Source organism: Aotus nancymaae, unplaced genomic scaffold, assembly GCF_030222135.1.
Source record: "Aotus nancymaae isolate 86718 unplaced genomic scaffold, 86718_ANA_hifiasm-v0.15.2.pri h1tg000014l, whole genome shotgun sequence".
Lineage (NCBI taxonomy): Eukaryota > Metazoa > Chordata > Mammalia > Primates > Aotidae > Aotus > Aotus nancymaae.
Window position 1 is genome coordinate 610,967 of NW_026988425.1, and position 141,302 is coordinate 752,268.

The 141,302-nt window shown below is 56.2% G+C and overlaps 3 protein-coding genes across 10 annotated transcripts; 1 reads left to right on the forward strand and 2 right to left on the reverse strand.

Annotated features, from left to right (window-relative positions):
• Window positions 1-3,979: 3,979 nt before the first annotated feature.
• ZDHHC11 (zinc finger DHHC-type containing 11) lies at window positions 3,980-32,228 on the reverse strand. The gene is made up of 8 exons (XM_064375748.1): window positions 31,784-32,228; window positions 29,878-30,043; window positions 21,372-21,555; window positions 20,542-20,782; window positions 16,725-16,846; window positions 14,325-14,480; window positions 9,500-9,618; window positions 3,980-4,231 (listed from the first exon to the last, which is right to left on the reverse strand). Exons 1-8 carry the CDS (start codon window positions 31,852-31,854, stop codon window positions 4,193-4,195), a joined length of 1,098 nt encoding a protein of 365 aa, XP_064231818.1. The 5' UTR covers window positions 31,855-32,228; the 3' UTR covers window positions 3,980-4,192.
• Window positions 32,229-38,767: 6,539 nt separating this feature from the next.
• Window positions 38,768-78,307, reverse strand: BRD9 (bromodomain containing 9). Of its 8 annotated transcripts, none has more exons than XM_064375842.1 (16): window positions 78,233-78,307; window positions 77,377-77,591; window positions 76,959-77,091; window positions 75,421-75,481; window positions 74,831-74,975; window positions 72,925-73,035; window positions 72,169-72,281; window positions 69,063-69,195; window positions 66,505-66,580; window positions 64,978-65,073; window positions 63,478-63,610; window positions 60,328-60,439; window positions 56,278-56,316; window positions 48,853-48,955; window positions 41,859-42,026; window positions 38,768-41,034 (listed from the first exon to the last, which is right to left on the reverse strand). In XM_064375842.1, the coding sequence occupies exons 1-16, from the start codon at window positions 78,282-78,284 to the stop codon at window positions 40,934-40,936; spliced, it is 1,791 nt and encodes a 596-aa protein (XP_064231912.1). In that variant the 5' UTR covers window positions 78,285-78,307; the 3' UTR covers window positions 38,768-40,933. The 8 variants fall into 8 exon arrangements, 7 of the variants coding, with proteins under 7 accessions (XP_064231912.1, XP_064231911.1, XP_064231908.1 ...); XM_064375841.1 differs by having other exon boundaries at window positions 72,169-72,284; XM_064375838.1 differs by having other exon boundaries at window positions 72,169-72,344.
• Window positions 78,308-78,550: 243 nt separating this feature from the next.
• On the forward strand, window positions 78,551-100,203 carry TRIP13 (thyroid hormone receptor interactor 13). Its single transcript, XM_064375843.1, has 13 exons — window positions 78,551-78,757; window positions 79,428-79,593; window positions 81,529-81,658; window positions 83,952-84,007; window positions 84,603-84,693; window positions 86,820-86,892; window positions 89,814-89,877; window positions 90,725-90,811; window positions 91,047-91,153; window positions 93,735-93,888; window positions 96,833-96,945; window positions 98,552-98,621; window positions 99,688-100,203. The coding sequence occupies exons 1-13, from the start codon at window positions 78,666-78,668 to the stop codon at window positions 99,781-99,783; spliced, it is 1,299 nt and encodes a 432-aa protein (XP_064231913.1). The 5' UTR covers window positions 78,551-78,665; the 3' UTR covers window positions 99,784-100,203.
• Window positions 100,204-141,302: the final 41,099 nt, after the last annotated feature.

Consider the following 141,302-nt stretch of genomic DNA (forward strand, 5'->3'; position numbering starts at 1 on the left):
ATGGAATAAACACGCATCACTCACATACATATATACGTAACCACACACCACACACACACACACCTGCCACCACACACCAGAGACATGCACATGTGACCACACACCTCTATTCCCACCTGTCTCCTACACAGTCCTTCCTCAGCATTTATTTTAAAAACAGCACGTTGATTCTGCCATGACTAACAATTTCCCTGCATCCTTTATCACATCGCTGTCCCCCGCTGCATGTTCTGGGCCCTTCGGAGCCTGCCCTGGGCATCTGCGTCACCGCAGCCTGACCGTGGGGCTCCAGTGCTGGGGACTCCCACTTTGGCACTTGTGTGTCTCACCCACAGCTGGGAAGCGTTCCTGCCTCTCACTCGATCTCTCTTCTGTGCTCCACCCACCATCATTCCCATGTGGGTGGCACCCTCGGACACAGAGTGCCTCCATTCTGAATGCTGCCCTAACCTCAGCTTGGGGGGACCGCAGACCACACATTCTGCACCCGGCCCTGTCCTCGGGGCCCAGCGTCCGGCGACCACAACTTACCTGTGCCGACGAGCCCCCGTCTGGGTGTACGGGAGCCAGAGAGGTGGCACAGGCAGTTGGGCCTCAGCAGGGACTTTTTGGCCTTGACCCTGGTGGGACGTGCAGGAGGAAAGAAACTCATCTCAGCTTTGTGGGGGCCGAAGGGTAGTGCGGGGGCTGCAGTGTGTCCTGTAAGCACCACTGCTGTGGGGCCACATGCCTCAGAACCTGGAGACCAGCAGCTCCCAAGTGGTTGTGAGTGCTCCCGGGAGGTCGGGTGAGTGCTCCCGGGTGGTCGGGTGAGTGCTCCCGGGAGGTCGTGTGAGTGCTCCCGGGTGGTCGTGTGAGTGCTCCCGGGAGGTCGTGTGAGTGCTCCCGGGAGGTCGTGTGAGTGCTCCCGGGAGGTCGTGTGAGTGCTCCCGGGTGGTCGTGTGAGTGCTCCCGGGAGGTCGTGTGAGTGCTCCCGGGTGGTCGTGTGAGTGCTCCCGGGAGGTTGTGTGAGTGCTCCCAGGTGGTTGTGTGAGTGCTCCCAGGTTACCGCACAGTGGGAAATGGAAGGAGCTTATCGTGTAAAGGACCGTGACTCCCTCCCACTGGGACGCTGTAAAGCAGGGCCTTCTCACAGCGTGCAGGCCCCGCCCTGGACCAGTGCCTTAGCCAGGGTGTGTCCTCAGTGGGTATAGCCTGGCTCACTGGCAAGTGGCAGAATGGCGCCTTGGGGCCCACAGCATTCCACATTTGTAGCAATCTCTCACAGCAGACAGAGGACCCTAAGACAGGAGCAGGGACGTGGATTGTCCTCACAGGCCCCAGTAATCACCTGAGCCTCGGAAAACAGAGGAGTGAGGAGGAAGAACCCGGAGGCTGAGAGCAGGAGGAGGACGTGCGAACCCGGTGCTTATGGGGGGCTCGAGGGGGCTACGTGGCGCCTCAGAAAACCGTGACGCCCGGTGCACCCTGAAGGGGCTGGGGACAGATGCTTCCCCAGGAGCCCCAGAGAGGACTCTGGCCCCTGACTGTGGCTGCTGCCCGGCAAGGCCCTAGGCACAGACCCGCTGGGCCAGCCCAGGCCCGAGACCCACGGAGCCGACAGGGAGTGTTGTGCTGAATGCCTGGATTTGTGGTCATTTGTCGTGGCAGGCGGGAAGCTAACACCAGCCACTTCGTGGGCACGAGCCGACGGGAGCCCCCCAAGGCTGTACAGAAAGCCTGTGGGACCCTGCTGGGTATCCGTGTTTCCATCCCGCCTGCTCAGCTTCAGCACATCCCTGCGCTTACTAATCCACAGTAGCGCAGAGAAACGCAGGCAACGATGGACCACTCTGACGAAATGCTCTGTGAACCGGCCTGAGAACCACCATCGGAACAGACTGCGTCCCCTCTTCCCGAAGCTCCCGCCCAGCTCTGCCCGGGCCTGAATCCTCGCTCTCCGCAGGCACTTAGTGACTGGATCGTTCTGTACTGAAACAGTGCCATGGGTGCAGCTGACTTTCCCGATTCGGAGGAACTCTGACTGTGATGGGCTAGGTCAGGCTTGCACTAAAGACTAAGGCTGAGAGTCGTCAGGTGTCCACGTGGTCCCCTGTTCCAAACCCCCAGGCGGCCCTGCAGGCAGTTCCTGTGGCAGAAGACGGGCACTGGCGTCCTGCTGCCCACCACGCCCGGGGACTCATCAACTTGCTTCGTCAACTATCCCATTTAAACACCCGACCCCTCCCACAGAAGGCCAGCTCAGCAGTCTCCTGGGAAGGACAGGACGGGCTGGAAATCAAACACGCTATTCCAGAAACAGGGACTATGATAGATCCCAAAGCTGCGACGATTTATACCCACTCCTTTAACAGAACGACGTTCACAGTATTTGAAGTTAAAAGCAGGCTCAGAAACAGTTGTACAAGGTGACTGTAATTGTATAAATCAGCACATTACACACGTCACGCACAGAAGAAACATTCCAGAGGACGACCTGGAAGACGCCATCCACGTGTCCACAGCGGCTGCCGGTGGGTCAGGGACCCTGCGTGACTCATTTTTACCTGGGAATCTTTGCAATTCCCAAATTTTCTATAATACACACATGTTGATTTGGCAATCACTAAAATTTTTTTCATTTTGTTTTGGTTTTAGAGTGGAAGTTTACAATTCTGGTTATACTTAGGTTTCTATTAACCTTGCCCAAAATGCCTAACAGAGAAAGCATTTTTATATTTTACTTAAAGGACCATAGTTCTGTGATAATTCAAAGTGAAATTCAAATGCTTTGCTGCCTCTCCGTGGGGGCTGTGATGTGGGCCCCTCGCAAGGGCAGGCCTGTCGCTAATGTAGCTCCAGTTTGAATTTCGTGTTTCTTGGAACTGGACGAAGTGATTTTAAAGTTCATATTTGAAAATAAATGTGTAAGAACTGTCTAAAGTAAATGAAAAATGAAAAAAACCTTTAGACAGAGATTTGCCTGCCAGATATTAAAATACAGTAGCTAAATGAGGCCCTGCAATTTAAACAGATGGTGCAGCTCCAGGACACGGACCCACGAGACAGACACGAGCCCCGAGACAGAACTGGGCCTGTGCTTAGCGGAACACAGAGAACCAGAAAAGGCCTTTCAGCTTGAGGGCGAAGAGCATTATTCAATCCACGAAGTGAAAAACCCAGCGTTACTTTGTTGGGATGAAATAACCTTCGCTCCTCTGTCACCAAATACAAACATCAATGCCCTCTGGCCTGAAAAGTCAAAAAGTAAAGGTACGAATAAAAATATGACCACATTAACAAACAGTATTGGAGGATATTTGTATAACCTTGGAATAAAGAAGGCTTTTTAAAGCAAGACAAAAGGAAATTTTAACAAATTTGGCTTCAGAGAAGTCTACAGCATCTACACGGTAAAATATACCGCACGGCTCCGAAAATGCAAAGAGCTGTGACGTTTGCTGATCCAATAACCCACCTGCTGACCGCGAATTCACACAAGAGAGACTGAAAACTGGTCAAAACCTGAAAAACGTTCAGTTGTAATGGTATCGAGGAAATGCATAGCACAGTATTGTATATTTTATTTGCATAAAGCTGAACATACTGTTAGAACGTCATTCTGAAGGAGGGACAGACTTGAAGGAAGTGTGAACTGCGCCACCCTTTCGGGAAGGTCGTCGGAAACAGTCTGTGCAGACTGAAAACGCGCTGACCTTTGACTGAGCCTCCAAAATCAACCGACCTGCAGCACACAACGCTGGCTCACAGACGCGTCTCGAAACCCTGTTTGGGAAGCCAAGCCTGGGCCCCTGGGCAGGGCTCCGGGTGAAGGCGTCATCAGCGCCCACATTTACTCAGCATCCTGACTCAGGAACGAGGGGACTCTCAGCGCTTACGACGGACACCAAACGCTGCCAGAGACCATAAGAAAAACACTGAGACTCACAGCTCCCACGGGTTCATGCAGAGACGCAGAAATGAATAAGCCGGTGTTCTCGCGCGCTACCCTAGATGTTAGTTACGACACAGGGAGAGAAAAACGCAGTTTCTGCAAGTAAGAGGAGCGCGACGAGACAGAGGAATCGGCATCATTCAACGCAACTATTCACAGTATCTCCTCGTAGCTGAAGTGTTTTCCAAAGTCACTTGAGGTAAGCAAGGAACAGAGCTGTCCTTCACAGAGACCGAGCACCCGCAGGAAGCTTACAACTTACCCGCGTGCAGAAGAGCCCAGGGCGTCTCTCCTCCGCTTCGCTGTGCGGTAAACAAAAGTTGTAACATGAATAAGGAAGGGGCTCACGTGCAGTTTACATTCTTACATAAAGGACAAGACTGTTATCAGTGAGTTCTGAAGAACAGCACCTGGAGTTGTCCTGGCTCCTCAGCTAGGATCTCAGAAACACTTATATGTGCACGCGTTTTCACTTCTCGCCGGTTAAAAAACGGGAGTGGAAATGTGGTCCCATAATAACACATTATCTTTCGATGAAATGCCAAAAACCTTTCCAGAGAGGTGGCCGTTTACACCCTCATTTCACTCCCACTATCCTTTCGTGAGACACGATACACTCATTTCACTCCCACTAGCCACATGAGACACTGTACACCCTGATTTCAATATCACTAATCACAGATGGGACACTTTACACTCATTTCACTCCCACTAACCACAGATGAGACACTTTACACTCATTTCACTCCCACTAGCCACAGATGAGACACTTTACACTCATTTCACTCTGACTAACCACAGATGAGACACTTTACACTCATTTCACTCCCACTAACCACAGATGAGACACTTTATACTCATTTCACTCCCACTAACCACAGATGAGACTTTACACTCATTTCACTCCCACTAACCACAGATGAGACACTTTACACTCATTTCACTCCCACTAACCACAGATGAGACACTTTACACTCATTTCACTCTGACTAACCACAGATGAGACTTTACACTCATTTCACTCCCACTAACCACAGATGAGACACTTTACACTCATTTCACTCCCACTAACCACAGATGAGACACTTTACACTCATTTCACTCCCACTAACCACAGATGAGACACTTTACACTCATTTCACTCCCACTAACCACAGATGAGACACTTTACACTCATTTCACTCTGACTAACCACAGATGAGACTTTACACTCATTTCACTCCCACTAACCACAGATGAGACACTTTACACTCATTTCACTCCCACTAACCACAGATGAGACACTTTACACCCTCATTTCACTCCCACTAACCACAGATGAGACACTTTACACTCATTTCACTCCCACTAGTCATGGATGAGACACTTTACACCCTCATTTCACTCCCACTAGTCACAGATGAGACACTTTACACTCTCATTTCACTGCCACTAGCCACAGATGAGACACTTTACACTCATTTCACTCCCACTAGTCACAGATGAGACACTTTACACTCTCATTTCACTGCCACTAGGCATGCTTGAGACTTGCAATTTCTCTACAGCTTTACCCACGCTTGGTGGCTTCTGTCTTTTTGCTAACAGGCATTCTCCTGGGTGTGTGGTCATATCTGATTGCGACTTAATTTGTGGCTCCCTGATGTAGAATGATGCTGAGCATTTTTCCATGTGCTTATATGCCATCCATATAACTTCCATGTTAAGGAGTGCATTCAGATCTTTTGTTCATTTAATGTATGTATGTGTGTATGTATTTTTATTTATTTTTGTCAAGATGGGGCATCTCTCAGTTGTCCAGGCAGGTCTTGAACTCCTGGCCTCAAGCAATCCTCTTGGTTGGACTCTCAAAGTACTGAGATTACAAATGCTTGTCACTGTGCCCAGCCCTGTTGCTCATTTAAAAAACTGGGTTTTTGGCGTTTTTTTTCCACAATTGCACTTTGAAAGTTCTTTTTGTCTTTGTGTGTTCTGGCATCAGTCTAAGACTTGAAAATATTTTGTTTGCCTGTGGCTTGCACAGGAGCAAACATTTCGCTTTTGCTTTACCGCACTTCACAGATACTTTTTTTTTTTTTTTTTTTACAAATTGAGAGTTTGTGGTGGCCCTGGTCAAGCAAGTGACCATTATCCCAGCGTATCGGTGCCATGTTCCTGGCAGCGAGTGCTCACTTCGAGTGTCTGTGTAAGCCGCTTTTAGCAACAAAGCACTTTTAATTCAGACACAGACACTGCTTTTAGACGTGATGTTGCTGCCCGGGGGTAGCGTAAACATAACTTTTACATGCACTGGGAAACCAGAGAAATTCATGTGACTTGCTTTCTTGAAGTGTTCACGTTATTGTGGTGTTCTACACCAAAACCTGCAACATCTCTGATGTGTGCCTGTATTTTTATTTTCTTAATGATGACTTTCGAAGAGCAAATATTTTCAATTTTGGTAAAGTCCAAACTATGATTTTTTTCTTTCATAGGCAGTGATTTTGGTGTCTTATCAAAGAAAACCTTTGTCTCACTCAAGATCACAGAGATCTCATTCTATGCTTGCTTCTAGAAGTGTTCTATGTTCAGCTTTTAAGTGTCAGATAGATTTGGGGCCAATTTTTTGTGTGGGGAATGAAGTGGCCCTGAGCAATCTTTGTACAGGTTTGAAGAACTCTATTGTTCTTTTTTGTTTCCCACGTGGACATCCAATTGTTCTAATATCACTTGTTAAACTATAATTTCTCCCCATTTAATTATTTTAGTGCTGTTATTTAAAGTCAACTGACCATAAATGCAGGGTTTAACTTTGCACCTTTCTTCTGGTCCATTTATCTATATACCTCTCTTTGTCAATGCAACATTGTTTTTATTACTGTAGCTTTATGTCTGTCTCTTTGTCGATGCCACACTGTTTTTATTATTGTAGCTTTATGTCTGTCTCTTCGTCGATGCCACACTGTTTTCATTACTGTAGCTTTATGTCTGTCTCTATGTCAGTGCCACACTCTTTTTACTACTGTAGCTTTATGTCTGTCTCTATGTCAGTGCCACACTGTTTTTATTACTGTAGCTTTATGTCTGTCTCTTTGTTGATGCCACACTGTTTTTATTACTGTAGCTTTATGTCTGTCTCTTCGTCGATGCCACACTGTTTTTTATTACTGTAGCTTTATGTCTGTCTCTATGTCAGTGCCACACTGTTTTTATTACTGTAGCTTTATGTCTGTCTCTTTGTCGATGCCACACTTTTTTATTGCTGTAGCTTTATGTCTGTCTCTACATCAGTGCCACACTGTTTTTATTACTGTAGCTTTATGTCTGTCTCTATGTCAGTGCCACACTCTTTTTCTTACTGTAGCTTTATAGTAAAATTTAAGGTCTGGCTGTGTAAGTTCCCCAATTTTATTTTTTCTCAATGTTGTTTTGGCTGATATAGTAGAGTAGGTAGCCTAGGCCTTTTAAATTTGCATAGACATTTTAGCACCACCTTGTCATTTCTGCTAAAACAAAAGCCTGCTGGGGTTCAGCAGGGATTGTGGTGAATTTGCAGATCAGTTTTGGGGAAAATTGCTCTTTTAACAGTATTTTTTCCAATGTATGAATGCTGTGGACCTTTTCATTCAATAGATTGTCTTCGACTTTGGTCAGTCATGGTGTGTAGCTTTCAGTGTACGTATATGCACGTGGTTTGTTGAATTTATTCTTTTTTATAAGATTGTGAATCGAAGTTTTAAAAACATAACCCGGATTTTTCATTGCTGGTGTACAGAGATGCGAGAGTGTGTATTTTAATGTGCCCCCATCCTTGTTAAGCGGTTTTATTATCTTAACTAGGTTTTAAAACATAATTTTTAGGATTTTGTTGCCTGCAAATAAACATGGTTTTACTTTATGTTCTGTGTGCCTTCATTTTCCCTGCAGCATTAGGCTGGCCAGAATGTTCCTGCTAGGTCAGAATTAGGGGGAAGGGGTGTCCTTGCCTGTCCCCAGCCTTGAGGAGAGCGCCCTCAGCCTTTCACCAGGAAGTATGACATCAGGTACACAGATGCTTTCCTATCATTCTGAGGTCGCTGAAATTTTTTTTTTTTTTTTTTTTTTTTTTTTTTTTTTTTTTGAGACGGAGTTTCGCTCTTGATACCCAGGCTGGAGCGCAATGGCGCGATCTCGGCTCACCGCAATCTCCGCCTCCTGGGTTCAGGCAATTCTCCTGCCTCAGCCTCCTGAGTAGCTGGGATTACAGGCACGCGCCACCATGCCCAGCTAATTTTTTGTATTAGTAGAGACGGGGTTTCACCATGTTGACCAGGATGGTCTCGATCTCTTGACCTCGTGATCCACCCGCCTCGGCCTCCCAAAGTGCTGGGATTACAGGCTTGAGCCACCGCGCCCGGCCCCTGAGGTCGCTGAAATTTTTAAAATCATGAATGGGCACTTGATGGTAGCACACCTTTTCTGCACTGATTGGCATGATCACATGGTCACTGTTCTCTGTTGTACTAACGTGCTGAGCTGCAGTCACTGGTGTGCGGGCCTGAAGCCGCTGTGGCACCCCTGGAGTAAGAGCACCCGGCTGCGGTGCGTGGGCCTGCCCTGTGCTGCTGGGTTTGGTTTGCCAGGGTCTCGTCAGTGACCTTTGCCTGTGTTTCTGGAGTTTATTGGCTTATGAACACCTGGCTTTGGTGTCAGGGTGACACTGCCATTGCCAAATGAGTTGGGAAGTGTTGCTTCCGCCTCCGTTTTCTGAAAGAGCGTGTATGTAGTTGGTAATATATTTTTTCTTAAAATCTTTGCTAGAATTCATCCATGAAGACTGCAGGGCCTGGAAACTTTTCTTCACTGGAAGATTTCAAATCAATAGTTCAGTCTCTCGGCTGTTCTATGTCTATTGAGATTTTCTACGTCTTTTTGAGTTAGTTATAATAATTTGTGTCACTTAACTGGAAAAGAAACTAACTACCTTAAGTGAAAGAGCATTGTTTCAGGCAGGCGCAGCAGCTCAGGCCTGCAATGCCAGCACTTTGGGAGGCCAAGGTGGGAGGATAACTTGAGGCAGAAGTTTGAGAGCAGCCTGGCATGTCAAAACCACGTCTCTACTAAACATACAAAAATTCGCTGGATGTAGTGTGATCTGGACCCCCGCTAGTTGGGAGGCTGAGGCAGGTAAACTGTTTGAAGCCGGGAGTCAGAGGCTGCAGTGAGCTGAGATTTCACCATTTCACTCCAGCCTGGGTAACAGAGTGAGAGTCTGTTTGAAAACAACACCCGCAAAAAGCATGCTTCTGTGTGCTAACACTATGGCACCTTAGAAGATTGATAATGAAGTATAGAAATGTTTAGGAAACTTAGTTCCATTCCTATTTTTGCACTAGGAAGTCATCTGTGCATGTTGGGTATTTCTGTTCACAAAGACACATCATGCACACAGTCTCTCTCACACACACACACACACACACACTCACAGCAGAATCCACGGGCCACACCAGCACTGAAGCGCAGGAGCGTGGCTGAGAGTTCCCAGCCACAGAGCAACTTGGACATTGTCCCAGGCCTTGACAAATGGAGCAGAGAGACAGGTGGTACCTGGAGAAGTCCTTCCCCCATTTGCACGGATGGATCTTTCCTTTCTGCTTGGCATTTTGACCTCTCTTCCTTTTCACGGGTCTGAGTGAGATAATCAAGGGTGGTCATCTTCTTGACCTCTAGAAAGGGGGAAGGAGGAACAGGACAAGTCACCCGCCCTGCCGCTTTGCACCACACCCACATGACAGCTCACCAGGGCGGCCAGCGCCCCACCTACCCACCAGGGAGCACTGCTCTGCCCACCATGCAGGCCCTGTGAGGCCAGGGTGGGTACAGGCACCTCGTGGGCCCAGCTCTGCATCTGGTTGATGGTCAGCAAGAGGGGTCTGCAGGTGTTAGTTGGGGACCGGCGCTGGCCCGCATCCCGCCGCCCGCCAAGGCCTCACTGAGCTGCACTGTCAGTGGGGTCAGAAGAGAAGGGGCCTCTCATGGGCCCGGGTCCCCCGACACCACGCAGCCTGAGAGGCTGCTCCCGATCCCCCGGGGATTGCTGATGGGGTACAAGGCCAGCTCCGGAGGGGCCTCTGTCTGAGGGTCCAGCGCCCTGCAGGGGTCCTTGCATGTGGACAATGGATGGGCACACTTTGGGGGAAGCACAGAGACCCCAAAGTCAGAGGACCACTGGTACAGCAGCCACCCCTAGGTGCTGGCAGGCGGGTCCTGGGACCACACACTCCTGCAGGTGCTCAGAGCCCCAGGCCCAGGAGGTGAACCCAAGTGCCACAAATGCCACTGAGCACAGCCTCTGATGGGGCTGAGACAGGCTACCGACCCTGTAGCCCTGCACAGCGTCCACAGACAGCTCAGCAGCGTGGCCAGTACCCCACCCGCCCGCCGGCCCTGCGTGCAGCAAAACAGCCCAGGGAAGCAAAGCAAAACCCGAGACGCCCGTTTATCTAAAAGAGCTGTGTTAATAAATGTTAACAAAATGGGCTCTGCACCGATTTCAGCCACGAGCTTCCACAGAGGGGCCAAGCTCTCCACGCCGCTTTCCCAAAACACCAGCACCACGAGAGCCGACGGCTCGTGACTATTCCTGGAGAGCCGGGTGGCCGCCCACAGAGGCCTATTTGCGGTGAGGAGCAGATGGCGGTGGGCGCCCTGCGGAGCTGCCCGCGGCGGCACAGCCCCGTTGCCTGCAGTCTTTTGGGTGCTCCGCTCTGGCCAGGTCCTGAGCCGCTCGACGTGGCTATGGCTACTCCTCCACACCCCCCAGAACCTGTCGTGGTTTCAGCACACAACCTCGTGCTTGTTTATATTCGAGTTAAAATATATGTTCTTTTGCCCAGGTTTGCAGAAACACCATCAAAAGCACAACTTCAGCATGCCCCGTGCTCCCGGGGGCCGCGTGGTGCAGGCAAGCGCCACAGAAACAGTTAACCTGAGGGCTTGCAGGGCAGCCGCGGAAGCTCCAGGCAGGGCTCCCTGGCCGGCTGGTGATGTGGGGAAGGCTGTGCTTCCTGGGCCTCATCCAGCAGGTTTCCTCTGCTGTCTGCCGTGCACGTGGCTCCCACCCACCTCCGGAAGGCGGCCCCACATCACACGCCTGCCCGGGAGATCGCGTCCTCGCCACGCGCACTGAGGACTCACCAAGGTCTGTCCTCCAAGTTTCAAAACAGTCTGAGTGAGCAGCTGCTTCTGACCCGGCTCCCACAGCCTCCCGCGGGGCTCAGGCAGAGCAGAGGCCACACCTGACACCTGCCCACAGATGAACAGAACACGCACGCATGCCAGGGTGCGCCTCCAGGAGCCTGCGTGGGAACTTGTGACCTCACCCCAAGGATCACCCTCCACACCTGCCTCGGCCTCACGGAACGGGAGGCAGATGGCCCATCGGGCCCCCGGATGAGAGCGCAGCCCGGCGCCCAGGTGGACGACTCTCCAGGGACCCTGGCAGAGACCCAGCTCAGAGGTGCTGGCCTCCGCGCCACAGAAGCTGAGGTGATGAGGTGCTGTTCTGAGCAGCCGTGTTTTGTGGCAGTTTTACCACAACTAACAATAATCCTCCGACATTGTCCTGGAACTCCGTTCTTTGAATCAACACATTCAGCCCCGGCCCTCGCTCGGCTCACGGAAGCATCCACTCCCAGGCGCCTGGGTTGGGACCCAGGGGTCCACGAAGGCCCCGTCCTCACAGCGACCTCAGTGGGCCTTCCAGTGCCGTTGGTTTTGTGTCCAGGACAGCTCCCAGCCCACCCTCCCTCACATCTGAGAGCTTGCCACGACGTCTGGATGACCGAGAAGGCTGCCTGCCAGCTCCCTGGCCCTGGCTTCTCTGCAGGCCGTCGGGCACGAGGTGGCCGGCGCTCCTCACTGCCCCATGCCCGCCGCTGCATCCCCCACCACCTGAGGCTCAGGCCAGCTTCTCCACAGCACGAGGCCATCCACACACATTCACGCCCCGTTCTTTGTCCCCTCCCCGCAGCGTGCAGGTGACCATGCCCAGTCCACAGGTGCCTCAGCCCCCACGCGCTTGGCACACAGTGGGTATTTACCCTATTTTAACCCAGGCAGTCTGGGCATCTGTTCACCTGGGGCACAAGTGGAAAGAACCACGTGGGCCCCAAGACACGCCCTGTGGAGGCTGCAGCCCAGCTGAGTCTCGTGTTGTGGGGAACTTGCTTGACTCTGGGCGTCTGAGGGGGACAGACTTCCTGATAAGGAGAGATGGTAAATTCTGGGTGAGGTGAAACTCCAGAAGAGCCTTCAAAAAATTTAAACAGAGATTTCTAGATAATTCTAGAAAGTACTTTAAAAACGATCCCTGGTTCTAAGAGGGGTGGAGAGTTTTGAAGGAGGCCCAAATGACCCTCACTCTGAAGGGTTTAAGCTGCAGGAAGGGGCGGCCCGTGCGTCTCGTGAAGTCACGGCTGAGGCTTCCGTTCCATTCCGTTCAGTGAACACACCCAAGCACCTGCCCGACGCAGGCGCCAGCCTTGACAGTCGGAACTAAAACTCTGACAGCATCACACTCAGCACTGCGTCCGTCAGGGGTCATCCGTTCATCTCCACTGGACTTTCTTCCTTTTTCTCCCGAGACGTAGTCTTGTTCTGTCGCCCGGGCTGGAGTGCAGTGGTGCGATCTCGGCTCACTGCAACCTCTGCCTCCCAGGTTCAAGCGATTCTCCTGCCTCAGCCTCCCACCCCAAGCAGCTGGGATAACACACATCACCACGCCCAGCTAATTTTTTGTGTTTTTAGTAGAGATGGGGTTGCACCATGTTGGCCTGGCTGATCTTGATCTCCTGACTTCGTGATCCCCCCGCCTTGGCCTCTCAAAGTGCTGGGATGACAGGCGTGAGCCACTGCACCCAGCCCACTGCACTTTCCTAAGAGATAATTCAAGCCTCAGGCAAGACAACAGTGACTGTTGCTAGAAAAGATTCCCAGGGCTGTGTGCCACAGTGGGTTGTGGGGTGACCTGTGCTTTGAATAGGAGCCTCTTGGTGGGGCGTGCTCATTCTGAGCTGGGCCTTCTCGCCACAGACGCAGGCAGGGGCTGTTCTGGAGATGGAGTGGTCTAGGTGAGCCCACCGGACTCCCTCCACTCTGACCTGGGGTTGGCCAGGCTGTCAGGAACAGGGTATTCTCGGGGGCTGGGCCTGGACACACTCTGCTACCCATGCCCAGAGACAGCCCCTGAGATGCCACAGCCCGGGGCAGCCACTGCCCAAAGAATGAAAGACACTTTACGGCTGGCCCGCCACGACCAAACGGCTGGTGCCAGGAGGGGGCAGGTGGCTGTTTCTTCCAACAACAGGCTTCCTTGGGGGTGGGGAGGAGGTTGCCCTCCCTCGTTCAGCAACTTGACTGACCGCCTGCCACTGTGCCCGAGGTGAGACAAGATGCAGAAGGACCAGCAGCTCTGGCCTCAACTGCCCGCCGCTGTGCCCACTGTGAGACCCAGCAGGACCAGAAGCTCTCACCGCAACCACCCGCCACTGTGCCCCCCGTGAGACTCAGCAGGACTGCCAGCTCTTACCTCTGCCACCCGCCGCCATGCCCGCTGTAAGACTCAGCAGGACTGCCAGGCTCGCCTCCGCCACCCGCTGCCGTGCCCGCTGTGAGACTCAGCAGGACTGCCAGGCTCGCCTCCGCCACCCACCGCCATGCCCCCCGTGAGACTCAGCAGGACCGCCAGCTCTCACCTCCGCCACCCGCCGCCGTGCCCGCTGTGAGACTCAGCAGGACCGCCAGCTCTTACCTCCGCCACCCGCCGCCGTGCCCGCCGTGAGACTCAGCAGGACCGCCAGCTCTTACCTCCGCCACCCGCCGCCGTGCCCCCGTGAGACTCAGCAGGACCGCCAGCTCTCACCTCTGCCACCCGCCGCCGTGCCCGCCGTGAGACTCAGCAGGACCGCCAGCTCTCGCCTTGCTTGTGCCGTCAGTGGGCAACCTGCCTGTAGTACTTTCCGTTGTTGGAATTTCCACTTGGCGCTCTTCCAAGTCCACCTGTTCTTATGTCATAATGTCCTGTTCTTGCCTAATAGATACCATTCCTTTGTCTCTGAACGTTTTCAACTTGTTACTTCAAGCACCCGGCACCGCTCCTGAGGCTCGGGTGTAAGTTCAGCTCCTTGCTGGGTCTGCTGGGCCCTCACGGATTTCTTTTCTTCCTATGATTTGCCCTTTTTGCCCATGATCTCATTTCTGGCAGAGGCTGACCGTGAACACAAGTGAACACGGGCGGGGGGCAGGTGGCAAAGAATCCGGCCCCAGGTGTGGGGGGCTCAGGGCAGGGGACGTACTCAGGTAGATGTGGAACATGAGCAGCTCTGACCACCCAGACTCAGGGGTTTTGGGGGACTCAGGGCGGGGGACGTACTCAGGTAGATGTGGAACATGAGCAGCTTCCCCAGCAGGAGCAAGCCAAGCAGGTCCAGCAGGAACATGGCTGCCCCAATGACCGCGACCATCGAGGTCTTCACCTTCACTGGGAACAGCGGGAGGAACAGCAGCCACATGTTCGCACTCCTGACATCTGTGGAGACAAGGGAGAGACACCACGTCTGGCACCTGCTGATGGGCACCACATTGGGTGGACGTCGCAGACCAGAGCTAGCTGAGGATGGGGCAGCGTGGGGACAGCCTCCCGAGTAGCTGGGACTACAGGGGCTCGGACTCTGTCCCTGCCCAGGTGGACGCCTCCCTTACCCGAGTGCCCCTCAGGCCCCGCTGCCTGCAGGTGCTTTTTATGACCGCAGCTTTACGGATCCGGAGGTGAGGCTGCAGGGGTCACCATGCCTGCCGGCTCCGCGGGCCCCAGCACCCACCCCTTCTTCACTGGCCACACTGCCTCCGTGGGCCCTCTGCACCCTAAAACAGCCACCTTCAAATAGAACAGGAAAGCCACAGCTCTCGCCTGGGGGCATTTCTAAGACACGGTCCTCTGTGACCTGGGGCTGCCAACACCCAAAACAACACTTGCAAAAATCAGGCGTGAGAAAGATGCTGAGGGGCTGCGCGAGGCAGGATGGCAGAGGGTGGATTCAGCCTGGATGTCTGGGTGACGGGCGCTGCCTGGAACTGGCGGCCTGGGGGGCCATTCTAGAAGGCAAACAGCACACTTGGCAGGACAGGGCTGCCGCTGCATGTGCACAGCGAGGCTGGACCCACGCTGCCCCCTTAGCCAGTGACGTCATGACGAGTTCAGCCCACGAGAGCGAGGAGCTGCATGGCTCGGGGCCCCGCTGGCTTTGAAGCCCTGCAGAATCTTCCAGAACAGCAAACCCAGGAAACGGCTCAATCCACGGTCCATGAACTCACCGGAGCCCCTGCCCTGCCGCGCAGAAGCAGCATGTTCAGGGAGAGAAGCCAGTGTGGCCGCTCCAGCTGCCTCTGCCCTCTCCCTCTCCTGGCATCCCCTGGAGTGAGCGCCCAGACAGCTCGGAGGCTGCTGGGGAAGGTGAGATGTCGCAGAGGGAGGAACGCAACAGCTGTGGTCCTGGGCTCAAGGCCGCTGAGGTCAGGGCTCACCAGGGCGGAGCTGGCTTTCAGAAAGTGCTTCAGAGCGCCTGTGAGGCGCTGGCGGCACCCATCACGCTTCAAGGTGGACGGAGGAGCTTTAGGGCCTTTACTAGGGAGCTGGCAAAGCTCATCCTTGAAAAAAACGTTGCTCTGTGTTGGCTCCGGAATGTTCTGGAACGAGGGCCACGTGGGTCCTGCCTCTCTCAACACCCGGGCCATGTGCAGCGTGGGCACAGCCACACCTGGAGCGGAGACTGGCAGCCTTGACCCACACCCTGAGGGCTGCCTGGCCCAGGGCCTCCCGGGCAGGGTCCCGGCGCTGCAGCCATGAGCACCTCAATCGGCAGGGGTGTCGGGGGGCGCGGGCAGCTTCCACAGCAGACGCTTGCAGTCCCACGCAGGGCTCTGACATCCTGCCGCCGGCCAGGCGCTGCCTCCGGAGGCTCCAGGGAGGTCCTCCCACCGCTGCCAACTCCTGTGGCTCAGGCCACCCTGGGCTGTGGCCGTGTCACTCCACTGTGCCTCTGTCCTCACAGGGCTGCCTCCCTCTGCGTCTCTCCTTTCTCTTTTAAGCACATTCGTGGCTAGATTTGGGCCCCTGGGACAACGCAGCACAATCCTCCGACCTCGAATCCTAAGTCACAGCCACAGACACATTTCCCAGGACGCTGACATCATGGGATCTGGGTTAGGCGTGGACTCGACTCTGGAGCCCACAGGCCACCAACGCCACGTCTCTCCTGTGGCTCAGTGCGGGCAACAGTTCCCAAGGGCCCACCTGGCCAAGAGCCTCAGCACCTCACGGCCTACAGCCCCCACCCCCAGCCCCACCTCCGCTCTCCCCTCCCCTTGGGCTGCTCCTGAAGGACGGGCACCCCCCTCACCCACCGCCACATGGCCCACAGGGAAGGCATGGCAGGCGCTGTAGGCCTGACTGTGGAGGCCCGGGCAGCAGTGGACCCGAGCTCTCTTGCCTGACACGACCTGGCAGCACCCACAGAGCAGCGTGGCCAGCGCCGTCCCGAGCCTGCCTCCTGTGCACTGGGGGCTGCTGGGCTGTGTGGGCCTGGGCTGCTGCCTTTGGCCCAGGTCAGAGTCTGCCTGGGGCTGCCCACCCCAGCCTCTCCCTGGGCCAAACGGGGCCAACCACCGCCAGACCCGATACTGCTACCTGGAAAGACGGCTGGAGGCGAGGCTGTGGCCAAGGCGGCTCACGACAGCCCTGGCAGAGGCCCCGCCAGGAGCAGCAGCCACGTACCTTCATACCTGGGGTCTGTGCGGAGCACCCAGGGCCTCACAAAGTACTGGATGAGGACGTACAGCAGGATGGCAATCACGCAGAGCAGGCCAACTACAGCCGAGGCCACGGTGCTGAAGAACCTGCAGGGAGACGCACAGGCAGGCATCGGAGGGTGTGCTGGGGCAGGTGAGGGCGTGTGGGGGCGGGGTACACAGGGGCAGGCGGGGGTGGGCACTGGGGGCAGCACAGTGGAGGTGACAGGTCAGTGTGGGCGTCCACTGAGAGAAGGCGCCTGGCCGAGGCCCGACGCTGGCCCCAAACTCCGCTCTCAACCACACTGGAAGCTCAGGCCCCCGTCTCAGTCCCAGCCTGTGACGCTCCCCGGGGTCTCCAGGCCTCTCGCTGGGAGGGACGGCCGTGGCCCACTCTCACCGTCTCACACCACCTGACAATTCACGCAGCGCTTCTTGCAAACGTGATTTCATTTAATCCCCACAAGGAACAAGGAGGTTGTGAGGAGGGGGAACCAGCCCTTCTCAAAAGTGAGGAAACTGAGGCCAGAGACACAGTGTGACCAAGCCCACCAAGCCAGCGGAGCGTGAGGGTCACACGCATCCCCAGCATCACAGCTCCGGGGCCTCCGTCTGCACCTCTCCACCCCACCTCATTCAGACAGGGGCTCCCTGCCAGCCAAGGAGCACGTGGGCTGGGTCCACCTGGGGGCCCTGAGCCTGGTCGGTGTCGGAGTCTCATGGCACACCACTCAAGGCAAGGGAACTGAAGCCAGGGAAGGTGAGGGCCCCAAGAGCACCGTGGCACCCAGGAGGGCCTGTGGGCACCCGGGAGGGCAGCCACACCATGGGCCTGCAGGCTCAGGGACCTGGATCTCTGCACCCAAAGGGAACTTGGGCTGAGGAGGCCATGCCTCGGCCCCAGCCTCCTTCTCCAAGGGTCCTGTGCACATTTGAGCCAAAAGCCACATCCGCGCTGTGGACCCAAAACCACCCCAGTCTCTCGTCTTTGCTCAAAAGACGCCGAGAATGATTCACCCAGAAAATCCCGTTCTCCGCAGCAGTTCCCGGAACGTCTGCATCCACATCCTCATTTCGCCAGAGCGTCTTCCCTTGCTCTTTCCACCAATATGGTATTTTGTAAAAAGTTGCCTCTAATCTCCTTTAAATTCTTCCTGTGTATTCTGTTCACCTAAACTTGGGAAATTCCTTTTCATGTTTTCAGCTGGAGGTCAGAGTATGAATCCCACAGTCTTCTCAGGACGTTGGCGGGCGGGGGGGGGCGGGGGCCAGGCAGGTGGGGTGGGGGGGCCAGGCAAGTGTGGGGGGTGCCAGGCAGGCGGGGGGATGCCAGGCAGCCACCTTCCAGGCGTTCCTCCTCCCTCCAAGAGTCTTGAGAGTCTTCCAGAAGATTCAAGGGCAGGACAGCTCCCGGCGTGAGGGGCTCAGGGGTGGGGACAGCTCCGGGCAGAGGGGCTCAGGGGTGGGGACGGCTCCGGGCAGAGGGGCTCAGGGGTGGGGACAGCTCCGGGCGTGAGGGGCTCAGGGGTGGGGACGGCTCTGGGCGTGAGGGGCTCAGGGGTGGGGACGGCTCCGGGCATGAGGGGCTCAGGGGTGGGGACGGCTCTGGGCGTGAGGGGCTCAGGTGTGGGGACGGCTCCGGGTGTGAGGGGCTCAGGTGTGGGGATGGCTCCGGGCGTGAGGGGCTCAGGGGTGGGGACGGCTCAGGGCAGAGGGGCTCAGGGGTGGGGACGGCTCCGGGTGTGAGGGGCTCAGGTGTGGGGATGGCTCCGGGCGTGAGGGGCTCAGGGGTGGGGACGGCTCAGGGCATGAGGGGCTCAGGGGTGGGGACGGCTCTGGGCGTGAGGGGCTCAGGGGTGGGGACGGCTCCGGGTGTGAGGGGCTCAGGTGTGGGGATGGCTCTGGGCGTGAGGGGCTCAGGGGTGGGGACGGCTCAGGGCATGAGGGGCTCAGGTGTGGGGACGGCTCCGGGCGTGAGGGACTGGCTCTGGGCGTGAGGGGCTCAGGGGTGGGGACGGCTCCGGGCGTGAGGGGCTCAGGGGTGGGGACGGCTCCGGGCGTGAGGGGCTCAGGGGTGGGGACGGCTCCGGGCGTGAGGGGCTCAGGGGTGGGGACGGCTCCGGGCGTGAGGGGCTCAGGGGTGGGGACGGCTCCGGGCGTGAGGGGCTCAGGGGTGGGGACAGCTCCAGATGTGAGGGGCTCAGGGGCTCCCTGACTCCCGCTCCCTCTCACTGGCTTCCCTCCCACAGCAACAACCAGGCGGATGGTCCCAAGCACTCCTTCCTGGTGTGCTGGTCCCTGATGTCACCAACATGCTCTCCGGGAAGTGCCGAGCCTGGTATCCTGGCCTGGCTGTGGCCGCGAAGGGCGGAGGACTGGCGAGGCCTTTCATGCCTGACTTTTGTTTCCAAAGAAGCAACCCCTCCAGGCAGCGGGTGCCCCACCCTGCCCCCAGGCCTGAGCCCACTTGGAGAGTGAAGACCCCTCACCTTCACCCCACTGTCTGTACAGGACTGCCCTCTTCATCCAGTAAAAAAAAGGTGGGTCTCCAAGACCGCAGAGCCCAAAGCCCATGGGCCGGGCAGAGCCATTCACGCAGGGCTCCTCTTCCCACTGCCACCCGGGGCCGCTCTCCTCTCCGTCAGCAGGTCAGCACCCGCAGCCAGGCCCGGCACTCTAGGTCCTCCCAGGACGCCAGGGCCGCCTGCTTCCTCCTCTCTGTCTCCCTTCCTCTTGCACCAGGAAGCAGCACACAGCCTCCCTCTCAGGGGCTCTGCCGTCCACTCTGTCAACTTCCCGGGCCAGAGGGCACCCGTGCCCCCAGCCCTGCTCTCCTGACGCCCCTTTCCCACGCACAGGCTGTGGCACCTGTCTGCACTGGGCGCCCACACAGCGCCTCTCCCTTACCCCTCCTGGGAAGGCAGGCCCTCTCCCTGCCACCTGCCTGTGGGCCCTCGCCCCTCACCTTCCCCACCAGGCCTTGTGGACAAGTCAGCTCGAGGCACCAGGGCACAGAGTCCGGAAGGAAGTGGTGCCTAGGGCTCCCAGAGGAGCTGCCTTACCATGGCCGTCAGAGCTGCTCTTCTCCAGGGCGAGGCGGGTGGGTCTCCCTGGCCCTTCCCCCTCACGTGGCCTCTGGCCTTGCTCTGCAGTGGCACAGTCTCTCTGTCCTTGCTGGGCTGCGCAGCCGCTCTGGACACACTTTGTGCTCAAGGCAGGAGGGCAGGGAGGCAGGGCAGGGACCCCATGGCGCGTCCCGTGACACCAGACAGCGTTGGTCCCCATTCCTGCCCACACCAAGGCCTCTTTCAGCTCAGCACAGAGTAGCTGGGGGCACGCATGGTTCTTTTCCCTGGTGATCTTCACAACTCGAAGTGCCACGGACAGCCAGGGCTCAGAACATGGGGCCTCGAGAGTCCCTGGATCCTCCACAATGCTCAGGGAAACACCTCTCTTCCACGCGCTGGGTGCCCACTGCCCCTCCGTGGCCCCACCACTGTGCTCCACAAGCCGGCAGCCTTGGCAGAGAGAAGGCAGCCCGGCCCAGGACAGCGCGGCAGGCCACCTCAGCCAGTGTGGCCCAGGGGTGCCCACGTGGGGGCCTCCAAGGGACTTCCTCTGAGGACGAGCCTGTCCAGGGACGGCTGCACCACAGCCCCAGAACCGGACAGGGGGCTGGGGCATGCAGGCACGGAGCGCCAGCATGCCAGGACAGGGATGCGGCCCCGAGAGGACCCCTGCCCACAGACCCCTCCTTCCGAATCCCCCCGCCCGGCCCCGCCCGGCCCCGCCGTGAGCCTCACCAGTAGTTCCGGCTCCCCACGCAGTTGTTGAGCCATTTGCAGTGGTGGTCGAGGCCTGACACACACTTGTTGCAGGTGATGCAGTGCTTGGCTTTCTTGGTCCTGGAGGGAAGAATCGGGGAGCGGCCGTCAGGCCCACAGCCTGCAGCCCCATCACCGGGAGCCAGGCGCCCCGAGGGAACCAGGCCTGTGTGGCCTGGGGAGGGGGCATCCCGTGGGCACAGGAGGCCAGGGGAAGGTGCTGAGGCCCGTGGGGAGGAGCAGAAGCAGGACAGCTCTGGACGGAGGCAGCCACAGAGCAGGAGGAGGTGTGTCTGCACTGGGTGTGGCCGCCCTGAGCGCAGGGGGCCAGGAGCTGAGTGGGGGCTTGGATTCCACCTGTGCCTACAGGTCCGCCTTGCAGCCAACAGCAGCCCTGCAGCTGCCCACCAGGCCACCATGGATGCCCCGGGGTCCCTGGAGACATGGGGTCCATCCTCCCTCTTTCCTTAGGGCTTGTCTTGAAAATCCCCAAGAACAATAGCACCCTCTTGCTCCTGGACCCCAGGGGAGGGACCCGCGTGCACAAAATCCACTGGGGATCAACCGTGCCTGAGTGCAGACACAGCCCTCCAGCCTCAGCCCTGCCTGCAGAGTGGGGGCAGCCCGGCACTGTGTCCCCTTCACAGGGGACTAGGGCTGTTCACCTCAGTCACAGACGTGGCCAGGGCTACTCCCCGGAAGCCCCATTAGCGCCGGCCGCAGCCATGGCAGGGAACCTGAGGGCGGGGCAGTTCCTGGAGCCCCCACCCCTGGAGCTGACGCCGACACCGAGGGGCCTCAGCAAGGGCAGGAACTCACACGGTGACTGCACAGGTTGCAGTAATGGTTCTGGATCACGTGTGCGTGTTGGGATCTGTCGAAGATGGGCATGGGCTGAGAATAGTCCTTGAGTCTCACGTTGGGGTCAGCCGGGTCGATGCAGCAGGTGCTCAGGTGAAAGATGAGGTGGAAAAAGAAAATCCCCTCGGCCACCTGGCACGTCAAGGAAGAACCTGGCCTGGGTCCTGTCAGTCTGGCGCGAGGAATCCCCTTGAGGCCCAAGAGCCCAGAGGAGGCGAGGACGCAGATCAGCCCGGCTCACCCAGCCCTGCTCACTCAGCCCTGCTCACCCAGCCCTGCAGACACAGCCCTGCTCACCCAGCCCTGCAGACACAGCCCTGCTCACTCAGCCCTGCACACACAGCCCCGCTCACCCAGCCCTGCACACCCAGCCCCGCACACACAGCCCTGCACACACAGCCCTGCTCACCCAGCCCTGCACACTCAGCCCTGCACACCTGAGCCCTGCACACCCAGCTCTGCACACCGAGTCCTGCTCACCCAGCCCTGCACACCCAGCCCTGTTCACCCAGCCCTGCACACCTGAGCCCTGCACACCCAGCCCTGCACACCTGAGCCCTGCACACACAGCCCTGCACACACAGCCCTGCACACACAGCCCTGCACACACAGCCCTGCTCACCTGAGTCCTGCACACACAGCCCTGCTCACCTGAGCCCTGCACACACAGCCCTGCTCACCTAGCCCTGCACACCCAGCCCTGCTCATCCAGCCCTGCACACACAGCCCTGCTCATCCAGCCCTGCACACCTGAGCCCTGCACACCCAGCTCTGCACACCGAGCCCTGCTCACCCAGCCCTGCACACCCAGCCCTGCTCACCCAGCCCTGCACACCTGAGCCCTGCACACCTAAGCCCTGCACACCCAGCCCTGCACACCTGAGCCCTGCTCACCCAGCCCTGCACACCTGAGCCCTGCACACCCAGCCCTGCACACCCAGCCCTGCACACCCAGCCCTGCTCATCTGAGCCCTGCACACACAGCCCTGCACACCCAGCCCTGCTCACCTGAGCCCTGCACACCCAGCCCTGCTCACTTCAGCCCTGCTCACTTCAGCCCTGCACACCCGGCCCTGCTCACCTGAGCCCTGCACTCCCTACTCACCTGAGCCCAGCTCACCCAGCCCTGCACACCTGTCCCTGCTCACCCGGCCCTGCTCACTCGAGCCCTGCACACCTGAGCCCTGCATTTACCCAGCCCTGCACACCAGACCCTGCACAACCAGCCCTGCACACCTGGCTCTGCTCCCCCCAGGCCCAGAGGAGGTGAAGCTGCCCAACAGCCTTGCACACAGCCCTGTGCCCAGCAGGGGTGGGGACCAGGATGGATGCCCCGACAACCCTTTTGATTTATCCCTGTTGGACACAGGACAAATTCCCCACAGAAGACCCTGTACCCCCAGAGGCTCAGCCAGGCCAGCTAAGCACAGTGACCTCAAAACCCTTTACACCTGAGGAACAGAGCAGGGCTGCAGGAGGGACACCCAGGTGTAAACATGGCCAGATGCAGCCCCTGCAGCCCTGGGGAAGCCTGGGTTGTTTCACAGCAGAGACCCCTAAGCACCGAGAGAGAAGCACAGACTCAGTAGGAGCAGGGAGAGGAGGGAGGGAGCTGCACAGCCTACCCACTCCCTCTAGACCCCAGGCGGCTCATCAGGGACACCCCTAGACTCCCTCTAGACCCCAGATGGCTCGCTTAGGGACCTCCCCCAGACTCCCTCTAGACCCCAGACAGCTCACTCAGGGACCCCCCCCAGACTCCCTCTAGACCCCAGGTGGCTCACTCAGGGGCCCCCCAGCCAGACTCTCTCTAGACCCCAGACAGCTCACTCAGGGACCCCCCCAGATTCCCTCTAGACCCCAGGCGGCTCACTCAGGGACCCCCCCAGACTCCCTCTAGATCCCAGGCGGCTCACTCAGGGGCCCCCCAGACTCCCTCTAGACCCCAGATGGCTCATCAGGGATCCCCCCCGACTCCCTCTAGACCCCAGACGGCTCACTTAAGGCCCCCCTGAAAACTCGTCAGGGACCCCAGACTCAGGGCCCCCCAGACTCTCTCAGGGGCTCCAGGCTTGCTAAGGGACCCCCAGACTCTTTCAAGGACCCCAGATAGCTCACTCAGGGACCCTGGGCCTCTATGTTGGGCCCCCTGGGCTCGGAGCCTGGCTGCAGTGGCCCTGGGGAGAGAGCCTTTGTTCCCTGGAGCCAACAGAAGCTGGGCTCCCCATGACTGGGACGTCCGCTCCCGCCCTCAGATCCTGGCTCCCTCCTCCTCTTGCCCTGGGACCAACACAGCCTCCCCATGGCAACCAAACAGATGGGGTGGAGCACGGGGCCTCCTATCAATCACCCTGCCTGGCCCCTGGGCTGCCTTCTAGCCAGGAGTTCAGGGTTGACGGACATCTCCGCAGGGTGACCCAGCAGCCCTCACAGTGTGGCCTGAGTTTGGGATAGAGACGCGGGCCACCTGCCCTCGGGACACAGTGCTGTCCTCCTTGCCACCAGGGGCAAAAGGCCCTGCAGGGATTTCAGCAGAAGGAAGGCTGCCAGCAGGGTGGGTCCTGTGCCGGGCTAGGGGCTCCATCCCTCCCAACCCAGCCCCTCTCTGGAGCCCCTGCAGGCAACGCTGGACGGCTCCGCCCTGCTGGGATCACACTCAGGCTCTTCCTGGCACCACCTTGGGCCGTGGGGCTGGGGTTTCTATGCAGTGGCCCTTCCCTGACAAGGGTCCCATAAGAAATACACTGCAATGTCCAGGAAGCCTAAGTGTGAAGCTGTTTCCGACTGAAACCCACACACAGGTGCCCAAGCCCTTGGCGGACGGGTTGCACACCCTGCATCTTCCAGGCACCCATGTGGCCCCAGGCCCCAGGTGCTTGCGGGCATGAGCTGGGGAGGAGGCTCCGAGGGCGCAGACCTGGCCACCAGGAAGACAGACAAGAACCATCTGGATGTCAAGGGGATGGGACTGGGGAGCTGCTGCCCAGGCCGGGGCAAGGGGGAGCTGGACGGTGGCGCGGGGGGCCGGCCAGGCCTTGGGGGACTCACATGGGGCCAGGACTGATCGGACGCCTGCAGTGGCCACTCTGATCCCAGCATGCTAGAGGAGAGCGCTGCAGTGGGCCCACCTGGCTGGGATGTAGGGGATGTAGGGGCCGTCAAGGGTGTAGGTCGGGGGGCCAGGCGCAGGGCTCACTGTGCAGCTGGTGACACCGACGTGACCGAGCCTGCCTCCTGGCCGCTGTCTCCTGCACCCGCTCCCTGCAGGCTGAGCTGGGGACGCAGCACTGTTTGTGTGGTTGCTGGGGCAACGGGGAGCACATCCAGAGCCTTGGGAAGCTAGTGGGTGGCAGCTGAGGACAATGAGACGGGGCAGGAAGCTGTGTAGTGGCCGGGGGGCAGCCCCTTCCTCTGAGGAGCTGGAGCAGCACTTCCTCCACTGGAAACCGGCAGGCGGGGAGGATGGGGCCAGGCGGGGCCTCTGCCTGGGCAGCAGGTGAAGCTCAGGCTGAGGAGACCCACCCAGGCCCTCGGCCGCCACGGCCGGCAGCAGCCTCACCTCTCCAGGCATCGCACACACAAGCCCACCGCCAGGGAGACGGTGCAGAGGGCCACCAGCAGACAGCCTGGGGACAGAGTGGCCCTAACCGGGACCCCGTGACCTCCATGTGGAGGAGCTCAGGGCTGTCCTGAGCCTGACCCTGCCAGGCAAACTCCGAGGAGCTGCCCGAGCCCGTCCCCAAGCCGGTTCCCAAACCTGCAGGCGCCAGGGTCAGGCAGCTGCCCCGAAGGCAGCCGCCCAGGAACAAAAGCATTCAGCTGCCAAGGGACCCCAGAGATTCTGGGGCAGCGACGCCCCGGACAGTTCCCTGGGACACAAAGCTTTTTGCACGAGAAGCGGGTTGAAGCAGATCTTTCGCCGCACACTGCGGTGCTCCGCTGTCCCTCAGCTGCGCGTCGGCCAGTAAGGTCCACTGTGTGTGAGCTCGGGTCGTCCTCCCGGGACACCCGTCACCCACAGGAATGATGCTGGTGACCTTAAGTTGGCCACGTTTTGCCCAGGCTGACCTAGCTAGCCACTGTGCCCTTCACCCACCTGGGTAACCGTCCCTGAGCTGGCAGGGAGCCCGGGATAGAGATGACACGGGGCACCGTGTTCTCAACTTTCTCTGCTTTTACTTTCACATTTAATTTTATCCGGTAGTGTTCTACGTTCCAGGGAGCAGTCAAGAGCAAAAGAAGCAGGGTAAACGTCTCCCTTCATGCAAACCGCCTGCCCTCTGGAAGTTTTGGGCTCAAGCTGTCATGAGCACCGCAGCTACGCCGGAACCTCCCCTAGCAACAATCTGTATTTTGTAAATAAACAGTCCAGCCGCGCCAGTCCAGGACACACGCCCCGCGCCCTGTGTAACACTGCTAACCCTTCCCCGCCCAGTTCTGCAGGCTGGAAGCGAGGGGGCGCAGAGCAAGCCACAGCCCCTGCTCCCAGTGCCCGGCGCGGCCACGTCTCGTGGGCCTGTCAATCCCCGTGGGACTCGAAGCCGACACGTGCGGCCGAAGGCACAGCGCCACTCAGCGGAGGCGAACTTCCCGCTGTGCCGCCAAGCCCCGGCCGCCCTGGGCCACAGGACTTTGCTGGGAAGAGATTTCTCCGGATTAAACAGCTACACAGATTCCAACCCCTTCCACGCAACGGGCCCTGTGGACGCAGCAGTGACAGCGGAGCCTGTTTCCGTCTGCAGAAGAACAGATGTGGGCGCCTGCACCAGAGCGTGCTCCGGAAGGGTCCACGCACGAGGCTGCTGGACAGTAGGCAGCGCCTGGCCATCAAATGTCCGCCTAACCAGAGGTCTTTATTCCATTTCTTCCCTGGTCTCCACAACACAGCGTCCCTCACCCTGATCCTGACCCTGACCCTGGCACCTGACCTCCCCTGGGGTTGGGGGCTGCAGCCACTGGGCCTGGGCAGTCACTTCTCAGACACACCCAGTCCCTGCAGGTGCCACATAGCGTGGGCACCCTCCAGTGGCCACAATGCAAGGACACAAGCTGCTGGCCCAGGGACCTGAGGGGGTCGCTGAGTGCAGCCAGGGACCCATCCTGAGCCCAGTGCCGGCCAGAGGGAGGGGCAGCATGGATGAGGGCTAGGCCACCGAGGGCCGGGCTGGGGCTCCTTGAGAAACAGAGGTCCAGGTGTGGAGTGGGGGTACAGGGGGACCACAGAGGGTTCACCTACCAGAGAGCAGCTGACAGCTCAGAGGCAGACACGGCGGGAACACAGGGCCGAGACAAGGCTGAGCCACGGGCAGAAGGGAGAATGGAGGGAACGGATTCCAAAGGCACGAAGTGAGTGGCCAGGTGCTGAGGGCTGAATCCACCCCCACGCAGGTCCAAGCCCAAGCCCTGCACCTGTGGATGTGACCTGACTTGGAAATAGGGTCTTTGCAGATGACAAGTTAGGCCGAGGTAGTTTCGGGGGGGGGCGGGCCTACTCCAGTGACTGGCGTCTTTACGAAAACGGGAACTGAACGGCAGCAGACACACGCAGAAGAATGACGGTGTGAACACCAGAAGATGAGCCACGGAGCATGGCCAGAACCGTTCCCTCCAGCAGCTTCACGGGGAGCGGGCCAGCACCCGATTCCAGACCCCGGGCCCCAGAACTGTGAGACCGGAAGCGTCTGCTGTTGCAGGCACCCGGTTTGAGGTGCTTTGTGACGGCAGCCCCAGGACGCGCCGCAGCCACATGGTGATGCTGGTAGAGAGACGGTTGACGGGGCAGGGGGCGGGGGGCGGGGGGGCGTGGGCAGGGGGCAGGAGGCAGGGCGCCTCCGTCCGCAGAGCGTGCACAGGGCCATGCGGTGGAATCAGAGAGAGAGAGACGGTGGACGGGGCAGCGGGGCAGGGCGCCTCCCTCCGCAGAGCGTGCACGGGGCCATGCGGTGGAATCGCAGATGGAAATGCAGCATTTTACACCGCCACGTAACTGTGATTCAGGCGAGGGTTGCAACGGAAAGCAACACCCTTCAGAGGCCCAGAGTCCACCCGTGCACTGCTCTGGACTGGCAGGGGCAGGGACCTACCCTCCCAAGGAACAGCTGCAGGGATCCAGGCTCTGGGGGTGTGGGGGCTGGGGCTGCAGGTGGAGAACTCGGAGGGCAGCAACAGCAGAAGCTGGGTTAGTGCCAGGGGACCTGGCGATGCCAGCAGAGGTATACCCCAGACCTGGCAGAGACAGGTCACCACTCTGAACGAGGATCTGTCCTGACAAGAGGAGGGGTGCCAGGCTGGCAGCTTGTGCTGCCACATTCCAGTCCTGCCACGGTCAAACCCTGATGCCCACACGTGTGTCCAGGCATGGCCTTAGACCCCCATAGAACCCCCACTCTGGCGACTGGGCACGCTCAAGGCCTCTCGGCAAAGGCCTCCTCTTGGGAAGTGGGATCCCCTAGGATTGGGGAGGCCAGGGAGTAGATGGGGGACACAAAGGCTTTTACTCACAACCTGGCTAGCCCTCCCAGCCAAGACTGCCACTCCCAGCCCAGCCAGCCAGTGGCTGAGGCACTCAGGCCGGCGGGCTGCGGTCCCCATGGCACCTGCTCACTCTGCATCTGGCCCCTGAGCCTCCCCGCCTGTGTGGCAGTGACGCACACCAGGCTTGCCATTCACCTGCCCTGGACGGCCCAGCCCTAGGAGCACGTGGTGGTGTGGCCGCTTCCCCACGGAGGAAGGCTCCACTGGGGAGTGACGCATCCCACTTTAGAAATACGGCTCCAGTGCCCCTTTGTCCCCACACACTCATGTCTCAGCCACCCTAGGGGCCCGGGGTTTCTCAACTGAATGCCATGGTTGGCTGGGGGTACTGCAGAGCCCACATGCTCCACGGACGTGCACGCTAGAGACGGGAGCAGACACGGGCCCCCACCCGCTTCGAGATGGGAGAGGCAGCCCTCCCCCACCCGCTGGAAGATGATGGGAGATGCAGGGCCCCCACCCGCTTCAAGATGGGAGAGGCAGGGCTCCCACCGCCCACTGGGAGATGATGGGAGAGGCAGGGCCCCCACCGCCCACTGGGAGATGATGGGAAAGGCAGGGCCCCCACCGCCCACTGGGAGATGATGGGAGAGGCAGGGCCCCCACCACCCACTGGGAGATGATGGGAGACGCAGGGACCTCCACCGCCCACTGGGAGATGATGGGAGAGGCAGGGCCCCCTCCACCCACTGGGAGATGATGGGAGAGGCAGGGCCCCCACCACCCACTGGGAGATGATGGGAGAGGCAGGGCACCCCTCCGCCCGCTGGGAGATGATGGGAAAGGCAGGGCCCCCTCCACCCACTGGGAGATGATGGGAGAGGCAGGGCCCCCCTCCACCCACTGGGAGATGATGGGAGAGGCAGGGCCCCCACCTCCCACTGGGAGATGATGGGAGAGGCAGGGCCCCCACCTCCCACTGGGAGATGATGGGAGAGGCAGGGCCCCCACCTCCCACTGGGAGATGATGGGAGAGGCAGGGCCCCCCTCCACCCACTGGGAGATGATGGGAGAGGCAGGGCCCCCCTCCACCCACTGGGAGATGATGGGAGAGGCAGGGCCCCCACCGCCCACTGGGAGATGATGGGAGAGGCAGGGCCCCCACCGCCCGCTGGGAGATGATGGGAGAGGCAGGCCCTCCCTCCGCCCGCTGGAAGATGATGGGAGAGGCAGGGCCCCCTCCACCCACTGGGAGATGATGGGAGAGGCAGGCCCTCCCTCCACCCACTGGGAGATGATGGGAGAGGCAGGGCCCCCCTCCGCCCGCTGGAAGATGATGGGAGAGGCAGGGCCCCCACCACACACTGGGAGATGATGGGAGAGGCAGGGCCCCCCTCCGCACACTGGGAGATGATGGGAGAGGCAGGGCCCTCACCGCACACTGGGAGATGATGGGAGAGGCAGGCCCCCCCTCCACCCACTGGGAGATGATGGGAGAGGCAGGGCCCCCCTCCGCCCGCTGGGAGATGATGGGAGAGGCAGGGCCCCCCTCCGCCCGCTGGAAGATGATGGGAGAGGCAGGGCCCCCTCCACCCACTGGGAGATGATGGGAGCAGACGCTGGCCCCACGATTCCTGAAGAGTGCACCAAACTGTCAGCTGATTAAACTTCTTTTCTCTGTAAATTACCCAGCCTGGGATCGCCTTCACAGCCGCGCAAGAACAGCCTGATGTGGGGTCGGCGGCCGACCCGCCCACTTCAACCCTGAGTCCGTGGCTGCCCTGTCCACCCTGACCCTGAGCAGGGGCTGCAGGAGCACGAGTGCCCATGGGGCCCACATGCAGGCGCAGAGCATGTGGTCTGGCTTAGGGCAGGTGACTGGTGCCACCGAGCAGGCATGGCCTGGACCCCAGACCAGGTCCATCGCAGGGTCCTTCAGGAGCCCCTCCTGCTTAGAACGCGCCACGGTGAAAAGGATACCACGTAGGCGCTATATTTCCATGCGTGAGGCAGGAAGGGAATGAAGATCCCGAAGATGGCCAAGGACAGGGTCAGGAAGACGGTCCAGGACACCGCCTGGAAGGCGTTCCTAGGTGGTGAACAGCCGTTCACTCGGGAGATTCGGGGTGGCAAGGCCAGCTTCGTGCTATTGCCTGTGGCTTCACGGGGGCTGGAACTCTGGGGAGTGTCCATCTGCAGGAAGAGAAGGGGAGGACCTATGCCATCAGCCCCAGGGAGGGCCAGCCCCACCCGCCACTGTCAGGGGAATCACAGGGCACCTAGGAACACAGCCCCAGGACAGCACTGAGAGCCCACAGCCCAGCACTGCCCAGAGCCACGTCCCAGCGGAGAGAGCTGGGCTGGGCTGCAGCCGGAGCAGGGCCCTGCACGGGGAGTGAACTGCCATGCTGCAGAATCTGACCCCGGCCAGAGCCATGCGGCTGTGGGAAGTGGCTCTCCAGGGCTGTGAGCCTGGCAAGGCCCCCGATGCCCATGCTGCCGCCCCTCAGTAGACCCGAGGCTTTGATGGGTCCTGGGGAGCCCTCAACGACCCCCACACAACGAGAGGTCCTCGAACTCATCCATGAATACACAGGCTCGCCCAAGACTCCTCAAGTGGGAGAGGAAAACCCACATCAGAAAGAGGCCACACTGAGCAGAGGGGTGCTCCTGGGGGAAACTGAGGCAATGCCAGACGAGCTCACAAGCCGTCGCTAACAGGTACAACACGTAAATCTGCCAGATCCTCCCCGAGAACCTTCCATGAGTTTCCCAGAGGAGCAGGACCAGAGAGCTCACTCCATGGGGTCCTGTGTGTCTCCCCTTCCACAGGACAGGAAGCCCAGATGGCCTCTCGGGGCTGGGACCTCGGCGCGGGTGGACAGCGGCTGGGAGGCGTCACACTGGGGCAGTGAGAGGTGGTCAGCAGCCGCCGCGGGTGGGGTCCTGCGGGCCGGGGCGAACTCTACCAGGAGTTTTCAGAAAAGCCTTGCCATGTTGTGCCTCACGCAAAGTCCTTGTTGTGTCTTTGGGAAAAAAGAAAAAGAGAAAATGAAGTTGATATAAATGTATTACTTTGGGAAGAAAGACATTGAGAAACAGTTAAAAATTCTTCTTTCTTGCAGTCGTGAAAGTCCATGCTTCAGTGCTCTGCACTGCCTCTGGCGGCTCCTCTCTGGTCCTCGGACTGTGACACCAGGCGGATGTGGGGCTGCAGGGCCCTGGGCTTGAGTCACACAAGAATGTCTCAGGGAGACCTGAGAGACTCACAATCCTTAAACAAGACCAAGGCGCCTCGGCAGGGCGTGGGGCTCACGCCTGTGATCTCCAGCTCTGTGGGAGGCTGAGGCAGGCGGATCACGAGGTCAGGAGTTCCAGACCAGCCTGGGCAACATGGTGAAACCCCATCTCTACTAAAAACACAAAAATTAGCCAGGCGTGGTGGCGCATGCCTCTAATCCCAGCTACTCAGGAGGCTGAGGCACAAGAATCCTTTGAACCCAGGAGGTCGAGGCTGCAGTGAGCTGAGATTGCAGCACTGCACTCCAGCCTGGGCGACAGAGAGAGACTCCATCTCAAAAAAAAAAAAAGACCAAGGTGCCAAGGAAGGAGAGAGAACAGAAAGACAATCCTGAACATTGAAAACACAATGGCCAACAAAAAAAAAGTCCAAATGGAAGTGCCAACACACAGAAATGCTGCTGCCGAAAACCAAACTGGTCACGTGGACGCTGAAGGAACGATGACAGATCTCAGAACAGAGACGAGAGGAGGGGAGTCCTCAGTGGCGCAGAGCCTTGAGCCTGGAGACACGCGATCATCTGCTGGGGTTTCAGAAGAGGAAGGTGGAGAGTACGGGAGAGAAACAGAGAAAACAGCGAGGAACTTCGAGAAGATGGAAGCCTTCGGGTTAACACTGCACCGAGGGCCCGAGAGGACGGCCGGAAGAGGAAACATCCATGCCGGTGGAAACGCGCACTACGGGACACAGAGCAAAACCCGACAAGAGTTCTCAGGAGGAAACAAAAGCGGCTAATGACAACATGCGGACACCTACACGCTGTACTCAGTCCGTGTTTTAAAACAATCAACGTAAAGCAGTTCTTCAAGTTCTGAGAGCATTTTAATCTAAAACGGACCTGGCCAAGGGACAAAGTCTGAGAGAAAGCAGATACTTTCGGGACATGTGAATATTCAAAGTACACCAACAATTAATCATTTCCAAAAGAATTATGTAAAGAATAGTACCCTGACAAATTATCACAGTTACACTGTGAGTCAATTAATCTAAAATTATATCTACATTAAATCCAAAACAAAACAAATGTACGTGACAGACGACAGAGCCATGAATCTGCGCAACTGGCCGCAGGCGCAGAGCGTTGGGGACAGGCTGTTCTGCAGAGCCGTGCGCAGGGGCATGGGAACCCCAGCTCACCAGCGCAGGGACGTCTCCGCACGGGATCCGCACGGGCCCAGGACAGCCGAGCCACCCAGCAGCAGGCGCAGGCGATCACCCCAAGGAGGACCGCGAGGGTGGGGCAGGGGAGGGAGGTACAGACCTCCAGACAGCCACGGAAGATGCCAGAACAGCTCCTTCCCTTCAATCCACACTCAGCCTCCATCCCACCATGGCCTGTGAGAACCCTCACACACCACACACACCACACACCACAAACATCACATAGACCACAAGACACACCACACACACAACACACACAACACAGACCACACACCACATACCACACAACACACACACCACAAACACCACACAACACATACCACATGTACCACACACCACACACCACACACTGCACACACCACACATACCACACACCACACATATCACCACACACATCCCACACCACACATACCATATAGTATACAGCACACACCACACATCACCACATACCACACAACACAGAGCATACACCACATACACCACACACACCATACACACTAAACAACACACGTCTGTACACAACATACCACATGTCCCTACACTACACGTGCACATGTACCACACACTACACACCAAACACGCACCACGCACGCACACACTTCACACCACACTGCAAACACATACAGAACACAAGGCACACACAACACACACGTACACACACCATGCTTGCACCACATATGCACTACACACCACACAAACCACACACTCCACACTCGCACCACACACCACACAGGCACCAAATGCCACACACACACACCACACACTGCATACCACACACGCACCACACACACACACCACACACTGCACATGCACCACACGACACGTACCAGACACCAACCAGAAACGCACCACACACCACACAGGCACCACATGCCACACACACCAGACGCTGCGTACCACACACCACATACAGAACACATCACACATCACACACACTGCACACAGCACATACGCCACACCCCCCAGAAAATACCACACACACCACACAGTGCACACACTCCCACACACAATTCAATTCAAGCGAAAGGAACATCTGTGTGCCTTGACACAGAAGACATGTAACGTTGGGTTCGGGAAGTTGGCATGACTGAGGCTGGATGGGCGCCCGTGTGTGATGCCACACCGATGCCCGGGGAACTCGCCGTGCTGCATGGTGGGTTCGGGAAGTAGGCATGGCTGAGGCTGATGCCACCCCCCACGCTGTTTTATGACACCGGACTGATGCCCGGGGAACTCGCCATCCTGCCCGGGGCTGCAGCAGAATCCTGCATGGTGGACCTAGGCGCCTCTTGTCTGCCCCCATCTGTGAATGGGTCGACAGCCCCTTCTCTGACTGGGCCTCCCTCTACAACACCGCACGTGAGAACCAGCCCTACACGGACCCCAGAGAACACAGGTGCCCATCCCACCCTCTCAGGCCTTTAAGATGCCGTGGCCCCCCAGGTCTTTTCTGTTCCCACCCGTGTATATGACACTCTGGTCCTGAGTCTGTCCTCCTCATCCCCGTTCCTGCCTTTACGATACTGTGGTACCCGAGTCTGTCCTGACCCCGTCCCTGCCCTTGACAATATGGTCCCCTGAGCATGTCCTCACACTCCTCATCCCCCTCCCGACCCTGAGCGTGTCCTCGTCCCCTTCCAGACCCCGAGCAAGTCCTTGTCCCCCTCCGGACCCCGAGTGTGTCCTCGTCCCCCTCTGACCCCCGAGCGTGTCCTCATCCCCCTCAGGGCCTGCTCAGCCAAGCTTCTTCTGTGGGGAGTCCTTGATGCCACCCCACCTTGGTGAAACCTCCCAGTCTCCTACTCCCCACAGTGGAAACATCTTCTCTGAGCCCCGCATGAGACACAGCCTCGCAGCCTGAGTCCCGGACAGTCTTGCTGTGTTCTGTTTACTGCTCGACTCCTTAAGGACGCAGGGATTGCATCTGCCTTCTGGAAACACGGGAAGGTGAGCGCTCACTTACCGCCAGAACTCACAGTTCCCCGTCTCACAGGTCAGGGATAAAGAGCAAGGGACGTCATGTCCATCGCAGGTCAGCGATAAGAGCAAGGAACAATCAGCCGTCGCTCACTCCAGACCAGAGTGAGAAGTGAGTGGCGTCCCTGGTCATCACGACAGCCACGGAACCCAGGACACCTCATAAAGCCATGGTGGTTGGGAGGATGAAGCAGAGCAAGGGGGCATGAGGAGGGAGGAAAAACGTGAAACCGACTCGGGTGTAGGTGAAAGAAAACGTTAACGGTGGTCCATTTCCAGGACAAGGTGCCTTGAACTGGCGTAGGTCAGCGAACTCCAGGAGAAGCCTGCTTGTCGGCCTCCCCCTCCCCGCTCCCCGCCTTCCCACCTTCCCACCCACTTAGCTGCCGTCACCTCAACCAAAGTAGTTCAGTCTAACGTCAAAGGTCACTAGCCTGCAGAACAGCTCGCTTTGTCTGTTCTCATCAGCCTGCCAGCGACAAACACTTGAAGAGCCCCAGAGCTGACTGGGATGGCAGTGCTTTGGCGGGGGCAACAAAATGCAGCGGTACACCCCAAAACAAACACCTTACGCCCCTGCCCAACAACTAACAGGTGACCCCCACGTACTCGGCCTATGAGGAACCGGGGGAGGGGCCGCACACGAGGGGTCAATGGCTTGTTTGTGACCGAGCTGGGTGCGCCTGCGCCTCCCACACCCAATCCTGCAAAACCGTCATTACAATCTCACTTTGCTGTTCTCCAGGTCTGGGAGTCCATTCTTTGGGCTTGGACAGCTGAGTCTGTTCTCACAGTAGGGCGCTGCTCTGGCTCTGCCTCGTAGGGGCGGGGGTAGGGGATGGTAGGGGCAGGGGCGGAGTAGGGGCAGGGGCAGGGGCAGGGGCAGGGGCAGGGGCAGGGGCAGGGGCGGGGCACTCCGAAGCAGAGCCGTCCCCGCCGCCCACCGTGAGCGCTCCCTTGTTACACAGCGAAAAGGGCTCGATGCCCCAAACGCTAGACAGCAGCACTGACGGCAGGGAGAGGACAGAAAAGCTTTATGCTGAGAGTTGACCCCCAGGGAGACAGGAGTCCCGCTCAAATCGGCCTCCCTGTGCTGTGCTGGATTCGAGGCACTATCGCTATGGCCAAAGGCTCAGGGTGGATTCTGAGGTTGGTGGGTGTCGGATGGAAGGAAAGGGAAGGTCTGGCAAGTCCTCGGGCCTGGGCGGTTCTCTTCATGCTGCCTCATGGACCACACGGCAAATTCGGGCAGAGTTAGCATGAAACACGTGTGACGTTCAGGCTGTGACGTCAGCGTGCTGGTTCTGAGCAAACGCGTCGGCCCCGTGTTTCCTTAATCTCACAAGCGTTTCAGCAAGTTGTTTCACTGGCAGTCTGTAAGCTCAGGAATTGGGTCACTGCCTTAACTTGGGGCAGTTTCACCAGGACCCACGCCAAGGAAGGGATGCTCCTGAGAAGGGCCAGCGAGTCTGTTTAACAGCATCCCCTCCTGTCCCTGCTGCCCCATCCCTCAGAACTCGAGGCATTTCCAGTTCCTCTGGGCAGGGATCTCCAAGGACTCCTATCTGAGTGCCTCTGATGCTGGCCAGCTGCTGACATTGCCTTTGGGGCGGGGACAGGAAGGTGGGCGGGGACAGGAAGGTGAGCACGGATGGGACAAATGCCCCGTCTTGTAGCCCCGAGTGGCTGTTAAGGGTCTCTTCCAAAGGTTTTCTTGCCAAACTCAGGAACACTGGCTTTTATTCACCAAGGTCTGCAGTTAATGTTCCCTGACACCTGCAGGTATCCTGGCCCCAGTGTGGTCTAAAAATTGAGGCAAACACCCTCCAACACCCGTGCGCACGCCCACCCCCCGGCGCACACACCAGCACACCCAGGCTTTGTCCCCATGTGCTGCTGTAACAAAATACCTCAGACAGCGTCATTTTAAAGAACAGAAACTTATCTCTTGCCGTTCTGGAGGCCGGAAGTGTAAATTCAGAAGCCAGCAGGTCTGCTGTCTGGTCAGGGCTACGCTCAGCTTCCAAGGTGGCATCTTTCTGCCACACCCTGCGGAGGGGACGGACGCTGTGCCCTCACATGGAGGAGTGGGAGGGTGAGAGGACTTTGCTGCCTGAGGCCTGGTCTTCAAGGACCTTCAACCCCTTCATAGGCTAACCACTCCTGACACCATCACAGGGGCCACTGCTGTCAACCCCTAAATTTTGGTGGAGACAAAAACTACAGCACACTCACACACCCACCGCTCACACTATCCACCAGGCAGTGGCACACCCACACACCGATACCTGCACCCCATACACACCTGCACACACTAATACCTGCACCCCATACACACCTGCACACCCCCATACCTGCACCCCAAACACACCTGCACACCCCATACCTGCACCCCAAACACACCTGCACACCCCATACCTGCACCCCATATACACCTGCACACCCCCATACCTGCACCCCAAACACACCTGCACACCCCCATACCTGCACCCCAAACACACCTGCACACCCCATACCTGCACCCCATACACACCTGCACACACTGATACCTGCACCCCATATACACCTGCACACACTGATACATATACACCTGCACACACCGATACCTGCACCCCATACACACCTGCACACCCCCATACCTGCACCCCAAACACACCTGCACACCCCCATACCTGCACCCCAAACACACCTGCACACCCCATACCTGCACCCCATATACACCTGCACACCCCCATATCTGTACCCCAAAACACCTGCACACATGCCCACCTGCACCCCATCCACACCACACATACCCCATGCACCACACCCCCCATCCATACCTGCACAACCCCCCTCACTTGTACCCCATTAACACCTGCACACACCTCCCCACCTGCAGCCCATGCACACTTGCACCCCCTGCCCACAGACTGAGGGCCTCGGAGGAGACCCTTTGCCCCTCCTCTGCCTCCAGATTCAGAACAGGAAGGAGGACTGACAAGGGTCCAAGGTTCACAGCTGGTGGGGCAGGCTCAGCCACACTCCGAGGGCCTAGGGTGGCTCTGGATGATGGGGCACCTGCCTCAGTTTCCACATCCGCAACAAAGCCCTGAGGGCTCCCTAAGGTAAGCAGATGCCGCGTCCCACACAGCAGGTCCCACCACCCTCCTGCTTCCTGCTTCCTGGCCGAGACACGCACAAGCTTGCAGGGCCCTGGCTGGGGGTGCACGGCTGCGGGCCCTCACGACCCAGTCTGCACGTGGGGGTCACGGCTGCAGGCCCTCACACCCGTCTGCAGGTGGGGCTCACGGCTGCGGGCCCTCACGACCCAGTCTGCACGTGAGGGTCACGGCTGCGGGCCCTCACGACCCAGTCTGCAGGTGGGGGTCATGGCTGCAGGCCCTCACGCCCCAGTCTGCAGGTGGCCCGTCACTGCCGCCCTCTGCTCCCAGTTGCCTCCCTGTCCCCTGCCCAGGTTCTGCCCAGGGAGCCGGGGTGGCAGTGGTGGTGTGATGGCTGCCCCCAGCCTGCACAAGGGGAGTTGGAGCCACACCCCCAGCTGCCCCTCAGGCTCAGACACAGCCGTGTCTGCGGGGCCTACCTGAAAAGCTGGTGTCCTGTCAGAGACACAGGTATGGTGGTCTGTTCACCTCCCCCACTCTTCCGGCCTCAATGTGAGATGGCTGCCACAGCAGCAGCAACTGTGTGACCATGAGGGAAGGGTCCAGGGACCAGAGAGACGCCGAGCTCAGGGAGGGCCCCAGCCCCTACTCCCTACAGCGTGGCGGCTCTGCACCCTGGCACACGGGCTTGGGGACAACCAAAGGTGGTGTACCCACAAAAGAGGGAAGGGGGCCCACGAGCTGCCAGCAAGAGCAGAGGCTGCTGGAATCCTGGGAGGCCATGCATGGCCCCCCCGGGAGCTCTGGCCACCACCAGGGCCCTCTAAGTCAGGCAGGTCAGCTGGCCAGGGTTGCCTGCATCTGTGCAGCCCAAGGGGAGTGGGAGGAGCCCTGGCCTCTACACCCCACTCCCATCTCCTGACCCAAGGGGTCGTCGGCCTGTAGACCGCCTGTAGGCCTCTTCCAAGACGCCCCCTCACCACACACTCACTCAAACGGAAGCCTGCCACGACTTGGCCATGTGGCAGCCACTGCCCAGTGCCCCTGCTAGAACCCTGTGGACCAGCAATGCCACTCGGAGCGACAGCCAGTCTCGGGGGCCTCAGGGAGCAGGAACAAGGGCCAGAACACCAGGAAGGGGGGCAGGGTTGCTGCCTCCTGTGGCTCAGCACTCCCTGTGGGCTGTACCTGACTTCCCCCAGAAACTGCTTCAGAGCGAGCCAAGAGCCCAGAGGACGGCCGCCCACGCCTGTCCCACCACGAGGCAGGCTGCGTCGTCTCAACGCAGGCTTCTTTGCGCTGCTGTCATAGAACGCCTGAGACTGGATAACTTGAAAGAAATGAGGTTTATTTGGCTCATGGTCCTGGAGCTGGCAAGTCTAAGCCAGGGCCCCAGCATATGGCGAGGGCTCCTCCACTCAGCAGGTACGGAGGGGTATTGAGAGCTTGGATGGAGGAAGCCGATTCCACAGCAACCTGCTCTCAGGAGCCAAGTTGTTCCTGAGCCCAAGCTCCCCAAGGCCGTACCCCGGGACCCAGCTGTGGGAAGCGTCTGTCCTGTTGAGGGAGTCCTGGCCTCTGGAGCCCTGGTGGAAGAGGGCGTGGCACACCGCCCCACCAAGCTTGGGACTCCGGATGCTGCCTTTCCCAGCCTCTGTGCAGCCAGGGCACCCTCCCAGAATTGGGGTGGGGTGCAGAGCCTGCAGGCAGCTGCAGGAACGGTGCACGTGGCAGCATCCAGGGCCAGGACGGTGGCTGCAGCTCTGCCGACGCCCATGGGGCCTGCTTCCTGCACAGCCCAGGTTCTGCCCGGTATCTGAGCCCTGTTCACAAACTCCTCCTGTGAGTCAGTTGCTGTGGCTTCCTCATGCTGTCCAGAGGCAACGGCTTCGCATCCCCTTGCACCAGGTCCAACAGAGACTTGAGAACCCTTACCCAGGCCACACAGAGCACCGGCCACCCTGCTCGCCACTGTCAATGGCCAGCGAGGGTCAGCCCCGTGGCCACATGTTGTCAGAGCCCAGCCACTGCACGCTGGACACGGCCCCCAGGGCTTTTTCAGTCCCAAACGCCTGTGTTCCCAGGATGACCGAGCTCCCATCTGCGCCCGGCCTCTGGAAGGTGTGGCTTCTTCACTCGGTCCCGGAGCAGGGCACCCTGTAGGAGGTGCTGCTGAGTGCACAGGAGCACCAACCCACCTGTGGGCATGACGGCGAGGCCGGAGGACCACCCCCAGCTGGCGGGATGCAGCGTCCTCGCGTGCAGGAAGCAGTCGGGTGTGCTTCGGCGCTGTGTCTTGTGACTGGGGGCTGTGCTTAGGACATTTTGCAGAGATTAATATAAACGGGCACCCAGTAAACACACCCCGTTAGAAAACGTGTTGTGGACATGGAACCTCCACGGTAACGGGCAGGCAGCACACACCCCTTTCTCAGGCTCACCAGTTACACAGAAAACGGGGGAGCAGCCCTCACCCCAGCCTGGCCCCGTGCTCCCCACTGGCCTCTGCAAGGCCCCAACCACGGCCTGCCTGGGAAACACACGCGATGCCAGGAACACAGGACTGACGCGGAATGAGGCCAGACACACCGACGCCTGTGCCTACCAAGACTGACCCCAGAACAGTGGTGTCTACAACGGCAGAAACTAGGGCTGGATTCACACATGATGCTCAGACTGCAGGCAGCTCTGCAGCCGGGACACGCCTTTCACGTGTGACTCCACTCAGGGTTCACGGGGCTGTGGACAGGGACACCTTTCACGTGTGACTCCACTCTTCAGGGCTCACAGGGCTGTGGACAGGGACTCTCTGTAGCCTGGACACACCTTTCACGTGTGACTCCACTCAGGGTTCACGGGGCTGTGGACAGGGACACCTTCACGTGTGACTCCACTCTTCAGGGCTCACGGGGCTGTGGACAGGGACTCTCTGCAGCCTGGACACGCCTTTCACGTGTGACTCCACTCAGGGTTCACGGGGCTGTGGACAGGGACACCTTTCACGTGTGACTCCACTCTTCAGGGCTCACGGGGCTGTGGACAGGGACTCTCTGCAGCCTGGACACGCCTTTCACGTGTGACTCCACTCAGGGTTCATGGGGCTGTGGACAGGGACACCTTTCACGTGTGACTCCACTCTTCAGGGCTCACGGGGCTGTGGACAGGGACTCTCTGCAGCCTGATCACACCTTTCACGTGTGACTCCACTCAGGGTTCATGGGGCTGTGGACAGGGACTCTCGGCAGCCTGACCAGAGGTTCACAGGGCTGCAGACAGGGATACCCTTCACGTGTGACTCTACTCTTCAGGGCTCACAGGGCTGTGGACAGGGACTCTCTGCTGACACGATGCCACAGACAATTCCTGACCATGTTCTCCCCGGGGCTGCTTCCCGCGGGCCAAAGGGGACAAGATAAAAGTCTTTGTCTGATGACAAAACTCCACACGTGCAAGTAAAAACTAAAAAAAAAAAAGAGCCGAAGCTGGCCCAGAGCTAGGTCTTGGCAGAGGCCGCAGGCTCTGGAGACTGAAGAAACTCATACGGATCGTGGGTTACGTCTGGCTGCTCCCCGACACTCAGGTGAGAAGGGCTTCCTGCAATTTTCAGAACACAGGACTTCAACACACAGGACAGACCCACAGCACGCCTGAGCCCGTGACTGCCTCATGACCACTGCCAGGACACGGGGAACCTCACTCACCCCCAGGGAGGACTGTGCGTGGAGAGCTGGAGCGAGGGGCCGGCCCTGACCCTGCACACAGCACGATGCTGCTCCTGAGGAGAGAAAGCTCCTCGGCCGGGGTCCCTCAGACACAGCCCAGACCCCAGGGCAGCTCCCTGAAGGCATACTGGGATACCGGGGCCCTCTAACTTTGACCCACAGCCCTCCAGGGCCTGCTCCATGCACTATTAATGCCCTGATCATGAGGTTAATAGGATCGAAAATACTGGTCTTTTTCCACAGTTGGAGCTAAACCTCTGTGGCTGAAAAACTGTCAAGATTCACTCTGCTGAAAGAGTGATTTAGTGCTTATACGTGAGAACAAAAAAAAAAAAAACCCAAAAAACGGCTCCAGAACACATGGCCAAGGAAGCCACTCTCCCTGCAGCAGAAACTGGAACCACGGTCCACAGACGCCACAGGGTCAACAGAGCTGAGGACGGAATCTGGCAGAAAGCCCGTCATCCAGCCAGGCCAGCAACCGCGCTCCTGCTCTGCACCTCGAGGCTGGGACCAGACGTCTGTGGACATGGGCACGGCCTGCCCGTCACAGAACTAACCGAACTCCGCAACAGCCCAGCGGCCTCCGCAGCCTCCAGCCTTTCCGCAACTCAAAGGCTGCCCACTGCCTTGTCTACACACCACACGGACTGTGCTGGGGTCCCTGGGGACCCAGCGTGGGTGGGGGCGTCTTACCCAGGTGGTGCTGGTCCCTCTCGGAGGCGTTGGACAGGGAGCTGAGGTTGGACGAGGGCCGAGAGCCGCCACGCTCCACCTGGGCTTCCTGCAGGTCCTGAAGGAGCTTGGTCGTCTCATCCAAGTTCAAGTGGCTGTCGTCGGGGTCCAGCTCCTTCTTCACCTTCCCTGCATCAACACAGAAATGACCACGTCAGCTGAGCTCAGGAGTGCACTGGCTGTCCCCATCTGACCTCTCCACTCAGGACAGTGATTGCTCTGGAAGCGGAGTGGGACGAGCTCATGGCAGACCAGGGGACAAGCATAGAGGACGGACATTGCCCTCATCAGTGAGCGGAAGGGAAGGCAGACACCCAGGGTCCTCTGCTAAGCAACGCGTCAGGCAAGACCCAGCACCGCACAGACCAAGTCATGCCACACACAGACTCCGTGGAGGGCTCCGGCCACAACCCAGGATGGGCCTGTCCTCAACACACGGAGGCCAGACAGCTGGATGGAGGGTGCAAGAGGCCTGCGGACACTGGCACCCACCCAGCTCACCGTGGAGCAGGCTCCAGGCCACAGTCACGGTGGACGCAGCACGTCCAGCTGAGAGACAGAAAGGACGGGCTCCCTATAGAGCTCCCGGCCCACTCCTGGACCGTGCGTTGGACATGCCAAGAGCCTGCACACAGGTCTGTGGTGACCTGAGCCCCACCAGCCAGGCCATCCAGTCAAGCCTGGGACAGGAGCAGCCTGACAGGGGCCCGGCTTTACCCTCCACCGGGGAGGCTCTGGGCTTATCCTGACAATGCCTGGGGAAGGTCCCAGAGTCTGAGCCACTTCTCAGACTCAGAACAAAGGCCACCAGGTCTCAAAGTTGTGTAAGCAGACCCACCACCCCACCACGTCAACTACAAACTCCACCTGGCATCCAGTACACGATCCCCACACACACAAAGGGGCAGGAAGACACAGCCCCAAACCAGGAGAGAATCAAAGCTGAGAGGAGGCAATCAGAAGACAGGGTGAGAATGGTGACTACAGGCGTGCTCCGTGTTCCGAGAGGCAAAGGACACTGACTGTGAGGCAGGAAAGGGAAGACGACGCGGGAAGGCAGCGGAGTTTCCAGAGATGAACAGAACCGGGCATCTGCAGCAAAAGCCCCATGGAGCAGGCCGGCCGCAGATCACCCGCGAGAGGGCACGGGCGACAGACAGAGCCTCGGTCCAGGGCGCGGGCAGGGGCCACACACAGAACCAGAGGCCCAGAGAACAGGTGTGCTGGTGATGCGAAAGAAACCGTAGCCGGAATGTCTGCATTTGGTCCAGGCTATAACCCCGCTGGCCCACCCAGAGGGCAGGAGCGCAGGCTGTGGTCACAGGAGGAGCGGCACCCGCCCAACCGCATCGAACCTCTCACTCAGGACAGCATTTGGCTTGCGAAGCTGAACAAAACCCAAGGATAATAAACCTAAAGAAAAGCAATCGATGCAAGATGGTCTGGCCCAGGGTCCCCACCCAAATCTCACGTCTAGTTTCCCTATGTTGGGAGAGGAGCCTGGTGAGAGGTTGAATTTCCTCCTTGCTGTTTTCATGAGATCTGGTGTTTAAAAGGATGTGGCAGCACCCCCCGCCCCCACTATCCTGCTTCCCCTTCGCCTTCCACCATGATTGCAAGTTTCCTGAGGCTTCCCCAGCCATGCCTCCTGTGTAGCCAGCGGAACTGCTTTTCAGGAAAAATATCAATTATATTGCTTTTCTTCATAAATTATCCAGTCTCAGGTAGTTCTTTATAGCAGTGCAAGAACAGACTAACACAAAAAATTTGTACTGAAATGTGGGGCATTGCTATGAAGATACCTGAAAATGTTGAAGCAGCTTTGGAACCGGGTAACAGGCAGAGGTTGGAACAGTTTGGAGGGTTTAAAGACAGGAAGATGACGGAAAGTTTGGAACGTCCTAGAGACTTGCTGAATGGCTGTAATTCAAATGCTGCCAGTGATATGGACAGTGCAGTCCAGGCTGGGGTGGTCTCAGAGACGAGGAACTCACTGGGAACTGAAGCAAAGGTCACTTTTGCTATATTTTAGCAGAGACTGGCAGCACTGTGCCCACGCTCTAGAGATCTGTAGAACTTTGAACTTGAGATGAATTTAGGGCACCTGGTGGAAGAAATTTCTAAGCACCAAAATGCTCCAGAGGTGGCCTGGCTGCTTCTAAAAGTCTATGCTTGCTTGCATAAACAAAACAAAACCTGAAACTGGAACTTACATGTAAAAGGGAAGCAGAGGGCAAAAGTTTGGAAAACTTGCAGCCCAGCCATGTGGCAGAAAAGAAAAACCCATTTTCTGGGAAGTAATTAAAGGAAGGCTGCAGACATTTGTTAAGTAAAGAGGACCCCAAATGTTAGTAGCCAAGACAATGGAGAAAATACCTCAGGGGCATTTCAAAGACCTTGCACAGCCCCTCCCATCACAGGCCTGGAAGGCTAGGAGGGAAAAATGGTTTTGTGGGCCAGGCCCAGGGACCCGCTGCTCTGTGCAGCCTTGGGACATGGTGCCATGGTGCCCTGTGTCCCAGCTGTGGCTAAAAGGGACCAAGGTACAGCTTGGGCCAATGCTTCAGAGGGTACAAGCCCCAAGCCCTGGCAGCTTCCATACGGTGGCAGAAAGCAAGAGGTGAGGTTTGGGAGCCTCTGCTTAGATTTCAGAGTGTGGGGATCGCTCCAGCGTAGAGACCCCTAAGTGTCTCCGCCATAATGGAGTTTGAGCCCAGACACGTTTCTACCCGCTGGAAGCAGTCGAGCTGAGGGAAAGAAGGAAGTGAAAGGAGTTTGATATTGCAAAAGTCTATCTGGTTCACTGACCTAACACTATGGCTGGGTGAAGGCTGTGTGGTTTTACTAGACACTGTATCACTTTGTCTACCAAAAGCTTGTGACTATTCGCATGCCATTTGAAATTGTTGTCCTCAAGATTTATCGCTTGCTTTGACAATTGTAAAATGTTATCTTATTCCTGTAAGTAGAAAAGATCATCTGTTTGTTTTATGATTTTTTGGATCAATCTTTATGTACTAGTTTTATCCTGATCCCCAGGCTTGCAATGTTCTGTTCCCCTTTGTTGTAATGATTTGACGTCAGCCATTTCGGACTGAAAAGTATATAATGAGACCCTGTGCACGAAATAAACTGCTGACTGGGGCACTGCCTCATCAGTCCTCCAGACCCCAGCTATCTGTCACTCTTTTCTTCCGCGCAGTCTCTCTTCCAGGTACTTGGACCCTCTTGCAGGTCAAGAGACCACCGGCAGACGTGCCTTTCTCACAGACCACAACACAGAGGATCTATGGAAAAGCCAGGGTGTCCAGGCGGAAGTCTGCTACAGGGGTGGGGCCCTCATGGAGAACCTCTGCTAGGGCAGTGCAGAGGGGAAATGTGGGGTTGCAGCCCACACACAGAGTCCCCACTGGGGCACTGCCTAGTGGAGCTGTGAGAAAAGGGCCACCATCCTCCAGAACCCAGAATGGTAGGTCTGACAGCTTGGACCAAGCATCTGGAAAAGCTGCAGGCACTCAACACCAGCAGCCACAGGAGCTGTACCCTGCAGAGCCACAAGGGTGGGGAGCCTATCCCTTGCATCAGCATGGCCTGGATATGAGACGAGGAATCAAACAGATTATTTTGGAGCTTTAAGATGTAATGAGTACCCTGCTGGGCTTCAGATTTGTACAGGGCCTGCCAGCCCCATTGTTTGGCTGATTTCTCCCTCTTGGGATGGGTCTACTTACCCAATGCCTGTACTGATTTGTATCTTGGAATTAACTAACTCGTTTTTGATTTTACAGGTTCATAGGCAGAAGGAACTTGCCTTGTCTCAGGTAAGTCTTTGGACTGTGGACTTCTGAGTTAATGCTGGAATGAGTTAAGACTTTGGTGGACTGTTGGGAAAGCATGTGTTTTGAAATGTGAGAAAGGCAAGAGATTTGGGAGGGGACAGGGCAGAATGATACGATTTGGCTCTGTATTAGATTTGGGAGGGGACGGGCAGAATGATACGACTTGGCTCTGCATTAGATTTGGGAGGGGACAGGGGCAGAATGATACGACTTGGCTCTGTATTAGATTTGGGAGGGGACAGGGGCAGAATGATATGACTTGGCTCTGTATTAGATTTGGGAGGGGACGGGGCAGAATGATACGACTTGGCTCTGTATTAGATTTGGGAGGGGACAGGGGCAGAATGATATGACTTGGCTCTGTATTAGATTTGGGAGGGGACAGGGGCAGAATGATACGACTTGGCTCTGTATTAGATTTGGGAGGGGACGGGGCAGAATGATATGATTGGGCTCTGTATTCCCACCCAAATCCCATGTTGAATCCTGATGTTGGGAGAGGCTCCTGGTGGAAGGTGACAGGATCGTGGGGCTGGCTTTCCCCATTGCTGTTCTCTGTTCTGGTGACAGTGAGTGACTTCTCGTGAGATTTGGTTGTTTAAAAGCACTTCCCCCTCTGTGCTCTCTCCTGCTCCGCCATGTGAAGACATGCATGCTTTTCTGTCATCTTCTGCCATGATTTTAAGTTTTCTGAGGCCTCCCAGCCATGCCTCCTGTACAGCCTGAAGAACTGAGTCAATTCAACCTCTTTTCTTCACCAATTACCAGTCTCAGGTGGTGCTTTGTAACAGAGTGAGGACAGACTAATACACCACAGCACATCAGCACCAAGCTGCTGCAAAGTAATAATGACAAGATCTCAGAAGCACTGAGAAAAACAGCTGCTGTGCAGAAAAATGCTGTCACAGTAGCCTGGGGCCAGGGTCCCCTGGAAGGCAAGGCCAGCCAAGGCTGGCAGTTGGGGTCCCACCCAGTGTTAGGAGTATTCACAGCTCCAGCTACAGGAATAGGTTGATTTATGCTAAAGCTCACCTTCCCTCTGGGATCTGGATTTTGGTACCTGCCTGGCAAGGGGGTACCCTATGTGATCAGATCCCAGTGATCCTGGGCATGAAGCCTCTGATGAGCTTCCCTGGTGGGCATTTCACACGTGTTGTCACAGCTCACTCCTGAGAATTAAACATATCCTATGTCCCTATGTTGGGAGGGGTTGGGCCTCACGCTGGATTCCCTGGGTGTCACCTGCACTGTTGTCCCTATGCTGGGAGGGGTCGGGCCTCACGCTGGATTCCCTGGGTGTCACCTGCACTGTTGTCCCTATGCTGGGAGGGGTCGGGCCTCACGCTGGATTCCCTGGGTGTCACCTGCACTGTTGTCCCTAGGCTAGGAGGAGTCGGGCCTCACGTTGGATTCCCTGGGTGTCACATGCACTGTTGTCCCTATGCTGCTGTTGGTGCACTTCCCCTACAATAAATCATGGCCCTAAGTGCCAGAATGGAGCCAGCAGAGGCAGATGCAATGTCACCACGGGAACTAGGGGGATGTGTGGCTCCAGGCACCACAGATGCTGTTGGCGGTCAGAACAGCTGGGAGGCTCTGCACAGGCTGCCATGTAGATCCCAGGGGAGGGCTCCATCTCCAGGAATGTGCCGCCCCCTGCCCGATGCCAGGCTGGGGTCTGTGCTTCCGACTGACCGGCTATAAAATGGGGTTCTCATGATACCTTACTTGAGTTCTATGAATTTGCTAGTGTGACTCACAGAAATCAGGGCAACATCCGTATGATTAAAATTCTAAGCCCCCCGGATCGAACGGATTCTCACTCTTGGCCAAGGGTGCTCCAAATTCAGTCTGAAAAGAGGGTTCAGGCCATGACGTGAAGCAGGACTGGATTTGCCTCTTTATCCCTCCATTTTGGAATTCAGGCACAGCTGACCAGCAGTAACATTGAAGAGTTCTTAACACTGACAAAGCAGCCTCTCTGTGGTAACAAGACACCACATTCCAACCCAACTCTAGTACAGCATCACACGACAGACGGCAGCCCTGAAAGAAACTCAAGTATTTGACCTCAAAATGTATTTCTCTGGCATATTTTGAAATGGCTGCAAAGCTGTCTCTTGTGGGGAAAATGTACATTCGGGAGATCTCCTACCCCTTCCAAGTCTCTTCCTGACCCAGGAGAGATTTAACCAAGAATCTGGTACCTTTCAGGGGCTGATAAGTGACACTTACCATCTACTACTCCATTCTTTTCGAAGCCTGCGACCTGAAGGCTTCATCTATGTGACAAGAACCTTGGCTTCCACAACCCCTTATCTTAACCACACACACACTTCTCTACAACTTAGCTCTTCAGAGCTCAACTCTTTCAACCAAATGCCAATCAGGAAATCTTTGAATCCACCAACGACCTGAAGTTCCTTGCTTCAAGCTGTCCTACCTTTCCATAATGAGCCAACATAACACCTGACACGCACAGATGGAAGCCCTCTGTCTGCCTGAAACATATGAAATCAAGCCCAGCCCTCTGGGCAAATGCTCTTGGGACCTCCTGGGACTGTGTCACAGCCACAGTCTTCATATTTGACTCAGGATAAACCTCTCTAAATACTCTGCAGAGTCTCTTTTCTGTCAGCGTACTCGATTTGCATTTACCCATTTACTATGCGGCGCGTAACCTAGGGTACAGATGAGCCCCAGGTGGGAGCGGTGCAGAGGGAACCATGGGAAGGGGATGCCTTCTTCCCGGAGCCTCGAGGGATCCGGCACTGAGGCAGCTCCCGAGGGAACCCCACCTTTTGGGATTTCATGGAGGCAGAAGTCAACACTCATGAAGTCTATGCTACTGGGGATCAGCCAGACCCCATCCTGAGGTTACCCAGGGGCTGCAACCACTTCTCATCAGCTTAAAAGAGATGCCTAACTCAGGAGATTCCAGGGGTCTTAGGAGTTATGGGCCAAAAACCAGGGACAAAGACCAAATAGAAACAAAAGACTTTCCTTGCATCCCTGTCTAGTCCGGAAGGGAAAGAAGGTGGAGACCAAGTATTTTCTTCTTACGTCACACCATCTCCGGGCCCTGTGGGAAAGCGCTACCACCTGTTACCACTCACCCAAAGAGCTGAGCATAGAGATGTCCAGAGACACATCGGGATATGGCTTCATCGACATGAAATCCAGAACAGAGCCACCACTGTCTCCGAGGGCGTCCCCAACCTGTGGAAGACAGACATGTATCAAGCTCGAATAAAACATCAAACAAAAAATGAAATGCTATTTAATCCTCACTTTGAAATCACTCTAATTATTTGCTAAATGTGGGTCCACCCCTCAGTAAGTGACAAGACCAAGCCCTGTTCACTGAGGCTGCTGTTCAAGGAACTATCAGGTTTGAGTTCATGACCTGATGTACAAATCTCCATCAAAGCAAATCTTACTCAGACCAACAATGCAAACGACGATCCTCTGCTGACCAAAAACTCCACTCAGAAAGACAACGCAAACGACGACCCTCTGCTGACTGAAAAATCCACTGAGACAGACAACGCAAACGACGACCCTCTGCTGACCGAAAACTCCACTCAGACAGACAACGCAAACGATGATCCTCTGCTGACCGAAAACTCCACTCAGACAATGCAAACGACGACCCTCTGCTGACCGAAAACTCCACTCAGACAGACAACGCAAACGACGATCCTCTGCTGACCGAAAACTCCACTCAGACAGACAACGCAACGACGACCCTCTGCTGACCGAAAACTCCACTCAGACAGACAACGCAACGACGATCCTCTGCTGACCGAAAACTCCACTCAGACAGACAACGCAACGACGACCCTCTGCTGACCGAAAACTCCACTCAGACAGACAACGCAAACGACGACCCTCTGCTGACCGAAAACTCCACTCAGACAACACAACGACGATCCTCTGCTGACCGAAAACTCCACTCAGACAGACAACGCAACGACGACCCTCTGCTGACCGAAAACTCCACTCAGACAGACAACGCAAACGACGATCCTCTGCTGACCGAAAACTCCACTCAGACAGACAACGCAACAACGATCCTCTGCTGACCGAAAACTCCACTCAGACAGACAACGCAACGACGACCCTCTGCTGACTGAAAACTCCACTCAGACAGACAACGCAACAACGATCCTCTGCTGACCGAAAACTCCACTCAGACAGACAACGCAAACGACGACCCTCTGCTGACTGAAAACTCCACTCAGACAGACAACGCAACAACGATCCTCTGCTGACCGAAAACTCCACTCAGACAGACAACGCAACAACGATCCTCTGCTGACCGAAAACTCCACTCAGACAGACAACGCAACGACGATCCTCTGCTGACCGAAAACTCCACTCAGACAACGCAACGACGATCCTCTGCTGACCGAAAACTCCACTCAGACAACGCAAACGACGACCCTCTGCTGACTGAAAACTCCACTCAGACAGACAACGCAACAACGATCCTCTGCTGACCGAAAACTCCACTCAGACAGACAACGCAAACGACGACCCTCTGCTGACTGAAAACTCCACTCAGACAGACAACGCAACAACGATCCTCTGCTGACCGAAAACTCCACTCAGACAGACAACGCAACGACGATCCTCTGCTGACCGAAAACTCCACTCAGACAACGCAACGACGACCCTCTGCTGACCGAAAACTCCACTCAGACAACACAACGACGATCCTCTGCTGACCGAAAACTCCACTCAGACAGACAACGCAAACGACGACCCTCTGCTGACCGAAAACTCCACTCAGACAACACAACGACGATCCTCTGCTGACCGAAAACTCCACTCAGACAACGCAAACGACGACCCTCTGCTGACTGAAAACTCCACTCAGACAACACAACGACGATCCTCTGCTGACCGAAAACTCCACTCAGACAACGCAAACGACGACCCTCTGCTGACCGAAAACTCCACTCAGACAACACAACGACGATCCTCTGCTGACCGAAAACTCCACTCAGACAGACAACGCAAACGACGACCCTCTGCTGACCGAAAACTCCACTCAGACAACGCAAACGACGACCCTCTGCTGACCGAAAACTCCACTCAGACAGACAACGCAACGACGATCCTCTGCTGACCGAAAACTCCACTCAGACAGACAACGCAACGACGACCCTCTGCTGACCGAAAACTCCCCTCAGACAACGCAACGACGATCCTCTGCTGACCGAAAACTCCACTCAGACAGACAACGCAACGACGACCCTCTGCTGACCGAAAACTCCCCTCAGACAACGCAACGACGACCCTCTGCTGACTGAAAACTCCACTCAGACAGACAACGCAACAACGATCCTCTGCTGACCGAAAACTCCACTCAGACAGACAACGCAAACGACGACCCTCTGCTGACTGAAAACTCCACTCAGACAGACAACACAACGACGATCCTCTGCTGACCGAAAACTCCACTCAGACAGACAACGCAAACGACGACCCTCTGCTGACCGAAAACTCCACTCAGACAGACAACGCAAACGACGATCCTCTGCTGACCGAAAACTCCACTCAGACAACGCAAACGACGATCCTCTGCTGACCGAAAACTCCACTCAGACAACGCAAACGACGATCCTCTGCTGACCGAAAACTCCACTCAGACAACGCAAACGACGATCCTCTGCTGACCGAAAACTCCACTCAGACAACGCAAACGACGACCCTCTGCTGACCGAAAACTCCACTCAGACAGACAACGCAACGACGACCCTCTGCTGACCGAAAACTCCACTCAGACAGACAACGCAACGACGACCCTCTGCTGACCGAAAACTCCACTCAGACAGACAACGCAAACGACGACCCTCTGCTGACCGAAAACTCCACTCAGACAGACAACGCAACGACGACCCTCTGCTGACTGAAAACTCCACTCAGACAGACAACGCAACGACGATCCTCTGCTGACCGAAAACTCCACTCAGACAACGCAAACGACGACCCTCTGCTGACTGAAAACTCCACTCAGACAGACAACGCAACGACGATCCTCTGCTGACCGAAAACTCCACTCAGACAACGCAAACGACGATCCTCTGCTGACCGAAAACTCCACTCAGACAACGCAAACGACGATCCTCTGCTGACCGAAAACTCCACTCAGACAACGCAACGACGACCCTCTGCTGACTGAAACCTCCACTCAGACAGACAACGCAAACGACGATCCTCTGCTGACCGAAAACTCCACTCAGACAGACAACGCAACGACGACCCTCTGCTGACCGAAAACTCCACTCAGACAGACAACGCAACGACGATCCTCTGCTGACCGAAAACTCCACTCAGACAGACAACGCAAACGACGACCCTCTGCTGACCGAAAACTCCACTCAGACAATGCAAACGACGACCCTCTGCTGACCGAAAACTCCACTCAGACAGACAAAGCAAACGATGATCCTCTATTAACTGAAAACTCCACTCAGACAGACAACGCAACGACGATCCTCTGCTGACCGAAAACTCCACTCAGACAGACAACACAACGACGATCCTCTGCTGACCGAAAACTCCACTCAGACAGACAACGCAACAACGATCCTCTGCTGACTGAAAACTCCACTCAGACAGACAACGCAACAACGATCCTCTGCTGACCGAAAACTCCACTCAGACAACGCAACGACGATCCTCTGCTGACCGAAAACTCCACTCAGACAGACAACGCAAACGACGACCCTCTGCTGACTGAAAACTCCACTCAGACAGACAACGCAAACGACGATCCTCTGCTGACTGAAAACTCCACTCAGACAGACAACGCAAACGACGACCCTCTGCTGACTGAAAACTCCACTCAGACAGACAACGCAACGACGATCCTCTGCTGACTGAAAACTCCACTCAGACAGACAACGCAACAACGATCCTCTGCTGACTGAAAACTCCACTCAGACAGACAACGCAACGACGATCCTCTGCTGACTGAAAACTCCACTCAGACAGACAACGCAACAACGATCCTCTGCTGACCGAAAACTCCCCTCAGACAACGCAACGACGATCCTCTGCTGACCGAAAACTCCACTCAGACAGACAACGCAAACGACGACCCTCTGCTGACCGAAAACTCCACTCAGACAACGCAAACGACGACCCTCTGCTGACCGAAAACTCCACTCAGACAACGCAAACGACGACCCTCTGCTGACCGAAAACTCCACTCAGACAGACAACGCAAACGACGATCCTCTGCTGACTGAAAACTCCACTCAGACAGACAACACAACGACGATCCTCTGCTGACCGAAAACTCCACTCAGACAGACAACGCAACGACGATCCTCTGCTGACTGAAAACTCCACTCAGACAGACAACGCAACAACGATCCTCTGCTGACCGAAAACTCCACTCAGACAGACAACGCAAACGACGACCCTCTGCTGACTGAAAACTCCACTCAGACAGACAACGCAACGACGACCCTCTGCTGACCGAAAACTCCACTCAGACAACGCAAACGACGACCCTCTGCTGACTGAAAACTCCACTCAGACAGACAACGCAACGACGACCCTCTGCTGACCGAAAACTCCACTCAGACAACGCAAACGACGACCCTCTGCTGACCGAAAACTCCACTCAGACAGACAACGCAACAACGATCCTCTGCTGACCGAAAACTCCACTCAGACAGACAACGCAAACGACGATCCTCTGCTGACCGAAAACTCCACTCAGACAACGCAAACGACGATCCTCTGCTGACCGAAAACTCCACTCAGACAACGCAAACGACGACCCTCTGCTGACCGAAAACTCCACTCAGACAGACAACGAAAACGACGACCCTCTGCTGACCGAAAACTCCACTCAGACAGACAACGAAAACGACGATCCTCTGCTGACCGAAAACTCCACTCAGACAACGCAAACGACGACCCTCTGCTGACCGAAAACTCCACTCAGACAGACAACGCAAACGACGATCCTCTGCTGACCGAAAACTCCACTCAGACAACGCAAACGACGACCCTCTGCTGACTGAAAACTCCACTCAGACAGACAACGAAAACGACGACCCTCTGCTGACCGAAAACTCCACTCAGACAGACAACGCAACAACGATCCTCTGCTGACCGAAAACTCCACTCAGACAACGCAACGACGATCCTCTGCTGACCGAAAACTCCACTCAGACAACGCAACGACGACCCTCTGCTGACCGAAAACTCCACTCAGACAGACAACGCAACGACGACCCTCTGCTGACCGAAAACTCCACTCAGACAGACAACGCAATGACGACCCTCTGCTGACCGAAAACTCCACTCAGACAACGCAACGACGATCCTCTGCTGACCGAAAACTCCACTCAGACAACGCAACGACGACCCTCTGCTGACCGAAAACTCCACTCAGACAGACAACGCAATGACGACCCTCTGCTGACCGAAAACTCCACTCAGACAACGCAACGACGATCCTCTGCTGACCGAAAACTCCACTCAGACAACGCAACGACGACCCTCTGCTGACCGAAAACTCCACTCAGACAGACAACGCAACAACGATCCTCTGCTGACCGAAAACTCCACTCAGACAACGCAACGACGACCCTCTGCTGACCGAAAACTCCACTCAGACAGACAACGCAATGACGACCCTCTGCTGACCGAAAACTCCACTCAGACAACGCAACGACGATCCTCTGCTGACCGAAAACTCCACTCAGACAACGCAACGACGACCCTCTGCTGACCGAAAACTCCACTCAGACAGACAACGCAACGACGACCCTCTGCTGACCGAAAACTCCACTCAGACAACGCAAACGACGATCCTCTGCTGACCGAAAACTCCACTCAGACAGACAACGCAACAACGATCCTCTGCTGACCGAAAACTCCACTCAGACAACGCAACGACGATCCTCTGCTGACCGAAAACTCCACTCAGACAACGCAAACGACGATCCTCTGCTGACCGAAAACTCCACTCAGACAGACAACGAAAACGACGACCCTCTGCTGACCGAAAACTCCACTCAGACAACGCAAACGACGATCCTCTGCTGACCGAAAACTCCACTCAGACAGACAACGCAACAACGATCCTCTGCTGACCGAAAACTCCACTCAGACAACGCAACGACGATCCTCTGCTGACCGAAAACTCCACTCAGACAACGCAAACGACGATCCTCTGCTGACCGAAAACTCCACTCAGACAGACAACGAAAACGACGACCCTCTGCTGACCGAAAACTCCACTCAGACAACGCAAACGACGATCCTCTGCTGACCGAAAACTCCACTCAGACAACGCAAACGACGATCCTCTGCTGACCGAAAACTCCACTCAGACAACGCAAACGACGATCCTCTGCTGACCGAAAACTCCACTCAGACAGACAACGCAACGACGATCCTCTGCTGACCGAAAACTCCACTCAGACAGACAACGCAACGACGATCCTCTGCTGACCGAAAACTCCACTCAGACAGACAACGCAACGACGATCCTCTGCTGACCGAAAACTCCACTCAGACAGACAACGCAACGACGACCCTCTGCTGACCGAAAACTCCACTCAGACAGACAACGCAACGACGACCCTCTGCTGACCGAAAACTCCACTCAGACAGACAACGCAACGACGACCCTCTGCTGACCGAAAACTCCACTCAGACAGACAACGCAACGACGATCTTCTGCTGACCGAAAACTCCACTCAGACAGACAACGCAACGACGACCCTCTGCTGACCGAAAACTCCACTCAGACAACGCAACGACGATCCTCTGCTGACCGAAAACTCCACTCAGACAGACAACGCAAACGATAATCCTCTGCTAATGTCTTGGGGCTAAGGAAATCGGGGAGAGACATTTCGAAGCAAGAAGATACATGAGTTTTAAGGGTCCACGACTATTTTTCAGGGACCTCACAGAGCACACCACTTTCCCTTTCCTTTCCCAGGAGGGGTGTCCTGAAGGCCTGACTTCAGCACCCTAACGCGCACCCTCATCAGCTCCCTGCAGCCCGGCCTCTGCCCTCACACAGATGTTAAGGGGTCTCTCCAAGTTCCCTGGGACTGTAGACCAAAGCTCATCCTGCTCATCCTGCCGATGGACGGAGACACACGCTTGCCAATGGGCAGGTGCAGCGGTCTGGGCTCACAGCACTGCCCTGCCAACACTGGCCCCACAGCCCACTGTGCTGGGGACAGCACCTGCTACTCACCAAGCAGGCCCCTCCTGCCCAACCCCTGCTAGGATGTCCCGCAAGGACAGCACCTGGGGCCAACTGCTCTGAAACTACCACTTCTGGATTTGGAAGAAGGTACTGCGGCTTCACACCACTCACCCCAAGTCATGAAAAAGCAGGGCAGGAGAAACACTACTAGTTAATCTCATCGGCTAGAAACAGACCCCGTTTCCCAACCGCAATGCACAGTCTCTCCCACCTCAAAGGCCGGACATGACCTTCCCAACAAGAATCCTAACCTTAGGCTTGCACTTCCATGTTCAAAACTCACCTTGCCTTCATCTGGAGGTTTCATGGGAACATTTCTTCTCTGCAAAGTAAATTAGGACAGATACTAGTTTTTCCAGAGCGATTTTATATAAAAGGAAAATTCACTGACATTACACACACGTAAAAATGGCTTGTACAGTTCTGCGAATTCTGCTCCTCTGTCACACCATCTTAATGGATTCAGGCTAAGGGTCCTGCAAGCCTTCTTCATCACCAGCAGCTGACCCACCAGCAGCCAGCCCACTCCTCTAACCAGGACTGTGTGAGCCAGCCCAGTCCTCACATCAGCACCGTGTGCCGGAAGAACGCTCCACGGGGTGAGATAGAGAGGACAGAGAGAGAGGACGCTGATGCTGCTTCAGCAGCCTTGAGTGGTTTAAAACAAAAGAAAGCGGATGTGCTTAGATCCTATGGGCAGCTGAGGATAAAAAGGGCCTGGTGGGTTCCCCTGGAATATGACCAGGTGCCTGAGACCAACTGGAGTCCCGCAGGGGCAGGTGTGCGCAGGAGCAACGAGGCAGACGCCTCCTGGCACCACCTGCGGCAGGTGGGCTGCACGCATTTGCTCCCTGCCACAGCCGTCAGCCTCCAGGGCACCTCCGTCCTGTGCTCCAGTGGAACACTGCCTTAGAAATGCCGAGTTTTACGTATGTGCCTCAAAAGCAGTCATTCGTATGCACTCTTATCACCTGTGATCTTTGCTCAAAATGTTTCTCAGATCCATTGGTTTCCACAAGTTTTGAATTAGAAAATGAATACAGCCGTTACGTTCGCGTGTTTCCGCACACAAGCCTTCTGTCCACATCAGAGCTGAGCATCCTCTACTGCAGGGGTGCACCTGGGGTCACTCACCTCTGTATCCAAGTTCACTCTCCTGGAAGGAACCCATCCAGAACCCAGAGAGGAAACCCACGGAGCCATCCCATTTCCGGGCTGTGAAGGGGGTCACTTTCCCTCCCACACAGCCATGTTGCTTCTAACACTGTGTGGAGGAGCCGGCTTCCTGACTGGAGGGAACCCACAGGCCATGACACAGGAGGGTGACAGAGCTCAGAGTTAGAACCACAGGCTGGTGGGGCAGGCTCTGCAGAGGGGGCTGTTCCTCAGAGGTGCAGAAATCTGCGTGGGGGCTCCCGCCTGGCTGCAACCTCATCTGTGCAAGTGAGGCAGTGTAGGGACCCTCTCTCCAGGGGCCTATGGGCCCCACAAGCATGGAAATCAAGGAAAATCTTGAGTTCCTTCAAGGGACGTTCCAGGTACCTAGCTAACCCAGAGAAGTAAATCAGCGCCTTGATAAGCAAGAAGGTAACAGTACCCTAAAACAACAGCCAAGGAAGCTGGAGTCAGGTGTTTCTAGGGACAGAAAGTCAAGACAACATCCCAGCACTCTGGGAGGCCAAGACGGGCGGATCATTTGATGTCAGGGGTTTGAGACCAGCATGGCCAAAATGATGAGCCTTCGTCTCTATTAAAAATACAAAAATTAGCTGGGCAAGGTGGTACAGGCCTGTAGTCCCAGCTACTTGGGAGGCTGAGGCAGGAGAATCACTTGAACGTAGGATGCGGAGGTTGCAGTGAGCCAAGATCGTGCCACTGCACTCCAGCCTGGACGACAGAGTGAGATTCTGTCTCAAAAAAAAAAAAAAAAAGGTAAGTAAAGATAAGATCTGAATGCATATTCCTCAGTTGTCTTTCAGAAACCTGGACCCTCCACCTAGGACCCCCAGCAAACCCATCTACTGGCATGCAGGCCTCAGACAAGGAGAAACTGCAGAGGGAACCCTGACCCCATTCTTTGTTCTGAATTTCTCCCTGAGGGGTCTGGAGGGAGCCACACCCACAAGCCTAAGCTAACATGCTTTCCTTGTCACCCCAAATTTTTAAACAAAGCTTCTCCTTCTTAACCAACTGCAAATCAGAAAACCTTTGAGTCCACCTATAACCCGTAAGGCCCTGCCTGGAGATATGCAACCTTACAGGCCAAACTGACACAGAACCTCCGTGTATGGACGCACGATTCTGCCTTTCAGTTCTGCTTTCTGGAGCTCTACCCCTGCTTTAAAAACCTTGCCTGTAGCCAGTGGGGGAGGCCAGGATTTACACATGAGCTTCCCGGCCCTCCTTGCTTGGCGCTCTGCAAATACATGTCTTGTTTTCTACCACGACAAAACCTCAGCGTGGGGGCCTGGGTTTACTACACCAGGCAAGTGGACCCAGTTCCTCTGTCACAAGCACAGACGAAACCATGAAGTCAACAGACTGACTACCCCTGGGAGCCATGAGCCAAATGTCCTCAGAGCTTGGGCAGGACAGAGACTCATCCGAATTCCACCCATAGCAGAGACTGCGCGGAAGAGTCAGGGCCAAGAGCTCCCAGGAGGGACACTCCTTGGCAAGGCCATGTCAACCCTAGAATAAGGCTGCCCTGGACCCGCCCCAGACAAGCCCAGTAAGATCAGGTGATCCACAGGTAACAACTGCCAAAGTGATCGTCAACACTCTCTGAAAGAGAGCAGAACCCTGATCAGCCTTGCCCAGCAGACATAAAGTGAGCACGCCCTCATTCTAAGTGTTTTCTTTGTTGCTGTTTTTTTGAGACAGGGTCTTGCACTATTGCCTAGGCTGGAGTGCAGTGGTGCAACCGCAGCACACTGCAGCCTCGACCTCCTAGCCGCAAGTGATCTTCCCACCACAGGCTCCCGAGGAGCTGGGATGACAGGTGCATGCCACTGTACCCAGCTCTTCAATTCTAGCTGCCACATTAAAATTACTCTTCACATTCCGCCGGGCAAATGCATAACACCCCAGGCTCCAAGTGCAGTGAAGCGGCAAACGGAAACAAAACAGGACACGGTAGAGGCGACAGAGTCAGTGCCTGAGGACTCTGAAAGCAGCTGCAGTAAGATGACAAACACGGCTCAAGGATTTAAGGGAAACATAAACTACTATGAGAGAAGAAAAGATGCACAGAAGCAAACGGAGCCCTAGCGACGAGCAGCACGGGGCAGCGTCACCAGCGGAACTGAACTGGGATAATAGGTTCAGGTGTGCCCCCGGGAACAGGTCAGTGAACCCAAAGCCACAGCATGGCAAGCTAATCCGCACCTGCCGTGTGCAGCAGCACAAAGCGTCCCAGCCACGTGAGATAACACGAGCCGTCCTCAGCCGCCACAGTCCAGCAGGAAGAGGAAGAGGTAAGGGCGGAAAATGGCATTTGAGTAATGGCTGAAAATCTTCCAAATATGATGGAAACTCCAGACAAACAGATCCCAGAAACGACAAAGGCTAAGCAGAACGGACACAAAGAAAAGCCCACCAAGGCATCTGAAAAATATAATGCTGAAAATCGCTGACAAATAAAGTTTAAAAGCTGCTAGAGCACCGGCCAGCAGCCCATCCTGCCAAGGGCCGAGAGGGACCGTCAGGCTCTGCGAGCCGCACACTGCCGGCAGCATCTTCTTCCTCCTTTCCTTTAAACAACCTTTTAAAGATGTAAAAGGCATTCTTGGCTTGTGGTCTGTACAAAAGCAGACCGCAGGGCAGATCTGGCCCATGGGCTGCAGTGTGCCAAAAAGACAAGTCACACGTGGAAAACAAAGATGAAAATGACTTCGGACGCTGTTTTATAGAAAAGATGCAAGTCAAACTTGTTTTATGGTAGAGGAAAAAAGGTCATCTAAAATTCCATACTCAGGGAAAGTGCATTTCAAAAATGAAGATGAAATAAAGACTTTTAGACAAATGCTGAGAGCTCACTGTCAGTACATCTGTACTACAGGAACTATCTTTAAAATTCTTCGGGATGAAGGCAAGTGTTAGCAGATGAAAGGCGCCTGGGAACAGAGTTAGCTACGAAGCGCGCCGGGATGGGGAGCGCAGAGCCGGTCTCTGAAGGATGCTGCCGTGCAGAGCAGCACACAGATGCTGACGAGGAGCCGGCAGCAGAGTCCCTGTGACAGCTTCTCGTCCCCGAGAGCCTGGTCAGGCTGCAGGCTCTTCCCATCAGGACCACCCCAAGGGCATCTACCCGCCCGGCGCAAGCGCAGCTCACCTGCTTCAGCTGGAAGAGCGTCCTGGAGTGGTCTCCGCCTGTGATCTGGTCGAGGAGGTCGTCCACCACTTTCCTGCTGTAGCTCCCGGCATCCTTCACAAACTCCTGCAGGCTAGAGGGGCCGCGGGAGAAAGCGTACTAAAAGGCATGCTGTGGGCTCCATGCCAAGCCCGCGTTGCCTGGTCCTCCTGGCAGCCCTGATCACCACTGGCTGTGCCAGTCCAGCTCCTCAGACGGTCTCCTATGACCCTCCCTGCGGTGGCCCTGATCCATCACAGAAGCCTGCTGTGCCAGCCCAGCTCCTCAGACGGTCCCATGATGCTCCCAGAGTGGGTATTTCTAGGGGAGTGACTGATAAGTGTTCATGAGATTTTCAATGTGGTCCATGACCCAAAAACGTTGAAAAGATCTCTGGGTGAGAGGGGAGAACAGTACGAATGCACACGCACAAAGCCTAGGAACACACAAGCTGTGCGGTGCCATCATCTGTTAACAAGACAGCCCAGTCTTCTATGCGTTTAAAATCAGAAGTGGGTGTGGATGGAAGTACAGTGGTGGGCAGCGCCTGCCGGAGAGGAACGGTGGGCGGGGCAGGGGCGGGGCGAGACTCCCAGGGTACTCCTTTAAGTATCACCCTGATTCTTGGCCATATAAATGAAACAGCTTAAAAAACTAAAACATAATACAATTTAAAAAATAGGCCAGGAACAAAAATGCATAGTCTTAGAATCAAAGCACCAAGCAAGGGCCTCAGAAAGGCTCCTCAGACTCCAAAGACCTTTGCAGAGAGGAACAGGGCAGCTGCTGGTCAGAAGCTCGACCATGGTCCCAGGAGGTACTAAGGAGACTCCATGTCTTTGTAAAAATGCCCACAGCCCAGAACAGGCCAATTCTGCAATTACAGCGTGCACAGGAAAGCACTCAGGGGCAGAGGATCTGCGTGCCTGTGCGCCGAGGCGGGTGTGGGACCACGTGGGCCCATGCCAGGCCCCAGGGGACATGTAAACACGTGGGCCCATGCCAGGCCCCAGGAGATGTGCTACCACGCGAACCCGCGTCAGGCCCTAGGGATGTGCTACCACGCGAACCCGCGTCAGGCCCTAGGGGATGTGCTACCACGTGGGCCCACACCAGGCCCTAGGGATGTGCTACCACACGGGCCCACATCAGGCCCCAGGGGATGTGCTACCAGACGTACCCACGCCAGGCCCCAGGGGATAGCTACCACAAGGGCCCAGACCAGGCCCTAGGGGATGTGCTGCCACGCCGGGCCCACGCCAGGCCCTAGGGATGTGCTGCCACGCCGGGCCCACGCCAGGCCCTAGGGATGTGCTACCACACGGCCCACACCAGGCCCTAGGGATGTGCTACCACACGGCCCACGCCAGGCCCCAGGGGATGGCTACCACGCAGGCTCAAGTCAGGCCCCAGGAGATGTGCTACCACACGGGCCCATGCCAGGCCCTAGGGATGTGCTACCAGACGTACCCACGCCAGGCCCCAGGGGATAGCTACCACGAGGGCCCACGCCAGGCCCTAGGGGATGTGCTGCCATGCTGGGCCCACGCCAGGCCCTAGGGATGTGCTACCACACGGCCCATGCCAGGCCCTAGGGATGTGCTACCACGCAGGCCCACGCCAGGCCCTAGGGATGTGCTGCCACGCAGGCCCACGCCAGGCCCTAGGGGATGTGCTACCACGCAGGCCCACGCCAGGCCCCAGGGGATGTGCTACCACATGGCCCATGCCAGGCCCCAGGGGATGTGCTACCAGACGTACCCACGCCAGGCCCCAGGGGATAGCTACCACGCGGGCCCACGCCAGGCTCTAGGAGACGTGCTTCTTAGTGTTGCCCCTGCAGCTGCGAGGTAGGCGAGGTCAGTATGATCTTTGCTTCGTGGCAACATGGAACCTTACGCATTCTAGGAGCTGACAGTTGGGGTTGGCAGGGGATGCACAGAGTCCACTGATGACGGCCACATGGACAACGGGTGACTGATGTCCTGGAGGAGCCACGAATTGCGGGCAGGTGGTGCCAGGGTAGCTGCGGCCTTGGCCCATGCTGGGCAGAGGCCCCACAGCAGGGGTGACGTGGGGGCTGGTGAGGGGGGCGGTGACCAACTCTTTAATTTCTGAGTTATGACGCCATCATCTCCTACCAAAATTTCCTCTTCATTTTCCACATTTACTTCCTTTTTTACCACAAAAACTGGGGTCAGGTATTCACTCATTTTATTAAGCACTAACTGGATTCTTGTTTATTTTTCAAATACATTCTGCATTCTTGTTGGAATAAAATGAAGACCTGACATTTCAAGATTCCATTTCTTAGAGGCTAGCAAAATTAAGTTACTTTGCCCATAAAACACTACTAAAATTTTACAGGAGTGACCCACTTTTATTTTGCCACAGAAACCAAAAAACACGCACAACAGAATTCTATGGGAAGGCAGACCGCCACATTTGTGATTTCAGGATCACACTTTAGCCTGCCGCGGCCTGAACTGTGTCTCCCGCTCAAAGTTCCTAAGCTGAAATCCTGACCCCAGTGCCTCTGAATGTGGCTGTAGTTGGAGCTAGGGCCCTTAGAAGTAACTGCAGTGACCCGAGGTCATTTAGGGTGGCCCTGATCCAATATGACCAGTGTCCTTGTAGAACGGTCAGTTCTCCAGGAGAGGTGAGGGCACAGACACGCATAGGACAAGCCCGGGAAGGCACGGGGGACGGCACCTGCAGGCCCAGGAGCGAGGGCTCGGGAGGAACCAGCTCTGCACACACCTTCACCACAGACACCAGCCTCCAGGACTAGGACCCCAGTCTGTGACGCTTTGTCATGGCAGCCTGGGCTAGTATGGCCACTTAAGAAACACAATTAAATACGAGGCAGTGGGCTGAACACGCCCCCACCCCTTCACAAGCTTCGCCTCATCACCGCCTTCTTGCAACTCTGAGTTACCCAAATTTTAGGACTGGCCTGTGGCAGACCAGGGTGGAGACTGAAAGCAGCAGGAAGACCTATCTGCCATCTGGACGGCTGCAGGGGGCTTCTCTCCCCACCTGCACACGCGCGGGGCCCCAGGCTCCGGGCCCAACGCCAGGATGCAGCTCACACTGCACAGCAGACAAAGGCTCCCCGGGGCCAACACTGACCTCAGCGCACACTGCACGCCTGTCTCATCTCCATAGGCTGAATACAGCAGCTCCATCTCGTCCGACTTCAAGTCGCCAAATACTGAATTGTTCTGCATTGAAAGTGCGGTAGTGGCACTGGAGAGAAACGTAACTGGGAGGAAGAGGAGAAAGAGCATCACTGGGCTCGCTGAAGGACTCGGAGCGCAGGCCCCGCCGCGTCTCCAGGGGCTGAGGGACCGCCTGGCTGGCAGCCTGCACCGCAGTCCCACCTCTCTTGCTCTCCACAGATTTCTCGCTCCCGAGTGTAAGTTTTCCACGTGTAACCAGCAGGCATGTAATTCAGCACCCCTTGTTTTACTGCTGCAGGGCAAAGACTGCAGAGAAACGAGCTTTCTGCAAAGGGGTGAGCTCTACAAGCAAAAGAGCTTCGTGGGGACTCGGGCAGAGAGCACTGTCCGGCAGCGCCTAGCATCCCAACCCATGCACACTGCAGGGACCAAGCCCACCCAGGGCCAGCTCTCGCTGCGGGGACACGAGAGTCAACCAGACAGTCCGTGCCAGCACAGGGCTTCTCAACCTCCACGGAATGACACCACGGGCCAGGTGTGCCGTGCGGTGTCCCACAGGGCGTGGAGCAGCACCCCTGGCCTCTCCCCACCAGATGCCGGCAGCACCCCCACCCCAATGGGACCATCAACACATCTGGACATTGCCAAAGGTCCCCAGGGACAGAACTGTTGTGGCTGAGAACTGTGCTAGAGGGTGAGAACAAGGCGTGTGTCAGACACGAGAAAACTATCAACAGCCATGACAGGCCCAAGAGAAGGAGGGACGCGGGGGCTGATGAAGGCAAGAGGATCCTTCCCTGTGGAGGGTGTCCTTCAACAGGAGACCCTGACCAGGCAGCACTCCAACCCCTGGAGCTGGAGGAAAGAACATTCCAGAAAGAAGGACGCTCTTGAGCCAAGGCCATGGTTTGGAGGGAAGAGTGACCTGTCCCGTTAGCAGACGGTGTGAGTGGCTGAGGCTGAGGCAGGAGGAGCGTCCCTGCAGACGTCTGCACGGGAGGGACCCAGCAGAGGTGGAGAAGCGGAAGGCGGGGCCGTGCAGGAGGTCCCAGCAGCAGCGCAGCCAGGAGGCAGCAGTGCAGACAGAGAGGGGAACACGCAGGGCCGGCCAGAGCCAGGGACCAGAGGCCACGCAGACCCCCGAAAGGATGTTTTATAAACGCGACAGAGATACAAACACGAGGACAGCAAAACACTGACCAAAGTGAAGTCCAGTGACAGCAACCAAGGTGCTCACTGTGCGTTTCACAGCAAACTCATCCAACACAAGCTTTACTCCTGTCACTGTGACTCATCTCAGTCTCATCCACGTGAAAATATGAATCCAGATAGAGGCACAAAAGCACACAAGGAAACCCTGAAGCAGGAATCAGCAGCATTTGCCTTCCCTCCGCTAACCCCTGCCACCTTCCCGGGCCGGCCAGCTCCTGGGACGCGACTGGGGATTTACCTTTGTTTCTTCTTTCGTCTTTGAAGCCCAGCGTGGTGAAGCCTGGGAGCAGCTTACTGGACAGCGAGCTCAAGTCCACTGGGTGGGTCTCCTCCTCTGCAACACGGACAGGGCAGACATGAGCAGCAGCATGACCCCACGTGCACCCCAGTGCAGCGCTAGGAGCCCCAGTGCAGCACTGGGAACGGCAGGCATGACCCCACACGCGCCCTGCGCCACGCCGGGAGCCCCAGCGCAGCGCTGTGAGCAGAAGGCATGACCCCACACGCGCCCTGCGCCACGCCGGGAGCCCCACCGCAGTGCTGTGAGCGGAAGGCATGACCCCACACGCGCCCCATGCAGAGCCAGGAGACCTTTCTCCACATCACAGTGGATCTGACTGTGGAAGGTGGGGGATTTTATACTGATCACCTGAAAATGAATCTGCAACAGCAACTACCATTCTCAAAACTGCATTGCAATTTCACTTATCACCCAAAGTCAACACAATAAAAATATCGCATCTTTGGCCACCACACCAGCAATACTGTGAACGTTCTCAAATGGATCACTCAACACCTCCAAGAACTCTTGTCGTCCGTGCTCTAACAGTGAAGCCATGGCACGTGCACCCAGAATGCATGAATCTGACAGGCGTCCCCTGTGCTGAGTCACCAACCACATGCCACTCACGGGGTCAGAGCAGGAGTTCCTTGGGTCCCAACTGGAACCTCGGTCTCGATGCTCTCTTTCTTAAGCTAAATACGGACCAACAGTCTGTCCCCTTAGGGAAAATCAGCTGAGGATTAAATAGGTCAGCTAGTTTACATTCTTCACACACTGGGGAAACCAGGCCGGCACGCTGGAGCTGGGTGAAAGACCACCCTAGCTTCACCCGCTGGCAGGCATGTGGTGGGAGCGAGGGAAGCGGAAGATGGAAAGGCAGCCCTCGCCAGACGGCATGGTCCCGTGTGTGCCTGCGAGTGTGCTTCAAAGCCGAGTGAGTCACACTTTTATTCCAAGGACAAGCCTCTTAGTGACTCCCAGGCCATGAAGGCGCCCACGACAGGATGGACAGGACAGGCCTAGGATGCCGGCCGCCTTCACCATCTTCCTTGACATGATCACCAAACAGGCCTTTTCTTCTAACGCCACTTTCCAGACTCAAGGAGCAGGGTGGGTCCGCACTCTGGTCTTTGCTGAAGGCTGAACTTGGGATGTGAACTGTTCCCGATGCTAGCGAGGTTCAGCCTTAAGGGCTTCTCAGCAGCTTTTCAGGAACATGTCCGAGTCCCGCTGCTCCCAAGGAGCCCTGACAAGAAGGTCCACCTGGCACCCCAGCCCATGGGACGGCCATCTCCGCCTCCACTCGGCACGCGTGTCACACCAAAGCATGCAGGGACAGGAAGCCGTGCAGCTTCTCAAGCTTCCCCCAGCCAATGGCTCGGGCTCTAAACAGACAACACGCTCTTTTCATTACAGAACATGAATGAAGACCCGAAAAGCAGCGTACAGAGAGCAGAAAGCCAGCCGCGAGCGGGCACCCACCATCAGCGTCCGGTTCGGCCGTGTTGACCACGCTGTAGAGCAGGCTGCCATCCCCGTTCCTCTTCAGATAGCCCATCTGGAATGAAGCACGGCCTGAGCGTCTGTCCCTGCCGAGGGGCAGCGCAGCACAAATGAAATGAAGGCCAAAGAGCAGGGCTTCACGGGGGTAAAACCAGGTTTGTCCAAGAACGAATGCCGGAGGCCCCCGCACGGCATCCCCGGGAATGTAAGACTCGCTGGCAACAGCAGAGTGCACGCTGGTGCCACAAGAACCTCTTAGGCTCCATGGCTCTGCCAAAAGGGGCACCGCTGAAACACAAACCTTTACCCAGAACAAACATTTAAAATTGCTTGTGAGCCTGAAGAAAACGGAATGGTCAGGTTAGCACAGCACCACCGTGACAGCGGGCAGCTCCAGCTCTCAAGCATGTGTGGACTGGTTCCCATTAAAAACTCACCGTCGGGAGGACCCAGGATGAGGAGGCAGTGGTGTGTGCCGTGTGGGGGTCAGGGGGAGGAGGGCTGTCGTGCAGGCATGGCTGGGCTCCAGTGCAGGGGTGATACCACGCTGCGGCCAGGGCAGCCACCCGGCCCGAGGGGAGGAGCAGGATGCTTGTGTGGGGGCAGCCCCCCAACCCACGCGAAGTATCAGAGCTCAGACAGGACGGCCGGGGCATCGGGGTAAAGGCCGAATATCAGGTACGACGGGCACTGATCTGATACACGGATTAAGGGCAAGTGAGTCAGGTCCTCACGGTGCAGGTACAAAACCGAAAGGGAAGAAGCGGGTGGACCCACGGTACGGGATGGAACTGGAAGGTCCACTGTAAACACAGTTTTCAACACAGTAGACACGGGTGCCAACCGATTCCTTCTACACAGTGTCCACATATGTGGTGCGGAACACACACAGGCATTTCCCAGGTCTATATGCTGAGAGGGCTTCACCCAGAGCCTGGGTCTTGGCTTCTAAACAAGGTTCTCTAGTAAAGAAACCAGGGTTCCTTGGAGAATGTGACAATTCCAAGGTTGAAGCACAGAGTACAGAGCAAGGCTACCCAACAGAACTACAGTGCAAGCCACACAGACCACAATTTCCCCAACACACAAACCACGCAGACCACAATTTCCCCAACACACAAGCCACGCAGAACACAATTTCCCCAACACACAAGCCACGCAGACCACAATTTCCCCAACACACAAGCCACGCAGACCACAATTTCCCCAACACACAAGCCACGCAGACCACAATTTCCCCAACACACAAGCCACGCAGACCACAATTTCCCCAACACACAAGCCATGCAGACCACAATTTCCCCAACACACAAGCCACAAAGACCACACCCTCTCAACATGCAAGCCACAGACAAGCTCCCAAAACACAAGTCATGCATACCACACCCTTCCAACACACAAGCCACACGGACCATACCCTCCCAACACACAAGCCACACATATCACAACACCCCAACATGCAAGCCACACAGTCCACACCCTTCCAACACACAAGCTACGCAGACCACAACCTCCCAACACAAGCCATGCAGACCATGCCCTCCAACACACAAGCCACACAGACCACACTCTCCCAGCACACAAGCCACGCAGACCACTCTCCCAACACACAAGCCACGCAGACCACACCCTTCCAACACGCAAGCCACACAGACCACAACTTCCCAACACACAAGCCACACAGACCACAACTTCCCAATATACAAGCCACGGAAACCACAACTTCCCAACACACAAGCCACACAGACCACCAGCACTTCCCAGCAGGTGGGGGCAAACAGAAGCAGACGCATCTGAAATGCCACTTCAGCGTTTTCTACATCTCATCCTATGTGCATTTTGAAAAGTGTGCAAAAAAATCTAAAGTTCAAATTAACATTTTGTACAGACTACATGTTGAGATTAAATGTTGGATCCAGAAGTAACTAAAACCTGCTAGGATTAATGTCACCTGCATCGCTCTACTTCTGTCACCAGGGCTACTAGGAAGTCTGAGACTGCAGACAGCCTGTGCTCTGTTTCCATTGCATGCACTGGGTCTAGAACTTCTCCTGCCAGAAAGGAGAGCGTAGTCAGCTGAGTGGGCCTCACCACCACACAGACCATCTGTGGCAGCCACGTGAACACAGTAGGTAGTCTATCGTGGACCATCTGTCAGATCCAACTCCAGCCCCTGCTGGAATAACAAGGGCGGTGCCTCCATCAACACTCAGTTACAGAGACACAGAAGTCAACACTCAGTCCAAGGGAAGGGATTAGCCTGGAGCAGGGCCTCCATCCAGGAAATGGGGTCAGTGACCACCTGGCCTCCACTGTGTGTGAGATGCACGCCTGCGGCGGCCCTGCCAGAGACACCCGGCCCGTGAGCGAAGGGACCACGAGCCTCATGTGTGTCTGACCTGGATCCCCTGTCAGGGCCCCACGGTGACCTCCTGATGCCACTGGCTGTGCTAGATCACACGGCACTGTCCCCGAGGAGATGCCACAGAGTGTCTGGGGCTGAGCGGCACCCTCTTGCAGGGGCCACGGAGCACTACCTTGCCGCCTGGGAGGAAGCGGTTGATCCTGTCCCGAGCCTCGTCGGCCGCGTGCTCCACCAGCGCCAGCACGTGCTCCTCTGCAGTGCTGTCTGTAAGGCTGCAGGCGTTCCCTTCTGGCTCAAACATACAGCTGTGAGGGAGAAACCACCAAGTCATCTGGAGGCAGTGTCCCCGCCGCACGCCTGCTCCCCACACGCCGGCACCTAACCCGGCCTCTCCCCACCCTGCCCTCGGACACAGAGCGGGCAGAGAGTTCCCGCCGCACGCCTGCTCCCCACACGCCGGCACCTAACCCGGCCTCTCCCCACCCTGCCCTCGGACACAGAGCGGGCAGAGAGTTCCCGCCGCACGCCTGCTCCCCACACGCCGGCACCTAACCCGGCCTCTCCCCACCCTGCCCTCGGACACAGAGCGGGCAGAGAGTCCCCGCCGCTCGCCTGCTCCCCACACGCCGGCACCTAACCCGGCCTCTCCCCACCCTGCCCTCGGACACAGAGCGGGCAGAGAGTCCCCGCCGCTCGCCTGCTCCCCACACGCCGGCACCTAACCCGGCCTCTCCCCACCCTGCCCTCGGACACAGAGCGGGCAGAGCATACTTAACTCCTTCCAGGTCTCAAAGCATTCCTTTCCACCCTCAACAAAATAACAAAACAAGAGGCTTTTATTAAAATAAAGAGCAAGTCTAAGCCAAGTAGCCAGGCTCCCCCAGTCACTTTAGCAGCAAAAGAAACAAAGTAACAGATAAGCCACAGGTTAGTCAATAAAGGCCCCACCAGAAACCCCCGCAAAGCCCCCCTCCCCGCCACAGCAACTAGGCGGGGCTGGTGGGGCAGGGCTGGGTGGAGAGCGGCCCCTCTGCTGTGGCCAAAGAACGCACAAAGACATCAGCCAGGGGCCCCGGGTTCCACCTGAAGCAGTTCTCAAACAGCTGAGGGGCACAGGCTGCAGCACCCATGGAGTGTGGAACGTTCTGGAAGTAGGCGGGTGGGCTCCTTCCCACCCTGGGCACTTGCCTGGGCGTGGTCTGAATGGCCTAGGGCCAGGTGCAGGCCCGGGACAAGCCCTGCCAGTGAGCACGGCCCCGCCCTCGCCCGACCCACAGCAACACCTCGGGAACCCTACACAGGAGTTAGGGCCCCGTGAGCGCGCAGGGAGGGTCCACTCAGGCAGCTGCGTGAGCCTGCCCCACACACACTGCCGTGGCCCTAGGTGAAGGTGAGCCGGAGCTCAGCACGCTCTGCAGACCGCAGACGGATGGCTGGGGACCCAGCTAAAGGGCCCGGATCCACAGGCAACCGCGGAGCCGCAGCACCAGGGTCACCCAAACCCAACTGGGGTGAGTCTGCCCGGATACGGCCCCACCACAGTGGAGATGCCGACCGACACCAACTTCAATTCACTCTCGATGCTCGGCCATGAGGAGACAGGCAGCCATGAAACCCTCAACCCTGAAGGCCAGCAGCACACTCGAGTCGCGGGCTGAGGCCGGACATGCCACCAGCCAACCACGCAGTGAGTGTTTGTGAGGCAGCGGGGTGGCAAACGCACCGCACGTGGGGAGACCACCTCAGGGACTGTGAGCCCTTCCCAGGCAACACGCTCTGGCCACACAGAGCACCCTCAGCCGAGGCTGCAGGACCCGAGGGGCTGGTCCCCAGACCGCTCTCCCTTTTGACTGCTGGAGGGAGCTGCCCAGAGCAGAGAGCACCAAGCCCAGCACCCCTGCCACCCCACCTGTTCAATCCACATGGGTCCCACACACACTCTGGGAAGGAACAGACAGAGGGCCGTGATCATCAGAATTTCCTCAAGGACTTTCAACACTAACTCCAGACGGTCCCTGACTTTCCACAAGACGGTACAAGCAATATGGTTCAGCAGAAACCATCCTTCAAATCTGATCTGTCCCCAAGCTGGCAGCAGGCCACAGTCATCTCAGGATGCTGGGAACGGCACAAGCCACAGTGCTGTCAGACACACGGCCATGAGGGTGACGTCCCGAGGATGGACACACGGCCATGAGGGTGATGTCCCGAGGACGGACACGCGGCCATGAGGGTGACGTCCCGAGGACAGACACGCGGCCATGAGGGTGACGTCCTGAGAACGGACACACGGCCATGAGGGTGATGTCCCAGGACCCGCTCCCTGGGGCCTGCACTCAACAAGTGACGCAACACACACGACAGCTCATGATGCAGCAGGCTCTGTGCCAGGTGCCTCTGGCCGGCTGGAAGCTATGGGAAGTGTTCTCAGTGCCTTAAAGCCAGCTGGTGGTACGCCCACTTTGTCTGCTTTTATCAGGAGGCCGCCTCACACATGTGGAGGAGCGTCCACAGGAATGACGAGTGATAGAGACTTTAATAAGATCTCAATGCTCAGCCACCATGAGACAAAGAGGCCCCATGAAAACCACTCTGGGCTTTAGAGAAAAAGGAGGAAGGTTCCCTGAAGGACCACCCGAGTCAGCTGCTCCCTGTGGGAGGGAGCAGAGTTCTAGGAAGCTGCGGCCTGCAGTCCTCACCTGCTTCTGCTGCAGCGTCCCACCTCCTGACCCCGGGGCTGCAGCTGCCGCTCCAGCATCTACACAGACATGGAAGCGAGCAGCTCAGGGGTGCGCACCCGCCCCGTGGCAAGAAGAAGCCCCTGCCAATGCTGGCTGCCCAAAGTGGGCCCATCTGTGCTGCACAGTCTGGGACAATGGCACAGCATCGGCTGCCAGCAGGCACAGTACAGGCGAGGGAGGGGCCGACGAGCTTAAACAGCACTGGTGTGGAGACAGCAACCACCAGTCAGCAGCAGACGCAGGGCAGGGTGTCCGGAGGGCTGTGGGGCACCACACCCGGGTCAGAGAGTCTACGTGGCCGGTGAGCGGGACGGGCTGTCTGACCATGCTCGTCCTGCCAGGATAAGCTACACCAAGGCCATCTAAGTGAAATGACATCGTTCCCTCGCTCACTCTCCCCCACAGAGCACCTGCTTTGCAAGGCCGTCTACATGACACGACATGGTTCCCTCGCTCACTCTCCCCCACAGAGCACCTGCTTTCCCGGTGGTGGTGCTCAACTCCGACAGGCAAATGCAGCTTCCAAGGAGCCTTTACCTGAGAACTTCTCTACTCGGCTTTTTGGATCTCTTGGCAGTTTCTACTTGTACAGGTACAACCTCAGGAACAGGTTCCTCAACGGCTGTGTCTTCGCTGCCCAGAAGAGCTGCCTGCTGAGAGAAATCCATGTCCTGCATAAAGGACACGCTGCGCTTCAAAGCTAACAGCCGCTCCTGGAACCAGAAAGGACAGAGCAGCAGGGGTTTACCTCGCCCTCACAGCCAGGCGCATGGCGATGGGATGGGATGGGGGTGGCCACAGCCTCACCTGGCCTAACAGCTAACTCTCCACGGCAGAGCAGCGGGAGGCGGATGCGGGCCTGACCCACCGCCAGAGCGCGGCGGGTGCTGCACCTCAGCTTTACCTTCACCTACGTGGGACGCATGCAGCCTGGCTCACGGCAGAGATCTGGGAAGCCACTCAGGATGGCCAAGGAAGACAAGGATGTCCCGTCTGGATTCAGTGAGGCAGCCACGCAAAACAAGCCCGCAAGGCTGGCTGCAATCCAGCAAGACGGACACCCAGGCTTAAGATCAAGAGATGCGGAACTTTCCACCAAGCCTAAATGAGACGTTACGGCTAGGTCATGAGCAGAAAGGGTGGCCGGAGAGGGCGGCCGGGGACGTCTACCCTAGAGCGAAGGGGGCAACTCCATGAGGGCGGCAGCGGATGAGCATGTGATCACTGTGAGGCTGCCTTCGCGGCGCAGAGCCCCCGCGCTCCGTAGCTCGCTGCTGCCGGTGGCTCTCTTACTTTGCTCATCATCTTAAAGCCTGCGTGAAGGATCTTCTTCGCCAACTTGTAGTACACGGTATCTGGTCTATTGTACGTCATCGCGTTATCACACATCAGCTTGAAATCTGCCTGAAAAAAGGAAAGACTTACCGAGTTTGAAATGCCACATGGACAACACCAGAGTTCCAGGTTACTACCACAAGAGACAAAGAGGAAGAAGCCACAGTTTCGTAGAACACAATTAAACTTGGCTCTCTGATCTAAAAACGGTGTCTAAGAACTTAGATTTTCTTAGTTGCTCACTGGTCTTGCATAAAACATTTTACAGTGAAGAGCTGGCCGAGCCTGTAAGTTCTTTCTAAGCATCACGCAAACGCTGTGCGAGGAGAAAGGAGCGTGACAGCCTGTGCTTCCAGCCCTTCTCCAGAACATGCGCAGGAACAAGAAGCCACAATCTGATTCTTTTAAGTAGAAGTCAGGGATGAAGGCAGGTGCGGGGCACAGTGACATCCTCCAGCTCTAGAATTTTTCCACAGAATACAATTTAAAATCCTCTCTACAAATAGTTCCCTCCAACTATGAGAAAGACTTTGCCCTCAAAAAGAAGACCCTTATTTCATAATTTATGCTAAAAATATGGGAACATCAGTATTTTATTATGATACCCAGTTTCCTCAGCACAGGCCTCTCAAAGGTGAATGCCAGTACCAGGCTGGAGAGTCACCTGGAGGCCAGCGCCCTAATGGGAAAGTGGTCCTGGGACCTCACCAAGTCCTGGTTCCGGAGCCAGCAGCTCCAGGGCCCGGCCCGAGGCTGTAGATAGAGCCCGTCCCCTGAAGACCCTCACTCAGGATACTCCACGGAGTGAGCGCTGCCCCCCTGCTCACTTTGTTGCTAGGAACGACGAGACTGGGGCCCGCAGCTGGGAATACAGGGGGCTTCAGGGCACGGTGCACCCGACAGCTGCCCTCAGGCACTGCCCGACCCTCTCCTGTTTCCTCTTCTCTCCCTTCAGTCTGTTCTGTTGTGTTTCTGTGAGTCAGCAAACCCTTCGGTCAACGCATAACAAAAATAGAAAAGTCAAGCTTTTCCAAAGCTAACGGAACGTAAGAGAGAAACCTAATGCCTTTCTAAACTACATTAATGCCAACTTTATCAGGCATCTATTTTGCTTTCTTCCCACGGGTTGCAAAACCAATGCTAATTTTCATAGCCAGTAGAAAGAAATTCTGGAGACAGAAAAACTTATTATGCTAAAAAAATTAGAAGCTCAATTATTATAAGACAAAAGTAAGAATTAAAAAGTTTTTTTTTTTTTTTGAGACAGTCTCGCTCCATCGCCAGGCCCCAGGCTGGAGTGCAGTGCCGCAATCTCAGCTCACTGCAACCTCCGCCTCCCAGGTTCAAGCAATTCTCCTGCCTCAGCCTCCCTAGTAGCTGGGACTACAGGCACGCGCCACCATGCTCAGCTAATTTTCGTATTTTTTAGTAGAGACAGGGTTTCACCATGGTCTTGATCTCTTGACCTCGTGATCTGCCCACCTCGGCCTCCCAAAGTGCTGGGATTACAGGCGTGAGCCACCGCGCCCAGCCAAGAAGTATGTTTTTTAAAATGTCTAGCCTCAAGCCATGCCACAAAGGACACACTGCTTGAGACAACATGTCCTGTTCACGCCAGCACAGTAACTGAGAAAGAAAAGACAGGCTTCCAACAGCGCTGCAACAAGGTCTCGTTTCTAGACCAAAGCACAGAGAGAATGCTCACAACCAATCACCTCCTCAATGCGACGTGTGTAAAGCGTCACCCACAGACACACCGGTGAGTGCTTAAAAACTACGAACGACCTGAGGTGAACGAGGTTTTCACCAGACACGAACACACAGAACCAGGCCACGATTATTTCAGGCAATCAAAGTAACTTACCTTAAATTCCGTAACTGACTTGTATTCATTAGCTACAATTTTGTCTTTCATGGTGCCAAAATCCATGGGATGTTTTATTATCATTGAATATCCAGGAGCAATTGCATCCGTGACAGGAAAAGCAAAAAATCCATGAGGATCTTTTCTGAAAGCAAAGACATCTTTGTGGAAAAATCTAGATTTCTAAATGATAAAAAATCTCTTACAATCTAAAAATTTGATTCAACTGACCAAATTTTGTTTCTTAAAAATAAATAAGTTCCTAGGGTCTTTCAATTCATTGTGATAGGTATTTCAGATCTAATAAAAATTCCCCCAACGTGTCCTGGCGGCTGTCATCGCCCCAGCTCTGCCTTGACTTCCCTTGCCCTACTCTGACTTCAGAGGGGGCCACTGGGGAGTCCGTGAACTCTTCCCGTCCACCCCAACGTGGACCAGGAGTCACCAAGAGAAGGTGCAGGGTCTGTTTCACAGCTGACGCGGCTAGGGTGCAGAATGAGACCTCAGAAAATAAAGATGGCGCCACCCCCCCCACCCCCCCCACCCCCCCCCCCCCCAGACACAAGCTCTTCAGAAACACCCAGGTTTACCTCTGGAGTTGGCGGAGGAAGTGCTCCAGGAGCTGCTGAATAGGTGTGCTCTCATTTTCGGCTGACAATTTAAGGAAAAAAAAATTGAATACAAAGACTTTGGTATCCCTTCAATAGAGAGCTCCAAGTTCACAGTATCTGTCTGTCTGGTGTCTCACAGCATTTTAAGTTCCAGCGAGAACTGGGGATACAAAGACACACCCGACTCAGCCTTGGCTCCCATGAAGCTCAGCCGGGCGGGAAAGGGCACCCGCATGCAGCGGGGGTGGTGAAAACCCCATATGACACCCGGTAGCCCTTCAGTCAACAAACGTAGTGATCCCTGATCCATGTTTTCAGCTCCTGGCACTATTCTAGGCAGGGCATGAAGGACAGAACAAAGGCTCTGGGCATAAAGCTTGATCCTGTATTCACCGATTATTATTTCAATTGAGGTCCCTCAACATTCCACAAAAAGTAAGTAACTGAACGGCTGGCACGGTGGTGTGTGCCTGTAGTCCCAGCAATGTGGGAGGCTGAGGTGGGAGGATCGCTTGAGGCCAGGGTTATCCGAGCCCAGGAGTGAATCATGACAGTGCACTCTAGCCTGGGCAACAAAACAAGACCTCGTTTCAAAAATAAATTATAAAAAGAAAATGCCCGAAGAGCAAAATGACCACAGAAAGTCAGAGACCAGCAGTATTCCAGAACTTTCCTTTGGTGGGGTCAGCAGGGCTCCGATGCTTTCTGGCGGCCTGAACCACTGCAGCACCAGCCTCCCGCTCCGAGGTCCCACGGCCCAAAGCCCAGCTGTCCCAGTTTCTCCACAATCCGGGAACCACTGGACACTGAGAGTCACCGGGAAGAGACACCGCTTGTCTTAGGTACAAATGCCTCATCACTGTGAGTCGTGCACACGAAGGCTGGGGACAAGGAGAACCCAGAGGGCAAGCCCTTATCGGCTAGAAATTCCAGCCAAATGCCATCCTTGGCAGCCAGTGCCCATGACAAATTCTACGGAAGGTCTCCAACTCCCTTCGCCTCAGCCTATGGTCGCTTCCAGCTTCAGACCCAGTCTTCGGGCCTCCAGGTCCCTTCTTCCAAGGGGAACTACCTGTGTTTTCATTGACGTGCATCTCTCTTAGCAGGCTGACCCTCTGGGGCAATTCTTTGGACGCTGTTCTGTTTGGTGCTAAGTGCGGACAAAACCACCCAGGGCTGGCAAACTTTTTATGTAAAGGCCAGAAAAAAGTCTAGGCTTTGCTGGTCACATGTGACTGATCTCTGCGGATGTGCCTTTCTGTTTCTTTTTACGAGCTCTTAAAAACACAGAAACCATCCGCAGCTAAGGAGTTAAAAAACAACCCTCAGGGGCACCAGCTGTCGCCGGCCAAGCCTTGCTCTAGCCATTCAAAGATACTGGAGGACACCCGGAATGAGGCCCCGGAAACAGTCCTCCTCCCTCCCACGCTTCTCCCCAAAGCAAGAGGACACAGCGCCGACCCCTAATCTACAAGGAGCAGTGAACACCGGGAGAGTCTCTAAAAGCCGACCCTTGCCTGGCTGTGTCCGGCAGGCTCGGACGGGCCGATCTGGGGGCGGCTCCACCTCCACCTTCTTCCCGGGATCAAAGTCGTCAGCCTCTCCCTCCGTGTCGCAGTGCTCCCGCTCTCGCTTCCGCTTCTTCTCTTCCTGGGAGGCAGAGTCAAGGGACTGAGGGACGGGAGCAGGTGGGATCCAGACACCTCAGGAAGGACAGAGCTAAGGGAAAGCCCCCCGGAGGCCCTCCTCACAGAGGCCCGGGCAGGGTCTGCAGAGGAACCACACACCCGGTTCCTGGAACGGAGCCTACTGGCCTCAGCGGTTTGCATTCTGCTCCCCACGGAACCCCCTCCTCCGCCACGCAGGTGCGCCCTGCTGCCCGGGACGTGCTCCCCGTGGCGGGTCGCGGTCCCCGGGCTGCTGCCGCTCCTTTACCTTCCGCTTCCTCCTCTCCTCGTCATCCAGATGCTTCTCCTTCTCGGCCTTCTTCTTCTTCTTCTTCTTCTTTTCTTTGTGCCGCTCCCGCTCGTGGTCCGACCTGTCATCATAGTAACTGGAGTCGTGGCCGGATCCTGAGAGCTCGGTCACTTCGCTTCCTCCGACCTTGAGGACCAGCTTCAGGGGCTTCTCCAGGGGCTTGTCGGCATAATCTGCAGACACAGACGGAGCTTCATTCGTCGCGTGCTCAGGCGCAGACGCCCCCCAGCCAGGCGACACGTGGCGGTGCCCGGGGAAAGGCCCCCCTCAGGAGCACGGCGGGGCTGCCGGCCATCGGGGAAAGCCAGAAGGGAAGACGACGGGAAGGAGGGGGTGTCGCCGCCTCCTTTTCCTCCCTTCCCAGCCAGTGTCCTCACCGCGGGAGGCCCTGTGGGATACTGCTCACGTCACTCGTCCGAGAAGACCCAAGAACCAAGAGGACCCTGGAACCCCGGAGCCCGAGCCCCTCCCAGAAACCGCTCGCGGCGTGGTGCACCCCGGCCCGACTCCCGCCGGCGCCCGTGCCGCGCGCTGACACCCACGGAGCCGCTGCGGGAACTCGGCCGAGGAGAGGCGGGAGAAGGGGCAGCCGAGCTTCTCCCCGGGCGCCACACGACAGCGCAGACGCTGCCCTCGTCTCCGGACCGGGGAGGGTGGGCCCGCGGCCTGCAGCCCAGGACCCCGTCCCAGAAGCGCGGGCGCGCGGCAGGAGCCCTCGCGCGAAACCCCAGGCCCCGTCCCGCGTGCCCCGAACGCCGCCACCCCCGAGCCCGGGACCCCGCCCGCCGCGCGTCACAGAGCGCCGCCGCCTCACCCTCGTAGGACGAGCGCCACTCGGCCTTGTGCTTCTTGTGCTTTTTGCCCATGGCGACGCCGGCGGCGGGCCCGGGGCGGGGGCCGGGAGCAGTGGGGACCCGGGGCGGGGGCCGGGAGCAGTGGGGACCCGGCCGGACCGCGGCCGAAGCCGCCGCCCCCTGACCCCGGTTGGCCGCCCGCGCTCCCGCGCGGAGGTTGTTTAACCCGCCGAACCCTCCGGGCCGCGCCGGAAGCAGGGCGGGGCGGGGCCGCGGCAGGAAGTGACCCTGCCGGACACGAGCGCTTCCGGGTCAGGAGGCGGTGCGCCTCGCGCGGCAGATTCGAAGCTCGGGTGGGGCCCGCGGGCTGAGGCGGCGGCTGTGGCGGCGACGCAGGGCGTGAGGTGGCGGCGGCGACGCTCCCGTCGGGTCCCCACTGCTCCCGGGGGCGCCATGGACGAGGCCGTGGGCGACCTGAAGCAGGCGCTTCCCTGTGTGGCCGAGTCGCCGACGGTCCACGTGGAGGTGCATCAGCGCGGCGGCAGGTGAGCCGGCCCGGCCAGTCCCACCCTCTGGGCACCCACCCGCCGCGACCCCAGCGCGTGCACCGAGCCCCGACCCAGGGGCCCCGACCCGCCGCGACCCCAGCCACACCCCGACCCGATCCCAGCGCACTGACCCGACCCCAGCCCAGGGCGCTGACCCGGCCCCACTGGACCCCAGCCACACCCGACCCGATCCCAGCGCACTGACCCGACCCCAGCCCAGGGCGCTGACCCGGCCCCACTGGACCCCAGCCACACCCGACCCGATCCCAGCGCACTGACCCGACCCCAACCCAGGGCGCTGACTCCACAGCTGTGAATTTCATTAATACAAAAGCCAACATTTATTGGGTGCTTACTGTGTGCCGGATATCGTCCTAAACACTTTGAATGTGTTAATGACTCTTCACAGTGCATGGCAAGAACTCTTACTGTTGTTCCGTTTTTCTAACTGGGAGCTGGGCGCAGCTTCCTCAGGGCACAGCTGGTAGACCCCACAGGCGAGGGGTGGCCCTCGATCTGGCTGCCAGGGAGGCCGGCTCCAGCCTGTCCTCTTAACTACCGCACCTTCTCATACGTTGTCTAAGTGTTTGAAAAACACTTCATTTTAGCATCTTGTTTTTGAACTAAGATCTTTTATGTGTGTTTCAGTTTTTGTTTTTGTTTTTAGCACTGCCAAAAAAGAAGACATAAAGCTGAGTGTTAGAAAGCTGCTCAACAGACATAATATTGTGTTTGGTGATTACACATGGACTGAGTTTGATGAACCTTTTTTGACCAGAAATGTGCAGTCTGTGGCTATCGTTGACACAGAATTCAAGGTTAAAGACTCACAGGTAAGTTGCTAATTTGCTGGGCCAAGTAACAGCTGAATACAAAGGCTCTATCATGAATGTCTTTTGCTGTTTTCATAGCTTATTGTCAGAAATGGGTTCACATATCTGTGGGTCTGGGTGACTAGACTAGTTCTTCTCACCATCTGTCAGGAGCCAGGTGCTGGGAGTAGGAGGTGGCCCTAATGTCAGGGTGCTCTCAGTACAGCAGGGGACAGACTGGGGACCAAGAATGAGAATTCAGCACTGTAGGACAGTGGGCTGGGAGGCCTGTGTATTGTGTCTCATTCTTTCAGAGAAGAAATGTTAATGAAGTGTTCAGTGTGTGCTAGGGCCATCGGAGGTGTGGGGGCTCCAGGGATGAGGAGGTGGCATCGGAGGTGTGGGGGCTCCAGGGATGAGGAGGTGGCATCGGAGGGGTGGGGGCTCCAGGGATGAGGAGGTGGCATCAGAGGTGTGGGGGCTCCAGGGATGAGGAGGTGGCATCGGAGGAGTGGGGGCTCCAGGGATGAGGAGGTGGCATCGGAGGGGTGGGGGCTCCAGGGATGAGGAGGTGGCATCAGAGGGGTGGGGGCTCCAGGGATGAGGAGGTGGCATCGGAGGGGTGGGGGCTCCAGGGATGAGGAGGTGGCATCGGAGGGGTGGGGGCTCCAGAGAGCAGGTCTTCATCTCATCCCATGCATGGCCACCTCCCCCACCATCTGAGTTCATGTGTGGGAGTTAGAGGAGCTTTGTGTGAGGGCGTGGATGCACTGGGGCAGTCCTGGCACCAATATAAGAAGACCAGAAATGTATTCCTGAGGAAGAAGTATCACTTCAGTGTGCAGTCCCTGCCCTGTAGAGAACAGCGGTGCAGGAAATTCCGCTCGTGAGGTGGACCTCCTCAGTCATGTGCTGGGGCGCGTGTTTGTGGTTACTGAGAGCTGACGCTCCGTGGGTTCAGCCAGTCTGAGGGAAGGAGGAGCTTCCCACACCGGTATGGACGGATGGACAGCTAGCTGGAGGGCACCGGGGCTGCCCGGGGAAAGTTGTAATGTCCCCTCTTCAGCTGCAGATTCACTTGTAGGAATTTTTCTTGGCTGATAATTCTGCAATTCCGTGGGTCTTTCTGAACAGTTGTTTGTTAGATGTTGCTAATAATAGCCAACAATTTGAAATATTTTAACTGTCCACCAGAGATCAGTTACTAACTGTAAGAATTCCACACATCTGCACCATGTACAATATAGCCATGAAGAAGAATGAAATAGATTTCTTTCCACTGGTATAAACGCTTCTCTGAGTTATAACAAATACAAAAAGGCACAAGTTAGGAACCCGGTGTGTGAGGTGGCTCGTGCCTGTAGTCCCAACACTGGGAGGCAGATGGAAGGATCACTTGAGGCCAGGAATTGGAGACTGGCCCGGGGAACATAGCAAGACCCCGTCTCTAAAAAGAGTTTTTAATTAGCCGATGTGGGGGCACACACACCTAGTGCCAGCTACTCAGGAGGCTGAAGGTGGGAGGATCACTCACTTGAATCCAGGAATGTAGTCTTGCTGTGAGCTGTGGTCTTGTCACTGCACTCTAGCTTGGGCGACAGAGCAAGATCCTGTCTCAAAAAATAACTTAATTCAAAAAGAAAACCCATGTGGTGAAAGTCAACTGCGGTCGTGTTTCTAGACTCCGATGACATCCCAGAGGTTGGACTTAGGCATGCACCTTATCCAGGAAGTGGGTGTAGGGCCCAACAGGCAAGGGATGGGTGTACACTTTTAAAAGAGCTAATTCTCAATCTGAAGTAAATTCATAGCCTTCTCGTCTAATCTGAAAACCACTTTTTCTTATACTATACATTCAGTTTTTATTTGTGGACCTTAACATCTAATTTGTATGGGTAGAATTGAGTGAGATATCTTAAATGTGTGTAGATTGATGTGGCTTTTCTCTCATTATAGCCTATTGATTTGAGCACCTGCAAGGTTGCACTTCACATCTTCCAGCTAAATGAAGATGGCCCCAGCAGTGAAAATCTGGAGGAAGAGACAGAAAACATAATTGCAGCAAATCACTGGGTTCTGCCTGCAGGTATGGGTGTGATGCTGAGACGTGGGTGTGATGGTGAGACGTGGGTGTGATGGTGAGACGTGGGTGTGATGCTGAGATGGTGTGATGCTGAGACGGTGTGATGCTGAGACGTGGGCGTGATGCTGAGACGTGGGCGTGATGCTGAGACGTGGGCGTGATGGTGAGACGTGGGCGTGATGGTGAGACGTGGGCGTGATGCTGAGACGTGGGCGTGATGCTGAGACGTGGGTGTCATGCTGAGGTGTGGGTGTGATGCTGAGGTGTGGGTGTGATGCCGAGGTGTGGGTGTGATGCTGAGACGTGGGTGTGATGCTGAGGTGTGGGTGTGATGCTGAGACATGGGTGTGATGCTGAGGTGTGGGTGTGATGCTGAGACGTGGGTGTGATGCTGAGGTGTGGGTGTGATGCTGAGACGTGAGTGTCATGCTGAGGTGTGGGTGTGATGCTGAGGTGTGGGTGTGATGCTGAGGTGTGGGTGTGATGCTGAGACGTGGGTGTGATGCTGAGGTGTGGGTGTGATGCTGAGACGTGAGTGTCATGCTGAGGTGTGGGTGTGATGCTGAGGTGTGGGTGTGATGCTGAGGTGTGGGTGTGATGCTGAGGTGTGGGTGTGATGGTGAGACACGGGTGTCATGGTGAGGCATGGGTGTGATGCTGAGACGTGAGTGTCATGCTGAGGTGTGGGTGTGATGCTGAGGTGTGGGTGTGATGCTGAGGTGTGGGTGTGATGGTGAGGTGTGGGTGTGATGCTGAGACGTGAGTGTCATACTGAGGTGTGGGTGTGATGCTGAGGTGTGGGTGTGATGGTGAGGTGTGGGTGTGATGCTGAGACGTGAGTGTCATACTGAGGTGTGGGTGTGATGCTGAGGTGTGGGTGTGATGGTGAGACGTGGGTGTGATGCTGAGGTGTGGGTGTGATGGTAAGATGTGGGGTGTGATGGCAAGGTGTAGTGTAGGCTGAGGTCGGAGGACTGCGTACTCCCTGCCGTGTCATTTGTTCTGTACGATTTTAGAATGTTTTATCTCTTACGAACTGGAAAGTAGATCAGAACAGAGGAAAGTAGAGATTTCCAGTGTGGGACCATACTGTTCCTTTGGGTGGGTTCCTCAGAGTCGTGGCCAACAGAGAGTGCCCATGTGCTCTTCTCACGTGCCCCGTTGGCCTGTCCTGCTGAGTGGCTCTCTCCCTTCTCACGTGCCCCGTTGGCCTGCCCTGCTGAGCGGCTCTCTCCCTTCTCACGTGCCCCGTTGGCCTGCCCTGCTGAGCGGCTCCCTCCCTTCTCACGTGCCCCGTTGGCCTGCCCTGCTGAGCGGCTCTCTCCCTTCTCACGTGCCCCGTTGGCCTGCCCTGCTGAGCAGCTCTCTCCCTTCTCACGTGCCCCGTTGGCCTGCCCTGCTGAGCGGCTCCCTCCCTTCTCACGTGCCCCGTTGGCCTGCCCTGCTGAGCGGCTCTCTCCCTTCTCACGTGCCCCGTTGGCCTGCCCTGCTGAGCGGCTCCCTCCCTTCTCACGTGCCCCGTTGGCCTGCCCTGCTGAGCGGCTCCCTCCCTTCTCACGTGCCCCGTTGGCCTGCCCTGCTGAGCGGCTCCCTCCCTTCTCACGTGCCCCGTTGGCCTGCCCTGCTGAGCGGCTCCCTCCCTTCTCACGTGCCCCGTTGGCCTGCCCTGCTGAGCGGCTCCCTCCCTTCTCACGTGCCCCGTTGGCCTGTCCTGCTGAGCAGCTCCCTCCTGTCTTCTTTATGCTTCTCCGTGGGCGTGGCCGATGGGCTCTAGCAGGCTGGAGCCGTCATCGTGTGGAGAAACGGGTGGATTTAGTGTCTGAGCTTGTGTTGAAGCATGGGTCCACAAAAGACAATTATCAGTGGTCATGATCACAAATTTTATGATGTGTTGTGTGCCACAATAAAAATGGATAGTTTAATGGAAACATTACATGTGAGGATTATAATGCACGTAAACGTAAAACACATGACAACAGTATTGCAAAAGACGGGTAGGAAATTAACTAGAGTGTGTTAAAGAGACCATTGCGTGTGATAACGAGACATAAAGCACAGTTCCATCCAATTGTCTGCCAAAAGTTATATGTGACTGGCATTTGTTTTGCATCTTTGATTTTAATAAAAATTAAAATTTGCAGAAAAATGTGCAGAATTTACACTTTCCTGCAATCACAATTGTAGTCTTAGCTTGTGTGGCACAGTGGGAAGCTCAGGCTTAGGCTCAGGGCAGACTGACTGGTGGGTGTCATTGCCTGCATTCCTGAAATCAGATCTTTGTTTTATTCTGTCATAGCTGAATTCCACGGGCTTTGGGACAGCTTGGTGTACGACGTGGAAGTCAAATCCCATGTAAGTTGCTGTGCCTTTTCCCAGAATGCCCTGTTATTTGAAGAAGAACCGTTACTGTTTTGCTCTCCAGCACCCCTGAGCAACTTGATCCAGAGGGGTTTGTGGGACCCCTGTCTGCTGGCAGCTCTTGTCCTGGACATCTGTCCTCTAGGATTGCTCCAGAGTAGAGCTGGCCTCTGGGGAGCGCCCTGCGGGAGAAGAGGGCAAAGGAGAAGGGGAAGGCAAATTAGAGAGCTGAACCTTCTGGAGACGGGAGGAGGGAAGGTGAGCAGGCCTGGTCCACACGGAGGAAGGCCAGTGTGTCTCAACCCCTGCATCCTCTTTGTCGGGAAGGGTCCATGTTGGCACTTAAATAAAAGTGATCATCTTGTTTCTCTGCTTATATTTATAATAGCAACAGACCGTGTTTTTCCTTTTACCTTTTTGAGGCACCTTCTCCTGTGCAATGAAGCGTTTGGAGGTGATGATCTCTTAGGAGGTGGCCTTGCTCCCTTTGCTCCCTCTTCTCGTGTAGGATTAAGCCCTGGGGGGCACATTTGTTGGAAACCCTGCCTTGTGGGTACACTTATGTAGTTTATTCTTTTTCTTCTGTCAGCTGCTTGATTATGTGATGACGACGTTACTGTTCTCAGACAAGAACGTCAACAGCAACCTCATCGCCTGGAACCGGGTGGTGCTGCTCCATGGTAAAGCATGCAGGCCTTTTACTCACCGAGATAAGGCACACAAATTCAGCCTTCACTGTTCCTTTGTCCTTCTGCAAGGAGTTACAGGGCTTTGTTTTCTGAAGGAGCCAGAGCTATCCTGGAATGTCCCTCTCTTGACACTTGGGGCATTTATTCTTTCCTTCTTTATTTTTTTTGAGACAGCGTCTTGCTCTGTTGCCCAGGCTTGAGTGCAATGGCCCAATCTCGGCTCACTGCAACCTCCACCTCCTGGATTCCTTCTGGGTTCCAGCGACTCTCGTGTCTCAGCCTCCCAAGTAGCTGGGATTACAGGCATGTGCCATCACACCCGTCTAAGTTTTGTATTTTTAGTAGAGACGGGGTTTCACCATGTTGACCAGGCTTGTCTCGAACTCCTGACCTCAGGTGATCCACCCACCTCAGCCTCCCAAAGTGCTGGGATTACAGTTGTGAGCCACCGCGCCTGGCCTTTGGGGCATTTATTACTTGGCACTTCATCGAGTCGTCCTGTGGGGGCCACATTCCAAGACGTACCTCAGATGCCGCCAGCGTGGAACGTGGATAGTACTGAACCCCACATAGACTGTTTTCCTTTACATACGTTCCTGTGATAAAGCTTAATTTATGAATCAGGCACAGTAAGAGAGGCACAGTACTGACTAGTAGAAAAAGGGAATAATTATAACAGCTCATTGAAGTTATTTTAAACTTACGAATTGTTTATTTTTAGAATTTTCCACTTAATATTTTTGGACTGCGGGTAACTGCAGGTAACTGAAACCTTGGATGGGGGGCGATGGTGTCATTAAACTTTTCCGGTAATTCTGCCTCGTTTCCCCAGCTGATGGTAACTCTTTAGGACAGCAATGCCTGCTGTTTCTTTGTAGTACTCAGAGCTTTACTTTATGTGGAGTAAACCGAAAAAGCCATATTTTGAAGCAATCCTGTCTGGTTCTTCTCAGGAGAAAATGTTGATGGTTGGTTGTTTTGTTTTCAATGTCACCGGGTAGAACAGTGACGCAGGAGCTGAGCGGACTCAAGAGAAGCAAACTGTAGCAAAGCATTAAATAGAAGCTCGAAGAATACTTAGCTTCTTTACACAGTTAAGATTGCGTGATGGCGCGACCTTAACAGCGTTCTTTTAAAGAGCAGGTATCCCCAGCACACTGTCCTCATAGCAGCATCAGAGTAAGCAGCCAGCTGTTTTCATTAGTGAAGTCACTTGTTTCTGTTTGGAACTAGTTATGTATTTCCTCTTTAATTCTTGAAAATGCTTGCACAGGACCAGGCACCATGGTTCACGCCTGTAATCCTAAAACCTTGGGAGGCCATGGCAGGTGGATCACTTGAGGTCAGTTCCAGACCAGCCAGGCGTGGTGGCGCGCGCCCGTAATCCCAGCTACTCGGGAGGCTGAGGCGGGAGAATCGCTTGAACCTGGGGAGCGGAGATTGCAGAAAATGAGAGTTGCGTGTCTCCATTTTCTGTTCGGTGCTTTCCTTTTCCACGCTGGTCACCCCACAGCTCCTGTGCGGCATCGTGCCGGGGGACGCTCGGCAGGCAGACATGCAAGAAGAGCTCTGGCCTCTGCCGCCCTTCTAGTATGCGTTCTGAGCCCACTGAGAATTGTCTGTAGGAGGGGGTGGTTCTGGGGGCGACAGGAACCGCTCTCATCAGTGCCTGAGGAGGATGGGACCCCTCCGCCTCCATTGATCAGGAATGGTGTGTTGAACCTCTGAAAGGTGCTTTGATGAGTGCATTTCATAGAGAAACTGTGGAGACAAGGACAGGTGTCAGCAAAGACCTAGGCCAGAAAATGCAGTGGTCACTCCCAGCGCTGAGTGGGACTGCAGGCCGCGAAGCTGTGAGCAGTGCCGGGGTGGGGAGGCGATGGAGGCTGGGACCAGAAATACGAAGTTGAGTACAAATTAGAAAGAAAGAGGGGGAGACAAGTGTATTGATAATACTTTATAGCATTTAAGCTTCTAAGCAGACTTCACTGTAGTAATAATGTTAGTAGCTTTTAACTGTGTTCTTTGTATTCTGTGGATGACGCAACTTGCTATTGTTCTGTGAAGTTTGTTGCAGCACTGACTTACAAATACATTTGCTTGGATCTTTGTCACAGGTCCTCCTGGCACTGGAAAAACATCCCTGTGTAAAGCATTAGCCCAGAAATTGACCGTTAGACTTTCAAGCAGGTAACGTTCACTAATTTGTGAGAGGAGAGGAGTGGGAATGGGATATCTAACAGAAGGTCCTTTTTATTTTTCTAAATCATTTTACACAAATAATAGGTTCTTCTCCTTCAGTGTAAGTCAGTTGAGTCTTCTGTATTCACCGTAGTTTTGAGTATGATTTCAGTCTTTTAAGATTTGAGACTTATCTGATTGCCAGCATGTGGTCTGTGCTGGTGAATTGCTTCGGAAGACTGCTTTCTGCCCCTCGCTGGATGGAGTGTTCTGCGGTTTCAGGTCAGGATGCCGGCAGCTTTGCTGGTTTTCTTTTCGCTTGTTTTATCCGTTGCTGAGAGAAGAATGTTAAGTCTCTAATTATGGATTTGTTTTTTCCTCTGGAGTTTGGCTCATGGTTTTCGTCACATTTGGAAACTATTTGGTCATTGTTTCCTCACCGAATTTCCTTGCCCCTCCCCTTTATCTGAGAACCCATCTATTTTCATGTTAAACTGCTTGATGTTCCACAGGCCATTCACGTGTTCTTTTATTTTTTTTCAGCTTTTTAGAAATACCTGTGTTTTGTTGGAAAGGTTCTATCGCTGTATTTTCAAGTTGACTGATTTTCTATATCATCAAATCTGCTTTTAATTGCAGTCAGTGAAGTTTTTGTTTCCGGTAGTGTATTTTTTTGCTCCAAATGTTTGATTTGGTTCTTTTTATATTTTTCTTTCGTTATGTTCTTGTTAAAATCTTGAACAACTTACAGCTGTTTTAATGTTCTGTCTGCTAGTTCCATCGTGATTGTCGTTTCTGAGTCTGTTTCCTTTGACTGGTTTTTCTGCTGCTTATGGGTCACATGGTTTTGCTTCATTGGCATGTTAAGTGGTGTTTGATTAGATGCTGAACGTTGTGATTTGAAGTGTTTGGATTTTGTCTTCCTTTAGTGAGTGTTGGGTTTTGTTCTGTTAGGCATTTCCATTACTTGTGATTAGGTGTGATCCTTTGAGGTTTGTTTTTTTTTTAAGCTTTGATCAGGAGGGGCTTAGGTTTAGTCATAATACTAAACTGTGGTCCTCTGGGGTCTCCACTGAGTGCGCTGAAGGATCCGTGAGCACTCTGCACCCTGGTGGTTGGAGTGTGCACTCCTCCCAGCCTGTGTGAGCTCACAGATCCACAGGCGCCCTTTACACAGCTGCATGGACTGTCCCCTGCTCACACACACCTGAGTATTCATCCAAGACACCAGGGACATCCCGAGGGTTCCCGGACATTCTCTCTGAGGGCTTTCTTCATCTTTGCTTCCCCTCTGGAATTCTGTTCTGCAGCCTTCAGTCATCTCAGACTCCCTGAACTCCAGTCTCTGTCTCCCCGGCTCAGCAAGTAGCTGTGCTCCACTTGGGCTCCCTCCCAGCAGAAAGCCAGGAGTCCCAACTCAGGAGGCCCAGCCCTCACTGCTACAGACGGTTTCATTCATTTTGCCAGGTTTTCTCATTGTTTAAGGTTAGATGGTAAATCTGCTTCCTGTTACTCCAGTATGACTAGAGGAAATCCTGTGAGGTTTAATTTCATATACATACATTTTAGTCTTCAGAAATGTCCTGTAAATGTTTCTGCCTAGGGAAGTTCTTTGTTTTGACCCCTTAGGTTATGTTTAGTAGGTTGCGCTTTGTTTTCACGTTTTGAAATACATGTGTGTTTTCAGGATCTCCGGGAGCATCCTGGCATGGTGGCTTATGCCTGCAATCCCAGCACTTTGGGAGGCTGAGGCAGGTAGATCACTTGAAACCAGGAGGTTGAGACCAGTCTGTTCAACATGGAGAAACTCTGTCCCTACAAAAAATTAGCTGGGCTTGGTAGCACACGCCTGTGGTCCCAGCTGCTTGTGAGGCTGAGGCAAGAGGATCACCTTAGCCCAGGAGGTCCAGGCCGTGGTGAGCCTGGGTGTTAGGAGTGCATTCAGCCTGGGTGACGGGATCAGAAAAGAACAACCAGAAAAGATCTTTAGGGGCAGAGATGGAAACCCAAGAGAAGGAAAATGTGATTTTAAGGAATATAACTTTTTCCAGTACAGAGATCTGGAAATAGGCATTGGTTTTATGGCTTAGAAATGGCAAAAGGAAGCCTTAGCAAGCTTTTGTCCCTCACTCTGTTAAAGAGCCAAAAGGTTTTATAATTAATTTTGTTTAATATTCAACTCAGTCTTTATTTTGTTAGATTTTCTGTATCCCTCCCCTGTTTTATGAACAGTATGAGTAAATGGTCTCTTTTTTACGCGGAATGCTAGTGATGCTTTCTGAAAGTAGTTATTTTTCTTTTGTGGACTTCTGACCTGGAAGAAACTGAAAAGAGGACCTGGGAGTCAGCTTCTCTCTGGCCTCAGCCTTCTCTGGTGATGTAGTCAGCAGCTGAGGGCGTCCACATCTGTCTGTAGTCTTGTGAAGGGATAGAGGAGTGTTCTGGGTTCCAGTCAGTCTGTGTGTGCTGAGGTTAACTTTAGGCCACCTGCACGTTCCTGAGCTCTCGGGTCTGTGCCGGAAAGCAAATTATCATGCTCTTCAGGGTTCTGTGGAAGGAGGGAAAGTGCTCAGCTCCTGCCGAAAGCCCTCGATGCTTCTATTTTGTTTTGTTTTGCATATTTTATAAGTACTGGTAATACTTTTTAAACATAGAGATATAATTTGTAAATGGATTTAAAATGGGAGAGTTTTTATTCTTTAACTCAAGTAACTTAACTGGTACAGTCTAAAACTATTGATTGAATCTTGTTAGACTGTTTCATAATTATTCAGTACACAGAAGGCTAGATTCCTCAGTTCTTCGTCAGTAATTCTAATTCCCCAGATACTGGGCACTCGAGATGTTGCATTCACAACACACGAGTGGCTGCCACGGAGGATGCCATAGGACTGATGAGTCATTTTCTCAACTCCTTTTTTATATCTCAGGTACCAGTATGGCCAATTAATTGAAATAAACAGCCACAGCCTCTTTTCTAAGTGGTTTTCAGAAGTAAGTATTATATATTAATTGTAGGTGTCTAGATTATCAACTGTGTAGCTAAAAAAATGTCTTGTGTGTTAGGCAACTCCTCCTCCAGAAGCTTCAGCAGAGAACTGGGTGGGATAGGAGGGTGAGGATGGGGGCTGACTGTGATCAGAGAAGGTTCTGGAGCTGGGGCTTGGGGACCCTTGCTTGGTCCTCCCCAAACGTCTGACTGGGTGGGACAGGGCATTCAACGGACTCTCAGGAGGTCCCTGCACTCTCGGGGACTACAGCCCTGCCATGCACACCCTTGGTGCTCATGCACCCCAGCGCTGTCTGTGAGCTGAGGGGGTCAGACAGCGTGACGTCACAGGTGACCCTTACCTCTGAGGAGCTGTGCCCAAGTCACCTGGCGTCCACATGTCCCTCTGGTGAGTTGAAGTGAGGTGGGATGTGGCTCACTGTGAGGAGAGCACCCCAGCCTGCTTACATCTGTTGTCTGTCTCTTTCCTCATCAGAGAGGACAGACAGGTGAGCAGAGGTCCAGGCTGCCCTCACTGTGCCACCCCAGGCAGGTCAGGTGTGAGTGCAGGGCTCAGTACCCTGGCATTCAACTTAGAGCAGGGGAGTGTTAAGCAGACCTCCTCCCATGCCACCCTCAGGTGTCAGCACCCTGGCATTCAAAGCAGAGGGGAGAGGGGGAGGCAGACCTCCTCCCATGCTGCCCATGCCACCCTGGCTTCTCTGACCTAGGGAGCTTTCTGAGGGGCCGTCAGGAGACAGTGGTCTTGTGGGGACAACTGGGACAGCAGGCCATGTCAGGGTCCATGGGTGGTCTCTGCCCATTGACTCTAAAAGGGTGTTTCGGTTCCAGAGCGGGAAGCTGGTAACCAAGATGTTTCAGAAGATTCAGGATTTGATTGATGATAAAGACGCTCTGGTGTTTGTGCTGATTGATGAGGTAGGCATTTCCAGACAAGGAAGTTCATGACAGAATCGCCGATTGCTGTTGCGGGGACACAGCCTGCTCCTGATGCTCCTGGCCTTCGCCTCACACGGCCGGGCCGCCCTCCAGCCCTCCCCGTGCTGGGTGCCTTTCCCCAGCATCCACAGGCTAGGCGTGGGAAACCCACTCATTCACTTGTTCACAGGTGCCAGGCCCTGTCCTTTTTGACCCCCTTGCTGCATCCCCACAGGTGGAGAGTCTCACAGCCGCCCGAAACGCTTGCAGGGCGGGCACTGAGCCGTCAGATGCCATCCGCGTGGTCAATGCCGTCTTGACCCAGATTGATCAGATTAAAAGGTAACCAGGACACACAGCGATTTTCCCTGTGACATGACAGAGAAGTTTGTTCCAAAGAAACGCGTGAAAAGTGCCCAGCCGTAGGTCTTCGTGCCCAGTTCTTTACCTAAAAGTGCACTTGGCATCGCATATCGGCTCCTTTTCCACCTTGGAGGCAGATTATCATAAATGCTTTGTAAAGAAATGGTTTTTAGTTTGTTAAAAATGTGAAAGAAAACTCGGGCATGGTGAGAATTTTACGTAGCACAGAAAAGCGTGAAAGGAGGGACTGCTGGTGCCAGCCTTAGTGTCAGCACCAGGCAGTGCTGCCTGTGGGTGATCACAGCTGTGCCCTGCTCGCCCTGCCGGCCCAGGACAGAGAGCTTCGTGGGCGGATGTCCACATCTCCGCAGTGCAGCCTCGCAGGGCCAGGGCCTCTTGTCAGCGTAGCCCACGTCGATCAAGCCTGGGGCGGGACGGCCGCCGGCACAACTCCCGAGGAAGCGATGGGCCTGCCAGAGCCTGTCTGTCCCTTTTGGCACTCAGCCAGGACTCGGGTTCCTTCTCTCAAGTGCTCTTTCTGCCCTCAGGGTGCCCGGGGAGTCCAGGGCATTCTCAGAAGCTGGATTGTTGAGTGTGGGGTGACGACAAACTGAACTGTGCAGAGGAATATTTTGTTCAGGCCTTCACCCCGTCTCACCACAGGGAGCGTCTCCGGCTTCCTGAGAAGTGCTCGTTTGGGGTCAGCTGCAGGAGAGTGCAGGTCCTGGAGGGCTCGCCTGCCCCTTGCTTCCTTCTCCTTGCGTCCACTTCCTTCCCTCCTGGCTTGTCCTTCAGTCTGCAGTGATCTGGCTCCTTCCCCTGCCACAGCCCCGCAGCCTCCCATTCACATGAGTACTCACTTTTCTCTTCCTGGGACTTGGCACAGTGCTGACGCCCCGACGACCCCTTCCCCGAATCTCTCTGTGCCTCCCTCCCGGCTTCCACTCTCCTGGCCTCCTCAGTTTACGCTGTGCTGGCATCTCTCCGTGGTGAGGGGTCTACACGGCCTGTCTGTGGCCTCCTGTCCTGGCCTCCTTCTCAGTTTACGCTGTGCTGGCATCTCTCCGCGGTGAGGGGTCTACACGGCCTGTCTGTGTCCTCCTCTCCTGGCCTCCTTCTCAGTTTACGCTGTGCTGGCATCTCTCCGTGGTGAGGGGTCTACACGGCCTGTCTGTGTCCTCCTCTCCTGGCCTCCTTCTCAGTTTATGCTGTTCTGGCATCTCTCCACAGCGAGGGGTCTACACGGCCTGTCTGTGTCCTCCTCTCCTGGCCTCCTTCTCAGTTTATGCTGTGCTGGCATCTCTCCACAGCGAGGGGTCTACACAGCCTGTCTGTGGCCTCCTGTCCTGGCATGCGCATGCTCCTGGCATGTACCCCTTTCCTCCAGCGTCGCTCAGGGTTCTGTGGGGGGGATCCCAGACCTGCACATTCACCTGTGACCAGACATCACGGCTTTGATGCCCGAGGCGCCAGGCACACTCCCACACTGCTCACAGGGCCCCAAATCCCTCGCTTCCTGGGATTCCACATTACACCAGTGCCCTCGCTGTGCACCCCTGCTCCAGCCAGAGGATGGAGGTCACCATGACCCCTCCTTCTCAGCAGTCACAAGGGCATGTGGCTCAGGAAGAAGCAAGGAAAGCAAGGAGACACTCTTGCCTCTCTACCTCATTCCCTCGTGTTCCTGCTTCTGGCCCCTCTCTAGAGGACTCTGCCTGTCCCCCAGCAACCCTGGCCATGCCTGCATCTCTGTGGAGTGTCAGCCCCTGGGTGGTGATCTCCAGGCCTAGGTCTCCCTCTGGCCCTTCCTGCAGCCCCACTCTCCTGGTGCTGGACTGAGCAGCTGTGAGCTCAGCCGACCTCTGTACCTTGTTTCTTCTGCCGGGGACCCATGTGCTCCCTGCCCTGCCTTTGCTTTGCTCACCCCTGCTCACAGGCACAGGGCCTGCCCTCACTTGGCCAGGGTCTAGATAAAGCTGGCCTTCCCCAGGCTCTCCCGTCACTGAGCACCCTGCTCTACCACATGCCCAGGAGGTGGCGCTGCCACGCATGCAGCCAAGCCCCACCAGGCCTGTACGGCGAGCTCCCCAGGGCACCGTGTGCCCACTCTGTGCTGGCTCATGCTGAGCCCTTGGGGGACATCCATCAACACACCAGACAACAGGGGCTCTCTCTCTGGAGTTTAGACCTAGAGGGGAGAGCAGACCATGGATGTGGTAAGTGATCCAGCTCCACGGTGTGTCCAGGGATGATGAGCGGCCGTGCCCAGGTGGTGGTGGGCACCAGGGCGTACAGTAGGTGGCACAGTCAGGGACGTGGTGCAAAAGTGAGATCTTGGCCAAGGTTGAAGGCAGTGAGGGAATGAGCCAAGTGGGGCTTGAGGAGCAGCTCAAGCAAAGGCCAGGTGGGGTCTGTTTGGCCTGCGTCGGCACACAGCCCCTCTCCTTCCTGTCAGCAGCCTGCGAGCCATCGCCCTGCCGACCCCCTCGCCCGGTGGACAGGATAGAATCGGGTCACCGACGGCCATGCTGACTGTGGTCCTTGCTTCTCGGCCAAATAGGCATTCCAACGTGGTGATTCTGACCACCTCAAACATCACCGAGAAGATCGACGTGGCCTTCGTGGACAGGGCTGACATCAAGCAGTACATCGGGCTGCCCTCTGCGGCGGCCATCTTCAAAATCTACCTCTCTTGTTTAGAAGAACTGATGAAGGTACCTTTATTTTTTTTTCTCCTGATAAGTGATTTCTTATGTGTTCTTCATTAATTGACATGACTTAAAATAAGCTCGTTCCAATATGGAGGATTTCAACGTTCGCATTTGTTATCGCTGAGCGAGCAGAGGAACACGCCGCACTCTGAGGTTGAATCAGGTCCTTTTACTGCCGACGACCGAGAGACGGCTAATGCTCAAGATTCTCTCGCCCCCGAGAAAGAGTTAGGTGGCTTTTTATACCCTAGTTTGAAAAAGGTGAGGGGCAACCGGGCTGAAGCAGTTTTTCACAGAAGCAGAGCAAGCAAGAAGTTAAAAGATGTGCTAGTACATAAGAAGTAAACAGTGCCAGGTGCAGGGGCTTGAGCTGTCACAAAAGACACACACACACAGATCTGGGGCTCTGGGTACTGAGCATCTGCGTTCCCAGGGGCTGCCGGTGCCCTTCGACTCGGTATCTTATCAGCAATGCGTTCCTGCACGTGCCTGGGGTCATCCTGCCGCAGCCACACGCTACAGCTACGTTCTTAATGGGGGAAAATAACTAGAGGTGAAGAGGCCGAGATGGACTTTGTCCGGCTTCTTCAATGAAGAATGATTTGGTTAGGCCCACACAAGGTTGACTCCCATCTTAAAACGAAAGACTAGTTTTGTATGTGGCCGGTTGAGCTGACAGTTGAAACCAGGGCCACCGACTCAATCTTGTTGTTCTTTTGGCACAGTACAGTCATCATTGTTCATTATTTGAGGTTCCAGTCGATGTGGGGGATGTTAGTGACTGACTGTGGTCACCCCACTGCGCAAATCCTAGTCCTCAGCTTACCCCAGGCTTTTCCAGTGCCTGGCCTCTTGGCCTGGATCCCCATATGAAACAGGAAGCATCATGGACGTAGTGCGGACTGGCAGTTGTGGTCATGGGGCCGTCACCCGATCGGAGGTCAGGGTCCACGTGACCTCATGTTCTTGAGTCATCTGTTGTGACAACAGGCACGAACATGGTGGCCATGAGCACAGTGGCGCGTGGTGAGTGAGTGAGTCGGGCTATCACGGACCTGCCCCGTGACTAGGCACTAACAGGGTGGCCATGAGCACAGTGGCGCGTGGTGAGTGAGTGAGTGTCAGGCTAGCGGGGACCTGCCCCGTGCTCACGTTTCTGCTGTGCTAGCACCCGTGGGAACAGGCCTGTCCCTGACAAATCCTCCTGCAGGGGCATCCCTGGACCATTCGTTGAGCGGAGTCGGGCAGTGACCAAGCAAACCAGTGACTGGGGTTTAAACAGCGCCGAGTTGAACACGGTTGTTGTCACCCGCTGGTGCCACAGAGCAGGGGCCTCCACCAGGGCGGCACAGGCTGCTCGGGTTAGGGTCGGGAGAGCTGGTCTCGGCCACGGGCCCACTGGGCCTGCGCGGGTCAGCACTGCCCAGGCATGGTTTTCTGTGGGGTAGGAGAAAGGACGCGGCCCTCTGTGGAGCTTTGGCTGGAGAGGCCAGTGATCTGAAGACTGAGCCTATAGCAGTTTGCTGCCCAGGAGCCCCACGTGATGGCAGATCTGGCGAGGACGTCCTGTGTGGGAGGTCCTCACGCACCTTCAGTGTGGGCTCCGGCCCGCAGTGTGACATTTATACACTTGTGCTGTGAATCTAGGGGGTGTGTAAAGTTTTAGCTAAAAGGAATTGACTTTTCCTGGGACAGCGCAGGACAGAGGTAGTTTTGTTTCGTTTTGTTTTTGTTTTGAGACAGTCTTGCTCTGTCGCCTAGAGCTGGAAAGCAGTGGTGCGATCTCGGCTCACTGCAACCTCCGCCTCCCGGGTTCAAGCAGTTCTCCTGCCTCAGCTTTGTGAGTAGCTGGGATTATAGGCACACACTACCACACCCGGTTAATTTTGTATTTTTAGTAGAGACAGGGTTTTGCCGTGTTGGCCTGGCTGGTCTCAAACTCCTCACCTCAAGTGATCCGCCCGCCTCAGCCTTCGAAAGTGCTGAAGTTATAGGCGTGAGCCACTGTGCCCAGGGACAGGGGTAGTTTCTTATTTCAGGCAGTTTATGTGAAATGAAGACATGCAGATGTCATGGTGGATACTGAACTGGTTTCGAAACCGTTGGCATGTAAGTGGGACGCCACTCTTTGACGCCTCTGGTCTGTGCCTTTCCCCCGTGTGCCCACTGTGTGGCGAGCGTCACTGGAGGGGCAGAGCAGGACGGGCCTGAAGAGGCTGCAGGGAAACAGGGTCAGCAGGGACCCTGAGGGAGTGTCGGGGAGGTCCGAACACCCCAAGCACAAACAGTGTGTCTTAATTTTGCTCATAACCCTCAACAAACCTCCAAAATGTGCAGAGAATGCTATTTGCTTCCTTCTCTTGGTTCCTGCGTCGGAACGGTTCATCTTAGAGTGCAGTCACAGGCAGTGTGCCCACCTGACAGTCGGCAAGGCTACTTAGCAGGACATCCAAACAACCGATCTGTGAAGCGGGCTTCTGGTACCCAGCTCCTCGGTCATTAGACACTGTCGCACTGCCAAGCAAGCCTCGCCTTTCAAACAGACCAGCTAGCACCCTGCTTTGGAAGCCAGCTGAAGTCCTGGCTCCAGCTACCAGCTCTGCTCACTGTGGGTTTTGGCGTCTCTCTGAGGTGAGATAACGGGCTGACTGGGTGCCTCCAGGTCCCTCCTCTTCCTGACACACAGGGAGGAGAATTTTTGACCCAAAACACCAAAGAGACTAGGTCGCTGCTGGTTTCTGACGCATGTTCCATTATTTGTATTCTTCGTTTGAAAAAGCAGGGCGTGTACGCTGAGGCGTGAGAGAGTGAGCTTGTTTCCCGGTGCCGCCGTGCAGTTTGAGCCGTCACCGTCGCGATTTCTGTGGGCCGTGACGTGGTTTACAAATGCTGACCCTCCTGCCGACGGTGCCTGGACTCCGCTGACCGCCTTTGCCTTTCTCCCCAGTGTCAGATCATATACCCTCGCCAGCAGCTGCTGACGCTCCGAGAGCTGGAGATGATCGGCTTCATCGAGAACAACGTGTCAAAACTGAGCCTTCTGCTGAGTGAAATTTCAAGGTGCGAATTGACCTCATGTTTGTAATCAAGAAGAATCCATTTGCTGTATTAACTAGGGACTCACTGTTTCCTTTGAGGAGACCAGGGAGGGTCCTGGGTGTGAACTCTCAACACAGAACAGGGGTGAACGTGCATGTACGTGTGTGTGTGCGCGCGCTTGTGTATGTGTACCCGTGTGAGTGTGTGTGCTTGTGTATGTGTACACGTGTGAGTGTGTGTGTGCACTTGTGTATGTGTATACGTGTGAGCGTGTGTGCGCTTGTGTATGTGTACACGTGTGAGTGTGTGTGCGCTTGTGTATGTGTACACGTGTGAGTGTGTGCGCTTGTGTATGTATACACATGTGTGTGTGCGCTTGTGTATGTGTATACGTGTGAGCGTGTGTGTGCTTGTGTATGTGTACACGTGTGAGCGTGTGTGCGCTTGTGTATGTGTACGAGTGTGAGTGTGAGTGTGTGCGCTTGTGTATGTGTACACGTGTGTGTGCGCTTGTGTGTGTATACGTGTGAGCGTGTGTGCGCTTGTGTATGTGTACACGTGTGAGCGTGTGTGTGCGCTTGTGTATGTGTACACGTGTGAGTGTGTGCGCTTGTGTATGTGTACACGTGAGTGTGTGTGCGCGCTTGTGTATGTGTACACGTGTGAGTGTGTGTGCGCTTGTGTGTGTGTACCCGTGTGAGTGTGTGTGTTTGTGTATAGAAACACGCAGCACAGCCACCTCCTTCTAAAGGAGATGTAGTGAGCAGGGAGGCCTGCGGCTCACGTGCTGGAGGCCTGCGGCCCTATGGCTGACGGCACTTCCGAGGACTCGCAGAGACAATGGAAAGGAAATGGCTTTGGGGATCCAGGGCGGGTGGAAGGGAAGGTAGGAAAAGGAACCAGTGCCTTGAAGGATAGACTTTGGTTCCAGCTGGCGAGACATCGGGAAGGCTGCTGGAGCGGTGTGTGCAGGTGGCCTAGCGGGTTGCCGTGAGGAGGCTGGGGAGGGGCTGGAGGGACGAGGGTGGAGTGGGCAGAGCCTCAGGTTTCTGGCCAGAGTTTGAATTTTATTTTGAAGCTGGCAAGAGTGTGGAAGGTTTTAAATGAGGGATAACATGAAGAATGCAGTATTTTTTAAGGATTTGGATTATCTGTTGGAGAGATTTAAATCAGTTAAGATGGGAACAAAGAACAGTTCAGAGGCTTCTACAAACATTGAAGATGTAAACCCGCCCGTTATTTGGGGAATCTGTGCCTACTGACCACGTGCCCACTGTGTTATGCCTCACACCTGGAGCTCCCAGGCAGTGGATGCGTTTCCTGAGCGCGAGGACGCTGGCCCTGGGGTGCGCCTCGGGTGTGCTTGAGAGCAGCGAGGGCACTGCGGGGAGCAGGAGCTGAGGACAGGGAGAGACCAGCCCCACACAAGAGGCTGTGGGGCAAAGGGGTATTCAGAGGACAAGGCTAGGGAGACAGCGAGGGGCAAGAAGTGCCCTGTGAGGCCCGGGGTGTACCCGAGGGCACTTAGGCCTGTGTTCCCATGGATGCCTCAGCCAACAGGGAAGATTCCTCCTGAAACATGTGATCATGTGAATTACTGTCTCTGAACTGGGTTTTCTTTCTACAGGAAGAGCGAAGGCCTAAGCGGCCGGGTCCTGAGAAAACTCCCCTTTCTGGCTCATGCGCTGTACATCCGGGTGAGTCTGCACTGCTGTCCCCAGCACCCGCCCGTCCATAGGTCTCAGCCTCACTGGGGATTCCACTTATAAGCCCTGGGGTATCAGCCTTACTTTATCTCAGTTTCTAAACCACAGGGTCCTAGGGCAGGAGGAGGAGCTGACCTTGACACCCAACCAGTGGGGCTGTCTTGAGGCCTTTGGGAGGAGGCAGCTGTGCCACGTGCCTCTGCTCACACGCACAGACACACATGCACGTCTGCCTCTGGTGTGCTGAGCTCAGGGCTGTCGCTGGCCTCGTCAGAGGCTTGTGCTCTTTGAGTGTGGCTCAGCTGACATAGAGCAGCGACCTGGAGCCATGCCCTCACCCACTGGGTGCCGCGCCTGCTGCAGACTCTTCTGCCCGGGGCACTCACCCCTCCCCTTCCACCTGGGGCACCCACCCATGCAGAAGAGGGGCATTCTTCCGCCTGGAGCACTCACCCCCTCCCCTGCATGGTCCCCAGCAGCTGGTGCGGTGAGGACCCTGGGTGCCCGGCAGAGCAGATGCACTTACATCTGAGAAGAGAAAACGCCCATCTTGGAATGGTTCCTTTCAAATCAGAAATGACCCAGGCTCTGTCTGGTCAGTAGCAGCCTCTGTGCTGGACACAGTGCTCAGCACAGAGGTGACAATGGCCATGGACCATGATGGTTGCCTTTTGATGCAGGGAGGTGACAGCTCAGGGCACCGGGCCATGGTGATTCTCTGGTTCTAAGCCCCAGACACAGGGTGGGCCCGTTGGAAAGGACTCCGGGGTCTGCTCCTGCAGCTTCTCATCCTGCTCAGTGTGTGGGTGGCTACACACGTGAGCCGTTTCTAATCTGCAGGACATGGGGGTCACATAGCCACCTTGTACGCCTTTTCTGCAGTAAAGAGCTGGGCTCATCTGCCCTAGACGTGTGTGGTGTGTGCTCACTGCTCAGCCTGTGAGCTGCAGCCCTCTTCTGGGCTGTCTGCACTGTGGGTGGCAGCAGGGGTGTGGATGCCAGGTGGCCCCACTGAAGGTGAGGCGGCCCCTCCAGTGATGACCATGTACCCTTCCAGGCCCCCACCGTCACCATCGAGGGGTTCCTCCAGGCCCTGTCTCTGGCAGTGGACAAGCAGTTTGAAGAGAGGAAGAAGCTTGCGGCTCACGTGTGAGCCTGGGCTTCCCCGTCTGGTGTTTTTCCCACGGAGAACACACAGCCAGGAAGTGAGGTGGCCCCGCACAGCGTCTCCCCATGCTCAGACCGCAGGCCAGAAAGCCACGAGGCCAGGCTTTGTTAGAAGAAGTGTGTTGCAGTTATGTTGTTTCAAAATTGCACACTGAGGGACAAACGGCTTGTCATTTTCACTGTTTGGGTTTGTCTCCTTGTGAAGACGTGTTTGTTCCCAGCCTGCCCGCAGTGGACGGGACAGGTGGTCTTTCTTCCGAGGCAGCCCTGCGTGTCTCTGGCAGGAGTGGGGCCTGACAGCCCCTGACGAGCCTCCAGCCGCCGTTCGTCTGGAGCGGGCTGTGAGCCACAGCGGATGCTCTCCACTTCCTTGTTCAACGATTAAAGAAGTCTGTTTCTCGGCCAAGTTTCCTTGGCGCAGAGGATGTCGTCGAGTGTGGAAAGCAGACCGTGCCCTTCCCAATCCCCTCCACAGCTCTCCGTCATCTCCTCACTACCCGGCACTCCCTGGTGCCCACCCAGACACACACCTGTGCACACAGCAACACTGCCACCCAAAGCACACACCTTCACACGTGTGCATGCCACACATGACACACCCATCCACACCCGTCTGTGCTCACATGCACCTGCCCGGGGCACTCTCCCCTCTGTGCACACTCACATACGTGTGCACTTGTGTTCCCATTCACCGCACGGCACACGCACGCACCCACGCACGCTCAGAGGCATCGGTAGTCGCGCATAGCTCATGCGCCATTTGTGCACACGTACACGAGGGCATTCACACATCTGCTTGCATGTATGCTTCTGTACACACTTGTGTGCACACTCGCCCACACTTGTGTGCATGGCCACAGCCACACTTCCACAAGTAACACTTACTCATGTCCTTACGCAGGACCACACAGGGGTCCACACTTCCACAAACGTGCACAGGGCCATACACACACTTTTGCACACACACTTGTGCAGAGATTCATGCTGGTGTTCACACACGCATTCATGCAATCACTTGCACATGTGCTCACACACCCACGCGTGCCCACTCCTTCCCTAACTTGTCCTACACGGCGCAGGAGTGCGGAGAGATGCGCAGGGTGGGGGCCTCAGCCAGTCCCCTTGAAATTCTGCTTGGAGTCACCATTGGGCAGCTGCGCTTTTCTGCCTGAGTCCGCACCTCCATAGCCCACTCCCTGCCACGGTGCAGTCCCACCGGGACTGGCCAGTGGGAAGACCTCAGCGGAATTCTGAAAGGCAGTGTCAGCCGAAAGCACCCGTCCATCTAAAAAGACTGCACCTTTGCAGGGTCTAAAGCCTGGGGGCCTTCACGTGTGATCCGGAAAACGAGACACACAGAAACCTGGCAGGAAAACCCATGGGCCGAGAACGAGAAGCTATTCAAAGAAGGGGAGGACCTCAAGGTAGCAAAAACGCACAAGGCGCTTAACAGCACAGCAGCCCCCACAGCACGGAGCTTCCCCACTGCCGTGCCAGCCCCTGGCATGGACAGGGTGCCCGGCGTTGGCAGGGGTGGGGGCGACCGCAGTGTATGTTCCCCGGTCCTGGGGCCACACCCTACCATGGGGCACCCCAGAGAAACCATGTCCATTTATGCTCACCATCCAGGGGGACACTGGAGGTCACCCAGGTGCAACACCCAGGGCAGGTGCGGGAGAGTTGACACAGGCACTTTGCTTGTTACTAGGATGCGACAGTCCCAGGGCTGTGTGCACTCCAGGGTGGGCGTCTCTGGGGGCCATGGGGGATGGCAGTTCCCCTGACTTTAGAATGTGACTCTGTGCTCTGCACCTGAGGCCCCAGAACACAGGGAGAAGCCCCCAGCAGCCGTGAAGGGGACCCTTACAGAGGATGCCACATCAGGCAGCTCTGCTATGGAAGGACTGCCAGCCAGAGCGTCCCGGGACCCTCCCTGTCAGCCAGAGCGTCCTGGGACCCTCCCTGTCAGCCAGATCAGCATGGGACCCTCCTGTCAGCCAGAGTGGCCTGGGGACCCTCCCTGTCAGCCAGATCAGCATGGGACCCTCCCTGTCAGCCAGAGCGTCCCGGGACCCTCCCTGTCAGCCAGATCAGCATGGGACCCTCCTGTCAGCCAGAGCGTCCCGGGACCCTCCCTGTCAGCCAGATCAGCATGGGACCCTCCTGTCAGCCAGAGTGGCCTGGGGACCCTCCCTGTCAGCCAGATCAGCATGGGACCCTCCCTGTCAGCCAGAGCGTCCCGGGACCCTCCCTGTCAGCCAGATCAGCATGGGACCCTCCTGTCAGCCAGAGCGGCCTGGGACCCTCCCTGTCAGCCAGAGCGTCCTGGGACCCTCCCTGTCAGCCAGATCAGCATGGGACCCTCCCTGTCAGCCAGAGTGGCCTGGGGACCCTCCCTGACCCTCCTGGGGGGGCAAGTGCTTCTTGTGTCTTGGACGTCTTTGGTTTTAAATGTGGAGGTGGCATTTCCCAGGCTGCTGAGCTCGGAGCATGGATTCTTCCTAACGACTGTGAGCCCTGGAGAACGGGTCTAATCCTGATCACAGGCCGCGGCGCTCCATCCATCACCTGCTTTCCTGTGGGAAAGCAAAGCTGCCCTTCAAAGAAAGATCCCCTCCAGGTTTCTGCCTTAAATTACCCCGTCCCGTAAGTGACGTCGGTGCCTTCTTTGCCAGGTTTTGAACCCACGCGCCCCCAGCCCCGCGCCCGCCCTCTGACCCCGCAGTGCACAGCCACCCTCTGCTCCGCGCCCGAGACGCGCTCTGAACACAGTCCCGCTTCTCTGCTCTGGTGATGAGAAGTTTTGTATTAACAGCTGTGTTCACATAATTTCCTCTTTGGAAAGATTCTTAGTGTTGCCTTGAATCATAACAAGGAAAACATTCTTGTGCATTATCTTCAAGTTTCCTCAGAAGTAGTTATCTACTTAGAAACCCATAAATCAATTGTTCCTTCAAAAGTGATTGAAGAGAAACGACGTGGCCATTTGGGGTCCCACGTGTGCAGATTCCGAGGGGCTGGACCTGTCAGCCTTTACCTGTTCTGGCAAAGTACAGATTGTCAAAGGTAAATGAACGAGCTAATGGTGCTGCGACCGTGTCCCCTCAGGCGGGAGGAAGCTCCTCTCACTCCGACGGCCACGCATCAACGAGGCTCCAGCTCTGTCTGCTCAGGAACTGGCTTCCAGACCCTCAGCGGGGGGTTAGTATGCGCATCTGGGCAGGTAGTGTGTGCACACCTGGTGGTTAGTGTGTACACACCTAAGGTTAGTATGTACACACCTGGGAGGTGAGCGTGTACACACCTAAGGTTAGTATGTACACACCTGGGAGGTGAGCGTGTACACACCTGGGTGGTGAGCGTGTACACACCTAAGGTTAGTGTGTACACACCTGGGAGGTGAGCGTGTACACACCTGGGTGGTTAGCGTGTACACACCTAAGGTTAGTATGTACACACCTGGGTGGTGAGCGTGTACACACCTAAGGTTAGTGTGTACACACCTGGGAGGTGAGCGTGTACACACCTAAGGTTAGTATGTACACACCTGGGAGGTGAGCGTGTACACACCTGGGTGGTTAGCGTGTACACACCTAAGGTTAGTATGTACACACCTGGGAGGTGAGCGTGTACACACCTAAGGTTAGTGTGTACACACCTGGGAGGTGAGCGTGTACACACCTGGGTGGTGAGCGTGTACACACCTAAGGTTAGTATGTACACACCTGGGAGGTGAGCGTGTACACACCTGGGTGGTGAGCGTGTACACACCTAAGGTTAGTATGTACACACCTGGGAGGTGAGCGTGTACACACCTGGGTGGTGAGCGTGTACACACCTAAGGTTAGTATGTACACACCTGGGAGGTGAGCGTGTACACACCTGGGAGGTGAGCGTGTACACACCTAAGGTTAGTATGTACACACCTGGGAGGTGAGCGTGTACACACCTGGGTGGTGAGCGTGTACACACCTAAGGTTAGTATGTACACACCTGGGAGGTGAGCGTGTACACACCTGGGTGGTGAGCGTGTACACACCTAAGGTTAGTATGTACACACCTGGGTGGTTAGCATGTACACATCTTGGGTGGTTAGTGTGTACACACCTGTTAGTATGTACACACCTGGGAGGTGAGTGTCTGCACACCTGGGTGGTTAGCGTGTACACACCTGGGAGGTGAGTGTGTTCACACATGGGTGGTTAGTGCATAAATATCTTGGGTGGTGAGTGTGTACACACCTGGGCAGTGAGTGCATTCGCACCTAAGGTTAGTGTACACACAACTGAGAAGTGAGTGTGTACACACCAAGGCCCCGTGGCTGGTCATCTGTCCAGGACACGGAGTAGAGAGAGATCTCCGGGAGGCAGGCAAGGCAGGCTCAGCGCTGAGGCTGCAGGGACTTCAGCTGAGGAGAACCGCGTAGCCGCCACTTTCTCCCGCCCCTCACAATGACAGGCCCCATCCTAACACCTCTCCGTGGGCCCCTCGGCACCCCTTCTCAGCCCATCCAACCCCTGGGCTCCACCAGCAACCCTCGGGGGGCACTTCTGGCTCCAGATGACCTCCAGCTGCATACGTTCCTCATGCCATGTGCCATGACCTTGGGCTGTGGCTGGGGGCCGCACACGGCGGGTGGAGGAAGGGGACCCAGCCGTGCGGCACAGCATGGGAGCAGCCTGCCCGTGCCCGGCAGTGACTGCTACCTGCCTGGAGGGTGCTGACACCCCAGTTTCCCCAGGGCAGCACAGTGCGTCAGGCTGGGACACCCCACACCAGGGCGTCTGCCTCATATCCAAGGAGGATGCCGCAGACGAGTCCTAAGAGATGGCACCAGGGCCAGGGTCACAGAGGACGGCAGAGAGGAAGGAGAAGGCGGATCAACGGGGCTGTGGGGTTGGGCAGCCACTCGGATGCTTCAGAAAGACAACCTGCTCACACCGCAGGGGAGGGCTGAGCGAGCTCCATTGCTTCTACGGGTGATCCGTACCCGGGAAGTCAAGTGCAAGGAGGCGGACGTCCAGGGTGAGGGGCTCCGTCCCCATGAGGACCCCGTGCACACACGAGGCGGATGTCCAGCGTGAGGGGCTCCGTCCCCGTAAGGACCCCACGCACACACGAGATGGACGTCCAGTGTGAGGGGCTCCGTCCCCATAGGACCCCGTGCACACGAAGTGGACGTCCAGGCTGAGGGGTTCCGTGCCCGTGAGGACCCCGTGCACACGAGGCAAACGTCCAGGCTGAGGGGCTCCATGCCCGTGAGGACCCCACGCACACACGAGGTGGACATCCAGCGTGAGGGGCTCCATGCCTGTGAGGACCCTGTGCACACGAGGTGGATGTCCCGTGCTCGGAGGAGCTTTGTCCTGCGGGGTGGCTGCTGGCCCCTAGCCTCATCCCTGTGTCACTTCGTGGCCCTGCTTAACTTTGAGGCACTGCGTTCTAGTTCTACCCCCCCTCTGCCCCAGCTGCGTCCTGTGACCGTCAGTGTGGGCGGCAGGCAGGCGGCGCCCCCTGACTTCCAGCCCCAGCAGCTGGGCCCCATCTGGAAGCCACCCCCACCGCCCCCGCTGCCAGGGTTCACAGAATGCTGGGAAATGCCGCCCCCAACATGGCCCCCCTCTGCTGTCTGAAGTCCAGCCAGCCTGCGGTCAACGGGAAGCCACCTCCCGGGAGGCCCTGGCCAGGCCTCCTCCACACAGACCACAGGTCAGGCCTGTGCCAGGGCGAGCCAGGAACCAACCCTCCCCAGGCTGTGAGGACCTGGGCTGTGCCGGCACCGGCCACCCCTCCTGGCAGGTCACGAGCTCCTGTGGCTCACAGATGTGCCGGGAGCCGAGGGGACAGCAGCTCTGCCCCGGCCGCTGGTGCTCCTCCCCCAGGACCAGGCGCCACAGGTGTCCAGCTGCCCCGGCTCTGCCTGGTATGTGCCTGGGCCTAGCGAGGAGCGACCCTGGGTCCCACCACCGGGACCCCTTCCTCATCTCTGGCTTCTCAGTAGCGGCCCTTGGGGGGGTTTGGCTCTTCCTCCTCCCCACACAGCTCTTAGCGCTGCGCTGCCACTAGCAAATCCCTGACGGGGCAACAAGGACGCAGAGGCCAGAAGCTGGGAACCAGGAGCGTCGTCCCCCCTCTGCCAGCTCCCGAGGCTCCTGGCAACCCCGGGCTGCAGCCGCGTCACTCCCGCTCCGCCTCCATTTTCCCCTGGGGGACCACCCTTCGGTCCCCCACAGGGACTCAGGGTCCACTGCGCCCCTCCCCTGCCCCTGTCCTTGACAGCAGCATCCCCTCCCTGGGTCTCAGCCTCCCCGATGTGTGACTTCCCGAACGCAGGCTGCTGCTGTGAGACCCTCCACGTCCCGGAGGCTTTCAGGGTTTGTCGCAAAACTGCAGCAGCGCAAGAGGAAACCCGTTTCCACACACAGATGGCCGTGGCAGGGCAGGAGATCCCACAGGCACGCCGAGTCTCCACACACCCCACCGTGGCCTGACAGCCGTGGACACACACCCCACGCCCCAGGTGGGGGGCCGTGGCCTCCCCCAGCTACCACGGGCTTCTGGCCAGGCCTTGGCCTGTGGGTTCTGTCCCGGCATCTGTAAGTAGAGGAGGTGCCAGGCCCTCTGGGGAACTGGGGGCTGGGGGACCGCACCTTCCCACCTGCCCACCCGCCCTCCCGTGGCCATGTCACCTATGCCAATGCCAGAGCTTCCTCCCTGTCCCAGCTGATGTATCGTCGTGGCCAGGAGCCACTTCTGGAACATCCCGCGAGAAGAACCCGTGGCCGGGTGCAGGTAGGGGCAGCTGCCCGGGACCCTAGGCCTCGCCCCAAAGATTCCCATCCAGGAGCCATGAAAGAGGACGCTGAGCTTTTAACTGGAAAGAAACTGGAACAAAAGGGGATAAGTCGAGGAGAAACGGGGCGGTGTTGTCACCGACGGGGCCGGCACAGGTGGGTCCGAGGTGGGGCGTGGGGAGGCGGTCGGACGCAGAGGCCAGCGCGAGGCAGGTGAGGACCCCCGAGGGGACGGGTCCAGAGGGGCCCTCCATGTGGAGCCTAACTCTCGAGAAAGCATAAGATCAGACAGTTTTCCTTCCTGGTTTCTAGAACTTTTATGAAACCTCAAGAACATTCCCACTGCCTTTGGTTAACCCTTTGTGTGAGAGAGTTTATCCTGTTTCACAGCCAATGCAAAGTACCGTAAATACACACGCACCACATTTCCTGGGTGTCTACTGGGTTAGGGGCTGGAGCTCCCAGGATGCCAGCACCACCCAGGTTCTCGGGGAACCATCTCAACCAGGAGCTTCCTCCACCGAGAGAGAAATCTTCCTCCCTCACTCCCTCCCTCCTTCCGTCCTTCTGGCCCCCACGCTTCCTCCCTTCCCTCGTTCCCCCTCCCTCTCTCCTTCCCTCCCTCCCTTCCTCCCTCCTTCTGTCCTTCTGGCCCCCACGCTTCCTCCCTTCCCTCCTTCCCCCTCCCTCTCTCCTTTCCTTCCTTCCTTCCCCTCTTCCTTCCTTTTTTCCTTCTTCCCCCCTTCCCTCCTTCCTCCTCCTCACATCCCTTTTCTCCAGCACTGTGGGCCTGGGGCGCCCTCACCCTCGCTGCCCACTCCCCACGTCAGTCCTGCTCCACCTGCAAACACCAGCCTGGGACACCACCCCATGTCCCACTGCCAGCTCCATCCGGATCGGTGCCTGACTCATGGGAAACCCCAGCTGGAGATGATGGTGAGGTGGGAGGAGGTGCCGGTTCCGGGCCCGTGTGTGCAGAGCTGGGTGACCCTGGGCATAAGCAAGAGAGGGTGAGGAAGCACGAAGCAGCGCCGTAGGTCCCATTCCCCGTTCTGCCCACGACTCGGAGGAAGACGCAGAAAGCATGGCGATCACACCTGCAGGTGGGGCAAAGCCGGGAGAACTCACGAGTGGAATCTGTAATCACCATCCAAATGGCCTCCTCAGCCTGGAGCAAGGGGCCCAAGTCAGTGAGAATGACACGGTGCGGGGAAGTCGCCAGTCACATTTGGGCTCAGACACTCAGCTGACAAGTAGAAGAGCAGGAAGGCCAAGCTTAATGGTGTTTGCGAAAAAGATCCAAGGGTGTCAGTGGACCACAAGCTCATTAAGAGCCAGCTCTGTGACTCGGTTGCTTAAAAGCCCTGATTCAGCCTCGAGCATCCCAGGGAGAAGGAGCCCCTCAGACCAACGAAGGAAACAATCCTCTCCTCACCACAGTCCACACTGGGCAGTGCACACGGGTCACACCCAAGGGTGACAGCCCCGGTGCTGAGGATACAGCCCCATGGCCCGCGGTGGACATTCCTCGTGTTGAGTCTGGTGGTCCTCACAGCACACGGCAGGCCCTTCCTTAGTTCGGATTCTACACTTGCCACCGAAGGGGCAGCAGGTGAGCCCAGGCGGTCAGCTCCAGACCACGTGCCGAAGCGTCGCCCCCCACGGCCCCCCAGAGCAGCCTGCCCGGCGTCCAGCCCTGGCCTTACGTTCTCAGAGCGGCGGTCACAGGTCACAGACGCAGACACCCAGTGTGACAGACCACGTCCTGTGGGAACGGGCGCTGGGGGTGGGGTGGAAACAGCCCCTGGAAGAGGCTGAGCTGGAAAGGGGGCGCAGCTGTTTTCTCCTGGGGCGACGCAGCGAGTTTTCACACTCGGAGGAGGCGTCAGCCAGGCGGAGGCAGAGGAAGCTGAGGGAAGAGCCGGAAACAGGCCCTCGTCAGACTCTCGTGCCTGTTCTTTAAAATCGTGGACTAAAGCGCGCTGACCAAGGATCGTACATGAGCTTATCTGCACGGTTGAAAGATGAGTGACAGCCGAAGGGCTCTCAGGCCGCACCCCCGGGAGGCTCGATGCCTCGCCCCGGCCAGCCCCTCCTCCCGCTGCCCGCATCAGCTGGATCTGGAGGGTACGTTTTTACCCAGACCCCTGAGGATGGCATTGCTTGGTGTCACCTAGTTTTGGTCTCTGGGATGGAGTTTCCCTCTGTGTTGAGCGACTTGTGTTCCCCGGCGTTGTGTTTCTGAGAGTCCCTGACTGTCCCCGATGCAGCGGGGCTGGGGGACAGCTGCCGTGTCTCTCTGTTCTGCACCGTGGAAGCCCCTCCCACGCCTGGCGGGGACAGGACGCTCTGCCCGTGGCCTGGACACCCTCGTGAGTGCCCCTCCAGCGTCCGGTGCCCCCGCGGGCCGCGTCGCCCAGTGCTGACAACGTCTTCCGAAGCAGCTGTAAGCTCCGTCCCCGCCCACAGGGATGGCAGCCCCCCTGCCCACACCCGCAGGACTGGACGCCGCCTGACTGCTTCGCTTTGGCAGAAACAGTGGAAAGAAACGGTCTAATTGTTCTTAATTCCCGTTTACCTGATTTCTAATGAGGCTGATTGGCTGAATTTTGGGGCTTGTGTACGTGCCCGAACGTTCGGACTTTGTTGATTGGGATTGTGTTGAAGGCACAGAGGTATTCGGAAAACTGTCTCTTTACAGCCGGAGCCCCCTCCGCCCGCACGGTCACCTCAGCCGGACCCCCCTCCGTCCACACGGTCACCTCAGCCGGACCCCCCTCCGTCCACACGGTCGCCTCAGCCGGACCCCCCTCCGCCCACACGGTCGCCTCAGCCGGACCCCCTCTTCCCGCACGGTCACCTCAGCCGGACCCCCCTCCATCCACACGGTCGCCTCAGCCGGACCCCCCTCCGTCCACACGGTCACCTCAGCCGGAGCCCCCTCCGTCCACACGGTCACCTCAGCCGGACCCCCCTCCGTCCACACGGTCACCTCAGCCGGACCCCCCTCCGTCCACACGGTCGCCTCAGCCGGACCCCCCTCCGTCCACACGGTCACCTCAGCCGGAGCCCCCTCCGCCCGCACGGTCACCTCAGCCGGACCCCCCTCCGTCCACACGGTCACCTCAGCCGGACCCCCCTCCGTCCACACGGTCGCCTCAGCCGGACCCCCCTCCGTCCACACGGTCGCCTCAGCCGGACCCCCTCTTCCCACACGGTCGCCTCAGCCGGACCCCCTCTTCCTACACGGTCACCTCAGCCGGAGCCCCTCCGTCCACACGGTCGCCTCAGCCGGAGCCCCCTCCGTCCACACGGTCGCCTCAGCCGGAGCCCCTCTTCCCACACGGTCACCTCAGCCGGACCCCCTCCGTCCACACAGTCGCCTCAGCCGGACCCCCTCTTCCCACACGGTCACCTCAGCCGGAGCCCCCTCCGTCCACACGGTCGCCTCAGCCGGAGCCCCCTCCGTCCACACAGTCGCCTCAGCCGGACCCCCTCTTCCCACACGGTCACCTCAGCCGGAGCCCCCTCCGTCCACACGGTCACCTCAGCCGGAGCCCCCTCCGTCCACACGGTCGCCTCAGCCGGACTCCCCTCCGTCCACACGGTCGCCTCAGCCGGACCCCCTCCGTCCACACGGTCGCCTCTCCCCGAATGCAGACCTTCACTCCTGTCTCTCAGTAAAGTTTCACAGTGTTTTCCTCAATAGGTCTGTGCCTCTTTTATTCGATTTTTAAATTTTAAATGCTTTTTTCTGTCGGGCGCAGTGGCTCAGGCCAGCACTTTGGGAGGCTGAGGAGGGTGGATCACGAGGTCAGGAGTTAGAGACCAGCCTGGTCAACCTGGTGAAGCCCCATCTCTAGTAAAAATACAAACACTAGCTGGACGTGGTGGCGGCAGCTGGAGTCCCAGCTACTCGGGAGGCCGCGGCAGGAGAATCGTTAGAAACCAGGTTGCGGAGGCTGCGGAGGCTGCGGAGGCTGCGGTGAGCTGAGGTCACATCATTGCCCTCCAGCCTGAGCAACAGGGCGAGGCTCCGTCTCGAAAACAAAAATGCTTTTCTCTGGAAGATGGAAATGCGATTGATGGTGAAAGCAGGGTTTGTGTCCAACACACTGGATACTTACTGTATCTGATAACGTGTGTGTAAGCCCGTCACGTTTCTGTGTTTGTGTCGTGTCTTAGAGTGTTATCTTCTCCCTTTCACGACCATGCTGCTGTAGCCCGTCACCCAGCTCCTTCCACAACCACATCACTTCCTCCCGGGGCCTCACCTCGCAATCCGCCCGCCACCGTCTAGTGCCGCCCTCCGCGTCTGCACCTTGGCCTCCTGGTCTGGACGATGGCAATTCGGCTTCGATGTGAGTTTTGGGAGAGACATTCTAACCACGCAGACGCGGTTTGCGAAGAACGTTCCTCTCCTGTTCCAGCCGTTGTTTCATTATCTCCCTGCAAATGCTTTGTCTCTCTCCGTGAGGGTCTGTCTCTGTTTCCTTCTGTCTCTGTCTCTCTGTTTCCTTCTGTCTCTGTCTCTGTCTTTCTCTGTCCCTGTCTCTCTGTTTTCCTGTGTCTCTGTCTCTGTCTTTCTCTGTCTCTGTCTCTCTGTTTTCCTGTGTCTCTGTCTCTCTGTCTTTCTCTGTCCCTGTCTCTCTGTTTTCCTGTGTCTCTGTCTCTGTCTTTCTCTGTCCCTGTCTCTCTGTTTTCCTGTGTCTCTGTCTTTCTCTGTCCCTGTCTCTCTGTTTTCCTGTGTCTCTGTCTCTGTCTTTCTCTGTCTCTGTCTCTCTGTTTTCCTGTGTCTCTGTCTCTCTCTGTCTTTCTCTGTCCCTGTCTCTCTGTTTTCCTGTGTCTCTGTCTCTGTCTTTCTCTGTCTCTGTCTCTCTGTTTTCCTGTGTCTCTGTCTCTGTCTTTTTCTGTCCCTGTCTCTCTGTTTTTCTGTGTCTCTGTCTCTCTGTCTTTCTCTGTCCCTGTCTCTCTGTTTTCCTGTGTCTCTGTCTCTGTCTTTCTCTGTCCCTGTCTCTCTGTTTTCCTGTGTCTCTGTCTTCCTCTGTCCCTGTCTCTCTGTTTTCCTGTGTCTCTGTCTCTGTCTTTCTCTGTCTCTGTCTCTCTGTTTTCCTGTGTCTCTGTCTCTCTCTGTCTTTCTCTGTCCCTGTCTCTCTGTTTTCCTGTGTCTCTGTCTCTGTCTTTCTCTGTCTCTGTCTCTCTGTTTTCCTGTGTCTCTGTCTCTGTCTTTTTCTGTCCCTGTCTCTCTGTTTTCCTGTGTCTCTGTCTCTCTCTCTCTTTCTCTGTCCCTGTTTCTCTGTTTTCCTGTGTCTCTGTCTCTGTCTTTCTCTGTCCCTGTCTCTCTGTTTTCCTGTGTCTCTGTCTGTCTTTCTCTGTCCCTGTCTCTCCGACCCTGTCTCAGGCTCTCGCTCTCCCCCTCATAGGAATGGCGGCCACAGCTCTCTTGGCATGCTGGACGGCCGTGTGTTTAGAAGTCTCTGCCGTGCTCTGGTCTGAGGGCAGCCTCTCCGTCTCGCCGTTTAGTGCCGTGGTGTATTTGCTGAAGGTTTTTTGGAGACCTTTACCCAGTTAAGGCCATTCTTAGCCTGCTGATACCGTTTTCGTGAATGGCCGTCGAATGCCACAGATGTCGTTTTGCCTTGGTGCAGGGGCCACGCGGTTTCCTTCTTGGCTTGGCGAGCGGGGGCTCCAGGAAGGTGGGGCCTGTGTGCGTGTTCACTGCTGAGCCCACTGCCTGGAAGTCGCTGTTTACGAGACACCTTGTGTGTCTGGCTCCGCTCTGAGCCTCGATGTCCTCATCTGGAAAACGGGTCCCTCTCGGTGATCTGGGCTGGAGACCTGGGATGCAGGACAGTGCCAGCTGGGCTGCAAGTGGAGGTGACAGCGGGGATCAGAGGGCACTGCAACACAGCAGGGGAGTGAGGGGCTGGTGCTGGCCAAGGGGCCTCTGACGGAGCTCTGCTCTCCTGCTGAGCTCCCAGGAGATGTCCCAGAAAGGACGGCAGCTCCACTGAGATCTTGAACCTCAGAGACGACCTTCAGAGAACCCCTCCCAGGGCTCTGACATGAGGTGCCCACGGGGTCTTCAACTCGCCTGTGAAGACCTGAGGTCCTCTGAGGGCAACTCTGCACCCCCCTGCAGTTCCACAGGACCGGGGGCTGGGGGCTGAGAGCCCTCCAGTGCAGCTCAGGACCGTGGAAGGGGCAGGGGAGACGAGGGGCTCCCTGCAGAAAATGCCGGCACTCCCCAAAAGACTCTTCAGGGTTGCGGGCAGACGTGGGGTGGAAACCCACCCACCTGCTTCAATTCTGACGTCGCTCACAGATCTCCGCCTCCCTTTGAAGTCCGCTTAGGTCTCACCCTGCCTTGGAGCCCCTATGCCCGTGAGTGGGGCAGAAATTCCCAGCGTCCTGGTGGGGAGAGTCTCGGGGCTCAAAGCTCCAGCCGAGAGCGGCCAGGACGCCGGCGTTTCATAAATAATTACACATTCCTTCAACTCTCTCAAAGCCCAGAGAAAACTAACCCACGATGCCGAGATTCCTGGAATGACTCCCAGTGACCTGGGCCAGGCGGAGGCGCGGTCAGCCGGTCAGGGCTGGGCAGCGCGCTTGGCCTGGGACTCAGGAGCAGACCCCTTTCCCCTTTCTTTCTTCATTCCCTGGGCACAAGTCCCCTTTCTTGTGGCATTTTAGTTAAAAGACCTGAAAGGAGAATGAAAGGCCCTTGATGACTGTGGTGTCCGTCAGGGTCCCCAGACACAACCCTGGGCAACCCCATGGATCTGTGCCCTGGCACTGACCTCAAGGAGAACCCTCAGACACTGAGGTCTCCATCCACTGTCTCCCCTCTGGGGTTGCTTTAGGTATAAGAGTCTCCTCTGGACGCCCCAGGGATTGCCTGTGACCCCCCGCCCGTAGCTCCTGTTCTAAGCAGGGACCCTGGGATTGCCCGCAAGCCCCTGCCCCGAGCTCCTGCTCCGAACAGGGGGCATCCCTGGACATGCCCTCATTCCTTTGAGGTTTTCTGTGGCTCTCACCGCAGCTTAATCCGACTCACCCCAGCCAGCTAGGGCGGTTTCCTTTTACAAACACAGGCTTAGTTTTAAGATCAAACAAGTGATTTGGTTCTGGTCTGACCTCGCAGGGGATGTGGTGCAGCCTGGCCAAGGGGTGATGTCAGGTCATGCTGGCTTCATCCCTGAGCACCGAAGCCTCCTGTGTGTCCACCGTCCCCGCCCACTCGGCCCCCTCGAGCCGCTGTCCCCCAGGTTCCACTCAGCAGTGGGTCACTGGCCCCTCTGCCGTCCTCACCACCGATGCCCAGCCTTATTTATTTGGGGTATATCTGGGTCATTCCACCCACTCCTTGAGGTCCCTCCTCTCTCCCGCCCCGTGTGGTCGGCGTCCATCTCTGAAATGCAGAAAGCAGGAAGCAAGGCCTGCTTATGGGAAGGACCCAGGGCTCTGGCCAGGACGGCTTTGGCGCTAAGCCAGAAAGGAGGGCGTGTGGAAGCCATTTGGACGCCAGGTCAGAGGGGAGGGGGCTGCTTACACGGGGTCATCGTATTGTAAATTTTCAGGGCTCCTTTCTACCCTCCTTCTCTGGTGGGCTTTCTAGCAAGGCCACGACATGACATTCTCATGCTGTTTGGAGCAGGATGAGGGGCTTGTGCCCAAACACTGCCAAGTGTGGACGGGGCTGAGAACGGCACACAGCTGCCACCTGCTGCGGTGGTGGCCCCCGGGAGTGTCCCTCGGAGAATGTCTGGCTGGCAGGGTGAGCGAGTTCCAGCCACGGGGCCCCTGCTCAGCCCCGAGGACACCCACACCTCCCCACACTGGCACAGGGTCTCAGCGAGAGACTGCGGCACTCGGGGAAAGGCCATTTTCCATTTGCGTTTCCACGGAGGTCGGCTTTGCTGGAAGCCACAGGACCCTGCCCTCCACCAGACACACAGTGTGCAGAGGTGTGTGCCCGAAAACAAAATGTGGCACCACACGGTTCTTTAATCTGGAGCCAAACTCTTGGCAAACAAACCAGACAGACGCAGGTACGTGCTCAGCTCTGCGGCTGCGGTTTGGTTCATGACTAGGGCCGTGCAGATGCCTGGTAACCCAGCTGGGCCTCGCCACGCCTGGGGGAGGACACGGCGATGGGAGTCCGTGGGCCGGGAGCAGGCGCCCGGGAATGCTTGGGTGGCTCTGGACAGACTGGATGTTCCCGCCATGGCGCTGCTGTCCTGATGAACCTACACGTGGGCAGCTGTGTTCAGTGCTCCCCGGCTCGGGGACCCTAAGCCGTAAGCTGGACACCACATTCTAAAGCCAGGGCGGTCACGACACCTGCGTGTGGCGTCCAAAGGCCAACTTGAGGCTGTGGTCCCTGCTGAGCACGCAGCAATTCAACCTGGGGAAGCGATGCCAGTAGACTCTTCTATTCAGATGACGTGAGGGTAAGTGGCAGAGAATGCCAGCGGTTGCACCTGACAAGTCTCCGGGCATTTGGCCGAGGGCAGAGCTTGGCTCCCCACCCCTACCCCGGCCCCTCACAGGACAAGCCCCCTTCAGTCCCCAAGTCCATCTGACCTCACACAGCAGGAAAGCCACTTTCCAAATCCCAAAAGGCCACTCCCCCACAATGGGGCCAGGACAGAGACGACCATAGTCCTCAAGCTGCTACGGGAACTTGGGTCACAAAGCGCCCCAATGCCCGGTTTTCCCCTGCACCTCAGTTTCCCCCCTGGGAAATGGCTCCATGTTGGCAATGGGAGACATTGAATATCTGCAACTTGGGGAGTGTCTGTGGCCAAGTCAGGACACCGCCCGCCAGCCAGGCCCAAACTGAAGGTGACAACTGTAAGGCTGGTTGTGTCGCCGAGACCTCGGACACACCCCCTCCCCCGCGGGGAGCTCAGACACACCCCCCTCCCTCGCGGGGAGCTCAGACACACCCCTTTCCCTTGCGGGAGCTTGCGCACACCCCCCCACCCCCGGGAGCCCAAGAAAAAAAGCCCCGCTGGGATCTACCTGATACCATTTTGTCCTATCTGGGCCCCACTCCCCACCATTTTGTCCCACTCACCTTGGGCACAACCAATCAAACGCCTCCACTCCCTATAAAACCCCATGTCTGAGAGGAGTCAGCGCGACTTCTCCGGGCCCTCCTGTTGGACCGCAGAACCTCACCCGGGAGCCTGAATAAATTCCTTCGCATTGGATTATTTTCGTGCTGGCCTGTTTCTTCATCTTACACTCGGTGAGGACAGACCTTACAACGACCAGGGCTCCGGGCAGCACGACCCCAGTGGTCAGCGGGCTGCCACGTCATCAGGCCATAAAATGTTGGGGCCAGCCAGGGCTTCAGAGGCAGCTCTTCCACTCTCACCCCGATGCTGTGGAGAGAGCCCAGGGCTGCAGGTGGGGGAGGGTGTGTGTGCGTCTCCCTACAGAGGTGACTACAGGGGCTCTCCTGCCTGCCGCCCACGTCAGATGCCTCTCTGCTGGCCCATCTCCCGTGCCAGGTCACCCACCATTCCCTTCTCACCCCGAGAAGCTCCCTCATCCTCACAAAAGCAACAGGGCCACCTCCACACCGCCCTGCTTTTCTGGACACAATGACCAGGATGGGACAGGACCCATGAACTCACATGTGAGACCACACTAAGATCCTAGAGTGTGAGCTTCTCCAGAGCGGCTGCTGACTCATGCACACCCGGCCTGGTGTGCCCACCCCACCCAGTATGCTCCCTGCCTGGTGACTGCCCCCTGCCCAGTGAGTGCCCCCTGCCTGGTGAGTGCCCCCTGCTTGGTGAGTGCCCCCTGCCCTGTGAGTGCCCCCAACCCGGTGAGTGGCCCCCACCCAGTGAGTACCCCCTGCCAGGTGAGTGCTCCCCGCCTGGCATGAGAGCCCACCTGGTCTTCCCACCCCTCCCCGCCTGGTGTGAGTGCCCAGGTCAGCCAGGCTGCGGGGTTCTCAAGAAGTCCAGGCACCCATCCCAGCCCCTGGCAACCCTCTTCTCAGCAGGCCTGGACCCAGAGCTTCACGGGGCATCCCCAGCACCTCCTGCCCCTGGGGTTCCTGTTCCTGATTCACCTGAGCCCAGACTACACGTGGCAGATAGGTTCCCACCCAGACCCGATGCCTCTGTCTGCTTGGGCCACTGGCGTCCCTCAGGCACTGACCCTCAGAACAGATGGTGTCTTTTAAACCTGTGCCACCCCGTTTTGTCCAGTAAATGCTGTTATTTGTAAGCAGCTGAATGATGTGGTCTTCCTGGCTTTGCTTCACGTCACCCTGAGGCTGCAGCTCTTCTGCCGCCCGCCCTTGGCCCGTGGCTCCTGCAGAGGCCTCCTCCCCACCCTCGACTCACGGTAGCCACATGGGCTGGGCTTCTCGCCTCTGCCACCTCCTCCCATGTCACCTTGTGATGATGACAGAGGGCCCAGGGGACCGCCATCGTCATCCCTGTCTGTGGTGCCTGGACTCAGAGCTGGAGGGCGGCCAGCTCCCAGGCCCGGCCCCACTGTGTCAGCCGAGCTCTGCAGTGCAGCGCCAGCACCCTTGCTGAAGACAGCGGCCTCAGGAGCTCGTTTGGGGGCATGAGAGAGCCTGCTGGGCTCACAGGGCCCCACCTGCTAGAGACATGCTGCCCGCAGATACGGCCACTCCCCCTGGTGTCAGCCTGAGGCAAGACAGTGGGCTGGAGGTCACAGAACTGGAGGAGGAACGCCCATCCTGAGGGGGTCTTGTAATCATTTGGGGTAACAGACACGTGAGTGTGGAGAACCCTCCCTGACCCAACACATGCATCCCTGAGATGAGAGTGGGGGCCAATAACTCCAGATACGTATCATGAACACACAACGCAATGAACTCCTAAAGTCTGTCTTGTCAGAGAAGCCGGTCCGTGTCAGGAAGAAGTTACTGATATACGTGTGCCTGTGAACGCAGAAACTGTCCTCTGATATGAGGGATGAAGAGGAGGGTGAGGATGGGAATGAGGATGGGGATGAGGGTTAAGATAAAGATGAGGATGAAGGATGAGGATGGGGATCAGAATGAGGACGAGGATGAAGATGAGGATGAGGATGGGGGTGAAGATGAGGATGGGGATGAAGATGAGGATGGGGATGAAGATGAGGATGAGGATGGGGATGAAGATGGGAATGAGGGTGAGGATGGAGGATGAGGATGAAGATGAGGGATGGGAATGAGGGTTAAGATAAAGATGAGGATGAAGGATGAGGATGGGGATCAGAATGAGGACGAGGATGAAGATGAGGATGAGGATGGGGGTGAAGATGAGGATGAAGGATGAGGATGGGGATGAAGATGAGGATGAAGGATGAGGATGGGGATCAGAATGAGGATGACGATGAAGATGAGGATGGGGATGAAGATGAGGATGAGGATGGGGATGAAGATGAGGATGGGGATGAAGATGAGGATGAGGATGGGGATGAAGATGGGAATGAGGGTGAGGATGGAGGATGAGGATGAAGATGAGGGATGGGAATGAGGGTTAAGATAAAGATGAGGATGAAGGATGAGGATGGGGATCAGAATGAGGACGAGGATGAAGATGAGGATGAGGATGGGGGTGAAGATGAGGATGAAGGATGAGGATGGGGATGAAGATGAGGATGAAGGATGAGGATGGGGATCAGAATGAGGATGACGATGAAGATGAGGATGGGGATGAAGATGAGGATGAGGATGGGGATGAAGATGAGGATGGGGATGAAGATGAGGATGAGGATGGGGATGAAGATGGGAATGAGGGTGAGGATGGAGGATGAGGATGAAGATGAGGGATGGGAATGAGGGTTAAGATAAAGATGAGGATGAAGGATGAGGATGGGGATCAGAATGAGGACGAGGATGAAGATGAGGATGAGGATGGGGGTGAAGATGAGGATGAAGGATGAGGATGGGGATGAAGATGAGGATGAGGATGGGGATGAAGATGAGGATGGGGATGAAGATGAGGATGGGGATGAAGATGAGGATAAGGATGGGGGTGAAGATGAGGATGGGGATGAAGATGAGGATGGGGATGAAGATGAGGATGAAGATGAGGATGAGGATGGGGATGAAGATGAGGATGGGGATGAAGATGAGGATGGGGATGAAGATGAGGATGGGGATGAAGATGAGGATAAGGATGGGGGTGAAGATGAGGATGGGGATGAAGATGAGGATGGGGGTGAAGATGAGGATGAGGATGAAGATGAGGATAAGGATGGGGGTGAAGATGAGGATGGGGATGAAGATGAGGATGAGGATGGGGATGAAGATGAGGATGGGGATGAAGATGAGGATGAGGATGGGGATGAAGATGGGAATGAGGGTGAGGATGGAGGATGAGGATGAAGATGAGGGATGGGAATGAGGGTGAGGATGGAGGATGAGGATATGGACGTGGATCAAGATGAAAAATGTGGATGAGGATGAGGATAAAGTGTGAAGGATGAGGATGGGCATGGAGGATGATGGTGAGTATGAAGAACGAGGGGGAGAATGAAGAACGAGGGGGAGAATGAAGAACGAGGGGGAGAATGAAGAACGAGGGGGAGGATTAAGATGAGCACGAGGGTAGAGGATGAGGATTTGAATGGTGTTGAGAATGAGGATGAGGGTGAAGGATGAGGATGAGGATTGGGATGAGGATAAGGATGGGATAAGGATGAGGATACAGATGAGATTAGGGAATGCAGATGGGCATGAGGGTGACAATGTGAACGGGTGGCCTCTGAATCCAATGGTGAGTGTCCTCTTAGTGGAAAACAGGACACACAGATACACAGGAAGGAGGCCATGTGGTCAAGGAGGGAGAGGTGGAGCAGTGTGGTGACAAGCCCAGGAACAGCTGGGGCCCCAGAGGCTGGGAGAGGCAGGAATTGTCCTTCCCTGGAGCCTCTGGAGGGAGCTCAACCCTGCAGATCAAACCTGCTGATTTCAGATGTGACCCCCACGGCTGTGGGAGACGGCAGGTCTGCTGCTCAAGCCTCAGCCTGCAGCGCTCTGTTGCGGCAGCCCTGGGACGCGGTGCCCCCATCCGGGATGTTCCAGGCAGGATGCTCAGGGCTGCCCCCACTCTGCGATCCGTCCTGCCTGGTCACCACCCGCTGGGAGGGCAGCCCCGAAGGCCCCTCCGGGTCGGCGTCCACACCCCCGACAGGCCGGCCTTTCCATGGCCCCGGTGGCAGCCCACACTCCGCCCTCCAGGAAGGCCACAGGATGCAGAGAGGACGAGGTGCCCTCCACGGCAACATGGCTGCCGCCGCTTCTAGGGGGATCCTCGAGGCCACTATGGGGCCACTTGCCAAGCTGTTCCCCCTTCTCTGTCTCTCTCCGGACCTGCTTCATCCTCTGGAACCCAGCCGGCCGCTCTCCTCAGCAGCCTCCACACACGGGTGTGGCCATGAAGCCGCTTTCCTTCCAGGGAAGCCAGGGGAGGGAGGTGAGCCCCTCCCGACAGGGCATGGGGTATCCCCACGTGGGTACCTCAGACAGCCCCAGAGACCGTGGAAGCCTCTGCCATGGCTGGATGAGTGAAGGACATCCTTCCTAGTCATCCATTGCTACATAAAAACCACTCCCAAACTCAACAGTGGATAACAAGTGTTTCCTCCCTCAGCAGAGCTTGAATGAAAGAGGGGAATGGGGGATGCTTACACCAGTGGGGCCCCAGGGCACTCAAGGCAGCCGCGTCACGGGTGCCCAGGTCTGCAGAGGTGACGGAGGACGCGGGGGCCTCGGCAGGCTGCCTGAAGGGCTTGGCTGGGTGGGTCCAGCTCGGCCAAGCAGCTCTCCGGGGCCGAGGCATCTGAGGGCTCCCCAGGGCTGGAGGGCCAGGTCCAAGCTCACGCCCACTGCTGGCAGGTCACCGCTCCTCGAGGCTGTGGGCCGGGTGGAGGGCGTCTCTGCACAGAGCCCCACACACAGTGGCTGGCTTCCTTCAGGATGAGTGACCCAAGGCAGAGAGAGTGACCAGACGGAAGCCGCAGGGTCCTTCAGGCCCAGCCCTCAGAAGTGGCCTCTGCTGTGTGCTCCGGCCACACGGACACATGTGGCCCGGCGTGGGAGGACGGCATGCAGCTTTGAGTACCTCCTGGTTGCCGGGGCCACGCCCAGCCCTCAGTCCCCAGTGATTCTGTGACTCTCTCAGCAAAACTTAGCCCCTCCTGCCAAGACCCCCAGAGTCTGCTGCCGCCCGAGGGCTCCACTGGCCCCAGGAGACCCTTCAAGGGTCCTGTGCAGCTCCTGGCAGGTTTTGGTCCTTGCGGGCTGTTGTCTGGAGTCCCGTGCACCTCGGGACATGGCTCCATCCTCATGTCGCCTGAGTTCCCTGAGTGCTCTTGACACAGCCTCTGGCTTCTGAGCCCACGACCCAGGAGAAGAGTGAGGAGCAGAGGACAGCCAGGAGGACACCTGGTGTGTCCCGCCAAGTTTCGGAAGTGACCATCAGCGCTCTGCTGCGTGCTGTCGGCCGCACAGACTCGCCTGGATGACGCGGAGGAAATCGCAAGGGTGTGAGTGCCAGGAAGCTGGGGTCCCGCGGCAGAGCCATTCCATGAGGAGGACACAAACCCCCGCTGCTGCGTCCAGATCTTTCCATCCCTGGGTCCACTTCTTGCGGCAGGTCAGCCCGTCCCACAGACACAGAGATGGGAACCTCCATGCAGGGCGTAGAAAAACAAATTTCTCCAGCGTGGTTAGGCTGGGGAGGAACAGACATGGCAGAGGGGGACGGGGCACTGCCCAGGGCCAGGGTCTATGGGAATGCAGAGCAGACTACACCCCACTGAGCCCAGACCAGAAAGATCCGGAAGGACCTGGAGTCAGGCGGCCCTCGCTGCTCCCCGCTTTCTGAGGCTGTTGTTCCCAAAGGAGATCTGGGATGCGTCCCTGGCCCGGGACCCCGGTGAAGTGTGACCGAGGGGTGTGGATGGAGTGTGGTAAACGCGGCGTGACCCTGGCCATGTGTCCCTGGGCAGGACGGCGTCAGCTGCCTGGCACAGAGTGGTGCCCAATTCTAGAGCTTGAACGGAAGAGGGGAATTAGGGTATGCTTACACCAGTGGGGCCTCGGGGCACTCAGGTGGCTGCATCTCGGGTGCCAAGGTCTGCAAAGGTGATGGAGGACATGGGGGCCTCAGCAGGGCTGCCTCTACTTCCCTCAGCACACAGCAGGTGGGCAGGGTGGACGGGGGTGACCTGGCCCGGGGCCTGGGCCTCGCCTTAGACCCCGGCTCCCCTCCGCATGGAAACAGAGCCAAGACCCGCAAGCCCCTGACTTAGGGACCCTGGCCTCACCCACCACTGTCCACACGGCCCCCACACCCTCAGCTCTCATCTGGGCCAAAAGAAGGGCTCCTAGAGGGCGCTGCCCACCCGGCCCACCCCTCGAGCTTCCCTGGTGGACTGGCCGGGCCGGCAGAAGCCACAGCCACCTCTCATGGTCACCGCAGAATGGGTCAGGGTGTCAGGTGACTCTCAGGGACTTGGAGCAAGGACGGAAAATGACCCCCCAGACAAGGGCAGACACAGGAGGGGACAATGCTGGAGGACACAGGCCTGAGGCAGGCCGAGCACTGCCATGCGTGGAGTGGACGAAGGCCCATTAGACGCAGCCTGGCTGGAAGCCAAGGACCGAGCCAGCCCCTCAGCCTGGAGCGGGGTAGGGGGAGCTGGTGGCTAGCCAGGCTGGCAGCTCTGAGCCCTCCACTGGCTTCCGCTTGCTGTTCTTATTCTTCTGGAATTAGGGAGGCTGCTGGGAGGTAGAGGAAGCCCCTACCCATCCTCAAGGGCGGAATTGTGGGAATGCTGAGTTCCCCGAGACCTCCTTCCCACCTATCACGCCGGGCCAGCGTCTCTGTTCCTGGCGGCCCTGGGCCTGGCCTGTGCTCAGCACCAGCGCTGGTGGGTCTTCCAGGCCACGGTGGCCTCACACGTCCTGCCGCAGGTGAGGGGTTGTTTCATGTTTCAGAAGCAGAAGAACCTGCCCTCCCTGTCACCTCAACACAGCACGTGGCGGAGAAGCAGCTCCTCTGTCTACCCCGGGGGCTCAGACGCCCCTCTGCAGCCGGAAAGTCGGCCTCGGGCGGCGAGAAGCTGGCAAACTCCCTGGTCACAAGTGCGTTTGCCCTCAGGGGCTCCAGACCTGGCAGCTGGTTGGGAACTGGTTATCCTGGACCAAAGCCTCCCCTCGCTCCACCGCAGGGGTGGAAGGAGGTGGCTTGTCTGAGAAACACCGAGGTGAACAGCGACGCTCACATGCAGAGACCAGGCCCGGCCCCACCTCCCGGCAGAACTCCCTCCCCAGTGCCCGTTCTGACCGCGGACCCGGACGACACCCAGTTCCGCTCCCCTCATTCTTGCTTTCCAAAGCATCAGGTAACGGCAAACCCTCCTCTCTCAGCGCGGGCGGCTCTCCAACAGATGGACGATCTCAACGCTCTGCATCTTACATGACTACTGTGGCCTCCCCAGAATCCTACACCCCTCGGCTCTGCCCTCAAAGCCTGCACCCGCCTAGGAGGCCCCCGAGCACAGAGATGGGTCTGCGTGCCTGAATTCTGCAGACACACAAACTCGGCTACAACGCAGGCTTGGTCAGCGTCGTGTCACGTGGTCCTGCGGCTGCTCTGAAAACGGCCATTAGGTGGGAGTTTTTCTTTCCTTTTTCCTCTGCTTTCTCTGTTGTTGATTTAGAAACTTCACACTGAAATTGAATAGGAGGAAGGGGGTGACAGTCCTCTGAAACCTGAGATCTCAGCCATGCCAGGAGTAGCCAAGGGCATCTCTTAGAATGAAGCCTAGACAGTGCCAGGAACCGTGGGTCCCACCAGACACAGGTGGCACCAGTACGGCGCCTGCCCAGACCCCGGAGACCCGAGGAACCACCAGGACGGTCAGACTCCAGAGACCTGAACCGCCAGGACAGTCAGACCCCGGAGACCCGAGGAACCACCAGGACGGTCAGACTCCAGAGACCTGAACCGCCAGGAGAGCCAGACCCCAGAGACCCGAGGAACTGCCAGGACAGCCAGACCCCACATGCTCTGCTCAGTGTCCGCCGTAGTGACCCACAGGCCCTGTGCTTCACTTCATTATGGGTAATTTTGACCCTGGTCACGTGGCTATATGGTAGGGTTTGCCTGTTTCCCCCACTGTAAAGTTACTATTCTTCATTTGCAATTTATTGATTTTTATTTACTTATTTTGGGACAGTCTCTGTCACTCAGTCTGGAGTGCAGTGGTGCAATCTCAGCTCACTGCAACCTCCACATCCTGGGTAAAGCGATCCTCTCACCTCAGCCTCCCAAGTAGCTGGGACTGCAGGTGTGTGCCACCACGCCCAGCTAATTTTCATGTTTTTTTTAGAGACAGGGTTTTGCCTGTTGCCCAACTTCTCTGGAACTCCTGAGCTCAGGTGATCTGCCCACCTCGGCCTCTCGGGGGAGAGACTTTGAGACTACAGGAGCATCCTATTTCTCCCCAAACTCTTTTCTGCTAATCTTAGCATCCATTGCTGGGCTTTTTCTGCAACAGTGATGCAGTGTTTCCACACAGCCCTGCTGGAATTCCTCTGAAGGAAGGGCCGCCCCTCCCCGTACTGATTTATTTATTTATTTATTTACTGTGCCTCCACGTGGACTTGTGCGTATTTGTGCTTTGGGAGATCATTCCACACTGCCATTATTTACTTAGTTGCTTAGACTTACCCAGCTCTGGACACTGGGCTCTTCCGGGTGGGCTTTCTGGATGCCCCCCATCCTTTGGGAACAGGCCCTCACTTTCCCGCATAACCCCAGGCTCACCCGGTTTCTCCCCCAGCCCCAAATCCATCACTTCTCCCAGGAGCCCTGCTCTTCTTTACTGGAGAACGAGCTTTAGAGACCAAGGTCGGGCACTAGGTGTGCTCATGGCTGCTGGGGTGTCCTTGAGCAAACAGAAATGTGAATAGCAGATTAGCCTGTAATTATTAATCAGCATTTATTGGTGGGTAAATGAAGGAATGAATGAAGGAACAATTATTCAAAATACTCAAAAGATGGATGTTGAGTAAAAGACACTTACTCTTTGTAAGAAATAATTTAAGCGTCAATGATCATGTGTCTACTGACTGCCTCTCCGCGTTTTCCTGTGTGGAAGATGCTGTGACGGGTGACACATGGAGGGACACCCAGAGGCAACAAGAAATGCTGAACGACGCGAAGCAAAACAAAACCAAGCATCTAAAACAAACCTCTAAGTCTACAAGAAAGAAAGAACAGACTCTGAAAAAATACCCGCCTGTCAACAAAATGAGATAAATTGGCCACAGGTGAGCCTGCTCGTCAAACAGTCTGGGATCCACATTTACATTTTTTCTGTGATGCCGGAACTGCCAGGGTTAAAAAGACAAACACACAGAAATGGTCCCAGGCTGGGGGCAAGCCAAGACTGCCTGCCGAAAACCACGGCCACCTGCTCTGAAGGGGCACTCCCCCACCTGCCCCCTGGGATTCCCATGGTCAGAGTCTCCCCGAAGATGATCCTGCAGTCCTAGTGACGAAACACCCAGGGAAGCCAGCCCTGTGAGCGACAGCTGCCAGAGGCCACCTGTGCCTGGACACGAGCCCAGAGTTAATCTGCAGTGACCATCTTTAAAGGTATTAACTCTAGAAGAAGGGCTCAAAATCAAAGGAAAACACGGGACACCATGAAAAATACAAAGAGCTGTGAGAGAACAAAATAAAGCTTCCAAAAATGAAGTGTGCAGCTACCGAGATTTCTTTTTTTCTTTGAATGCCTGAAGGGTAATTCCCTTTGCCTGTGCTTTTCAGCAGTTCCCCTGTGATTTTCCATAGGAAAAGCAACAGGTTAGGCATCGCTGAACGATTTCCCCTTAAAAACAGCCCAAAATGTCCACAGAGAGTGAAGGAGGTGAGGACACACGAGAGGCGAAGGCCCACAGAGGACGGAATGGAAAGCTTCCACTGGTTGTTAAGGGATTCACAGGCTGGCAATCACCGAACGACACGGATAAACTCACATCCAGACACACTGCAGTGAAACCATAAAGCACGGAAGACCGAGACCTTTAAAGCAAAAAGCAGTGGTTTCAAGGCACATTAACTACAAAGGCGATTTGGACTGTGGAGGCTTCCCAGGAGCAGAGGTGAGCAAGACCCCAAGTCCCCCGCACAGCGGGGCAGCCACTGTCGGCCTCAAATTCCACACCCAGTTTGTGGGGTGAGAGGTTTTTTTCACTATCTTGATTGTGATGATGGTTTCATGGGTTTATATCTATATTTCAAAACCTACCAGATTGTAGAATTTCAATATAATCGTTTTCATAAGCCAGTTCTTCCCGCATAAGTTTGTAAAAAAAAAAAAAAAAAGAAAAGAAGAAAAGACAAAGCTTGCAGACAGGCTTCAAGGCAGATCAGACACAGCGAGGCGGAGAGGGAAGCCAGAGCACAAGGCAGTGGAAAACATCCAGAGAACAGCGAGAACAACCTAAAACCTAGAATAAAATGCAGCAGTTCAAAAGATGGACACACGACGAAGACGACGAGCAGCAGCAAAGACAAGTCCCGGAAGGAGGGGAAGGAAGCGCAGCTACCCCTGAGCCAGATAAACACAGAGAAAACGGCGTGGACGAACCTCAGGAGAACTGCTGGGAACCACAGACCAAGGGAAATATCCTGTAAGGTTTGTTCTTGACGAGTTTAAAAGGAAGAAACTGAGGCCAACACAAGAAGATCCAATGTGAAGGAATTTATTCAGGCTCCCGAGCGAGGTTCTGCAGCCCGACAGGAAGGACCAGAGAAGTTGCATGGACTCCGCGCAGACGTGGGGTTTTATAGGGAGTGAAGGAGCTCGATTGGTTGTGGGAGAGCAGGACTGCTATTGGGTAAGGTTACAAGCCTTTGTTTGCATACAGGACTTGGCTGCTATTGGTTAGAATTACTCGGCTGCTATTGGCTAGAAAGACTCGGCTGCTATTGGCTAGAAAGGCTCGGCTGCTATTGGCTAGAAAGACTCGGCTGCTATTGGCTAGAAAGACTCGGCTGCTATTGGCTAGAAAGGCTCGGCTGCTATTGGCTAGAAAGACTCGGCTGCTATTGGCTAGAAAGGCTCGGCTGCTATTGGCTAGAATCACAAGACCCTGCTTGCATACTGGGTTCTTTAAGGGAAAGCCAGGCTGTGCGAGAAAGGGAGAAGGGAACGTGCCCGAGCTTGTCCGAGCTTTCGGACAGAAAGTCGGGGAGGGTGTGCGTTCGAGCTCCCGGCGAGGCAACCGGCCTTACAGATCCCTAAGGCACTCAGAGAAGAAAAGAAATGCTGTTTTATGAGGAGCAAGAAAATGACGGAATCCAGGGAGAATGGCCGTCCACGTCCCTAACGCGAGGAGAGGTGACTGCCGAGCCCGGCTTCCCCGCCCGAGACGAGCGGGCTCCGCAAGCGAAGGTGAAACAGACATTCCAGGTTATAAAAGGAAAAACAAAACAGAGCGAACTCTTTAGATCCTGCACCAAGGGAGACACGACAGGAAGCTACTCAGGCGGAGGAAACGTGTCACAGGCGGAAGCGGGGACGGACGGCGGGGCGTGGAGGCCGAGTCCGCCCCGGGCCCACCCCTGGCGAGGGCGCCACAGCGACTCTGTGCGTCCGCGTCCGAGTGTAGAGCAAGACGGACAAACTCACATCCGGGCGCCCTGTGCGGAAACCACAAAGCTCGGGAGGCCGAGACCTTCAAAGCAAAAAACAACTGTTTTCAGGCACATTAACTACACAGAGGCGTTTGGACCGATGGAGGCTTCCCAGGAGCAGAAATGGGGCAGTTCCAACGCGCGGCCAGCCAAGCGCAGCAGGCGCCGTGGCCCTCGGACGCCAGGAGCTGGACCGGGCGACCCGGCTCTGTGAAGGACGCGCCAGGCCTCGTAACCTGCGTCTAACTAACGAGTTCACGGAGGGAAACTGGAATACGTGAAACGTGACCAGCTTTCTCTCTAGTAAAGTCAGATGACCAATTTAAATACAAATACATCGGGAACTGCACTAAACAGTCTAGTTAAGAGGCAGACATCTCCAGGGTCGGGTTGGACCTGAAACAAAACGGAACGAAAACCTACTTGTGGCTTTTGAGAGATACGTCTTAAATATAAGTATATTAAAGGTGAGGAGTGGGAAGGCAGGAAAAGACTGCCCTCCGAACTCCAGCCCAAGGGAAGTGATTCACTCTTTAGCCCATGAACCATTTAGAATTAAACTCCCACGTTTACTTAGACCCTACTTGTCAGTTTTTGCTTTAGTTGCGATTGGTTCTGGTGTTTGTCATGAAATCTTCGCCCGTTCCTGTGTCCAGGATGGTACTGCCTAGGTTGTCTTCTAGGGTTTTTATAGTTCTGGGCTTTACATTTAAGTCTCTAATCCCTATTGAGTTGATTTTTGTGTATGGTGTAAGGAAGGGGTCCAGCTTCGATCTTCTGCAAGACGGATTCTTTATTAATCTGCCGCTGACGGGCATTGAGGCTGATTCCGTGTCTTTGCTGTTGGAATGGTGCCTCAGGGAACATTCGTGTGCCTGTGTCTTTACAGAAGAGAGACTTCTATTACCCCCAGTAACCAGATTGCTGGGTCAAACGGTCGCTCTGCTGTTAGCGTTTTGAGGAATTGCCACACTGCTTTCCACAATGGTTGAACTAATTTGTACTCTCACCAACACTGTACAAGCGTTGCCTTTTCTCCACAACCTCACCAGACTCTGTTGTTTTTTAACTTTTTAATCACAGCCATTCTGACTGGTGAGAGATGGTTTCTCATTGCGGTTTGCGTTTCTCTAATGATCAGTGACACATTTTTTTTCCTGTGCTCGTTGGCTGCAGTATGGCTTCCTTTTTTTTTTTTTAAGTTCTGGCATACATGTGTAGAACATGCAGGTTCTAGCACCCTGAAAATAAAAGAATAAAACAAGAAATCTGAATAGATTCCTTTAAGAAATGGAATATGTGATTTAAAGTTTTATCACAAGGAAAACTCTAGAGCTAAATGGTTTTACTAGCAAATTATTCTAAACATTTAGAAAAGAAGTAACACCAAACTTGTATAAATGCTTCCATAGAACGGAATATTTCCCAAGTAATTCTACGAGCTGGCATACCTCCATGTCCAACAATTAGACAAATCACAAGAAAAAAATATTACAGCTCAATCACTCTTGTGGACATGAATGCAAAAATCCTAAACAAAATATTAGCAAACCAGATTCAGATTTACAAAAAAAGCATAATATATAACAGCCAAGATGGATTTTTCTAGAAATTCGAGGTTGGCAATTTAACGTATTAATAGACTAGAGGGGGAAAAAATCATGTAATCATTTCAACTGATGTTTTTTAAAAAGCATCTAATACAAGGCAACAGCACTCGTAAAAAAATCTGTTACGCAAACAGAAACAGAACGTCAGTGATGAAAGGCGTCCACAAAGCCCCTGAGCGGGCGTGCTGGGAAGACACGGAGCACCTTCCCCGAGAGGGGTCGGCTCTCACCGGGCCCGCGCAGCAGGGTGCTGGGGTCCTGGCCAGGGCTGACCAGGTAAGAAAAAGAAGTGACACAAAAGAAACCAGCACTTGCCGAAACACAGCCGTGCCAGTGGAGAGGCCAAACCAACCTACGGAGCCTCAGAATTAATACATTTCACAAGGTTATTGGGTACGAGGTCAACATAAGAGCTGCATTTCTACAGATGGGCAGAAGCAAGCAGAAAGGGTTTGAAGATGGTAAGTTTCATAAACGGCAGTGAGCCCATGAAAAGACGCTGAGCCCCACTCATCACGAGGGAAACACAACGAGATGCAACCTCAGGCCTATCAGAGGCTACAAGAAACAAACAAACAGCAAAACCCAGAAAATAACACGAGCTGGGAGGAAGCAGAGAAACTGGAACGGCGCGCACATTTCCTGGGAACGTAAAATGGCGCAGCTGCTGTGAAAAACGGTGCGGCGGCCCCTCCATGACAGATGGATTCGCCGGACGACCCAGCCGTTCTGCTGCTGGGTCCATATCCGGAAGAACCGAAGGCAGGGTCTAGAACAGGTACGTGCACACCCGTGTTCATAGCAACAGCACTTGCAATAGCTGAAAGATGGATGCAACCCCCGCGTCCACGAATGGATGGATGAGGACAGGCCACGTGGTCCGTTCACACAGCGGAACGTTGCTCAGCCCTTAACAGGAAGGACATTCTGACACAGGCTACCACATGAGCGAAGCCTGCGGACGTGATACTGAGTGAAATTAGTCACAAAACTACAGATTCTGCATGATTTCACTTACAGGCAGTCCCTGGACTTGTCCAATCCACAGAGATAGAAGGTAAAACGGTGGGTGCCAGGGTCTCGAGAGGCGGACGGGGAATTAGCATTTAATGGTGACAGAGCTCCAGTTTTGCAAAATGAAAATGTTCCAGAGATGGTGGGTGGTGACAGTCGCACTGGATAATAGCGCTGCTGAACTGTGTGCTTAAGAAATGATTAGGATGGTACATTTTATGTTTATGTATATTTTACCAAAATTAAAAAATGGGAAAATATTGCATTTTCAGCTGCATAAAATGAGACGGTAAATTTGGCTAAACTTTCCTCTACACAGAAATTGACAAGGTCTGATTCAGAGGGAGTAAAAAGGGCCACAGACTATTCAAGGAGAAGGGTTTCTGGGGGCAGCAAGCCAGGGCCCAAGCAGCCGGGCCCGTTTTATTCTCCTTTTAAAGGAGGGCAGGACAGCTGCCCCAGAGGCCCTTCGGCAGGGCTGGAGCGCATTCCTGCCGAGCAGGATGGCGCCCAGGCGGTGGCCCCTCCTCTGGGGCCTCGTGGTTCAAGGCTCTGGAACCTCCTCACGTGGGGCAGAGTCTTTCCGAGTGGGAACCTGTAGGCACTGGGAGATGGAGGCTGGGGGGTTCCGGGCAGCTGGGCGCACGGGCCTGTGTGGCTGCGTCCTCGGGAGGCTCTCCTTCTGCAAGGACAAGTGGGCTGCGCAACTGCAGAAAGAGGACCAGGGCCCAGGGTGTGGAGCGGCCTCGGACGTGACTCACTGACGTTCTGTGGCCCCACGTGCTGCCCTGCTGCCCACCCCACACTCCTCGTTCCACCAGGGACCCACTCCTTCCACACACATCCTCAGTGGGCACACTGGTCCCTTGCCCAGGACCAGATGCTGAGCCCACCCTCCAGGTGTGGCTCCCGTGACCCCAGTGAAGCCCGAGGAGCCACTCCTTGGGGTGAAATCTGAATGTCTCGATGACACCGATGTCATTCAGCAGGAAAGGCAGCCCGGCACATACCAGGTGTGAGGGAGCCGCTGTGGGCCAGGGTGGCGGCAGTTCTGTGGACACAGGCCCTGGGTGAGGGCCGCCCTCCTCTGCGGGGATCAGTGCCACGGCAGCCATTTCCTCTCGGACCTGTGTGGAACTGCAGCATGTGGGGGGTATCGGCGGCCTGAGTACAGCTTTCAGCGGGAGGGTCGGGTCCCAGGAAGGGGGCAGGGGCTGCCGGCCTCCACAGGCCACCTGACCTGCAGCCCCTCTTTCTGGCCCTCTGGACAGGGGAGTGGGGGTCAGAGCAGGGACACATGGGGGCTGGTAGCTGCCCTGTCCACACGCCCCCTACTCCACACTTTCCCCCTCCCGTCATTCCCAGAGGAACCGAGGGAAGACCGTGCCTTTTTAAATTATTTTTAATTTGTATGGATACCTAACAGTTGTACATATTTATGGGGTACATGTGCTATTGCGGCGTGTGCACCTAACACCTAACGATCAAATCAGGGAAACTGGGCACCCACCACCTGAGCGCTGATCATTCCTGTCAGGAACATCCCAAATCCTTTCTTCTAGCTATTTATAGTCACCCCACTGTGCCACCAAACAAGAGATCCTATTTCTTCAGCCTGGCAGCCTCCCGGCACCTTCACCAGCCCTTCATGTCCCTTCCCTCCCCAGCCTCCATGGCCACCAATCTGCTCCACTCCGTGAGGCCCACTCTCAGCTCCCGCAGGAGGGAGGCGTGGGGCGTTCGTCTTTCTGTGCCTGCTTGGTTCCAGTTCCATCCACGCTGCCGCAAACGGCAGCATTTCGCTCTCCTTTACCTGAAGAGTACCCCACGGCATCCACGGACCTCGTTTGTCCTGTCCACGCGCCTGTGGATGGACAGACACGCAGGCTGAGTCCGCATCTTGGCAGTTGTGATGGGGCTGCAGCAAACCCTCCACAGATCTCCTTCCTGTGGGTGGGCATCCGGCGGTGACGGCTGGCCCTGCGGGAGCTTCGTTTTCGGAGCAGCCTCTGCAGCATTACCCCTGCCAAAGGTGCTCACAGATTCCCCTTCCTCCACACCCTGGCCAGAACATTGTTTTAAAAATCGCTTTATTAAACTTTGCAAATGTGGATCTAGAAGCAGCTCTTGAAGAAAACCTCTAAATGCTGTGACTGTTCCCCCGTGAGCTGAAGGCGTGGGTCGCTGTTCTCGGTGGCAGCAGGCAGGGCTGGCTCAGGCTCTGGGGAGCAGGATTTACGGAAGGTTCCTGTGGGTCTCCTTAAGGAAATGGGGGATTTTGCTGTTCCCAACCCCAAGAGAGACAGTCTGGAAGAAGAAGGGAAACAGACAAATTGGCTACAATCTGCAGTGTGGGCGCCAGGCCCTCGGGAACTGAGAGGAGGAGGTGTGACAAGGGGAAGGGAAGGCAGACAGGAGCTGGGGGTCCGTGGGCGGCACGATGCCTGCACCGAGCGGGCCGGGACCCCGATGACGGCACCTTTTGGGTTCTGCTGTAACTCCTTTCAGGACCCCACACATCCAGGAAGCAACACCACATGGTCTTGTGTTAGTAGGTCTCAAGGGGGAGAGAGGAAGCAACGCTCCAGGGCTGGACGGGGAGGTGAGGGGAGAGGGGAGATGGCAGACGCAGGACCCAGGAGGAGGGGCCACTCAGCGGCACCCGGGCTGGATCTGCCGCAGTTTCCTACAGGAGCGAAACTCAGGCTGGCCAGGCCTCATGGGGGGCGGCACGCATGGACGGAGGGCGTGAATCGGATGAGTCTGGGCATGAGTGTGAGACATGCCCCTGCTGTCTCCCAGGCGAGGCCTGTCCCCAGTGGTCTGGCGCACCAGGGGTCCAAGCAGCCCAGGGTGCTGGAGATGGAGAACCGCGAGTGAAGAGCAGGGCGCAGCATCGGGGGCAAGTGTCAGGACAGCACCCGCTGTCTGCTGTGAGAGCCCACCCACCACACAGCCGCCTTCACTGTCCCAGACAGCCAGGTGTCCACAAACCCTCATCTGGCAGCCTTTGTGATCAAAGGAAAGTGGGCTGGCTGTGAAGTAACAGCAAATGGATAGCGGGTGTCAGAAGAACTGTATTTCCACAGCTGTGCACACACACACACGGACACACACAATGACATGCATGCGCACACACACGCACACGGACACACAAATGACACACACGCACACATACATGCACCAGGCACACACATACATGCACATGCACACACAGGCACACACATACATGCATATGCACGCACCCACACACACACGCACACAGACATGCACACACACACGCACACGCAGGAACTCGAACCTCCCCTTCCCACTTTGTCAAAAGCGAGCTGGATGAGAAGCGCAGAAGGGTTGAGTTCTGTCTCGGTGACTGTACATCTGAAGCCACACAATTGTGTGATCTTCCTGACAAGGAACCGGGTGAGGGATGCTGACGGGAAGCCGTGCACGCGACCAATGTCAGGATGTGCCCCAGGCAGGAGCGGCCCTTCCGGGTTGACTGCTTGCCCTGCCCTGGCAGAGCCCAGTACCCCTCTGGCCTGGCGTGGTAATGACAGGGGCTTAGGGTGCACAGCCAGCAGGTGCCCCAACATTGCAGGGAGCAGTCAGAGCAAAACCACTTCGGTGTGCTCCCAGGAAGGGGTGAGCAGGCTTCCGGCACCTCTGGGCCTCAAGCTGCCGGGGAGGGGCTCACTCTAGAAGGGAATGGGGGGCCCAGGAGATAAGGAGAAGCCGCCATTGGCACCACCCCCAGCGAGGATACCCAGGGAGAGGACCCAGTAGCAGATGGGGGCAGGCTCCATGAGCATGGGAGGATGGAGAGACGCGTGTGCTCCGTCGTCTCCCGCTGTGGCGTGGGATGGGCTGTCGAGGGTGGCAGCTGTGGCTGAGACTCTGGGCAGTGCCGGTCCTTCTGTGCTGGAAGCAGTGCAGGGCTGCAGCACAGGGCAGAGGCGGGCAGAGGGGCAGAGGCAGGCAGAGGGGCAGAGGGGGGCAGAGGGGGCAGAGGCGTGCAGAGGGGGCAGAGGCAGGCAGAGGGGCAGAGGTGGGCAGAGGCGGGCAGAGCCCCACCCTTTCTCCCTCCTTTCTTTGCTTTTCTCTGAGCTTACACATCTTTTACAGCAGAAACCGTCCTCCTGATGACTCCACTCCCACCTCAGTGCCTGGTATACAGTGGGCACTCAATAAATGTTGGTGGAGTGAACGGTTGATGGCAAAGGCAGAGGCCATAAAGGGGGGATTTGGGGCATCATCCGAGAGCTCCCGGACACTGTGGGGCCTTCTCACTCACTGCACAGGTCCACCTGCCCAACCTGCTGAGGGATTGCGGTGTGAGTGTGGATGAGGCCTGGGTGTCCCCAGACTTCTCCAGTACCCATTTCTCAGGCAGCACGGAGGAGCCAGCCCTGCGCCCCTGCAGTGGCTCCAGAAGGGCCCCGGGGACTTGGCATTCATCTCCTGAACTCCAGGGAAGAAAAACCAGTCCTAGTTACATCCAAGGAGTGCCGGTTGAGACACGGGGTCTGGGAGGACAGTGTCAGCCAAACCTCACGGCCCTGGGAGTGCGTCCCCACAACTGCTAAGCCCCACACAGACACAACACGTGGGTGGACGTCATGGATGAGAAGCGACTTCCAGGCGGGTCCGAGAGAAAGGGGCATTGTTCTTCCTGCCAGAGAGAGGAGGGCACTCGGGGAGCTGGGGCAGTCCCCTCCATGGCCAGAGGAGGAGGCTGGGAGGTGTCCTGGGGCCTCCGAGGTTGGGCGACGTAGGCGCCCGAGGCCGCCAAAGCAACAGGCCACCGCCGTGTGCACTCAATCACGACAGTGACTTACGCATGTTTTCTAGAATAGCAGCCAGTCACGAAACACAGGACGTGGTCTCAGAACGTTCCAGACTCCAAACATTTGCCATCAACCTCCATGCTTTTTAACAAACGTCTCATAAAACCAGACTCATCTTTTGACATATCTGTAGTCACTGTTCTGGTGTCCATGTCTATTTAGGTACGTTTGTCTTGGCAAAGCCTGGAGCTGCTGTTATCAGAAGCCTCTAAAAGCTCAGGAGCTGATTGCTTTTAAAATTAACAGAACTAACACACCAACGTAAACAGCAAAATGTAGCACGCTGCCATTGGGAGGTGTCTCAACGCAGACTCGGGAATCACTGTCCGAGGTCCGCTTACTCCGGGAGGCATTTCTAGGTGTCTCAACGCAGACTCGGGAATCACTGTCCGAGGTCTGCTTACTCCGGGAGGCATTTCTCTTTTTAGAAAATTAAAAAATTAAGTGCTCCATCCAGACACTGAGCGTCTACATGTGACAGTGTTTGGTTCCAGGGAGAAAGGACCAAGCCACAGCCACACCCCTCATTCCGCAGCGTTTCCCACCCTCCCCCCAGATGGAACGCCGCATCTGGGGCCTCCCAGCTGAGCCGGAAGCACACTCGCTTCTTTTGCTTTGATGAGGTTCTGCAGTTTTTGCCAGGACTTTGAAGTTTATTTATTGTCACTAAATTGCGTGAATTATTTTTGAAGTTTATACCTTTGTTCACAACTTTAAGACTTCGTAAGGGCATAAAGTAAGTGTAAATTCAAAAATTCCAAGCAATTGATCCAACAGTTACTTTTTATTAGCAGCAGAATACGGCCCCCAATTTACTACAAACTCACATTCGATGGTTTGGAACTAATTTTAACTTTCCCTTGAAGCTGGAATTCAAAACCTCACTGGTGGCTTGACGTGGTATTATCCAAGGAGAATGTTTGTTTCATAATTTGAAACAAGAACCTCGATCTTTTATGAGTCCCAATACTACTTCCATATGAGGGAGCAGAGTGGCAAGGAGGCAGGTGGAACCATCCAGCCCCACTCCAGGCTCACTCCAGGTCCACTCCAGCCCCACTCCAGCCCCACTCCAGGCTCACTCCAGGTCCACTCCAGCCCCACTCCAGGCCCACTCCAGGCTCACTCCAGGTCCACTCCAGGTCCACTCCAGCCCCACTCCAGCCCCACTCCAGGCTCACTCCAGGTCCACTCCAGCCCCACTCCAGCCCCACTCCAGGCTCACTCCAGGTCCACTCCAGCCCCACTCCAGCCCCACTCCAGGTCCACTCCAGGTCCACTCCAGCCCCACTCCAGGTCCACTCCAGGTCCACTCCAGCCCCACTCCAGGTCCACTCCAGGTCCACTCTGGCCCCACTCCAGGCCCACTCCGGCCCCACTCCAGGTCCACTCCGGCCCCACTCCAGGTCCACTCCGGCCCCACTCCAGATCCACTCCAGGTCCACTCCGGCCCCACTCCAGCCCCACTCCAGGTCCACTCCGGCCCCACTCCGGCCCCACTCCAGGTCCACTCCGGCCCCACTCCAGATCCACTCCAGGTCCACTCCGGCCCCACTCCAGCCCCACTCCAGGTCCACTCCGGCCCCACTCCAGGCCCACTCCGGCCCCTCTCCAGCCCCGGCTCCAGGTCCACTCCAGCCCCGGCTCCAGGTCCATTCCAGCCCCGGCTCCAGGTCCACTCCAGCCCTGCTCCAGCTCGCTCCAGCCCACTCCAGCCCCGCGGGGATCTGACCCTCATCATGCTCCTTCCCCCAAGGGCCAGCCAGGGGCCCACACAGCGCAGCCTTTTGTCTGGGGTCAGAGAAACCTATGGGCAAGGGCAACAATAAAGCCACCCCCACACCACTCCCAGAGGGCATTCCTTGAAGCAGACCCTGGCCCGCCTCCCCGGCCCACCTCAGCTCACCAGTCTAGAGGTCTCGGCCAGCCTCAGCCCCACCCATCCCCTTCAAGGGCCATCAGGCCATCGGTGTTCCTTTCCTTTCTCCACAGTCCCCAGCTCCAGGTCCAGTTGCAAGTGGGGTCCGGGCCTCCTTCAGCCGGCGCCACGGGAGAGGCCGTCAGCTGGTGGAGGATGCCTGGGTGTGGAAAGGGACGGGGCTGTGTGGTGGGGAGGGTCTGGGGGTGCCCTCCAGCGGACGAGGGTGAGGACTCTGATGCAGAGATGTGGGGGCAGGTGGCCTCAGAGGCAGTGGGAAGGTGGAGGGAGCTGGAAACGGGAGGGAAAGACCCCACACTGGGTGCCCGCCCTGCAGGGATGGCCTGGCCAGGATGAGAAGCTGCAATTCAGCAGCCAAGTCAGGCCCAGGGACCGCCCAGGCCATCGGGAAGCGCTCCAGGGAGGGGCCAGCGTGCAGAGGCCGGGAGGGATGGGACCGAAGCTCCAGCTGAATGGGCAGCAGGGCCTTGAAGAAGCTGAGGCTGGGGCATCGTGAGACCCCTGCCCTTGAGGAGGGGTGGTGCCAAGTGGGCTGTGCAGGGCTGGGTCTTGCCTCTGCCTGTTAGAGCCCCTGGTGCCCTGGAGGAAGGTCTGGGGGCAGCCAGGGGGGCCTGGATGGCTGGGGGTGGAGTGAAAAGGGAATGTGGGGTCTGGGGTTTTCCTGAGCCCAAGGAGGTGACCTCAGGTCTGGGGGACAGAGCCCTGGTGGGGGGTTCTGTCTGTGAGGCACTGGCTGTGAGCCGGAGGGGACATGCTGATGGGCGCCAGGGCAGAAACAGGAAGACTCGGAATTGGAGTCTGGGGTCTCTGGGAGGGGAGCTGTCCGGTGAAGAGGCCCAAAGTCAGGCTGGGGCCACGGCTGCGAGCAGGACCCCCTAACACACACACACACTGACCCAGCACACAGGTCCACAGCAGAGGCTCAGACCCTACTCTACATGGGAGGTGGGGTGTGCTGTGGGGAGCCGAGGCCTGAGTAGGGACGGGGCGGGGGGCGGTGTCCAGCAGTCCTGCCCCGCCCTGCCACCCACTAGGTTCCCAGGGGTCCCACAGCCCCCCTGCCACTGACTGGTTCCCCAGGGTCCAGCAGCCCATCAGTGCCACAGGGGCAGTGTACCTTTTATCTCTGTGTGTGTGGTGTGCCTGTGTGGTGTGTGTCTCTGTGTGGGGTGCCTGTGTGTGTGACGTGTGTGGTGTGTGTGTCTGTGTTTGTGTATGCACTTTTCTTTGGTCCTGGCTTTTTTCAGTGATGGCAACAAACTTTACGAGAGTTTATTTTTCATCTTTCTTTCTTCTCATCTCTCTTGCAGTTTTTCCTGGATTTGTTTTTCTTTTCATTTTGAGGTTTTCTCCAGAAATGTTTTCATTGTGGGTTTTGTTGGCAAATCTTTTGAAGCCTGATGAGACTATTTTTATTATGCTCTCAAAATACTTCTTTCAACTATTATTTATTTATTTACTTATTTTGAGACAGAGTTTTGCTCTTGTTGCCCAGGCTAGAGTGCAATGGCTCAACCTCGGCTCACCGCAACCTCTGCCTCCCAGGTTCAAGCGCTTCTCCTGCCTTAGCCTCCTGAATAACTGGGATTACAGACACGTGCCACCATGCCCAGCTAATTTTTTTTGTATTTTTAGTAGAGGCAGGGTTTCTCTATATTGGTCAGGGCGGTCTCGAACTCTCAACCTCAGGTGATCCGCCTGCCTCAGCTTCCCAAAGTGCTGGGATTACAGGCGGGAGCCGCCACATCCGGTCAACTATTACATATTTTTTTACAGCCACTATTTCTACTTTTTTGTTTAGGACAGTTTTAATTTTCACATTGCTAACGCCTTTTCATCTTACTCACTTTAGGTCACGTGTCTATTCTAATGCACCTGCTGCAGACGTCGTGCACCTTCCCGTTTGTGGCTTTTTCTTTTGTGATATTTAAATTGCCTGAGTGTTTGGTTCCCTTGACCCAGGAGCTCACCTTCCTCTACAGGCAGTTTAATCACCTCTGAAGGAGGATACATCCTCCAGAACTTCTATTTTTTGTGCATAGCATCCAAAACACGAACTTCCAGCTACGCCAAAGGCCGCACGGCCGACCACCGAGAGACAAAAAGGCAATGTTAGCAGAACTGCACAGGAGCAGACGCGGGACCTACCAGAACGATTTTAAATGAACTGTAGTTAACATGTGCACCAAATAGCACGTGACAGTATGAACAGTTCTATGGGATAACTGAAGGTTTTTTGTTTTTTGAAAATCAAACAAAAATACTAGAACTAAGAACTGTATTAACTGAAAGTAACTACTTAAAAGATGGGGTTGGCAACTGATTGGACATCAGAATAAAGAACAACGAACCAGAAGCCAGGTAGGTGAAACACATCAAGAATAGTGCGATGAAAACTAAAAGGAAGGCCGGGCGCGCTGGCGCACACCTGTAATCCCAGCACCTCGGGAGGCTGAGGAGGGCAGCTCACGAGCAAGACATCCACGCCATTCTGGCCAACGTGGTGAAACCCTGTCTCTACTAAAAATACAAAAATTAGCCAGGTGTGGTGGCATGCACCTGTAGTCCCAGTTACTCAAGAGGCTGAGGCAGAATTGCTGGAAACCGGGAGGCAGAGGTTGCAGTGAGCTGAGATCACGTCATTGCACTCCAGCCTGGGCAACAACAGTGAAACTCTGTCTCAAAAAAAGAAAACTCAAAGGAAAAAAGTAAAAAAAAAAAAGGGCATGATGCAAATGTATGACATACATGGACTGGAGTCCCAGAAGAAGAGAGAGAGAATAAGGGAGAAGAATATTTGAAGAAACACTGGTTAAGACATTCCCAAAACCACGTAACTATGAAGCTCTGCAAACATGAAGCAAAATGAATGCAAATAAAACCACCCCTGGTCATCTTACAGTCAAAACTAAAAAGAAGAGAAAAATAGTGACAGTCAATAGGCTGATGGTTTACTTCTCAACAGAAAATAATGGAAGCTGAAAGACAACTGAATGATGTATTTTTAAATTCTGGGGTAAAAATAACAGCTCACCTGGAATCCTATATCCAGTTAAAATATTTTTTTGAAAATAAACATGAACTGAAGATGTATTCAGATGAAAAATTTGAGGGACTTTGTCATCAGTAATCTTCACTAAAATAAACATAAAGGAACTTTGTCAGGCCGAAGGGAGATTATCCAAAAATACCTTGTTTTCTAAAACAAAGAAGAAAATTTGAAAAACAATAGAAAAGGTAAATGTGTGGGCAAGCCCACTGAAAACAATACAAACAATGACACGCTGTAGAATTAGGTACGTATAAATTCAGGATACAGGAAAATGATGCAAAAGCTCGGAGAGGTCAATAGGACTGAAGGATCGTAACGTGCCTGCATCCAGGAGCAAGGGCGCCAACTCTGACACATCAGAGACACAGCTGAGGAGTCATTAAGAGAACGATTTAAAATGCCTATGACTAAAAGGTTAGTGGGGAAAAATGAGAAGTATTGTTGATTCATCAAAAACTAACAGAAAATGATGAAAAACAGCTAATGAGCCCACAATGAAGAAAACTGTAACGTGGTAAATCTAAGCACAGAAGTATAGTTAACTGATGTAGTCACCACTGCTCACCCTCACCTGTGACAAGTGAGTGACTCTCAGCCTCCCCTGTGAAGGGTAAGTGGGTGATGCTCAGCCTCCCGTGTGACGGGTAAGTGGGTGATGCTCAGCCTCCCGTGTGATGGGTGAGTGAGTGATGCTCAGCCTCCCGTGTGATGGGTGACACTCAGCCTCCCTTGTGACTGGTGAGTGACGCTCAGCTTCCCGTGTGATGGGTAAGTGGGTGACGCTCAGCCTCCCATGTGACGGGTGACACTCAGCCTCCCTTGTGACTGGTGAGTGACGCTCAGCCTCCCGTGTGATGGGTAAGTGGGTGACGCTCAGCCTCCCATGTGACGGGTGACACTCAGCCTCCCTTGTGACTGGTGAGTGACGCTCAGCCTCCCGTGTGACGGGTAAGTGGGTGATGCTCAGCCTCCCGTGACAAGTGGGTGACGCTCAGCCTCCCCTGTGACAGATGAGTGACGCTCAACCTCCCCTGTGACAGGTAAGTGGGTGATGCTCAGCCTCCCATGTGACAGGTAAGTGAGTGATGCTCAGCCTCCCGTGTGACGGGTAAGTGGGTGACGCTCAGCCTCCCGTGTGACGGGTAAGTGGGTTATGCTCAGCCTCCCGTGTGACGGGTAAGTGGGTGATGCTCAGCCTCCCGTGTGACGGGTGACACTCCAGTCCCCTTGTGACTGGTGACACTCAGCCTCCCATGTGACGGGTAAGTGGGTGATGCTCAGCCTCCCCTGTGACAGGTAAGTGGGTGACACTCAGCCTCCCGTGACAGGTAAGTGGGTGATGCTCAGCCTCCCGTGACGAGTGAGTGACGCTCAGCCTCCCCTGTGACAGGTAAGTGGGTGACGCTCAGCCTCCCGTGTGATGGGTGAGTGAGTGATGCTCAGCCTCCCGTGTGATGGGTGACACTCAGCCTCCCTTGTGACTGGTGAGTGACGCTCAGCTTCCCAAGTGACGGGTAAGTGGGTGACGCTCAGCCTCCCTTGTGACT

What these genes read in the sequence shown, in the direction of transcription:
- BRD9 (XM_064375837.1), bottom strand. Translation starts at nt 78,284, where the DNA reads ATGGGCAAAAAGCACAAGAAGCACAAGGCCGAGTGGCGCTCGTCCTAC. An exon ending in AACCTCCAGATGAAGGCAAG is followed by an intron (nt 48,956 to 56,277) that starts GTGAGTTTTGAA and finishes TGTCTTCCACAG; the next exon opens with GTTGGGGACGCCCTCGGAGA. An exon ending in CTCTATGCTCAGCTCTTTGG is followed by an intron (nt 42,027 to 48,852) that starts GTGAGTGGTAAC and finishes GTGTTGATGCAG; the next exon opens with GGAAGGTGAAGAAGGAGCTG.
- ZDHHC11 (XM_064375748.1), bottom strand. Translation starts at nt 31,854, where the DNA reads ATGTTTCCTCTTCCGGCCGTCCTCTCGGGCCCTCGGTGCAGTGTTAAC. An exon ending in GGAAATATAGCGCCTACGTG is followed by an intron (nt 21,556 to 29,877) that starts GTATCCTTTTCA and finishes TTGACGTGCCAG; the next exon opens with GTGGCCGAGGGGATTTTCTT. An exon ending in CACAGACCCCAGGTATGAAG is followed by an intron (nt 14,481 to 16,724) that starts GTACGTGGCTGC and finishes TTGTCTCCACAG; the next exon opens with ATGTCAGGAGTGCGAACATG.
- TRIP13 (XM_064375843.1), top strand. Translation starts at nt 78,666, where the DNA reads ATGGACGAGGCCGTGGGCGACCTGAAGCAGGCGCTTCCCTGTGTGGCC. An exon ending in TCAAGGTTAAAGACTCACAG is followed by an intron (nt 79,594 to 81,528) that starts GTAAGTTGCTAA and finishes CTCTCATTATAG; the next exon opens with CCTATTGATTTGAGCACCTG. An exon ending in ACGTGGAAGTCAAATCCCAT is followed by an intron (nt 84,008 to 84,602) that starts GTAAGTTGCTGT and finishes TTCTTCTGTCAG; the next exon opens with CTGCTTGATTATGTGATGAC.